The 144,179-nt window shown below is 39.4% G+C and overlaps 4 protein-coding genes and 1 pseudogene across 6 annotated transcripts in view; 3 read left to right on the top strand and 2 right to left on the bottom strand.

Moving 5' to 3' along the window:
* The first annotated feature begins 2,439 nt into the window (after positions 1 to 2,439).
* On the top strand, positions 2,440 to 8,275 carry UPK3A (uroplakin 3A). The gene is made up of 6 exons (XM_072326434.1): positions 2,440 to 2,494; positions 2,718 to 2,873; positions 5,212 to 5,491; positions 6,658 to 6,740; positions 7,188 to 7,320; positions 8,188 to 8,275. The coding sequence occupies exons 1-6, from the start codon at positions 2,440 to 2,442 to the stop codon at positions 8,273 to 8,275; spliced, it is 795 nt and encodes a 264-aa protein (XP_072182535.1).
* Positions 8,276 to 15,509: 7,234 nt separating this feature from the next.
* LOC140250932 (PHD finger protein 7-like) lies at positions 15,510 to 19,497 on the bottom strand (annotated as a pseudogene).
* Positions 19,498 to 27,739: 8,242 nt separating this feature from the next.
* Positions 27,740 to 80,332, top strand: RIBC2 (RIB43A domain with coiled-coils 2). 2 transcript variants are annotated; one of them, XM_072333814.1, is made up of 7 exons: positions 27,740 to 27,758; positions 38,024 to 38,135; positions 70,355 to 70,699; positions 71,350 to 71,468; positions 75,066 to 75,293; positions 76,804 to 76,970; positions 77,927 to 80,325. In XM_072333814.1, exons 3-7 carry the CDS (start codon positions 70,363 to 70,365, stop codon positions 78,006 to 78,008), a joined length of 933 nt encoding a protein of 310 aa, XP_072189915.1. In that variant the 5' UTR covers positions 27,740 to 27,758; positions 38,024 to 38,135; positions 70,355 to 70,362; the 3' UTR covers positions 78,009 to 80,325. The 2 variants fall into 2 exon arrangements, with proteins under 2 accessions (XP_072189915.1, XP_072189907.1); XM_072333806.1 differs by lacking the exons at positions 27,740 to 27,758; positions 38,024 to 38,135 and adding exons at positions 64,816 to 65,001; positions 67,260 to 67,341 and having other exon boundaries at positions 77,927 to 80,332.
* SMC1B (structural maintenance of chromosomes 1B) lies at positions 34,278 to 64,543 on the bottom strand. The gene is made up of 25 exons (XM_072333801.1): positions 64,408 to 64,543; positions 61,782 to 61,970; positions 61,373 to 61,485; positions 60,145 to 60,348; positions 59,582 to 59,820; positions 58,937 to 59,195; positions 57,523 to 57,663; positions 55,125 to 55,207; positions 53,676 to 53,883; positions 50,483 to 50,668; positions 47,420 to 47,599; positions 46,414 to 46,560; positions 45,584 to 45,721; positions 44,969 to 45,085; positions 43,219 to 43,325; positions 41,663 to 41,804; positions 40,565 to 40,710; positions 39,267 to 39,420; positions 37,935 to 38,030; positions 36,930 to 37,086; positions 36,045 to 36,199; positions 35,658 to 35,809; positions 35,366 to 35,435; positions 34,629 to 34,739; positions 34,278 to 34,379 (listed from the first exon to the last, which is right to left on the bottom strand). The coding sequence occupies exons 1-25, from the start codon at positions 64,541 to 64,543 to the stop codon at positions 34,278 to 34,280; spliced, it is 3,732 nt and encodes a 1,243-aa protein (XP_072189902.1).
* Positions 80,333 to 112,571: 32,239 nt separating the features above from the next.
* Positions 112,572 to 144,179, top strand: part of FBLN1 (fibulin 1) — an 83,078-nt gene continuing 51,470 nt past the window's right edge. The window contains exons 1-5 of one of the 2 annotated variants that reach the window (XM_072334605.1): positions 112,572 to 113,086; positions 125,950 to 126,049; positions 134,386 to 134,521; positions 141,556 to 141,727; positions 143,892 to 143,951. In XM_072334605.1, coding sequence (XP_072190706.1) covers positions 113,011 to 113,086; positions 125,950 to 126,049; positions 134,386 to 134,521; positions 141,556 to 141,727; positions 143,892 to 143,951 — 544 coding nt within the window. In that variant the 5' untranslated portion in view covers positions 112,572 to 113,010. The remainder of the gene's footprint in view (positions 113,087 to 125,949; positions 126,050 to 134,385; positions 134,522 to 141,555; positions 141,728 to 143,891; positions 143,952 to 144,179) is intronic. The other variant, XM_072334596.1, reaches the window with a different exon arrangement.

Here is a 144,179-nt window from a genome sequence, read left to right on the forward strand (position 1 = left end):
TACGGCCCTGGAAAGGCAGGGTTACAGGTAAGTTTTGTTCTCACAAAGCCATTGATCCAAACTGACTCTAAGGACTTCTACAGATTACTCCAGAATGAACCACATGGTAACAGAGAGCAAGAAGACTGGCGTAGTTACTTAAACAAAGACACAGAAGTTTACAGTGATCTCATCTGCTTGCTTTAGGGGACACTATAGTTACATTGTGGTTAAGTTCATGGTAACATGCTGTAAATCCAGATCAGTTCTCCTGACTTCAGTGGAGTCCATATGGATTTACACGAGTGTAAGCAAGGATGGAATCTGGTCCTAATTTAGGACACATCTGTCAACACAGATGGAGCTGAGAGAGCTTATTGTCATGTTACTTTCCTATTTTTGCTTGAGATGCTGTTCAGTATGGAGCAAACCCAACAGTTTTAAAATCTCAGAAGACAGGCAGTGTTATCCCCCCTTTTGTGTGTCTGGTGAATGCAAGATGACCAAGTACTCAGGCTAAGTCACAACAGCTTAAGAAAATATCCTCATGAGAAATAATGAATAGAATCATCATTCTGCCACCGCTTAAAAAGTTGATTAACTTTTCTGTGATGACCAGCTCTTCTGGCATACTTCTGACAGTTGTAAAATCAATCACACCAGTAACAGCTTGTATGATCATATCCCACAGAGTGCTGTACTACAGCTTTCACCCAGGCAAAGTTCCAAGAAGTTCATGTAGAGCTTTGTTTGAGTGGTGAACTTATTGCTTGATGGCTGCAAATCTAAAAAGAAATAATGATTGTTACCTTTCAACCAAAATTTATGTTGTGATTCTGGACCTCAACCCGTTGCTCTTTAAAACTGTTGTTCTTCCTGTTGTCCATCTGTTCTGATCACCACAGGAAGCGGATGAGGGAGAACTTCGCTGCAAAACATGGAAGAGTGTTCTATAAGTACCTTGTACGTCACAAAATAGGCTGTTTCTTTTTCTGCTTATCTGGAGTTCCCTACCTAAGGAACTCATAATCTGGTTCTATGGGAATCACTGTTTGGGGAAAGCAATGATTTCACAATCTAGAAAGAAACCTCATTGTTCTTAAGCTGTGCAGTTACTTTGTAGCTAGGAGCCTTCCAGGTTCTGGGCATTGCTGATAATGTTTTAAGGAATAAAAACTCTCTTGAGCACTTGAGGACCAACTTTGTGCAACAAATCAAAAGCACAAGTATTAAAAGTTAGATTCCTAGTAATAAAAGACAGAAGGGTAAGTTTTATTTTTCTGATTTACATGAGTATTTTTAATCTGATAGACCTGAGTGTTTATGCCAGTAATGGCTCAGAGTGTACAGTGAAGTGATAAGGAATACTAAAACACATCCTTGCCCTTATAGCAGTGCAAACCTGGAATAACTTCACAATTCAAAATTCTCCCTCAAAAGTAGTGTGACAAAAAAAGTCGAACCAAACACATGCTGACATGCAGGATTTGAAACAAACTGAGACACATATGGAGTGGAAATTACTTTATATTTATTTGATTATATATTTCAAATGAACGTCAGGATCCCGTGACATATCCACAAAGGAGATGGATTTGCTAATCTAACAGTAGTGATAGTACCGTAAATCTGGAGTTGGTTCAGAGGCTTCAATCTAGTTCCAAATATTCTGTAAAATCTTGCAGTTATTTTTCCCCTCCACCTACTTTAAGCAGGTGGTTATTAGTTTTGTAATCTTCTGTAATAGACCATCCTTAATAGCAATACTCATCAGGTGTATTCTCAGATGAATGATTCAGTACAACAGGTTCAGCTTTCCCAGTGGCTTGTTATTCATGTTGTTGCTCTGAAATCTACCAAGGCTGAGCAGAATCAGAAGATGTATGTTTTTCAACACATAACCCAGGAAACACAAATTCAAAAGGCAACTGCAACCTAGTGGCTGGCAACCCTGCCCATGACAGGGAGCTTGGAACTAGATGATCTTTAAGGAACCTTCCAATCCAAGCTATTCTATGATTCAATGACATCTTAGTTAAGGTTGCCCATATGTAGAATTCTGAATCGGAATCATCTACATACGCTGAATGGAAGGTTTTGATGTTCAATCCCAGAATTTTCCTATGCACGAGATTTCAACAGCTTTTATACAGAGTAAGGTAAAGAAAGAAAAACAACTAACAATCATGCACATGGGAAAAAATCCTCTCTACCCACAGGCCTGCTGAGAGCCATGCTGCTGCCTACCAACATGTAAAAATCATACAGCTCCCTCCCTCAGCTAGAAGACTGTGAGAGCCAGGGTAATTGGTACTACCTGAAAAGGAGGGTGATAAGCATAGGGGGAGGTGCTAAGGATGGAGAAGCTTGTGGAAGGGAGTGGATATATGAGATCTCTAGTAGGGACTACTTACCAGTGTTATTTTTTCTTTTGTGGCAGGTGCTCAGGAGAGCTCAGGTATGCTCAGTCATTGGGTTGTGCTAGTCCTCTGCTTCTTGGGGCAGCTTTGTGCAGGTAAGTGGTACTTATCTCTAGTATTTTCTCTTTTTCCTCTCTTTGTATCTCTTTATTTTCTGTTTGGGTGGGTTTTGTTTGTTTGTTTGTTTGCTTGTTTTTGTTCATGTTTTTTGTCGTTGTCATTGTTCTCTTCTTTTGTTTTGCTTTCTCTTAAAGCTCTTTCCTAGGACCTGTGTTGAAAAAGATTTTCCAATATTATTTTGGCAACTTTATCTTCCAGATCAGAGCATGAAACCTCAGCTTGCAGCCCCTCAGCTTGCAACAAACAATCCCACTCTCACTACAGTTGCTCTAGAGAAACCATTCTGTACATTCGATAGCTCACTACACCCAAACAAATCTTATGCCATCTACTTGTATGTGATGAAAAGTTTAGGTAAGTACCAAGCATTATTTCAACTCCAGAAAATAACTACATTACATAGCTACTGCATTCTATTCTTCAGAATTTGGTGGGAGCAAGTATCAATGGAGTAAAAGAGAAAAACAGGTAGCTGTAAATTACATGTAAGCTGAGCCTCTGGTCTCAGTCTTTTTCTAAGGTCCTCCTATAAAATAGGTGTAGGAATTCCATGGGATTGATTAAAGGTGTGCACTGTAAGCTGACCCTCTGTAGGTGTGGAACAGCGCTACCAGTTATCAGCAGTTTGCCCTGATCTTGCTAATGAATCCAAGCAGACCAAAATCTTCTACCTTCTCCAAACAGGAATAGCTTGAGTAAAAGCCCCAATCCCCTAAGTCTGCTGAGAAAAGATGGGCAACCTCTTCTGTTTGTTTCACAGTTAAGGTTGCACAGACCCAATTTATTTGTGACTAAGCCAAGTCATGCTGGACTTGTGAGCAAAGATACCTGGCGCACAGATTCATTCATAAAATTAATTTTATAGTTTCTTGGAAATGAATATTATTGGCCATGACCAAGAGCTGCCTTTGCTGCTTCCTGCTGTTCTGTCAGACTGTGTGAAATGCCAGCTAGAGCTGCTCCTTAAGCTGACAGGAACAAATGACTTGATATCATCCTGTTGCACCCAAAGGTTGTCTGCAGCCTCCTTCTCTGAGGAGAGTTTATGTGGGGTGGGAGGGAGAAACAGGTCAACAGCACAAAAATGCTAAAACTTGCACTGCTTATCAATGCTATTTTGAAAAAACTGGGAAGTTTTCTTCATTGCCTTGGACTGGTTGAAACCTTAACCAGATACACTGTCTGATACAGCTACCAGTGCAATTATGAGTGCACTGCCTTTTGAGATGATTCCCAGTAATGAAGTACACCTCTTCGCATGTCTAAAACAGACTGGATGAATCTCTACAAAAGAGGAGTCGTAAAGAAAACCTCTTCTGCTGCTTTTAAAACAGGCAGATGCAAACTTATTTCTTGGCAGAAGGGGGAGGAATTTTGTTTGGATTTTTTTTATGGCCTGCAGAAAAGTGTATTGTCTCATTCTCAGTTGCATTTTTGAGCAGGGAGAGGGGGAACTTAAGAATTTAATTTTCTAAACACCTTATGTTCAGCTCTGTTGTCAAGGAGATGCATCAATACACAACAAAACTAAGAGCCTAGCAAATTGCTGAAGAACGAATGTAACCTTTAGGTCTACTCTTGCTAATGACAATATCGGACTTAATCTACCTAACACGTTTCAAAAGCAAACAAATTGCTCAGAGAATAGCTCACCACAGCCATGCTGAGAGTTACTGAAAGAGGACACTGGGAGAGCAGGGAGGCCTAGGTGTAATTATTCAAATTTAGGAGAGTCCCAGTAGCTCATGTCATGGCTAGTCTTCACTTTCACATTCTTGACTCTGTTCGTATAACTTGAGCACTGTCTCTGAAGTTAGATTTTGAACCCTTATCTTTCAAAGCAGACTTAATTTTGCACTGTGTCATACCTAAAAACTTCTCATGGCCAAACAGTTGCAAGAACTCTGCTCCAGGAGCACAGCAGAATGCTTACAAATCTAAGTAGTTCCCAGTATACTGCAGCTGTGGGAAAACTGGCAGTCCTTCAGTGCTGACAGCGCAGAACAGCTGGAAGGAGCTCTCAGAATAAATTAACTCTCAGTTGCAGAGCTTGGGAGCATCTCTTGACACTTGTGCCTTGGCTTTGCAATTGGAAAAAAGTGAGAGTTGGAACTGAAGTTTCTAAATGATGCTGTGGAGTTGGGTGCAGATGTATACTTGGCTTGAAGCCATGAAGACTTTCAAATTTTCTGTCATGTCATCTGGAAGCATTAGCATGCCTGGCTGGTTGGGAATGCAGATAACTGCATCTGTTCGTCCAGCTCTTATATGCTGGTCTGCATGTTGTGATGTTCTGAGAAGTGCAGCTGTTGTGCAACTGAGGTCTCAGGGTTTCTGCTCCACGAGACAGAATTGTGGCTCTATAGAAACTGCCTTGGCAGTATCAAATCAGAAATGGCAGAACTGGATGCTTTTTGGAGCCACATGGGGTAGGGGTGAAGAACAGCCTTTGCCACCATAGTCAGTCAGATATTTCTCAGAAAGGAGGAAATTTGGGAGGAACAAAAACGTAAAAAGCTTTGACAACAGATGGGGAAGAAGCAGTAGGATCCCCACACATACTGTTAGCAGATAGATGTTTGGTTTCAGGTGTTTTGGGGCAGAAGAGCCACTTGTCAACTAAACACAAGATAAAGGGAAAAGGCTTCTTCATCAGTTCTAACAACCTTTTTAAAAACCACCTCTCCTGCAGCAAGCACAATAAGCTCTGTGGTGACTGACAGCAGCAGCAAACCACTGGACAATACATTCCAACAAACACAAGGGGGACAGCTTGGACCTTACAAGGCTGCCTCATTCGATGTACCCAGCTGTGTGTCACCCCCCAAGTTTGCTGATGCAGGAGACATCAACAAAGTTTCCGATGTCCTGAAACAATACCTCTTCAGAGTTGGGGATGATGGGACTTGTTTGTATGACCCAAACTTCCTAGACATCTGCAACCCACCTCTTGCACCAGACACAACTTACAGGTATAACTCTTATTTCTTACAAGGTGGTTGCTGCTCTTAAAACTCAATTAAGAAGGAAAATTTACTCTTTAGAGTTCCCTTGAGATAATATGATGTGAATTACTGGTACCTAAAGGGGGGCTGAAATGCGCTACTGCAATGACAGTTATGAAGAAGGCCTGGCTTTGGTCTAGCACTCTGCGGATTGTGCTCTATGGTGTTTTTGTAAGGGTGAGCTGTCGTGTTAAATTCATGGGTCAGCAGGAAAACTCATGTGCGGACTTCTGGATTTATGCCTATATTGGAGCAGATGATTTAGGGGCAATATCTGATCAGAAACTGATGTAAGAAAAGGAGTTTGAAGAATGAAGTTGAGATTATTCACCATGTATTTTGTGTTAGATGGATCTGCCAAACAGCAGACATGAGTTTGGCCCTGCTCGATTTGTTTTGATGGGATTCTGGGGAGCCAAAGGTTTCTGCAATCTCCTGCTCCAGGACGTTCTCAGTGTAATTGGAGATGTCACAGTAAGGGCCAGGCAGCTTGCAGGCTTGTCTGTTGAAGTGAACCATCTGGGGAGTATGAGGATGATCACTGCTGTTACCCAAGATACTGGGTTTTGCTGTTATCCACTGTTTAAAAGCTGTAGTAAAGATGGCAGCCGTATGAAGCTGTATCTTCTGTAGAAACTTCTGCTTCTGAAACAAAATGCTATGGGATCTTTTGAGAAAACTGTCTACCTTCCTCTCCAGACATTTATGAAAACTCAAACTATTGTGGAATGGAAACTGAATTCCTTTGCCAAATCTGCTGTTGGCCTGCTTTTTCAATGCTTTCCCTATTAAAAAAAGGGCCAAAGGTTTCTGTTGTTGGACAAAGTCTTTGACTTCCATATGGAAGTCAAAACCACTTGCGAGGCTTTTCATAAGGGAATAGCAAACTGAGAAAAACTAGTTTTGGAAAGCTAATACCTGCCAAGTCTCATAAGAATAGAGTGCAAACTACACATCATAGCACAGAATACTTCTGCTAATAATACTATTTGTTCCTTATATGGTCTCTGAAAATAGTTATCTTTCACTGTTTCTGCCTAATGCCTCAACCAAAAACAGGAGTCTGACTAGCTAATCTACAAATGGAAGCTCAAATTCTAAAATACCTAATTCAATGCTTTTTTTCCTCTCAGATTTAAATACATTTTGGTCGATAACACTGACGGTATCATGAAAGACCAGACTCTTTGGTCTGATCCAATCAAAACAAGAAAAGGTAAGTCTGTAGCTTTGTTCAGGTCTTCTGAAGTAGCCTTGCTTGCCTTAGGACATTACTGATTTCCTAATAAGCAACGTCTAGTACTTTTCTATAGATTTAACAATTTTGTCAGCCTTTCAGTACTGAAGTCGCAAACTTAAATATGGGATAATGGTCTGCTTCTTATGTGTACTTTAAAGCTTTCATGAAGTTTGTGCACATGGTTGCAGAGTTGGTGCCTCTTCATGTAATTGGGTGTTGCCAAAATTTCTAGATAACACAGATATTTGTCAAGCTTATAACTTCAGAATGCTGAAACCGAGTCTAAACCTTGTTCGCCATAAATCAACATCAGTTTTCTGGACATCAGTTTTCTTCTCTTAAATTACCTGCTTTCCCCTGTTTAATAAGGTTGTACATAGTGAAAAAATGAATCATAGGAACATTATTTTCATGGTTTTCTAGGTAAACTTCCCATGAAAATTGATATCTGGCCCGGTCAAAGGAGTGGAAGCATGATTGTCATTACGTCAATTCTAAGTGTGTCAGTGTTCCTTCTGCTTGCTGGCTTGCTCGCTTCTGTGTTTTCTGCTCTCATGTAAGTACTGCTACACCCTGCAGCTTCTAGTAATAGTACCTCATGTCCTGACAATTGGCATTATTTTCCATGGTTCCAAGCCACTGTTTCAAAATTGAAAGGATATCATCTGATATCTCATGTCAAACCTGTTATTAAGAGAAAAGGAAACTCTGTCAAATAACCTTCCCTACCAAGGCTAAGATCAACAACTCTTGTAATTATTATGCATGCTAAAACTTACTGGCAGTCAGACTTCCATAGGGACTAATGAAAGAAAATGTAGAGTTGCACATACTTAAAGTCTATGCATTGTTTTGCATATTACAGCGTTCCATCTATGTAGAATTTGGAAACTGTCTGAGGTAGTTTAGGCCTTCATAGTGATCATACGGAGTTTAAATTAATGCCTGCTTGATTTTAATTGGTTCAGTTCTTCCATAGGAGAAATATATTACTATTTTGAATTCATAACTGAGGTTTTATGGTGCTGTATAACTGAACAAGTTCATGAATGTTCTCAGCTCTTCCACATCTCCAGCCCCAGGAAATCAGCAAGGCCAAATTGGGGAATTAACTGAATTTCAGAAACAGTGGGTTTCAGGGATGCTGAAACCTTATTCTTTCACCTGAAAATGATGGAAGAACTCTGTATGCAGTCAGTTCTGTTAAGCTCCTGGATTAAAAATGTGGAAAGCAAAAACTGCACAGGCATATCATAAACCAACATTAATAAACAAGGATTATTAAAAAAAAAATAATAATAAATCTATAGGCTTCTCTAATACGAAATATTGTAATGAGCAAATGGCCTTTGCAAAATACACTGACAATAGGCTCCACTTGGTCTCTTCTGGAACTTACTGAAGTCTTTCCCATAACCACTAGGGAATCAGAAGATCCTTCTGCAGAGACAAAGGGCCCTTCTGGGACTACTCAACAGAGTGAACTGAGACCACAGCTGAGCTCTGAGTGAACAGCCAGATTCAAGTGAAGTCTGGAAATACAGCTGAACATGTGCCGTGCCCTGCAGGACTTCTTCCCAGAACTAGCCTCCTGCTACAATATGCAACGAACTGGGCCTGTACAACACAAAAAATGGACTGTTTTTTTAAGTCTTGACGTACATGATATCCTGTTTTGTCCTAATGAGATTTCACTTAGGTGATTGTATTCTGTAGCCCACATGAGGGGCCTGGTCTGAAGATGAAGGTTTGTGAGATCTTTCAGCTTCCATATTCCAATGATAAGTTGTCTAGCATATGTTCCCATGTGGAGTAAACATTACAGCAGACCTGATTTGCTTCTCATATTCAGCTGAATATGATATAGCCATCGGAGTCTCAGCCTTTCTCTATATAGTAACTGCTGAAGAGTTAAAGAAAAACTAACTGATTTAGAAAAAAACATTGTAAGACAAGAGTAGGGATGGGAAGGTGGGCAAAAAACAGGGCACTACTCCTTCCTCAACATTTTAGTGATCAGTGGTCATACCTTCAATTCTGTTTCTTCTTCCCAGAAAGGAAGAAACCAAGTTCCAATTACCCTGCTGGTAGCAGAGTAATCCTGACCTCATACGCTTAAGTATCCTCAAATATTTTTGCAGGAATGGTGGCTAATAGAATTGGTTGGAATTTCTTCAGAGCTCAGTATAACTATTGATCGGCTAGTAAAGTGATACTGCTTTGATGGAAAAGCTCAAGTATATTCACAGCTATCAGGCTTAGCCTCATTTCTGTCTTTTCTTTACCTTAGACAGCAGCCTCTTCACATCTTACAGTCTAGGCTGGTGGCGGGTTTAGAGATGATTCTTCATTTTGTGATTTATTGGCGATTAGAAATAAATCTTTGCACCAGGTTTAAGTTATGTACTGCTTTTTTGTTTGTTTGTTTTCTGTTAATACCAACTTGCAACAGGTTTGTCTCCATAGATGACCAATAAGGATTCATCTTCAAAGTCCTTTTCAGTATGTATACGCAACTGTTCTACTTTACTTACTGGTGACGAGCAAAAAGTTCTCACTAGTTATTATTGATGTCCTCCTAGTTTATCATTACACTAGATTAAACTGTCTTGGTTTATAAATGGGTAGCTGCTCTTTTTTGACACAAGTCTTCTGGCCAGAAATGGATGCTCAAGTATTGGGAATGGTTTGGGTTTTTTTGTTTCTTTCTTTCTTTAAATTGGTGCCTTGCTGCTCTAAACACCCTTCTGAGGTACTTTCCCATTTGTGTATTGAATCAAGGGATATCCGAAGAAAATGGCAGTCTGAGTTTCAGATGTGCAATGTTGAAAATCAGAGTGTATGAGGGATCTTTGTACTGTTTGTCTCCCTTATAAACCTGAACAAGTACTTCTTTTTCAGAAGGCTGTTCAGAAGGAGTTGGAGCCAAATCTGGATGTATTTTTGCTTAAATACAATATAGATAAAACAAAAGGATGTTTTCCAGCACTTATGTGTGTTTTCATTAGAAATATCAACAGCAATGAAGTGAAATGATTATCTAGGTACTGTAGCTGCTAACAGGTTGAGCTCAGATTCTGTCAGTATTGCACGTAACAATTAGGAACAAGCTGAACTTGGAAAGCTTTGAGTCTTTGACCCATACCTGCTATTCTGCACAGAGGTGGATGTAATACTAATGGATTTAGGTTGCCTGTAGTTTTGAACTCAATTTCTGGTATCTCTTATATGGTTCCTGGTACTTCTCTGGATCAAGTGATCTGGAAAAATTAGTGCAAGGAAGCAGTTATGGTACACATTTTCAGCTGTACTCTAGGTTGAGATTTAAATCACAAATTACATTAAATTATGTTTGTATAACTTATTCCAGCATGCTTTCAGCTGAGTTTCTAACAGAAATGTTTCCTTAGGCTTGCTAGCAGATGGACTGACTGCAATGAGATTCTGTACAATTGAAAGCAGAAGTTCTCTGATATCTTGCATTCTTCTGTGGGTTTGTTGCTTCATCCCCTGTTAGGCTGCAAATTCCTCAGGATAAAGGCTATGTTTGGGTAAACATACCAGTGCTCTATATTGCTATTTCACAACTGGGTATATTGCAATGCACAGCTATAATGCTAATATTGACAACAAGTATCAATACTCAATGCTTTGTTTGCCTGCCTCTGGTCCTAGACAAGTTTTTAGTAATGCTGATAAAAATCAGACGTCCTGGACCAGTCTTTTCCGTAGAAATGTTTCCAATATCTTCTGTCCTTCCTCAAGCCTTCTAAAACAACAAATACTCCAGGAAAGATAACATATTTTCTCTATACAAAGTCAATGGTGTTATCTGCGTTGTTGCTACAACCCAGAGCTGGATATAGAGAGTCTGTAAGTCTCCCTAGAAAATTTAGTGTCTCGTATACAGAAAAACTACCTGTATATAAGATGGGTTTTGCTCCATCGTTGTCTCATGGACTGAATCTTAACAATCTCTCATATGTGCTAGAGAAAACTGAAAGAATATAAATCTCGTCAGAAGGTAAAAAACTGTTTCTCATATCTAAATGATAAGGACTCATTATATTCATGCAATAGCCTTAATTCCAGATAATGTTCTCAGTCCCTTCTTTGTATAAACAGTGCACAATATTTGGAAGAGCAAATGGGTGTAACACTAGCAGAAGGAAACTACAGCTCTGCCCTACAGATTGTACAAACTCAGCTCAAGCTTCCTCCTCTGAAAAAGAAGTTACCAAAAATTACGTGCATCAGCATCTTCTCTTTTCTTTTTTCCATATCTTCTTCCTTGATTTTTATTTACTGGAAGTAAATCTGTCTGTCCCTCCAATGATGCAAACTCAGCTTCTCAGGTGTTTGATAAGCTGGGCTACCTCCCTCTCTTTGACTTGGGATAGAGAGAGCTGTTCAGGTTAGACAATGTCTGCAGATACCCCTTTGTTACTTTGATGTTTGGGTCGTTTGGGTTTTATTACATAATACACACCATAGCTGCTTTGGAGCATTGCAAATGGATTTTGTAATTGAAAAGCTGAAATGCAGAGGATGAGCAAGTGGTAATAATCAGTTTAATATACTGTAGCAGTTCTTAAATACATAGTTCTGTGTGCCCGCTGGTTCTGATTATTTAATTTAATTTTTTTATTTTTATTTTTTTAGATAATCTGGATACATTCAGCTATAAGATACAGTGATCTTTCAAACTGTGTCATAATAGCAATAGAATAATAGAATCAGAAAGGAATAAGAATATAATCATTAAGCAATAAGAATAAATGATTAAAGTCTGGTACTTTACTACTAATAATAGTATTTTTATTTTGCCTGAATACAGGAACTCCTTTCTTCCAAGCTAGCTCGTAGGAGTACGTATGGAATAGGGAAGTGCTGCAGTATATCCATTTTGTGTAGCTCAGGCAGAATTTAGCAGTGTATATCTGAAGGCTCAAGAGCACTTGGAAGAGTTTTCCTCATATTTTCCTGAAAAACTGGGTAAAAAGGATGGTATTTACAGTATCTAATTCCACATCAGCAGCTTCAAGACTAAAAGTTTAAACATGAGTATACAAGTGCATGTAGGTTTGCTACTTCTATTCACCTGAACAGCTTAGGACTTCAGTGCGAGACTAAGATGCCATTGTATTCTAGGAGATTGATGTTTTTGAGGACAGTGCTTCATTTCCTGGTTTAGCTGGGAGTTCGTATTTTTAGATAAGATCTGTGAGTGTCCACATTCTTCAACTGTTATGACATTTCATTATTGTACTTAGTCATGTGATGCTTCATGGACAAAAATGAAATACCAGCTGATTTTTCTTTTAAATACCTCTTTTTATGACTTTGAGGAATTGCATATATATTCTTTGAAACATTGCAAATTCCTTCTGGATGAAAGGAGTTATTCCCTTGATGGTATGAGTAACACTGGAATAGACCCTTCCATACTTCCCAATGCAGTACCTGCCAAATCCACTGAAGCCTGCCCATTTTCTTTGCGTTTGTATAAGCACAGTTTAGCAGCAGAATGTGCTCCAGAACTATAACCCTTTCTCAGGAAACATCCCCATTTAGGTTTGCCAAAGATTTGAAACCTCATGCACAGTTGGAATTAGTTTATTAATGTTCAGTTTCTCCTTCCTGGCATTAGCACAGCTGGCCATAGCCCAGCCAGAGTGAAGCAGGGCCAGAGCCACAGAATGTCACTCTGCAGACGCACTGAAACTGCATCTGCTCTTTGCAGCCACACGACAATCCCAGGGTTTGTCTTAAATCTGGCTTAAAGAAAAGAATTCTCAGCTTAAATGTCAATAAAGGTTCACACATTGTTGATAGTACATGAGGCAATTATAGTACAATATGATGGAAATAACACCACATGTTCTTACGTCATTTTCAAACCTTAGTTTAATAAGAAGTTTGAGCCTGAATATAGTTTCAAGCATGAGGTTAGAAAACAACTTTTAAATACAAATAATTCTCGCGAAAAAGAATATTCTTGTAGTGAGAAATGTGTTTTTCACAAATGTAAAAAGGAAATGAAGAAGAATTGATGAATTGATTGCTGCACTTTTGAATACATATTGTTGGGGTTATTTTTTACGTTTGTATTCTGGGTGGGTGAGGGGACAGAAATGATTTGCTAACCAGCAAATGATGATATACTTGTTTCAATTAGGTTTCCTGTCCACCACATCTTTACTTGGAAAAGAATTTGCTCTTGTGTTGCCTTTTACCTTCAGCACTGCATCTTTTTTTGTCTAGTTACAAACAAAATTATAGCAACAAGAACGTTTATTTCTTAGATTATTCATGTTCCACAGAATATCATTCCTTTGCATTTTGCACCCAAATGCCATCAAGGCAGCGGTACGTATTCTTGTAGATTTGACTACTCCTCTTTGCTCTGTTTGTTTTTGTGTTTGCAGGTGTTTTTTAACTTACTGGTGTATTACCGGTCATAAATGCGGGAAACATCACCACCCTCACAGACATTTTGGACATTCACTGTAAGTCAAGGCACTGAATGTATTTTCCTCATTTTTGATTTTCCCTGTGTGGAAAAAGTTAGTTCACATCTGTCCAGATTTTTAAAGACCTGGTTATAAATTGGCAGTGCTATGAGGAATGGTGACATTTCATACGTGGTTAAAGGGAGTTTTGTGAGAAATTGGCATAGTCTATGAGTGACTGAAGGGCACTGCTGAGGTCCCGTAGGAGAGCAGAATCTGGAAAGGTCAAAAACACCCACCTAAGCCATCTCAGTAATATTGTAATGCCAATATAACCAAGGAGACAGTACCAGAAATTACACATTTGGATACGTGTATGGAAAAACTGCATGGAAATCAGTACGGAAAGTGACATCATCTAAGAAGGAGCAAAACTGAAGATAGGGATGAATAAGAAACACAAAAAGGTAAATGCTGTCCCTGGGGCTGTCCACAGCTCACAGGCAGCACTTTGATCATTGCAGCTTGGAGAACAATAAACAGTAAACCAACACTGTTCTGATGTTACAACTCATCGGAAGCCTGCTTCAACAGTCAAGAGAGCTGCTTTGAAAGGGACCTCAAGGAACATGAAGCTCCAACCCCCCTGTCTGGCAGGGTCACCAAACTTCCATATTTACTAGATCAGGTTGCCCAGGGCCCCATCCAACCTGGCCTTGAACACCTCCAGGGACAAGACATCCACAACCTCCTTGGGCAGCCTGTTCCAGGACCTCACCACTCTCCTAGTAAAGAACTTTCCTCTTAAAATCCAATGTAAATCTTCCCTCTTTCAACTTAAAACCATTTCCCCTTGTCCTGCTATTATCAGCCCTTTCAAAGAGTTTACTCCCCTTCCTGATTATAGGTTCCCTTCAGGTACTGAAAGGCTGCAATGAGGTCACCCCACAGCCTTCTCTTCTCCTGGCTGAACAAGCCCAGCTCCCTCAGTCTGTCCTCACAGGGGAGGTGCTCCAGCCCCCTGATCATTTTTGTGGCCCTCCTCTGGACCTTTTCCAACAGCTCTCTGTCTTTCTTGTACTGAAGGCTCCATACCTGGACACAGTACTCCAGATGGGGCCTCACAAGAGCAGAGTAGAGAGGGGCAATCACCTCCCTGTCCCTGCTGGCCACCCCTCTCCTGATGGGAGCCCAGGGTACCATTTCCTTTCCGAGCTGCAAGAGCACACTGCTGGCTCATGTTAAGTTTCTCATCCACCAGGACCCCCAGGTCCTTCTCTGCAGAGGGAAGCCTTCTCAAGGGAAGGCTTGATCTGACATTTATCATGCTTTAACAGGCTGCATGCTGCAGTGTAGCAGAACTGACCAGAAAGCATCAGACTGTGTAGGAACGAGCAGAAGGACGCTTGCTCCAAAGCCTGCACTGCACTTGTGCAAAACCCATGGGGTAGGCTGGGGCTCACGCAGGGCAGGACAGCCTGGCCTGCACCCACTCACATCACCATGCAGCTGTTTGCTCACGGCAATGCTGTCAGGTGTCCAAACTTAGCACACTCTTGGTCTTTCCATGTGTGGGGGGTGTGATTTTAGGAGCAGTGTCACTGAGATGCTTGGCACGACGTGAGGTTTCTGATTGAGCTGAATGATTAAAAATTACACCCAAAGTGATGCACGGGTTGGTTACCCTTACTGAAGTGCAGCAGTGGCAGCACACAGTGGGCTCCCAATAGAAGCACAGTGTGCACCGTCAGACTCTGTGCTTGCTGCCGGGGCTGGGCACTCCTGGCTGTGGAGCAGGGGTGTGTGGAGTGACAGCAGCTCAGAGCCCTTAGCTTGGATTTGTACCACCAAACCACGGAGTTCAGCTGTGTGTTTTGTTCCCACAACGCTGCACTGTCCTGGCTGGACGCATTCTTGGTGGGAGCCTCACCTAAACTAAGGCTGTCTTTGCATTGACTTCCATGTGAGTAGTAGTGAAGGTGGGTAAACACGTATCCCAAACCCATCGGATACTCATGTCAAGGAATGAAGACTGGCAAAGACCTCCAAGGTCATCAAGTCCATCCCCCCACCAGCCCACTGCCCGCGTCCCTCAGTGCCACATCCCCACGGTTCTGGAGCACCTCAGCGTCCAGCATGGACGCTGACTCCCCTAAAGCTGCCCAGCTCGGGACAGGCAGAGCAGAACAAAACTGACAGTGGCATGATGGAATTAAGTTTTATTGTGATGGATTCAGATGACTTGATGACTTTGGATAGGAAATGGATCTTGTACGCGGCTGCTCCGACGGCGTCAGTGGGGCCGGCTGGTGACGCGCTGGGCCCGACGTGGTGGTACTCGGGTGCGGCTCCGGCCCTGGGCTGGCCCTCGCCGCCTGGACCGGCTCCTACGGCGCCTCTGGGGCTGGCTGTCGGTCTCTGCAGCCCGACGATCGAGAGGCGAGCGGCTTCGAGTCCGCGCCCGCCCCGGCTGCCCGGAGAGCAGCTCAGGCACCTGGGAACTGGAATCCGGCTCCGGCACCTGGGAACTGGAATCCGGCTCCGGCACCTGGGAACTGGAATCCGGCTCCGACGGTGCCTGGCTGGAGGTGTCGGAGCTGCTGCTCTGCTGTCCTGCAGGGCTTTGGGATGGCCCCAGTTCCTGCTGGCTGGCGGTGTTGGGGCCAGCGCTGTCCGAGTTGGTGCTGGAGGCTGTAAGGAAAGGCAGGAAGGTGAGCGGGACAGATCTGCAGCCCCGGGGTGGGACGGGCTCCCATCCGTCCTGTGCCCAAGGGACTTGAGCGAGGCCTCGCCTGGCCCCAGCCCGGCAGCACGCGGCTGTTCGCCTCTTACCGGTGCCCTCTCCAGCACAGCTGGCGCACTCCCAGCTGGTGGTGCTGTGACTCAAGTTGGAGCAGAGTCGGTGCGTGCCTTGTGCAGCGCAGGAGCTGCAGAGGAGCAGCTCCCAGAGCCTGTGGAAAGCAACGGGTTGTGGCCGTGAGGACAAAGTGCCCCGAGCCAGGGAGTGCCCAGAGGGCAGCTCTGGTGCTCGGTCTGTGCTCCCCCAGCCTGTGGTGAGGCTGCGATGCCACGCAGAGCCCCAGAGGGCAGCTGAGGTAACTCACCCCTCTCCCTCTCTCTGCTCCCTGCCATGGGGGTGACGGCAGTCGCTGGCGTCGCAGCGTCCGTGCCGAACTCCCAGCTCTGCGTAGGCACGGTTGCGCTCCCACTTTGGTCTCCTGCCAGAGAATAGTGGGAATGTGATGAGCTCTGAGTGCCTCTAGACTGAGACTGAGCAAAGCCACCCCTGCAGCAAAGGGCCAGGCCTGCTGGGGCAGTCTTTGTGCGGGCACAGCTCTTGTGCCCTCCCGTCTCGAGAGCTGGCTGAAAGACACCAACCTGCGTGGGATGTAGATCCCCAGGTTGATCATCTCCGGTATGAACCTCTCTCGGTCTCGGCAGAGAGGGCACTGGAAGCAGCGCATCCCAGCACTCTTGGCCATTCCCTACAGCGGAAACACGAGCAGCGGTGAGAGTGAGCCGGGCCTGGTGCTGCTGAGCGCCTGCGGTGCCCGCGGGGTGAGGGAAGGGCTCCTACCTGGATACAGTCCCGGTGAAACCAGGCATGTTGGCAGGCCGGGCACACCATGGTGACGTATGACCTGCTGTCACCCACGGGATCCATGCATATGATGCAGGTGGTGTCCTGCATCGGTGCTGTCTCCACTGGCTGGTGCGGGAGGTGCTCCCAGCAGTAGGACCTGGGGGAAGATGGAAGGGATGGGCGAGGTGAGAAGGGCTGCGAGGAGGGCAGAGGGATGGAAGGAGCCCCAGGCCTTGTCTCTGGCTCTGTCAGGCTGCTGGGAGGCGTCACAGCGTGTTCCTCGCTGTTTTGGCTGGCGCTGACAGCAGGGGTTGGAGGCCCACAGGCGATACCTGGGAGCCCTTACCTGTAGCGGCCAAAGTGTTGGGTGACACATTGACCCTCTGGGGCGCAGGGGAAATGGTAGCTCCTCTGGCAGCCTGGCGCTGCGCAGGTGACGCTGGCCCCCCGATTGCCACAGACGAAGCAAAGCTGGAAAGAGCAGAGCAGCCCCCATCAGCTGCAGGCTCAGGGCCTACGCAGCGGGCCCCGCACCTGTGGGCAGGGCGCAGGATGCGGGCAGGGCTGGGTGGCACTCTGCAGAGCTGCCTGGTGAACAGGGCTGGTCTGCAAGTGCAGGAGTGTCTCCTGGAGCTGGGAGGAGGGGCTGGGATTGCTTTCTTGGGACCAGGCTAAGCTCGCCGTGCCTCTCCTGGCACCAAGCTCCCTGTTCCAGTCCGGTGCTCACCGTCTGCGCTGCCTGCCTCATCAAGACAATGAGGTGTTCAATGTAGAAAAGGCCCTCTTTTTTATTGTTAATTCCATGTTGACACAGACCGTTGGCAAATCCCTGTACAGGAGGAAAGAGCGTGATTTTGTTAATGCAGAAAGGAGGGAACCACTGATTCGAGGAAGGTGGCAGAAGCCACGAGGGAACTCACCACACAAAATGCATGGAAACAGATCCCATATATCTCATGTCTCTCGCCGAAGATGGATGGGTTGTCATCCACTCGGCCACAGAGCACGCATGCTGGAGAGGAGAGAGTAACAGTCGTGAGTGCCTTGTGGGGCCAGGTGCCCCTGGGGGCTGTCCCAGGGGCTGCTCTGTGCCAGCTGTGCCAGCTGAGGGGCAGGGCTGGAGGCCGTGGAGGGGAAGGGGCACTGTAGGCCTAGCAGTGACAGTGGGCAGCCACAGCCCAACCGCAGCCCCCTGGCCAAGGAGCAGAGGGGCCCTGCCTGCGGCAGATGGGAGCCCCTGCGTGCTCCCACCTCCTCTCTCCGCTGCAGGCAGACCCCCAGCACCCCTCTGCCCGGCAGCGGGGAGCTGCGTGCAGGGATACTTTGCTCTCACCTAGCTCAGTCGAGCCGGCGGCCTCCTCGGGTGTCCCCTCGGACATCGTGTGCATTAACGGCGAGCACTCGCAGAGTGTCTGTCCCAGCAACACCAGGCTTTGTCCTCTGCGTGCCAACCTATGGGAGAAACGGGACGAGGCTGAATTGGCAGCTCAGGCCTCCGAGCGCTGGGGAACCATCCTCCCTCCCTTGGCAGCCTCAGGCAGCCCCTTCCTCCCTGCTCACCTCACCAAGTCGCACTGAGCTGGGCCTGAGCCCCGCAGCCTCAGCTCTGTTCCACAGCCCGCAAGTCACAATGGCAGTTCCGTGTCACCCTCCGTGTTGTCATCACACCTCACAGGGCTGAGGGCACCCAAGCAGGAGGGCGGCGGATCTTGCCGGACGCAGCCCTTCTAGAACCCGGCGTGCTGGTGCTGATGAAGGCACTGGGCGGCACATCCACCCTCCTGGCCCCACCTGAATGCTATGGGGCCTGTGGCTCCATCAGTATCCAATAGAGTGTTTACGTGTTGCCATGATGTTCTCCAGGCTTTACTTGTGGGCTGTTGGCCGCTGATTACCTCTCGTTCCAATAAACGACTCACAGAATCACAGAATCTCTCTGGTTGGCAAAGACCTCTAAGATCACCAAGTCCCACCGACCACCCCCCAGCTGCCCACTGCCCACGTCCCTCAGGGCCACATCCCCACGCTTCTGGAGCACCTCCATGGACGCTGACTCCCCAAGCTTGTGCCAGTGCCCGACTGCTCTTTCAACCCAGACGTTCTTCCTAATATCCAACAGGGACCTCCACTGTTGCAACTTGAGGCCGTTCCCTCTGGTCCCATCGCTGTTACCTGGGAGAAGAGGCCGACTCCCACCATGGAACACCTTTCCGGGAGTTCCATGAAGTGAGGCCTCCCCTGGGCCTGATTTCCTCAGTGGTGTTAGTACTGCAATGCAAACAATTGCTTGCACCCGTTGGTACCCAGGCATTCTCATTAAAGATGTTAGGAGTTCCAGTAAATCAGCACAAGGGTGTTATTTTCATATGAGTGTCCCTAATCTGTAGCCCGTATTTCTCTGGCAAGGGAAAAAGCGAACCTGTTGGTTAAGCATCGGGTTGTTACAGGGCAGGAGCAGCAGTGGTGGGGTGCGTGTGTGCTGTAACACAAACGAGTGCTGTTCCTGTGAGGTTTCTTCTCGGAGTGCAGCAGGGAGCAGCCTTCCATTGGCAAAAACACTGTGGCTGCCCACCACAATAGTGAGGCTGAGGCAGAGATGTGCAGGGCTGAGCCGTGACCTCCCGCAAACAGAGGTGCACCCAAATACGCTCAGGTCACCTAAACCTTCAGGTTTGGGGCTCAGGGTCACCTTTTTCATGACCGAATCCTTGTTGTCAGGGCCCTGAGCCTGTGGGTTGGACCCAAAGATGCCACCGTATTGCTTACATGCTCCTTTGGATGTCCCAGGCTGTCACCTTCAGGGTGCGGTGTCTTAGTTTCAGAGCCCACCATTTCATTAGGATGCAAAATCACCCTCTGAGGCTCCCAGTGCTTTCCTCAAGAGGAAAGCCCCATTTATGGAGTTCCCAAATCCTCGTCCTAGGTGCCAAGGCCTGAAGTTTAGGACCCAAAGCCTCCTTTCAGGGACCTAACACTCATTTTTGGGGATTAGTCAGTGTCCAAATCCATACAAGGAGAGGGAAGTGCACCTGTCTTACTTACAGCTGAGTTATCTTAACCCAAGGGCTCATTTCCATAGCTTTAGAAGATTAAGCAGCTAATAACTGACAGAAGAGTATGAAGCCTCAATATTTGCTAATAACCCGGATGGTAGGATGTAGTATGCTCTCAGCAGGTTTGTGAACTGCACTAAACTGAGATGAGCAATCAATACCCTGAGGTGCAGAACTACTGTCCACTGTTTTCTGGGGCTACCCCTCTGCTGCCATCTGTCACACGGTAACAAAATGTAACAGGTTATTGGCAGGAAGGTTCAGCCTCTACTGCCATACCACCAACATCCACTCAGGCATTGCAGGCCAATATTATATTGTAAGCCCCCAGCCACCAGCAGCCATTGCTGTTCCTCTAGTGTGCTCAGCTGGCACATCTTTCCAGATTTTGGAGGGGTGAGCGAGGTTAGATGGAAGAGGAAATTGCTAGAGCTCACTAGGGGCTTGCTTAGCTTTCCCCACCTAAGAATGTGTATTAAATATACTTTATATTGTTATGGCTGGCTTTTATGAGGAGAAGAAGGGGAAGTACTTTTTACTCTGCACAGATGTCATACATTTTTCCTACTCGTCCTTGCTCATGAAGCTTCAAGCTCCTGGTAGAAGATACCAGAGTGCTATAGCCACTCAAATATATATATATGCATTCTATTAAACAGGGGCAAAACTAATTATTTTGACTTTCTATGATGGAGAGAGAGCATCACTGGATGGGGAAAGGGCAACAGATGTAACCTTCCTGGACTTCTGCAAAGCCTCTGCCATGGTCTCTCACAATATTCTTCTCTCTGAATTGGAGAGGCATGGATTTGAAGGATGGACTTTTTGGTGGATTAAGAATTGGTTGGTTGGTTGCAGCCAAAGGGTTCTAATCAGTGGTTCTATGTCAGGGTGGAGGCCGGTGACAAGCGGTGTCTTTCAGGGGTTGGTCTTCAGACCAGTGCTCTTCAACATCTTCATCAGTGACACAGATGCTGGCATCGAGTGCACCCTCAGCAAGTTTGCAGATGATACCAAGCTGAGTGGTGAAGCTGAGACATTGGAAGGAAGGGAAGCCATACAGAGGGACATGCCTGGACAGGCTGGAGAAGTGGGCCCTTGTGAACCTAATGAGGTTCAACAAGGCCAACTGCAGAGTGCTGCATATGGGCCAGGGCAATCCCAGGTGTTTATGCAGTCTGGGAGAAGAACTCCTTGAGAGCAGTGCTGTGGAGAAGGACTTGGGGGTCCTGGTGAACAAGAAGCTGAATGTGAGCCAGCAGTGCTTGCAGCCTGAAAGGTCAACTGTGTTCTGGGCTGCATTAAAAAAGGGGTGGCCAGCAGGGAGAGGGAGGTGATTGCCCCCCTCTACTCAGCTCTTGTGAGGTCCCATCTAGAGTACTGCATCCAGGACTGGGGCCCCCAGTATGGGAAGGACGTGGAGCTCTTGGAGCTGGTCCAGAGGAGGGCTGCTAAGGTGATCAGAGGGCTGGAGCACCTCTCCTATTAGAAAAGGCTGAGCTAACTGGTCTTGATTATCTTGGAGAGGAGAAGGCCCTGGAGAGACCTCATTGCAGCCATCTAGTACTTGAAGGGAATGTATAAACAGGAGAGAAAATGGCTGTTTATGCGAGTTGATAGTGATAGGACAAGGGGGAATGGTTTTAAACTAAGACAGAGTAGTTTTGGGTTGGATATTAGGAGGATTTTTTTTCCACTCAGAGGGTGGTGACGCACTGGAACAGGTTGCCCAAGGAGGCTGTGGATGCCCCATCCCTGGAGGCATTCAAGGCCAGGCTGGATGTGGCTCTGGGCAGCCTGGTCTGGTGGTTGGCAACCCTGCACATAGCAGGAGTGTTGAAACTACGTGATCATTGTGGTCCTTTCAACCCAGGCCTTTCTATGGTTCTGGGATTCTATGATTTTCCCTAGCCTTGCTCTTAGAAAGTGCTGAATTGTCGAAGTGAATTTTCTGGAGTGTTTTCTACCTCTTGAAAAACATCAGTCAGCTTGGTTAGACATTGGAAATAACATACAATATCTAAAAACAAAGTTCCTTAATGGAAGGCGATGGGCAAACTTCACTATCAGTGCTTACAAGAAGGTAGCCCTCAGAACAGAGATGTGATAGGAACTCTGGATTATCTGCAAAGAAATTTCTGCCAGATAGAAACAGTGGAATATTTTACCTGATGAATGTGAGAGAGATTGATACATGTAACTGTACTTAAAAACTTAATTTAGTTGTCTGTCATCCAACAATTTAAAAGGTGTTTTAAAAATCTCCCAGAACCCACTGCTTCTGGGAGTGAATCCAGAACTTGTGGGGTGAGCGCCCTGGGCGTGTTGTAACTGAGACAATATACGCTGATTCCTCTGCAGATGATTAATTCTGAGTATAGATAAAGCTTTGGAAGTAATGATGGAAATATTCCATTTCTACAAAAAATGGTGCATAAAATTGGGAACATGCCAGGCATATGCACTGCTCCAAGGTCTCAAATACAGTGGGGAAATAAAATAATAATAATAAAAAAAAGAATATATGAGCTAGAAGTTAACAAAATCCATGATATTAATATATCTTTATTCCTCAGGAGAAGTATCTCGATTAATATAAAGGGAATCCTGCAATCCACTTATGATTTTTGTGATACACTACATCCATACTAATAACAAGGTAGTACATGTACAACTGTTTGCAAAAATAAGCCTTTTCCAGGTGTGGGATCTGGAGTTTTCCTCAGTTGTATAGCAAAGTTTCTCTGGTGCCAAATGATGAAGTGTTTGGCTGCTTCACCCAGATGCACTTAGGGCCAGGTTTGCTCTCTTGTTTCTGGAAGAGATAGCATAGTGAGGTTTTGTTTTTACAAGAGAGGAGCTCTTAAAGGTCGCACAGTGCAAACAAGGGCAGAAGTATGTACGCAAGTATTTTAACTCTCAATAGGATGCGTATTTTAATGGTTCCTAGGAATCATAACTGCAAACTCAGGCAAAAATAGCTCCCTTTAGAAATGAACTCTGTGCAAAATTTTATGATTTCTGGGACACTTTATGCATTGCTTTGCAATGTCCTGTAGATGAGTCATCTGTCAGATGAGTAACTTGCCATGTGACATAATACTTTGGAGGATGTCTTCTTTGTTGTGGGTGCGCTGCTCTGAAAGCAATGCCTCCTATTTTATTATGTTAGCCTGCGACATCAGAGGCAGATGTCTGTGGTACAGCAACAGAGACTGAACCTTCCTGCCAGTATTCCACTACATTCTGTTACTGTGTGACAGATAGCAGCAGAGGGGCAGGCTGACAAAACGGCATCAGATGTAGAAGTGCATACAAAGCAAAGGTGTATCAATTAATTCCTCCACACAGGAAAAAAAAATTGCACCCACTTGATGCTTTCTGAATTTTTATGGGGACCGAACAGTCTTAGAGGAAGGAGAAGAAGGGAGAAAAACAGTATGTTAGTGTTGTAGGCAGTGCCAAAGGAAAGAGCAGGGAGCGTGTGGCTGTGAATAGGATTTACTGAGCAAACAGACTAGAATTAGGCAACAGGAAGAAAGGGCAACTGAAATGCTGAATTTTCATCATGGTGGAAATCAATAGTAAAGAAAATCAGGGATGCAGTGGCAATGTTTGCTTTCTTATTTCCTGCCTTTTTGGTGTTTGGGCTTGAGCCTTACTGTACAGTTTTGCAAGAGAGTTATTTATGTTTGCTTATGTTGCCTACAAACCTTGGCTTATCCAAATTACTCTGCAGTTCTGTTGAGTTTGTAGTTAAATCATTTGTTCTGCTCACTTTGTCTCTGTAAAAAAATTACGCTGTTTATACTACTAAGTAGTATACTTACATAATGCTTTCCTTCCAAACCTTCTGATTCAGGTACTGACTTCTCTCCTCACCAGTGTAACCCAGCTTCTGGCTATTTAATAATACAACTAAAATACTGACCTGAACTTATAAACCCATCAGATTCTTTCTAAATCTAATCACTATGTTCCTGTATAAAACCATGGAATAGTTCGAACACACGGACAGGAGGAATACAGTTGAAATTGCTGGAGGAAGTGTTGCTGTGTCCTTCCATGGTTCAACCAACCCCTGCCCTTCACACACACACACACAAAAGGGGGGAGGGAGGGAGTAGCAGGAGAAGACTGACACATATGAGAAAGCTAGCCTTTAAAATCTAACCACAAATGAACTAATCACAACTGCATTAGCAGATGGAATCTAATTACATTGTTTCTTATTAAAAATGGGAATGGGGAATTCTGGAGTGAGTCACATTGCAATATGACTGAATACTGGAGTTCATAACTTCCACAGTAAATCCAGTGGATTTAGTGAAAGAAAGGTGTGACGTGTTTAGATTATGGAGCCATTTGTGCCTCATCAGAGACTTGGAGCCAGCAAAGTAACGGACTGAAAATTTCTTACAGAAATTTCTTACTGTGGTACATTCAAGTGAAATTTTAGAACTCAAAAGTAGCCTAGTAGCTTCTTGATTTTTCTGTGGAAAGTAGGACCTCCACATTTTACCTTTTCAAACCTTTGAATATTACCTCAAATGGTTAAAGCTGAGGTTGGAAGATACTGCTGTTATAATCCTGCTAGAGTGTCTTGCTTTTGTGTTTCAGTCTCTATGGGCTCCTGCATGAAACCCCGGGTTCTCAAAGGAAAGAACAAGAGATAAGTACCCAAACATCCCTGAACCCTCAGCCTGGATCTGCAATTCTTATTAGAATGATAGGAAACATTATAACAAAGCACTTCATTACAACATGGTGTTACTGGAGTAACATCAGTAAATTCTGTCCATGGAAGAATTGAGTAGGAGTCAGACAGTGTGACAGAACTACATGCAAGGTAGTGCAGAACTTACATGAAATTATGCTCTATGTAGTAAAAGCAGACTGTAGGGAGAACTTTGTTGGTATCTGTCACTTATCACTTGGTCATTTTAAAAGTGAACTCTAATGTGCTGTTGCAGTTACATCCTGAGTTATTTTAAAGATCATGTCACTAAGCTGGTCTTGTGCACATACAGTGCTGGAAGTAAAAACTGAAAGGTTTACTTAGAAAATTCATCTCTATATTTAATCATAGTTAAACTCAAAGTGAACTGACACTGGCTTGTGGAAACATACTTTGAATTTTTGATAGTATCTTTCTTCTTCAATGTATTTTACAAACTCTTCTGCTTACAGAGATGACAAACTAGTAAGATCCAGCCAGGACTGCATTAGAAAAGAGCAAGCAACTATCGAGGAGTAACTAGAAGCTCTATTGTGCATGCAGAAGGAATTTTATCTCAATCAACAAGGGTACACTGGTTTTCTGTTAGGAAGTAAATTAAGATATGAATTTGTTGGTCTGTTAAACACGCTTTCCAATAAGCTCAATACATTTTCATTGTGAGTTTTACTGGTTTGCTTTTCAACCATGAGGATCTGGCATACATATTGCAGGATTTAATTTACCAAAACTTATAAAATAGCTGAAAAATTGGACTCAGTGCCTCCTCTAGCCAAAGCCAACCAGCTGTGCTGCTTATCCTGATTACATCCCTTTAAGTGGTATTCACAGAGGTAGCAATAAAGTCCAAAATAAGCCACTGAATGAATATATTGTTTAGTACACTTGGATAAACATATGGATTTAGTATAAGATGGGAGATTAACCTGAGGCTGAATCAAGTGGTAAGCTTCTATAGTTATTTAAAAGGTGTTCTGCCTGTCACCAGGTTTCTCACTTGCAGCAACAGTACTCACCTTTCCTTGTTGTTTCTTGAAAGAAACTCCTTTCTATTTCAAAGTTTACAGTTCGACACATTTTGCCATTCTCTTCTCAGTATGGCTTTTGCTACTGAGCTTTTCCCCCAATTTTCTTGCAACATTATTTGCTTGTCTCTGTCATACACAGCTTGAATTATAATAATAATAAAAAAATTGTAATTAAAAATGTAATGAAAAAATACACTGTTGCTTATTGCTTTATACTGAAGCTCCTCTTGATTGTGTTTTGTATGACTACGTTTGGATCTTATTTGGCTGGAAAATATTAATATTCTTCATCCTTAGTGACTTTCACAACTCCTTGCGAGCAAATCTAGAGCTAATGTAATTTATTACTGTTGTGATTACTGTTGTTTTTAAATTAGTTATTGCCTAAGAATGTGAAAGGGGCAAGACGTACTGGAAAAAAGTAATAACACTTATGAAAAGGGAAAGGATTTGAGGGCTTTTCTTCACAGATATTTCCTCTCAGTTTAAAATTAATATGAAACAAAGATTATAGGTATCATAAGTCAAGGGGATGGGTCCGACCTTGAGTCAACTCAGGAAAATATTTAGCAAGCCTCTGTGACTCCTATCTACATCTGTAAAAATATTCAGAGATATTCATCAAATTATTTAGTAATACATTCCAACTTTACTGCAAAGCAGTGTCAAACAGCATTCCAAGCACAACAACGCTGGTTTTTCACCGGGGTTTCACAGCACAGTATCACCTGGTTCTTTTAAAACAGAACATGTTTGACTTTCAGGTGTACTGAACCCAAAATACCAGCGTGTTAAACTGCCTTTTGGATGGAGTGGCCTTGGTGAATGGTGTAAGGCAAAAGAGATGGAAGTACTGAAGAGCTTCTCTTAACTCCCTCAAACCTGAATTTTCAGGTGAGACTGTAGTCTCAGTCTTCCTTCTCCCTTTCTGTTCTCTCTGGTCCTGTCCTCCTCCATCCTTCTTTGTGATTATGAGTATGAATGTCCACATTGTTTGTTAAGACTTTCTGGGGATACTGCGATGTAGTAATATAAAAAATGACAAAGTGAGAACTGACATCTAGGGAAGATTACATATATAGTTCACAAGGACACAGTGCTCTTATGTAAACTAGAAGTTAATAACATCAGTGGGGTGAATACAACTATACTTGTAAAAGTATCACAGGATATGGAGTGAAAACCTTTTTTTTTTGTTTGTTTCAGTTGTAAAACTGTCTGTCTTTATCAAAATTCTTCCTAAAATAACGCCAGAATGCCAATACAATTGACATTTAACAGACAAAAGGGAATGTTCATATACACGCATATAACACTTCTGAATGCGCTGACTGCACCCCAAAACAAGAGGGCTGTAGGAAAAAACAATACCATCTACAGCCTACGTTTAGGAAGCTTATGCCAATAAGCACTTCAGAAGTCTGCTACCCAGAACATGGTATCGTGTTATCCAGAAGCGGTACCATGAGTATTCCTGAAAACTTTCATGAAATTAAAATCAGACAATGCCACATATTCAAAATGGTTTTACAGCTGGAACTGGGGAGCAGTTCTTGCTGATAGCACCTTAGTGTGTAGCCTTTGCTCATCTTGGGTTTTCCTTACAAATCTGAGCCCTCTCAGGACATGGCCTAATTAAACACATGGCACTGCAAATAAACCTGGCAACCGCTGCTACACAGTAGAGCGGAACTGAGTTAAATGTTATTAATCAAATGCTATAAATCACAGCGAAGGAACATTTGTTTAGACTTTGCTTTTAAGAGAACTGAGGATGAGAGCTGTAGCTATCGGCTCTCAAACGTGACTAGATAAAGCAGGCTGTGTCTGAATACCTGCAGACAGTACATGCCACCTGCTGTTAGCACGTCCCAGTGCTATGCTCAAATCAACTCAACCCTACCCATGGTCTCCTTGGGAGGAGCGGTGGGGCAGCCACAGGCAATGATCTGTTAGGAACGACAGTACTCTGTCTCCACATTTTACGGGAGTGTTCCGGCGCCTCCTGGGGCTCGCAGAAACAGGTTTCCCCTCAGCAGCTCATCCGCACCGTCTGCGGCGGAACCCCGCTCCTGGGGCTGCTGTTTCCCAGCCGGAGGGGAAAGCTAAGGATGCAGCAGTGTGAGACCTCTACCCTGAGGTAAAGCAGCGGGCAGGGCGGTGCGAGGGGCGCTATGGCGGCGGAGGGCGGGACAGGGCAGCTCGGCGCCGCCCGTTGCAGGTGGCTCGGGGCGGGGCTTGCAGTGTCGTCCGTGTCGCTGCTCCGTGGAGTGCTATACGGATAAAAGCAGAAAATAGAAGCCTAGAATATTGCTGTTGTCAGCGTCATGGGACGCGACTGTTTTACAGATCTTGGCAAGTTACTTGTATGATTATTAAAGCTCAGCTGGATGGGGCGGTGGAATAACGCAGTCCTTTTTCTGAGGAAACAATACGCACTGCCTTCGTGAATCGTTTTTGCACTGTGAACCCTTAATGGAGGACTTAATTTTTCTTCTTAGTCAGATGATTTCCAGACGCAGGCCTCTTGCTTCCAAATGAGCTTTCAGCATGTGAACCTTGGAGCTGGCAAGCAGCCTCGTGAACTGTAGGCTCTGGCAGGGTGCTTCCTTCAGAGACTGGGGTCTGCAGTCTGCCTTTGCCACAACCACACACTGAGATGTGTTTCAAAGCCAAACAAAAGAAAGAAAGAAAATACATCCTTATATTAAAAATAATAATAATAAAATTAAGGAAGAAACATAGCCACACGAATTAATGTAATGAAACCTGGGGATTCCTAAGTGATGATGCTGTAGCCAGAGTTCCTTGCCAATATGCAGTTTGTTATAGGCTTTAAACTGTCTCTAGATGATTGTTGGAGAGTTAAAGGATGTTCTCTGTACTCAGAGATTGTTGTAGAAGGGTGACATTTGAGATCTTATGCCTGATAAAGGATCTTCTAGTGAGGAGTGCCATTAGCAGCTCACTATTCCTGTGTGGGAACAACAAAGATCTGTACTATGTGGATTTCAGGATGGGGAGAGATGCTGATTTACCTGAGTTAAACTGTGAAACAAATGAGATCAGAATCCTGGTTATTTAGGTTCTGTTTTTCTGTATCTGATATATCATATTTACCACGTTGAGCCTAGGTGACATATTTCTGTGGTTTTGTGGATGTCAGACTATGAGATACAATTGCAATTTTTGACAACAGTTGCAAAAAAAGAGTAACTTGAGTGTCTTAGTTCTAGATTTATGTTGGTAGCTGAACTTCTCTTCATTATAACCATGTGCTTTGAATAAATAGATGAGACTTGCTCTGCCTTCTAAATGTATCAGTTTCAGTGAGTTAGGAGGTAGAATTTCATGTCCAATTTCAAGTGAACTACTCACTCATATCCTTCTGCATGATTCTGTTTCTCCTGGGTCATTTAGTGTGACTAATGTGTACAAGATGATAATTTACAGGCTTTTGCAGTCAGGATTGTAGCTGCCCGCTTTAATATTTGTAACCTTGCTTTAGCACAGTCTCTGTGTCAAACTTTACTGTAGAAATGGGAATTGTTAATTGCCTTGATGTTTTTAATTAGACTCCTAATAGTAATTGGTGAGCTTTTTGCTTGGAAAGAAATACGTTTTCTTTTAATTTGTTGTGCCTGTATTATAGCATTTTAAATGTGTAATTTGGTTTATGGTAATAAAAATGTAGTATCTGTTATAGGCTGCACCAAGTTGTGCTACAGAACACACAATACAAAAAACCTGTACATGTAGCTGCTGTTCTGGAAGTGCCTAATATCTCAAAGTGGGTTACATTTTATTTTGTGTATCAGTTTGGTTTTGGACAGGAAGATTTTTCTCAGGAAGATAAATCTTTTTCGTCTCTTCAACAGCAAAGTAGGAGACATTACAGACAGGACCATTTAGTACTCTACTCTTTAGTTAAGATGTGTAAAACAAATATGATTTTGAAAGTATAATCCTTTTTACCTTTGTTCTTTCTTTGGTTTATATTACCTAAAAAATACCATTTTCTGTTCTCTCTTTTTCTGTAAAATAAAAATCTGAGCAGTTATCCGACAATTTTGTGACAAACATCTTGACTGAATACAGAAATAAATGTTTATTTAAAGTACTTCTGGCACAAAAAAGGTTTTTTTTAGTGGGGTAAATTACCAAGGTAACTAGCAGGGGGTTTCTTGTGGCATGTTGCAGATGTGTGTTCTCCACAAACATTGTTGAATCAATTGATTATATCCGGTGACCTTCAAGTGAGTAGAAATGTTGAACCTGCATTTCTGAAATGAAGCCTTGAATATTCAACGATTTTATTTTTAGGCAATACAATAAATTTCTGACCATGTAAGACTTAGTGCTGGGGTAAAACAATCAAGCAAACAAAAAGAAGCAAGAAGACAACAAAACAAGGAAAACCTTGTACTTATTTACTCAAAATGAATAAACATTTCTGTGGGTATGATAAACTCACTTTAGATTAGATACAAATATATCTTAGTTCTGTCTCCATTAACTTCAAAATAGCAGTTGGCTTAGCTAACAAGGAACCATAGCAGTCAGCACTCATATGTTAGCTTTCTTTCTGTGAGTGTGTTACTGAACTGACACAGAGATTGTTGATTAGGTTTCAGAGATGGATTTACCAGAAAGGTCAACAATGTGAACAAACATCCAGTTAACTTGTGTTGCAAAGGTTAATTACGTAACCGTTAGTGAAAATCTGGAAACACAATGGAAAGGCATTGCTGAAAATGGAGCATGAGAACATCATGCCTGAAAGTGTGAAATGATCTTTTAGAAACTGGTTTCTTCACTAATCGTGTCCTTCATACTCAGTCTGTTAATGAGGAATAAATAACATTCTTCTTGAGAGAAAACAATTTGTGCTGAATGTAGAATCATAGAATCATAGAATTACTCAGGTTGGAAAAGACCTTGAAGATCATCAAGTCCAACCGCAGCCTAACCAGTAGCCTATCTCTTAAAAAAAAAAAACAACCACAAAACAATACCACAACAACAAACCTCTGCTAAATCATATCCCTGAGTACCACATCCAAGCGGCTCTTAAACACATCCAGGGATGGCGATTCAACCACCTCCCTGGGGAGCCCATTCCAGTACCTAACCACCCTTTCTGTAAAGAAGTTCTTCCTAATGTCCAACCTAAACTTGCCCTGGCGCAGCTTGAGGCCATTTCCCCTCGTCCTGTCACAAGTCAGTAGTGAGAAGAGACCTGCCCCACTCTCACTGTAAGAACCTTTCAGGTACTGGAAGACAGCAATAAGGTCTCCCCTCAGCCTCCTCTTTCTCAGACTAAACAGCCCCAGCTTCCTTAGTCTCTCCTCATAGGGCTGATTCTCCAAGCCCTTAACGAGCCTCGTTGCCCTTCTCTGGACCTGCTCCAGTACCTCCATGTCCTTCTTGTGCTGAGGTGCCCAAAACTGGACACAGTACTCGAGGTGAGGCCTCACCAAAGCTGAGTACAGGGGCAGGATGACTTCCTTAGTCCTGCTCACCACACCATTCCTGATACAAGCCAGGATGCCATTGGCCTTCTTGGCCACCTGGGCACACTGCTGGCTCATATTCAGCCGACTGTCCATCAGCACACCAAGGTCCCTTTCCGTCTGGGAGCTTTCCAGCCACACCTCCCCAAGCCTGTAGGGTTGCCTGGGGTTGTTATGACCAAAATGCAGGACCCGACACTTGGCCCTATTGAAACTCATTCCATTAACCTTGGCCCATTGATCAAGTCTGTCCAGGACTCTCTGTAGTGCCCTTCTCCCCTCAGGCAGATCAACACTCCCTCCCAGCTTAGTGTCGTCTGCGAACTTACTGAGGGTGCACTCAATCCCCTCATCCAAATCATCAATGAAGATGTTAAACAGAAGCGGCCCAAGCACCGAGCCCTGGGGGACGCCACTTGTGACCGGCCGCCAACTGGATTCCACTCCATTGACCACAACTCTCTGGGCCCGGCCATCCAACCAGTTCTTCACCCAGCGGAGCGTGCACCCATCCAAACCACGGGCAGCCAGCTTCTCTACCAGAATGTTATGGGGGACAGTGTCAAAGGCCTTACTGAAGTCCAGGTAGACCACGTCGACAGCCTTTCCCTCATCTACTAAGCGGGTCACCTTGTCATAGAATGAAATCAGGTTAGTCAGGCAGGATGTAATAGGAGGACAAAGGAATTACCAAAAATGTAATGGGTGGTAATGTGTGCCTGCAGCCCAGAAGGCCAACCATATCCTGGGTTGCCTCAAGAGAAGTATAGCCAAAAAGTCAAGGGTGACAACTCTGCCCCTCTATTCTGCATCCAGTTGTGGGGCATGCAACACAAGAACAACAAAAAGCTCTTGTTCTAGACAAGGCTTACAGAGATGATCTGAGGGCTGGACCACCTCTCCTACAAGGACAGGCTGAGAAAGGCCTATTCAGCCTGCTGAATATTCTTTCCAGACAAATGAATCACTGGTTCACACAGTAGAATACATTCTACGATTCTAACTCCTTCCACTTTAATTGCTTCCATAATTGCCATAGGACGTGATTAGGCTGTCTGTCAATCTTTTTAAATTGAACTCCTGCTCTAATCAGGTCATTGAACATTAGCTTTCTCGAGACCCTAATGGGTCCAGATCAGATTACTTTTGAGGTCGGTCTCCAAGGTTGAGGCCATAGGTGGACCTCTGACCTCTCCAACACCATTCAGACATTGTGCCTGGCCCATCAGTGCTCTGTCTCCCCCAGATCTGCCACCAATTGGGTGGCCTGTTATATTATGACCTCTGAGGCCACCAGGGAGTTCAGTATGGATACCGAAGTTCCATACTGATGTGGTGGGGCTTGTTGAAGGATGAGATCTCTCATTCCTGCTGAAAATTTCATCATACCTGGACTTTCAAAGGCATTCTTGTTGACTGCCTCTTTCATACCTAATTTTATAATATAGTTTTGTAAGCCTTACATAGATGACAATAAACCTGTGCTTAAAGGCATGTCATTTTTATTTGGCTACATTATTTGGCATGCAGCCATCAGTCACTGAATTAATGAATGGTGGGAATCATCATCACTAAGGACAAGGAAAAGGCTGAGGTTCTCACTGCTTGCTTCAGTCTTTAATAGTCAGATCAGTTATTCTCAGTGTACTTGTGTCGACCCTTGTAAACTTAATGGGGTTCAACAAAGCCAAATGCAAGCCGCTGCACTTGAATTGAGGCAATCCCAGATATGTGTAGAGACTGGGAGAAGAAATTCTTCAGAGCAGCCCTGCTGAGAAGGTCCCAGGGGTCTTGGGAGGTGAAAAACTTAATGTGAGCCAGAAGCGTGTGCTTGCAGCCCAGAAGGCATACTGTATCCTGGGCTGCATAAAGAGTGGTGGTCAGCATCATCATAGCACTACTGTTATCCACAAGTATTTTCTTTGTGAAGTATTTATTTTATCTGTGTTGGTTTTGTTTTTGTTTTATTTTAGCCATCTTACAGACAGGGTTGCCTTAAAGTTACCTCAGTGCTTAGAATACAGTCAGAAGAGACAGAACTTGGAATCCATTCCACCCATTTATCAGTTAGGTGAAAGAGTAACGTACTGTTTTAAAGCCCTATTCCAATTATTACCTGAGTACAATGAAAGAACTAACCATACAGCTAGACATGTTTAATGATGTTTGTTTCCGTAGTCCGCTGCAGATTTTTTTTTTTGAACTTTTTTATTTAGAATAAGATAGCTACTGAGAACAATCTTTTGCCAATTTACCCTGTTTTCTTCATGCAGTGTAATGAAGTTGATAGGACATTCCTGAAAAACACTGTAAGCCCGCTCTCCTTCTCTCCATCCTTCACACCAATACAAGCACGGCAATGCCTAATAATTAATACAAAGGAATTAAACTTACTCGTGGATTATGTTCAGAGTAAACTTTATTTAATGGAATGCGGCTACAATGGAACTATCTGATAAACCTTTGTATACAGCGGGGTGGATACATTTATGTCATTGTAGTGCTCTTCCTAGGAACACTCTATCTACTGTTTGCAGAGGTCATTCCTTCCTTATGTAGTAAACTCAACTGTAGTGTGCAACAAGCACTGTATTAGCAACACATCAAAAGGTCTAATAACAGCCACGGGGAAAATGCCTAGGGAATTTTTTCCAGGATACATCAAACCTCTGGAGAGATGAGCTGAGCTGTTGTGAAGCTGACTATTTTCATAATGCTACAGTGGATAACTGATGTATTACAGTCATCACAAAAGTCAAGAGAAAGCCCCAGCCATATTCCACTATCTTGTTATTTTTCTCAAAAAAAGGAAATGATCTCACCTGAATGTAAAAAGAGGCAGCTACAACATAAAAAAAAAGAAACTGTAAAGGTCTTGAGATCAGTCCAGTGTTGGCATGCACCAGAGTTACTACTAAACATACCTCTTCTCATAAATTAACACAAATCTTATGCTCCATAATAGTGTGCTTATCATTCATCTTAAGGCAGCAGAACAAACACAAACTTGAAGAAAATGCTTTTTTTTTTTTTTAAAGGTAAACATGTATCTATTAACCACTAATGGCCACATTCAAACTCAGATCTTTAACAGTCAGTTGTGAACAGAGTTCTACCTGCCGCCTGGCCCTGAATCCATCCATGTTTTATTCTAAAGAACTGCGTTTGTGATTCTCTGTTTCTTCTTCATCCTCTGGATACTGGGTAAGATCCAAAGTCAGTACTCGACTGAACACATAGTCATCACGCTGAAAAGGGGAAGGATCATACAATTTAAAACATCTGAAATCAGCATTTAGTAAGTGACTGTGATACAGAAACAAGCTTGAGTTACCAAAGTGATCTTTTCATCAATATATGTAGTTATTTCTAAACACAAAGTACTTCAAATCCAACAATACTATTTCAATACATGTTTCAATGTATTAAGATGTTAATCAGTACTGCAACAGAATCCGCTTGCATTATTTAACAAAAACGTAAGTAAGAATTGTTACCTCTGGACACACTCCAATCAATGCATCTGCTTTGGAATAGAACTCTTCTTTTAGAGAAATAACTACCATTTGAAACTGTTTGTGTGCCTGTTCCCTAATGAAAATTGATACCTTTGGAATGAAGACAAATCAGTTAGTTCTGGTAGACTCAGACTGTGCTGTAATTACTATAATTAAGCAGTGATGAAGAAATAACTGAACTACATTACATCCAGCAATTCATTTATGAAATAAGTACCTGAATACATAAATTGCACTGTCTTATGGGAACACCTCAGATTTGCTGCTTTTTGAAAATGTATAAGAAAACTATCATTCGCTTTGATGTATAAAGCTACAGAAGAACATGACATAAACTACTTTTCATTGGCACTAAAGCAATTGAAGGGAGCATATAAAGTTTACTTGCAGATCACTGCAACGTAGATTTTGCTCATTCTGAAATGAATTTGATTCATTAGTTTTTACTAAGACTGGCATCGCTGTTAATACTGTTAGAAATATACCTTTGTCTTATTTTATCAAGAAAGCAATCATTACATAGTAAAAAAAAATCCATACGCATGTGGAGATCTTTTTCCCCCCTAGAATGATGTCTACAGTTGGCAATACTTGTATTTTGCTGCACTGTATTCCATGCTACTCTATTGTACTCTATTCTACTCTAATCTTCTTGCCACCCTCCTGCAAAAGCTACCATTCTGCGTGGATTAAAAGGACAAGAGAGACCAACTTACTTTATCAATGTTTGTGTTATCCAGGGCAGCATCTATCTCATCTAAAATAAAAAATGGTGCAGGCCGAAAACTGTAGAAGAAAATACAGTATTTTGCATTGAGATGCAAAAATATTGATAAGTGTTCTAATTACTTTGAGTCATACTACCAAAAAATTATTCTGATAGAGCATAATGACAGGTAAAGAATGTAAGTATTAGGATAGCATACTGGCAGACTCTTAACACATGTAAGTACGCATTCTTCCTATCAGTTATGCAGCCAAGTACTTTATAATACTGAAATACTTTACCTGTGTACAGCAAATATGAGAGCCAAAGCGGCCACAGTTTTTTCTCCTCCTGACAAACTGTCCATTGGCATAAAACGCTTTCCAGGTGCCACACAATTAAAGCCTATGCCTTCCAGATAAGGCTCCTCAGGATTTTCAGGACTAAGGAATGCCTGGAAATGCATACATTTCAATATTAATAATGACACTTATAGAACTGTTGTGATGTGTATTTTTTTAGACTTTTAAATACTGACTGAGCTATGTTCGAAGCTGATAAATCACCTTCACTTGTAGGAACATGTGAACTCATTATTATTTGTGTACATTTCTTCCTCAGAACTGAAACTGTTGAACGGAAAGTCAATTTTATAAGTAATAAGCATGGAGGCATTTTAAGCCAAGTACCTGAGCGCTATTGTTTCTGCAAAGTTTCTTGTAGACCTGATCAATAACTATGGATGCATGCTCAAAGCACTGGCTAAAAAGTTCGTATCTCCTTTTTTTCACCTCTTCAAATTCTTGCTTGGATATTCTGGCCTCCTTTCTGCTGCTCTCAAAAGCTATGGTAAAAAAAATCTAAAATTATTCCATAGTAAGTCTCTAAGATAATATACAGAAGAAAAAAGTGTACTGTGTCCCACAACAAGCATCAAGGAAAATACTACAGAAAACGATTCTAAGACACAAACAGCACACCAACATAATGAGTTTCCTCACAGACTTTAATTGGTGGCCTCCAAAATGAGAAAGTTACATATATTCAGTATGGTCTATGCCACATTGCTCTGAAGCAACAAAGTTTTTCTTTCTAATAATTTCTCTAGACAGCGTGACCTTACGCAGCACAAGCATTTACTGGTTACAGATTCAGAACTCCTTCAATTTGGTAGTATTTCAATGTCTGCAGTGCTCTTTGAGGACACTGGTAATTTTACGGTAATGCTTACATCTAAGATTCTGGACAACCTTTTAATTAAGAAAAACAATTAAGGTCAGTCATTGTAAGAAAATATTTCACAATGCCATTTGGCCAAATTACTTGTAACCACTTCTGCAAGGTGATTCTTTGCTAACCATTAAAAATGTGTTTCAATAAAATACTGCAGAGTATATGTTAATAAGTTGTTAACATATAGTTAAAAGACAACTGAGGATAAACACTTGAGCACGAGAAATACCTTAATAACTGAAAGCAGCAAAAAAAGCAGGACCAACACCATAAAAGGGAATTTTAATTAGGGAAGAACTTTCGAGGCCATTAAACAAATAATAAGGAAGACTCGGTGTTACCTTCTGTTGATTCTTGAAACTTGGTCCGAGCTACCTGTAATTTCTCTACTGCTCTCAGGTTTGGAACAGCTGTCTTCATTAAAACACTCTCTTTAGATTTTATTTCCTGCTGAATCTGGTTCAGGTGAGCCTCTATCTCCTTATCAGACTCTAGGTCCTAAAGAAATAAGCGATAACAAAAGAGAAAACAAAACAAAACAATCTCAGATCATAAAATTACTTTTAGGCCAAGACATTTCAATGTATACAACAAGCAGTCATGGTTTCTGGATAAGAACTATATGATGAATGGAGTACTATCTAGAAACAAAACTAAAAAAAACCCAACATCTAATACACCATATCCAGGGTCTTAGTTCACAGAATCAATCTACTAGCTCCTAAGCACTGTTTTACAAGTCCTTTGACAATAAAAAAAGTCTCTTCAGCCCAGATATCCGTCAAAGTTACAACACAGGAGGCAGCTCAGCTGTCTCCATTCCTTCATTTGCAAAGAAAACATTTCATTGTGGTTTACTGAAGAGTTTTGGGACTAGTTCAAATACCTCCTGGTTCTATGCCTAACATCAATAATTCATTTTAGCTATGATGGTTAGAAAGAAATATTTACACCCATGCATGTGCTAAGAAAACATGATTCTCATGGAATCACAGAGCTCTAAGACTCAGTTTCTGAAAATACAATGGAAAAGAAAATGATACAGTTTCCTCTCACCACTTCCAGTAGACAAACCCTATTTTCTGTATTTCCATGCTCTTCTTATGGTTTAGGTAAACTTTCAGTTACATGTAACAGAAAAGATATCTTACCTATCTAAGAACTTCATATGCTTGTGTCACGTACAATTGCAAAACCAAAACAAACACGTACAAACATTTCAGCTTACCAGTGTTTTTAAAATGTCCCATTTGTAGGCTAGGGTGAGGAATAAACAAATATTTTCAAGAAATGAAATATTTTACATAAAAATAAACTCAATGTGTGTTTATTTAAAATGAGATTACCTTCAGATCTTTAGGTAGGCTACTGTAGTCTATTTTAATTGCCTCTTCCCTTTCATAGATACCTGTAGTCTGAGTGTCTTCTGTTTCAGTTCCTATCTATAGGCAAAATGGACATTCCGGATCAGAGACAAAACGTCTAAATCATCTAAACAATACATTGAAAGGATGGAAAAAGAAGAGACAGTGATAGCAGGTTATGCGGTAAACATTTTCCTTTGCTTGACCCCTGTCCAAAATTGAGCTAGTAGTTAAGATGCTAAGATTCAAAGAAAATAAATGCAATTTTTATATGAGGATAGATGACCTGCCAATTTCAGTTTAATGCTAACATGAAAGCAGCAGTACTTTATCTGAAACATACTTATAGAATAATGTGCATACTGGAAGTATACCATTCATTCCTGATGGGAAATAATTTACTTTTCTGTGGTTTCATTCTTCTTTCAAGGAAAGGCTCTTTAGTGTGCAAGTCAAGGTGCATCTTTTATTCAACTGGCTTGAGAAAAATGAGTAACTTCAGTTCTGTTTTTCATTAGCAGAGTATCTTTTGGACCCCGTAAGCCTGGATTTCAAACAGCTAGTTTTCTTTAAATGAAATGCATGCCGTGCTGCATGTCATCATCAGTCCTTTTCCTACCAAGCTTCTCAGAAGCAAATATTACTGTCTACAAACACACACCTATTTAGACCTGTCCTCCAATGAAAGCACTTTTCTAAGGAGTGGGTTCAACAAGATTCCTTCTAACTTTATAGGCACAAATCCTTCAAAAGAAATAACTTCTTTCACAACAGGGGACAAAGAATAATTTCCCCACACAAAAGATATTGTTGCTGAAAGAGGGAAGACTGAGAAAAATAGTAATTTTCAATCACCTGGTATTAGGAATATTTCTATTTTAGCCTTTTTCTATTTCTGTGAATATCTACTTATATTGTAGTCAAAGGGAATTTGGACCATATTTATACTATGCATGAGTAATTAACCAAATATTATCTCAACCAACACATACGTCATATTTGTTTATGACTGACTTGATTCCTGTGCCCTCCTATACATATGTATCTAGAATACCATGCTATTTTGTACCACAATGATTTTACATGTTGAGCGGGAATGCATCATAAGCACATGCAAAAACTCTTGCAAACAACATCTCTGTCTTCAAAAATAAACAAAATCCTTCTTTTGAATGGATGAGGCTTGATCACACAAAACCAATTAATTTATCATTATTATTTAAGTCAACCAGCCCTGTAAAGAAAATAATACAATTAAATTCAAAGCTAAATAACGTCTCCTCCATGGCATCTATCTTTACTTATATAAAGTACCTCTACTTCACTGATGTCATCCAATGATCCAAACAGGAGATGTATTTTCAAGTCCTGTACCTTGCATTCTAGAAGCATATTATGTCTTCTTAATCTTTTATCTTCTAGAGAAGCTTCTATAGCTGCAGCTTCCTTTTGTAGCTTTGCAGCTTCCCTATGTACACAAAAGGCACAAAACCACTGAAGAACAGCAGCATCACTGCCATTAATATCTATAGTCATACAGCATGAAAGCATGTTATCTTTGTAATCTTCATTAAAATATAATGAAAACAGCACTAACTTTTTTCACTCCCTTCATGCCCTGTAATCACTGAGATGGACATGGGAACCATGCACTATACCTAGCATGCAAACTAAAGTTCTGTTGTTATGGACTAACTCTATTATATTGCAAGTGCTAATAGCAAGGATATAATCCCAACGTATTCCGAGTTCACACTATAGCATCCTTTCCAACTATAACAATTAACAACCAAGTTCTGTTCTGCTCAGCTTAGCATATAAGGAGATTTGATGCCTTTCAAGCTGTAATCAAGTATATTTTATCATTACTCCACTTGCAACAAATTCTTTTGATAGCATTAAGTTATTTAATGAGGCAGAGAGAAAACAATCTTGCGCTATTAATCTTAAACACTATAAAACTCATTAGTAGGCAGAAAAATTAAGGGCTCATTTTAAATTCTAAACATTTGTGCCAACATATACTTTTTTTTTCAAACATCACAAAAACTCCTGAACAAGATACAGTATTAAATTGAACTGCAAACCATCACTACAGCAGTTGATTTAAAAGAAAGGTAAGGACAAAACAGTGACCCTAAATTAATGTTAGTGTAAGCATCCAACACTTGAAGGAATCAGGAAAAAAACCACACTCATTAAATGAACTCAGATGAAAATATGAACAACCATCAAACAATGTATGCAGCAAAACACATCCAGAAGCATGCAACACCTTTTAACACGCCCCCCTCAAATCAAGCTGTAAACTAATATGTACTTATAAAAAGGTACTGATTTCTGATAAGAAATCACAAGAAGAACTAAACAGATAAACTATATAGAACAGCATATATTGTTATCGAATGGTCTCATGAAACATTCAGTTTACTTCTGGGAACCAATTATCAAGTTAGAAGCTCTTTTAGCTAAAGCATAGTGTACCAGCAAGTTACCACGTCTGTAATGATTTTTCATGAGACAACAGAACATAAGAAATTCAAAGATCTCATCACTAGAACTCCTTTAAAGAATATTACATGCATCATTTTTCCCAAGAGTGCAATAATTACCTAGTAAGAGTTAAAAAGGTTTTTCTCAACTCCTCTGTTTCACTTTGGGTTTTCATAATCTCAGATTTCTGAGCACTTAATCTATCCTTAAGATGCTCCTCCTCCTCCTCAATTTCCTTCACCCTTTTTAGATGTTTTTCCTCATCCTGCATAGAAATATCAATACATTTTTTTTAAAGCAAGATTTTAACCTTTTAACAAAAGACCTTTAACATACAAAGAGTTACACAGAGAGCTGAATTTTAAACCTCTTATAATACTTTCAAATGTGCTGCAGCATAGTCTGAAGCATACTGTGAAAAAGGCCAATATTAAATGTTAGAAGATCCAGTTGTTTTTTATATATAGGCAAGGCCAGCTCCAGATTTGTGCCTGCACCAGACCGTAACACCATCAAACAAGGCAGGGATCCTAGAACTCCTACAGCCTGTAGCCTACTCTCTTTTCCTCAGTTATTCCAGCAGCCTCCCAAAATTGTTCCCATCTGCTGTACTTGTATGAAATATTCAACATCATCTCACATAACCTGAAATCATGTAAACGAAATCATCACAACAAATCTCTGCAAAGAACAAAACACAAGTGGAAGAGCATCGTATGAGTTTACCCCCGTGTAAATCATACCACTGCTAAACTGCTAAAACTGAGGTGCAAAAATATAGTAAACTAGTAAATAGTAAATTAGTTGTTTTTATACTTGGTTATTTTATGCCTCCTAGTATTTATAAAGAACCTTAAAAATAAAAGCACATTTTATTTACTGTTTCACATAAAATATTCTGAAGAGTCCCAGTTACACGTAATTTTATCTGTTGTCACATGCTGCCTTTCTGTATGAACTGAAGACAGCTCTGTACATAAAGAGATCCCAATTTTACTTTCACTAAGTTTATTTGTAGTAATTATTAAGTATCTTTACACAACAGGTTATTCTGAGTTTAAAAGAGTGACATGTACCACATTTTTCTTTCTATACTTACAATGCTAACACTGAGCTAAGCACTAAAATTACTCTACAGAATTAACTATGTGTGACCGAATGCGCTCCTTCCTTTCATCCCCAGATATCTTCTATATGCATATATATATATTAGTTACCTTCTGTAGTCCAGTAATCTCAGATTCATCTTTATGAATAGTATCCCTTAGCTTGCTGACTGTATCTGTTATTTTCTGTAGATGCTCACGATTATATTCCAGCTGAACACTTAGTCGCGTCTTCTGATTTTCAAACTCCAATCTAGTCAAAGAACAATATTTCAAGCCAACACTTAAAAGACCTGATATTATCAGAAGACAGATTTTCAGCTATTTCTCTCTCTCTCTAGGAATACTTTTTTTCTACTAGATCACATGTATTTACATACATTTTGATCACTAATTTTACTATACCAAATCCCATGGTTATACTGGAACTTAAAAATACCATAGAAATTTTTCAACACATTTGTTATAAAAGATACATCAAGTGTTCAAATTCAAAACCAAATCTAACGCTAAGGGTTCCAGTATCTCAGTATAAGGGATATATCTGTAAGTGATTAAAATATGAACTGAGCACAAGCTGTGTATTTATCCAATGACTGCACTTCCAGCTCAGCCTTAGCAGTAAAGCCTTATCAGCAGACATATACAGTTATCTGAACATTACAAGGAACCTAGTTCAGTTGGGAGGTAGCAATTAGCCAGATCTTTTTAGGCCACTATCAACCATGTTCACCATCTCTTAATTAAGACCTGTATTTATTTTCTAGGGGTACAATGGTAGAAACTTCATCACGTTCTGCTGTAAGAAAACAGCAAAGTAAAACTAAAAGACTTTATATAAAGATTTCCTCTCAGGTGTTACTTTCTGACTCTCAGCTTTGATCTGGATATTGTTCCATCTGTTTTTCAGGCAATAAGGTTGCCAACATCAGCTTCAGGCTCTTTAGACCAAGGTTATCATACAATAACCTGAATTGAATGGGACCCGTAAGGGTCTCTGAGCCCAACTCCTGGCTACACAAGGGACCACACAAAATTTAAATCCTACGTCTGAGGGCACTGACAGTAAGAAGGTACTCCAGCATAGAGTTACAAGATCAGTGATAGCGAGTTAAGGTACATTGAAAAAAGTCTCCTTTCCTATAAAATGCACTATCATCTGTCTGAAAATACCCATGCAGCAAGCAGAGTATTCATTTTAACGTTATTCCTTTAAGATACATATTTGTGGTACTGTGACATGCACTTGTCTGAGTGGAATACCAGCTGAAGATTAAGATACCATTTTCCTTAGTAGTACATTTCTGTACCAAATCAGTGCATCTTACAATCAGTCCTCCTCTAAGATTTATGACCACGAGGAAGCCTTCATATCATCCTGAACTGCAACTTCTCATGTGAATTTAAGAAAACTGTTATTTATTTTTCTACAACAGTATAACCAAAATACTACATTTTACCTTCAAGTTTGTTGCAAAATGTCACTGGCTGTACTGCTTAGAAAATCCAAAATACAGCTGCACAACTGATAACTCATTATTGCAATGGTAACATAACATTTTCCATCTTTTTGTTTGTTTGTTTTAATGGTATGATGGAGCTACTCATCTACTAGTGTGCCTAATCTCATGCCTACACTGTTTTTACATTTTAATTACAAACACCACCTTCTCTTATCAATCTCTTCTTGCTTTTTCATGTGCTCTTGTTCATACACACGTATATTTTCAATGCCAATTTCTTCACAGAATTCCCGGAAAACAGCATCTTCAGCCTTTGAATAAATGGAAAAGGAGAAAATAGATGTTTATATTATTTTGCAAATCACAGAAGTAAAACGCTTAGATGATCATCTCATGTTACAGGCCAGGCTTTCAAAGGAAACAAACTCAGTAAGGAAAGAGAATCTATACTTGACATTTTCAAATAAGAGTTTCAGCACAAATGCCAAATACAAAGTGTATTATCTGCAAAACGTAACTTCCAAATAAACTCTTCCTGCAGCACCTGGTTGTCATAAAGGCAATTAAAATTATTACAGTATAACCAGCCTCCCTAGATTTGTCTGTGGTTCCCACTCACCTAAAGAAGTTAAATAATAAAGAAGACATTAATGAGCTTGTCATGGTTTATGCCGTAAACTGTTGACAGAGCTACATTAGGTTTCCTGATGCAGCTCCGTTCATTTTAATCCTTTCAAGTGACCCATAAATATTAAATGCTACATCTCATTTACAACAAAGCCATAGTAAATAAAAATAATTTAAAAAATACAACAGAACATCTGATTTTCTAACAATACAGCATACAGTTAGCAATAAAGGCACTGGACTGAACAAAATATAAGGACAAATTAACAGGGCACAAACCAACTTTGTATACATTGTTTTGTCTGGTCTGTAGGCTTGTTTAGCCTGATATCAAATTCTATAGCCAGTGAAGTCATACTGTTCTTAGGAAACTGATGGCCAGACTTTTTTGTTTTGTTGTTTCTTGTTTTCCCCCACTACAAGCAAACTTACCTGGATGTGGAATTCTTATGGCCAAAACACTAACAACTTTCTCAGTGCCTGCAGATGACTCACATCTACACTCCCCCATGTCCGTACCACAAGCAAGAAAGACAACACACAGTACTTTTGGTTTCTCTTCACGTACAAAATTTCACTCATAGATTAATTCAAGAAAGTTCCTTGCCTCTGACCCTCTCATGAGTCTGAATTACTGTACACCTCAGATAACTGCAGACAGTGGTGACAAATAGTCTATGGATCTACGTTTACCTAAGTATCTAGGTGCAGGGCTTTGAATTTCCCTGTTAAAACTACAGCATCACTCTTCAGCAGTCTCTACGAGAATCCCTAGTGTTTGACAAAAGTAATGAGAAAGGTGGCTTCCTTTTTTTTTCCTCATAAGGAACAGAGATGCCAGAATTCTAATAGAACACAGCGTGAAACTGCTTGTTTTGTCATATTAGGCACCTCACTGAATACCTTCAGTCTCTTCACAGTAACATACAAATTTGTCAGCTGTCTGTATGAACTGTTCTGGGGACTGTCTGAGGGAATGACAGGGAGCTGGGTTACAAGGTGGCAGAAGAGTCTACAGAAAGGACAGTCTGGAAATGTAACCTGCTAGATTGTGTAACATCTTAGAAAACTTTTCCTGTTGCTGATAAGAAGTGCAAAAGAGCAGGCTTTCACGTAGAAGTTACTGGGCAGAAAATCATAGAATGGCTTAGGTTGGAAGGGATCTTAACCATCACCATGCTCTTAACTCCCTGCTGCAGGCAGCACCACCAATAGATGAGCTGCTCAGAGCCTCACCCATACTGACCTTGAATGCCTCCTGGGATGGAGCATCCACAAGTACTTTGAGCACACCTGTTCCTGTCCTGACTAGGACAAAAGGACCTACCTCATTAATCTGCTTCTGAAAGTCTTCTATTTTTAATTTTCTTTGTACTACTCCTTCCTTTATCATATCATGCTGAGACTCCGTATTAACTAGCTCACTTTCCAGCTTTGACTTTTCCTACACAGAAGGGAAAAAACCAGTAACTTTTCTTAACAAGATGGTCGGCTTTCTAGAAGCTAACACAATTCTCAACCAGATTAACTGTTTGTCCAATTAAAAATACTAAATGTTATTTACTCACACATTGCTGATTCACCAATAGTTACAGTCTTAGTAAACAGTAGAACAAATTACACAAGCATCATTTAAAACCGCAGTTTGAGTTACACAGGTTTGAAGATTATTAAATGATAGACCAGACTTAGCAGAAATTCAAATTAATTTTAGAACTAACTTTAAAAAAGTTCATTGTAATTGTTTTTTAACTAATATATATATATATATATATGTATATATATGTTTTAGTAATTCTTTGGTTATAAATGCTGTATGTAAAACGAATCAGAGTAAAAAGCCTCCATAAGGAATTCATGTTTACTTCACTGGTAATTACAGCTTAGGTAAAATAAAAATACAATGATTAAGCATGAAAATTATCAAGTCTTGGTACTGCACCATATAGAGATTAGGAAGATGTTTCTTTTTAATAAGATCTAGTTCACTCTGTGAATATTTAAGTCGTGTCTGAGTTCCATGGCACTGAGCTTGCAACTGTTTCAAATCAGCCTCCTTGCGTTTGATCTTCATTAAGTCCTGGAAAATATTAGAGTGGGAACAGAGGAAAAAAAAACAAAAACAAAAACAAATAAAAACACTTAAAGAAAAGCATTATTTATTTGTAAACTGCTTGTTTTTCAAGTTTCATGCGCTATTTAATCTAACCTCAATGAGAAAGGCCATGTTGAAGGAAAACGCTGATAGCGCCAGTGACATTCAATAGTCATTCTGCACAGATTTATTTGTCAAAAGAAAGCATACACGTACAAATTCCTACTCTCTTCTCTGCCTCACACTAGAGTTACAGCAAATTTTATATTGACAGGTTTTGGTCTGTGATAATATTTTTATGTGGGTAGAATGTATTGACTTTTTTGTCTCCACAATTCAATAATATATATTTCAATTATATTCAATTATATATTGAATTATATATTCAATATAATTCAATTATAGAAAAGTCTCCAGGAACACAGTCCCTTTCCCTTGGAGAACCATCTATTAACTATGTTTGACTGGTTCTCAACCTTTGAGATATTTGAAGCAACACACAAGCCGAAGACAGGGACCAACAGCACCTTACTAAAAACTAAAAGATTATAAACAACTACTCTCTCCTCTTTGCTTCTTCCAGAAGTTTTGAGACTCATCCTCATTTTTCCCACAGCTAAATTAAAGTAAATGCACCTTCCTGCCTTTTGCAGTTAAGTGCGTTTTAAGAGGCCTACCTTCAACTCGGTAATCAATGTATCTCTTCTTTCTTTCATTGTATTTATTTCTTTTTCATCCCAACATCTAGCTTTAACTCTTAAATCACTAGATCCTCCAGAAATCACTCCAGATTTCTGAAATAATGTTCCATCAAGTGCCACTGTCTGCAAGTAAAAAAGAGAATTTTCCTTTATTCAGACAAGCCAAAGTATCCCGTGAAATAGAGCACCAAAATATGGTTGTTAAGAAAGTGACAAACGCATGTTAGCTGGAACTCCGTACTTCTACCCTGTTCCAAAATCTGTTAACATGAAATACACTAAGCCACAAAAAAACCTGCTGTTTCTTGGCACAGGTCACATTTTGGTATTATTACAACAGATCAAAAAGGGAAATGAAATGCTATCATTCCCCTGTGTTTAGGAAATTAATGAGGGATTTGTGTACATTGGCAGTGAAGGCTATAGCCAGGTCATAAAAGCAAAACAAGCAAGCTCATCTGTAAAAAGAAAACGTAAATTTCAGTAAAGAAAACGGAGTTTGGGGGGAGTTAATGTCAAGAAAACGTGACTTCACATTCATCTTCAACTTAGAGCTGCTTCAAACAGCATTTTTAAAAGGTTGAGTAAGAACATGAAAGTGCTCTATAGACAACAGAGATGGATAAAAAGAAAAAATGGCATAAAAAGAGAAAGAAACTGCCTCATCCATTTATAGTCTACATCTGCAACTGTCTAAAAGATTGAGATTCCCTCATCCTTCCTTCCACTTGTAAAGGACCGTCTCAAGAAATACATCTGGACACTAACATAATCAATTTATTTCCTTTCCTAGGGAAACATTTATATGTACCATAGAGAGGAAAAAGTAAACACGTGTAATACCTGGTGGTTTATGTGGGAGCAGTTTAAACAGCACACCATCACTTTATTGTTTTTCTGCAGTAGTCTGTGGGATGCTTACAGAAATATTATTTAAGTGGCATCAAGTACATAACACATGCAAGCAAATTGATCTTCTTACCGTCAATCTCACTGGTCCATCAAATGCTATTTGTCTTGCTTCTTTAACTGTTTCACAGACCAATCCATTCCCACTCACAAACTGAATCACTTTTTTCAGTGGAGGAAATGAAGTTTGCACAACATCCACTATCATTTTAGCTCCTTTTATCTCTCTCAGCCTCTCATTGATGGGCTTGACCTTTAAAGCAAATATGTACTGTTCAAAATTCATGTTATAATAGCAAACCATGTCCAAATCTCAGTGGTCTGGAAACAAGATACACAAATGAAAAGAATAGGTATCAACTGCTACGAGACTAGAAACATCTGTTTTGCATGTTCCATGTGCAGTACCAGTCCTGGAACTTATAAAATGACTCTTACAGTACATGATGTCTGCATACACTAAGACATGCAGCATGAGAAATAAACACAATGAGTTTAAGAGATCTGTATGCAGTAGCATGGCAACAATCTTGGCATCATGTAGACATGGTGAGATGGCTCACATGATCAGTGTGCTGCAATGGAGACACAGTCTTTTGAGGGTGGCCAGTTTGCGAATGTGAGCTGGAGCTGCCCTGTATGTGAGGAAACAGCTGCACTGCACAGAGCTCTGCTTGGAGATGAGCGAACTCTAAGACAGAGTTTTGGTAAGGACATGGAAAATAAAAAGAAAGAAGAGAAAGTACGTGTTACACTACAGCAGGTAACTGCAAAAGGACACTTTACCACAAAGACAAAGTAGATTAAGGCTGTTATCTGCTCAAAAAAGAAGAGGACGTGAGTAATTCAGGAGGCTCCTGAAGATCATTGACAACTTCCTTACAAAAAGCAAGGGAGAAGCCTAAGAGGAGTGGAGCCCTGCTGGACCTCATAATCACCAACAAGAAGAGCTTCACTGCTGACCTGCAGATAGAAGGCAACCTTGGTTGTAATGATCAAGAATGAGATAGGGGAACTCAGGAACCTAAGTGAACAGAGTAGGACAAAAAACAAGATCATGATGCTGGACTTCAACAAAACATATTTTGGTCCCTTCAAGGATCTGTTTGGAAGAGTCCCAAGGGACAAGACTCTGAATGGAAAAGTGGCCCACAAATGCTAGTTTATTATCAGAGATCACTCCCCCAAGAGTGGCCCATACCATCAAGCAGTAAGTCCAGCAAAAATGCCATGAAAGAACAAGTCGTTACTGGCAAAAGGAAAAAAGTAATAGTTAAAAAAAAAAAAAAGTGAGAAAAAGGAAACATACACATGATGGAAGCAGGAATGGATAATCTGGCAGGAAAAGAGGAACTGGACAAGCATGCAGATATGTTGTTAAGGAAGGCAAAGTACAAATGAAATTGAATCTGGTCATGGATGTCAAAAGAAGGGCTTCTGCCAGTATACAGATGACAAGAGGGAAAATGCAGTCGAATGCTGTATGTGACTTGGTGACACAGGATATGGAGAAGACCTCCCTAACCTCAGTCTTAACTATCTAGACAGACCTTTGGAAATGCCACCAGAAGAGAAGGCTGGAGCAAGACAAGATGTACCACTGTTGGAAAAAGATCAGGTCGAGGAATGCTAACACCATCTGGATGTGCAGAAGGAATCTGGGAGCCCTCAGGGGGTGCATCCACAAATGCTGAGGAAGCTGGCTGATGTCACTGCAAGACCACTCTCAATAAGCTTTGAACAGTGATGGTTACTGGGAGAAATGCCCAAGAACTCAAGAACACGTCACTCCAGTTGTCCAAAGGGTGCAAGGAGGAAGACCCACAAAACTACAGGCAGATCATCTGTGCCTCAAGCCCGGGGAAGGTGATCAAGCAACTGATCTCGGAAACCATTCATAAGCATATACATGAGAATGCAGTCATCAGGAGCAGTCAGCGCAGACTTGCCAGGTTCATCATATCAGACCAACCTGGTGACCCTCCACAAAATACCTGCCTGGTAGAAGAGGGGACAGCAGTGGATGTTGTCTGTCTAGACTTAAGTAAGGCTTTTGACACCTTCTCCCATAAGATTCTCATAGGTAAGCTATTGATGTATGGGTTGGTTGAGCAGACAGTACGGTGGATTGAAAACAGGTTAACTGCCAGGACTTGGAGGAATGACTGGCTGGCCAGATGGTCATGCATAGCTCCAGATGGACCTAGACAGACTAGACAGCTTAAGTACAAAGTCCTGTCCCTGTGGAGGAATTACCCTGTGCTCCAGTACAGTCTATGGGCCAACAAGAGAAAAAAAAATAGAGAAAAGCAGTCTGGCAGAAAAGAACAAGAGTCCTAGTAGACATGAAGTTGAACATAAGTCAGTAATGGGCCCTTGGAGAGAGGAAGGTTAACGGCATCTTAGGCTGAACTGGAAGCAATGTTGCCAGCAGGCTGAGGCAGGTGATCCTTCCCCTCTCCTCAGCACTGCTGAAGAGAAAACTGTCCAGGCCTGGGCTCTCCAGTAAAGGACATACAAGGAGTTTCTGAACAGAGTACAACAAAGGGATGCTAAGATGACTAAAGGGACTGGAACATCCTGCCTCAGAGGAAATGCTAAGACATCTTGGCTTGTTTAGGATGGAGAACAAACAGCTTGCGGCAGATATCACTTGCATGTACACATATCTGAAGGGAAGGTATAAAGACTACAGAATCATGGTGTTTTGTTTTGTTCTTGTGGTGCACAGCAACAAAACAAGAGGTAGCAGTCACAAACTGGAACACAGGATGTTTCACCAGAGAACATTTCTTTACTGTGTGGGTGACCACGACTGCCCAGAGAAGCTGTGGAGTCACTACCCTTGAAGATTTTCAGCAATCACTTGGGCAGCCTGCTGTAGTTGGCCCTGCTTGAGCAGGGTGGTTGTACAAGATGACATCCAAACTTAACTGGTTTGTGATACTAGTTCCACAGGCATAAAACATCTAAGTATATAGGTGGAAGATAGTATTACATTTTTCAAGCTATACAGTGGCTCTCAAAACATGCTGGCTTTCCCTCAGCACCTAAGCCTGCTTAAGTTAGCTTAAATGAGCCAGCATTAAAATTTACAAATGTATTAATTTGCTGATGATAGGAAAATTATACTTGCCTCAAGGTAATCCAAAGCAAGGAATGTTTCAGGTTCAGCTCGTTCTTGTTTTAGAAACTGAATGCAATCTCTCGCTGTTTTTTCAGTGGCAACAACAATAGCAGTCACATATTTGCTGAATACTTTGGTAACAGCAAGCTGATATTTCTTATGAATAGGATGGCACAGGTCAAGCAATCTTCCAAACTGAAAATAAAAGTATACAGAGAAATAAAAACTTAATTATAGATATATTGTGTGCCCCCAGTGGCGCAGTGGTATAAGCTGCTGCTTGCGGCACTGGAGGGCCCGGGTTCGAATCCCCCCTGTGGTGCAGGGGGTAGAAGTGCCACTTCACTACACAGGGGGCTCGAAACCCGGGAGTTGGACTCGATGATCTCTAAGGTCCCTTCCAACTCGCACGATACTATGATATCAACTAGTACTTCTGCATGCAAGATTTTGAAGTAGCAGAAGTAAAATGTATTACGTGTCTATAACCTGTGCTTTCATGCAATGGGTGTATGACAGAAAAATAGAAATTGTGAAGTCACCACATCAAACAGTAAAGCGTGCTTTCAAAATCTGAATGGATTTAATTCTTATCTAAGGTGACTGTTATTGCCTTACTTGGAATCTTTAGCAAGTAGTTTTAGAAATATGATATAATGACAACAGTAAAACTTGCTTAGCATCTTTCTTAGCACAAATGAAAGTACCTAGCATGTAAGACCTTTGACTGATGACATGGTCCTCAACACAAGGGCTGCTCCAAAACTAATGCCTCCTATCTTATTACATTAGCCCACAACATTGAGGTGGTTGCTGGCAGTAAAGGCTGAACCTTCCCACCAATATTCCGTTACATTTTGTTGTGGTGTGACTGATGGCAGCAAAGGAGCAGTCTAACATGGAAGTGCATATGAAGCAAAGGTGCACAGCTGAATTTCTCCACATGGAATAAGTTGCAACACTGACATCCACTGACGTTTATAGAGATCAAACAGTGGATGTGAGCACAGTGAGGCAGTGGGTGGCATGTTTCAGCAGTGGTAATAGTGACACAAAAGGCAAGCCACATCCTGGATATCTCTGCACAGGTGTCACACCATGAAATGAAGAGTATCTCTATCAGTTCAATCATATGAATCAGATAATGGTAGTGACTACGTTAAAAAATAACTGTTGTGCCTGAGAATTTGCTCTATCAAGTAATATTACTGTGCTTTTCCTATCTGTTGTAGGTTCTGTGGAAATAAATAGAAGGCATTATTTTCAGAGCAAGCTATGTAATTAGAACAGTTCACCGGAAAATGATAGCAAAAAAGGCACTTCTGCTTACTACTGCAGTTTCAACTTGAAAAAGAAATGTGTCTACTAGTAGCATGAAACCAGTTCAGCCTGCTTGTCTTGGACTGAATAATTAAAACATTCAAGACTATTTTGTCTCATATTGAGACGTGACCTCCATAAGCAAAATTAATTCCATGTGCATACTGATTCTGCAGAATGACAGTGTATCTCAGTAACCACTGATTATTTGCTGCAGATAAAAGCAAATTAAACTATGATCAGATATCACTGTGATAAAACAAATACCTACCACAAAAAATCACTTACAAGCCACAAGTATTCTTTCAAGTTTCACAAATATATTCATATTCACTACCATTCAACAACAACTTCAACCCATAATATGATCCTAGAACAACTTAATTTGCTGTATGTGCTCCCTAGAGATCTTTTGTTCTAATAATGAAACTTTAGATACAGTTGACCTTGCTCTGAAAGACTGAAGCCACGCACTAATACGCACTCTGACCATTGTAAGGAAATAAATATGGGCAGTCCAACCGAACATTCAAATAATAGTAACACTGCCAATCTACTGATGCAGGAATGATAAAAACTGAAATAAACTGTGATATTCATTTTGTTGATCAGTCAAATCAATGACAAGGCACTCACACAGCAGGATTTGCACTGCTGCATGGCTATTCCTGTACTTTAAACGTTCACCAACTACTAAAAGAATCTTTCAATAGAAGTGCACAAACTTTAATATTTTAGATCTAAGCATTTAGAAGCAGTAAGCCATTACTACCTTCACCTGTAAATTCAACTGACACTAAAATTCTCCCCAGTTCTGACTGAGTGGATTACAAGAAGGTGAAATCTGTCATGACCCTTTCAGCCCGAGACTTTAATTTGGACTGTATTCAGTCATCTGGAATTGATACGTCAGAGTGTAAGGAGCAGCTCAAAAGCAACGCTGCTACCTTACATGATGATGCTTCAACTTAACCATCTTCCATTTGTTTGAAGCCATTCTATTGGTGAGCACTCTTAAATTTGCAGCTCCTTCAAATCTGATCTCCCCTAGGCAAAACTCAGTCCAATTCCTGTCACCTGGCGTTTCAACACAAAAAGCTAGCAAAAACATACATGCAATCATGCCTGTGATTATTATTATTATTTTTTAATATCTAATGAACATGAATTGAAAAACCTGTGAAGCAGAATTGGAAACCAAATTTATCTCTTCAAAAAACACTCTTAACACAGTTTGAGAAGGTTGCAACAGAGAAGCAAATAATAATATTTTATGTTTTCATGCTAGCATAAAGAAACACAGATTTCACCTTATAAGCATTATTTTCAAAATGGGAACCCTAGGTTGTACGTCTCAAATGAGAATGAATGAGGATAGATACACAAAGATATACCTGGAGATCACCTATGCAATTGATTAGATGTATTAAAGAGGTGGAAACAACTCCAAGTAGTAATATCAGAAGTATCTTTAAAAGTGTCTATAAAATGGTTTAAATATTAAGTCATAAAACAATCTTGGTAAATTTTGAGGTCTTAAGAAAATGCAATATCAGTATCTACAAACCGTACACCGCTTCAAAGTAATTTCAGTAAATTATGGTATATACTAAGCAAAGACAAATCATGCAGGAAAATAAAAACCTGGACTGGGATCTGAGCAACATGATGTAACTATAGATGTCTCTGCAGGGGAGCCAGACTAGATGACCTTATGAAGTTCATTCCAACACAAATAATTCTATCATATTTTGCCAGGTGCACTTAAGCTGAAAATACCATACAGGACAGTCCAGTTCACTTTAGCTGCTTAGTCATGCTAAAGCATAGCTCTCTGTTTGTAATACTGAAATAAGGCATTTAAATAAGGTCATTCAATTACCACAGAATCTGGATACAGTCTTTTAAGACTTTCAACGATCTCTGCTCTCATTTGCTGACGCTTTCCCTCGTGGTAATCAATTCTGGCATTCTGTAGTTCACCAACTGTTTTGTTCAATTCTTCATTCACTTCAGCTATTCGTCTTGTTGAATTCTCCATTTCCTTAGCTAGCACTTCCTCCTTCTTTTTTTCTTCTGTCAATGACTCACTTCAAACAGAAGCAAAAACAGTAAAGCTATTTACTTTTTCAATTATACCAGCTTTCAGCTTATAAAATTGAAATAATTCTATGGTCACAGATTATATAAAAAATTACTGGTGAAGTGCACCACCCATACCCTCACTGTGCTAACATCCACTGTTTGGTCTCCATAAACCCTGCACAAACATCAGTGAATGTCAAGGGGTGTAATTTTTTCAGCATGAAGAAATTCCAACTCCACACCTTTGTTTCATACACACATCTGTGCCAGATGCTGTTTTGTCAGCATGTCCCTCTGCTGCCATCTGTTGCACAGCAACAAAACCTATCTGTATATTGGCAGGAAGGTTCAACCGCTGTTGCCATTCTACCATCTGCTTCCAATGTTGTGGGCCAATACAATAAAATAGCAGACCCTGCTTTTGGAGCAGCCCTCATGAAACAAGTCACTTACTGAGTTGCATTCTACAGTTTACACATCTTTTAAGGTTTCAAAGTTAAGTTCAAGTGAGAATATGTGGCTGTGTGTATATTAAAATGTACTATTTTACCTGATACTAATAAAAGTCCCGATACTATGAAACTAAAATGGCTGAAAATTCTCACGTATAAAGCACTTTGCACCTTTTCAAAGACTCTATTACCTACTTGATTAAAATAATTTTCTGCATCATAGTCACAATGGATTGGCTGCTCTCTGTTCATGACAGAACTCTGTTCAATACACAGACAGCATCACTAAATCAAAGCACATGTTGCAGATGCACAGAAGACAGGTTGAAAGAAATCTCCAAACATATCTACCCTGACTTCTTGCAGAACACATGGCTAACATAAAAGCTGGATCAGGTTGCTCACTGTAGAGCTTGCATCCTCTATTTCCAAAGAATGAAAACCATGCAGGAAACAGAGAGACAAGGAATAAGAATTGACATAAGTTTCTAATGCACAAGATTGATATTCACTCGTTTCTAAAGCAGCAGTACAGAACTGCTCTACTCTCTCACTGAGAATTTGTCCATTAACAGCTTCAAACTCTACCCACAGTGACATAATCTACACACCCACATACATAAGGAATAATAAAACTGTTTCAACCAATGAATGAGTCATCATAATTCCTAATATATACAATCATCATAAATTGAAGATAAAGTAATTGAAATATTAACATCACAGCAAAAAAAAAGAAAAAACACCTGAAAATACACAATATAAAAAAATCAGTTTTTCATTTTTAAACATACATGCATTTCTTCGTATATTCTTCCAACTTCTCTACTTTTTTTTTATACTCTTCTATCTGTTCCTCAGTCTGTACAATGGTTTCCTAGGCAATCACAAACAGATTGCGTTATAAAAACAAATGAAAAATACTAATTTTTTTTCAACAAGACACAAAGCTCTTAATTCAGTTTAAGCACTAAAATGTTACCTATTCTTCCTTTTACGGATCACATGCTAAAGAAACAGTATCTCATCAGTAGATAAGCCGCACCATGACCAACAAAATAATTTCACCTTACCAAGGATGCTACTGTATTTTTTGTGTTCAGCAACAGTTCAGATAATGCCTCATATCAAAGGAAACAATTTTAACACAGTAGTAGTGAATTACAGCTTTTAAAACAAACAACAAAAAAGATTCTCTTCTATTCAAAATGTTAATAAAAGCTTTACTCCAAAGAAGAACAAATGAAGTTGTATTAGCAAAACCAAACCAACAATGAGACAAGTCTTTTTAGTTACTTAAGCTGAATGGAAATCCATAAACTACAGCAAGTAAAAGAAAAACATAAAGTTACTTAAGTATTTTATTAAGTCATAACTTTAGAAATCCTCAAGACCTACCGTTTCCTTTGAAAAAAATCTTACATATCTCTATCATCTACTATTTTAAATATATTGGTCTCTTTCAATCACTTGTCTTTTAAACACAGATTTTCTAGCACTGCACACTAATGATCTGCTATCTGTGTTTCACATAATCACAGAACTGCTGGGGCTGGACAGGACCTTTAGAGATCATCAAGTTCACACCCCACTGCAAAGCAGGCCTCTTATAGCAGGCTGCACAGGTAGGCATCCAAATGGGTCTTGAATATCTCCAGATTTGAAGGAGATTTTCTGGGCAAAATACAGAAGCATTAAGTAATAATTAATTAACCTTATTTTAGCTGAAATTTTATATACACTTAACAGCTGTTACTAAACTACAGAGTAACAGAAAAGGACCTCTGGAGCTTGCCTAGTTCAACAGCTGATGCAAAGGAAAGTCACTCATACAAGCTTGTTTAAGGCCTTGTCCTAACAAATTATAAATAGTTCAGGGACAGAGACTCCAGTCCTCCTGCACACTCAGTGTTTGACTGCTCACAGGATGTAATAGTTTACTCAATTTCCCACATTCCAAACTGTGCTTGTTGTATCCCATTCTATCACTGTGCACCTCCAGAAAGATAATGACTATTTTGCTCGTATCTTCTAACTACGTACTTGCAGTTAGCACCAAGCTTTCCTCTTCACTTTTTTTTCTATAGGATGAAGAAATACAGCTCAAACAACTTCTCCTAATATGCCAAGTGCTCCAACCCCAATGAGCACAGTGGCTCACTAGTGTACTTGGATGCTACCGTCTTTCTTACACTGGCAGTATATGCTTGATGCAATCACATGCATATCCGAATGTGGGGAATAACTATCAGCTGTCAATAGCATGGATGAGTAATGCCAACTGTGAATGGTCAGACATGCACTTTATGAACTCTCAGTATCCCTTATTTCATTCTGAACGCTAAAATATGATTCGTGGAGTTTCAGAAGCACAAGGAATGGAATTTATTTCACTTCTAGTCAGTAAATAGTTTCTTCTGGTAACTAGTCCTTCAACAATAAAAGGTAGAATCATATAAATAGCAAACAGATGTACAAGCATTACCTTAAATCTGATGGCAAGGATGATTTCACACTCAATTTTCTCTACAAGCAAATTTGTATTTAGAACAATTAGATGTTGGGACTCTTAGAACTGGTAACATCTCACCTGACTAATTGGAGTTCTCAGAACATAAGAATCCCCTCCAAACCTATTTTTCTAAGAGTACATAATCAGCTATGCAATGATGTACATCAGAAGCAAAACGACAGCAGATATCTATATTCGCAGGCATTTTCTCTGACCTGCAGTACCAGAGTGGTCACCATGATTTTCCATCTCTCTAATTCTGTTCCTTCAAGTCCCATCTGAACTATTTCAGCTGCCGTAAACAAACTAAACCTCAAAAGGGGATGACAGTCATACAGATAAAGAGTGCTAGGTAACCTCAGAAAGAACAACTGCATTTATAAAACCAGGAACTTCTTAGAGTTATGTACATGCCCTAAGTAACTGTGAAATGCCAGAGCCAGACCGTTCAAAGCAATCCTTAGCATGCTCCCATGCAATCATTCTCTGAAAAAAAAAGAAAGTTATTTTTCTAAATCTGCTGCAATATGAGAAATGTACGAAAACTTGCAATGTATTTCCTTTGCCGAGGATTTCTGTCACAGCATTTTACACATTTATACAGGCATTCATACCAGAGGCAGAGATGCAGAAGTACATTTTTTTTTCCTTAAAGCAGAATTCTAGCTTGACACAAATACCTTAACATCTTTTTTCTTCCTCTGATAAAGTTTCATTCTTTCTTCATCTGCTTTTTGCTCCCAACGAAGTTTACCTAACTGCTGAGTTAGTGTAGCTACCTTCCTCCTTGCTATTTCCTTTAGTTCTTTATAGCGTTCCAGCTGAACAAATAACAAAAAATAAAATCACTGCACTGAAAATGAAACAACTCATGTTTTTATATTCTCAAATAGTCATTTCCTACCTTATAAAAATTAATATTATGAAAGATACTGAATTCTGCAGGCCTTTCCATCCATTACATTTTATTAAGGGAAGATTCAGTTCAAAGTTTACGCTTGGAATTGCAGATTCACTTAAGTAAGACCACGTACTAACTATTCTGACTTCTAACAATTCCTGTTTTATCAAGTTGATGGTAATTTACAGTGAATATTAAGTTTAAAACAATGCCTTTGTGCAGTCAAAAATTAGCGCAAGCTCTGAATTTATTATCGTACCATTCTATCGCAGTATTTCAATGTTACCAAATATATATTTTAAGGTTAACACATAAAATGGTGCTTGAAGCAATCCCACAAAGTTATAACTAATTTAAGACATCCATTCAAGGTGCAAAATAACATTCACATGCTAAATAAACAACTCTGCAGGTTTTCTGTTAATTGATCAGAAAATATTTTGTGGAAAAGATAGTGGAGAAGAGAAGCGAGTACTTGAGTACAGAAGAGTTTCTGGGCAAATGGTTTCAAAGACAGGTTGTAAAAAATGTGAATTTACAATAAAATAATAGTGTACTTTCCTTCTAAAACTTAAAATAATACAAGTAAGTTACCTCAGCATTAGATTCTGACACACAGTAAATGGGATGTAAAATATGAAGCCTTGTGTGAATTTCTGTCATCTCCTTCCTAACTGAACAGATATTTCTATACTACAGCAACATGCCATGTCTCAGAGTGAATCCTCTCACCCCAAGACCCTACATGGTATTTTTTCTACCTTCCCACACTGAACTATCTGAACTCCCATAAGGAGGGAAAAAAAAAACAAAGCAAAAGAGCTCTCAACCTAGACCTAGATAATTATGTAGCTATAACCCCAATCCACAGAGGAGAGTCCCTCCATACAACCCTTCTGAAGTTTCCATCAAATTCTTCTCAATTTCTTTTTCACTGGAAATTCATTGCTTCCTCCACTATTCTCTCATGTAACTTAGAAAATGGATTTTAAGCACTGAACTACATACCCTCTCTAACATCAGAATAGCACATTTATGACTCTCTATGCAACTTAGATATGTTTCTTAGAACTGTTCCTCACTCAAAACTTCCAAATTTGACATTATCTTTCCCTTTCCCAGAAAGGATATGTCCCACTACCCCAAAAGGCAGAAGAATCAGTTATATTTTGCTTCCCGGTCACCCAATTTACCTGACGTTCTCTCAGCTCAACACGTTCTACTGTCAGCAATATCTCCTCTTCAGTTTCCTTCTCAAATTCTCTCCACGCCTTCTCAATATCATGTAATTCCATCTCCAGTTCTTTTATGTTCTGTTTTTCCTTATCACAGTATTTCTCCTTGTCCCTTAGAGATCTTTTAGAAATTTCTACTTTTTTGATTTGGTAGGAAGTATTTTCCTTTGCTTTTATATAGAGGGCTTTCTGCTGAATCAGGGATGCCTGAAGAGCCCTGAAAGAACAAAAGATGAAAACAACTCCTTCAAACAAACATGCAAACCAGCCACCAATTTCCAGCTGCAAAGTTACATACCCACAGATGTCATTTTAAAGCATCCATTGAAAATAAAAGTTTAAGAAATGCAGCCTAAAATTCTGAAATCTCACAACAAAGAAGCAACTAAACTACTGAAAATGTTGGTAAGTTTGGGGGGAGGGGAAGAAAGAATAATAAGTAATTTTTTAGCTACTGCTCAAGTAAAATGCTACAACAGAACTTCCCAATAATGTGGACCTATCACCCTACTCACTTCAATAGGAAATGCCCACCTGCCAAGCAATTCCCAGTGCAGACTATGCTTTAACTCAACTATCAGATAGCTTGACTGGAAAACCTACTTCATTTCTCTTTCTATGTGTTGTTGGTCTCTGTTTAGTACACCAAGCTCCTTTTTCTTTGCTCTAAAGTCATCTTCTGCTGTAGAAAGAGAGTCTTTCTTGATCCTAGCCTCCATGTTCTTTTCATCCAAACTCTCTTTCAGAGATTCAATGCTTCTTTCATTGTGATAGAGCTGGAAAAGTTGAAGCTGCATCCTTTCTGCATCCAGTTCTCTAACAAGCATCTGGTAATGCTCTGCCTGCCAACATTAAAATTTCATTTTTAGCTTAAGAAAGGCTTTTTAAATCACTAGTAGTCTAATCTGAAGTCCAAAGTGATGTAGGCTGATGTATACCACTAATGCGCACTGTCAAAACTCAGGTATCATGTCAACCCTCACCGTAATGGCTACTCTACTCTTCAATTTCTTTAGTTTTTATAATAACATATTTATAATAATAGAGAAATGTAAATTTTACAGTATATTGAAAAATTACTAAATGAAAAACTTTTTTTTTTTAAAGTTACCTAAGTTCAGAAAAGATGCAAAAATACACACACAAAAGTAGTAACTTTGAGTTACCTCCTCTTTCTCTAACTTTGCTTGCTTGCGTTCTGCTGCAGTATTTTTTTTCTTGTTATAATTAAAGTGTGCATCCTCTTCCGCCTGCTGCATTTTTTTCTTTTTTCTTTCATATTCCTCAGCATATTGGTATGAATTACTGATTTGCTCAAAAAGTTGAGTTCTTTCTTTTGGCTTCTTCATTGCAATCGACTCTACCGTTCCCTGAAACAAAATTGCAAAATAATACAAATAACAAAAACAAAACACTGCAGGTCATGTTGTAGAATGATAAACTTCTTCTCTAAGAGCACACAATACAGGTTTATCTCCTGATATTTTAATGATTAGCATTTTTGAATATATATATACTTACAGATTCAAAGCCAAGGAAAAGTTCAGTAACATAAAATCTAGCCAACTCAACAAGTCACATTACTAATAATTTTATAATATCAAATACTACCTAAGAAATGCACATTTGATCTACCTAAACAAGTAAGCAGTATCAGAAACAACAAAGTTTACCTCATTAGCCCCTTTAAGAGAACTGAAAGACATCTGCAATGAAAAAAACCAGCTACTTCGAAAGTGCAATTGCTCAAGTCAGTGTATTTGAACACCCAAAGCTAATAAGCACACAAGCTTTGTCCATACATTAGCTTTCAAATCCTCACTGACCTAAAACAATCATCATTTTCAGAAAACTGTATTCAATACATTTTCTGACTTCAATCTGCTGTTATGGTGGGCAAACACCCTCACCATAGAAATTATGATCACAAGAAGAATGCACACCCAGGTTTTCTACAAAAGAGAAACAGCAGTGCTTATGACTTGTATCATCAAATGCTTTTGAAGTAATAACTCAATATGGGTTTCAAACCCTAAAAGATAAGTCTTACAGATTTTCATATCTCTTGATTAACGTTATATGATGCAAATGCTTTTCAATTTATAGCATTCCTAGAAATTAATACTGCAAGCTTTTAAAAGTAAAGATCTACATCTCTTATTTTGAAGAATCAAAGCATTCTTCCAAACTAGCTTCTATCTTTCTAATGTAATAATGCACACATAAGGTCTATCATTCCCATTCTGAAGACTTAATTTTTTTTTATAAGGCCAAGATAAAGTTAATTGGCTTGACAGCACCACAAAACTAGCTTGAATACCAAAGAGATAACTGTTACAGATATCAAATAATCTCAAAAACTTATTCTCTTTATGAAATACCTTAAGTGCTCACCTGAAAAATAAGACAATTCCTGGCTTTGACAAGTATGCCTATTTTTTCAAGCTCAGATATGTAAGCGGACCGGGTAATAGATTTATCATTGAAAATATATTCTGAACAACCATCTAAAGGAGGAAAGAATAAACAATCGTCATAAAAAGGGTACAAAAGAAAATAAATTGGTAAAATTGCTCCATATTTCTTTCCCTGAGCAACTTCCTTGAGGAAAATGGACTTCAACTATTCTCTTAACCCCTGGTTAATTTTTAACATTACACTTAGTATAGGTTTTCTGGAATTTTTACACTTGCTATCAAGATACCGCTGATGGACTTCATGAAATTCAAAGTTAACTCTTCTGGGTCTTTATTTTTTAGGTGTCAGACCACAGAACGTACATCCAAAAGAACCTGCCACCTACCACGGATAACTCTTGAAAACGTCTTTTCTTCCCCATCTTCTTCACAGTATACAATCTTCACGCTTGCTGTAGAAGAAACTGGTCTTCCAACGTGAGCTCCATGAATTAGTTCTCGAACACTTTTAACTCGCAAATTAGATATCTTTTCACACAGCACAAAACTAACAGCATCCATTATGTTAGATTTTCCTAGAAAGAAACAAACAAGTCAATGCTCTGACACAGAAGAGATTAACGGAGGGATATGATTAACAATTAACGAAACATATAAATGTAGACACAAATGCCTTCAATAATTCCAATTCTGTATTTCATTGATGAAAACATATTGCACACAAAAAGAAATACATTTCTGAAATGCAACACTGGCAGCAGATAAAAAGCTTGTCTTTAATAAAACCATCATAAAAACTTACCTGTTATCTATCTAGCTTGGTAGAACAAATTTTATTGTCATTACGCTGAGCTAACAGTATCATCGTCCTTACTTCATAGAACCCTTTTTTGTTTATTATGGGTGTCCAACATTTTGTCTTTCCAGGGCTGCACTGAGTGAAGAGGAATTGTCTTGGGCCACTTATTAAATACATAGTAAATTTAATGTATATAAGTAACAGCTTCTTTAATATTTTTTTTCTATAACATTAAAAAAAGGAGAGCAACAAAAACAAACAAACAAAAAAACCTTGGAGGATATTTGACCTCATTTTTGCAGAACTAATGCATCAATCTGATTCCACTGAAGTGGGTGTAGTGAGTATAATTCTTACTCAGTTCTCAAGGCGCTCATCAGAGATTTTTGATGAAATATTACTCTTCCTGTGCTTCAGACTTGAAAATATTTATCCACAAAGCTACATGCTGCCAAAGAAAAATGATGTGAATAAGGCATGACTGTGAAGCAAGGGATATTTCTCTCTGGTATGATAGGTCATATAGAAGTCTAGTAGAGTGATATGATCAGATTTATCAGTTGATTATGTGAACTTACTCTCAAATTCCTTTACCAAAATGGGAAGTCGGGCTGTCTATGTATCACTGTTAACAGCACTGCATTTAGCCAATGAATTGAAACACAACTTTTTTTTCCCCCCAACAACTTGACTTAGCACAACACTGCACCATCCCTCTGTCTGGGTTTCATCGCAGACAGTTCCCATCATACACAAATGTTTTGCTGTTGCTGAGCAATGGAAAGCACTGGTGTAGAAGAACAGATGCCATAATGATGCTGGGCAAGATGTGGAGCTCAGCACAGACTGAGCCAGGCCACCTGCAGCATGCGGGTTGGGCATGCCTGCTTTGTGTAGTGCTGTCAGTGAATTTTGCTGCATAGGGACTCTTTCACAAAGTGTCTTGGAAAACAAAAGCAGTCTCCCAGATGCATTCCCCACAACAATAAAAGTTGCTGAAAATACATCTCAGACCAGAAAAAAATAAAAATAAAAAAGTCTTTTTATATCATTTGCCAAAGCATCAGAAGACTTAGTAGAAAACAACCACCTAAAATTCAAAGATTACAAATATTCACGTTATTATTTCCTGATTGACCTAAAAGGTTTATTCAGATTGACAGGCTTTCCACTATGAAACAGTGAGGTTGGGATAGGGTAATTCAAAATGTGACAGTAACGCTGGCAAAAGCTACCAATTTACACTTATGGATCTCATTTCAACTGAAAAAAATAAGCGCAGGAGCAGCAGGATCTAAAACCAAAATCATAAACTAAATCACTAATGGACTGGGGAACTAAGACCAAATGCTAAGCCTGTCCTTGTGGCTCCTCATTAGAGCACCGCCTTGTTCTCTGCCAAGTAATGAATAAAATCCTATCTGCCTGAATAGGGTGTTCAGCAGAAGCGAGCCACAGATTTAAAACTTCCAGCACCCACCACCTAACTATGCTGAGACACACTGACAAGCTCTTGGGGACTAAACTGCTATGTCCAAAGTGTTTGGTGCTGAGACTGCTATTTTTCTAAATGTGAGAAAGGGAAAGCATTCAAAATATTACACAACTTGCCCCAAACAGCTGTCCTTGGATTTCTTAATGTCATTTATTTTTCTCATTAAATCTAGACCAAATCCTGTCTATTGATTCCCTGCCTCTAACAAAGCCTGCTGCCTTAAAGTTTGTCTTCATCATGTGATGGAAGATTTTCGTCCTGTTTTCCACAATGTAAATAGTACAAGTTAAGAGACATTACTAATATCATTTCCCTTTATTATTCCACCTCCTGGGGTGAGGGAATCTGAAAGATGATCTGCTATATTCACTGACATGATAAAACACTTCTGTGACAAAAGAAAGCCCTCAGGTCCCTGCAAAGAGGCCACACAAGCCTACATCCCTTACGCAAAATCATGTAGTTCTGCTCCTCAGGGGACAAGCTGCTGCCCATTCAGTGCCATAATAGGGCTGTGGTAGCCCAATTACTGGGCCCACACTTGGATGCAATTGCTGTAATGGCTTCTTCCTCATGAGTCTTGAAGAGACATGGTAAAGAGCCCAGAACTAAGACAGGGAAAAAGCCTAGGAAAGCAGGGCAAGGGCAACAGAAACCTCCATCTTGGCTGCAGTGGAGGACACACATGACCACCAAATGCCCCTTTCCCACCTCCTACCTGATCCATTGGGCCCAATTATACAGTTGAACCTCATGAAGGGGCCGATAAGCTGCTCCCCACGCCAGGACTTGAAGTCCTTCACCATCAGCAGCTTCAGGTAGCCCATCCCTTTGGCAGTGGGTGCAGAGGCCATTCCCCTTCCAACTTCAGCCTCACACAAAATTCAAACCACCAGGTATTTTTTTAATGGCTTGTCTTCTGGAAGGGGACACGGAGGGAAATAAATCCCTCAGCGTGCACAAGCAGAGCAGGAGACTACCAGACGACGGCAAAGCTGAAACCCCACCAAACTCAGCCTCGCCCCTCAGCGGCCGACATACAAGGCCGCAGCCTGCCTCGTGCTCGCGGCCGCGCGGCCGCTCCTGATTGGCCAGCGGGCGCTGGGGGGGGGGGCGGGAGCTCATTCCCATGGCGACGCGGTGTGTTGTGCTTTAGCGGTGATCGTCGCTGCTTGCGCTTCTTGCCGGCGCCATGAGCGGGCTGAGGGTGCAGCAGCGGGACCTGCAGGAGGCGGCTGCTCTGGAGCGGCGGCGGCAGAGTGAGCTGCAGCGTCAGGGCCGCATCTTTAACGCGCGAGTTCGGACGATAGGGGTGAGGCGCGGCCGAAGCCTCCTTGCGGGTCGGGGCGCGGTTGGAGCCTGCCCGGCTGCGGGGCTGTCCGAGGCTGTGGAGCCGCGGCAGCCCGAGTCGATTTGAGCCGGTCTGGCTGAGGGGAGGGAGAGGGAAGAGGCAGCAAACTCCCCGAGGCTTTGTCTTAGTCTGGGCATCAGGAAGTGGTACTTTGTAGTTATCTAAATAGCCGTGAAGATTCTGTACAGGGAGTTAGTTAATTTTCCCTTGCTGTGCCTGAAATCTCATGTGTGAAATAAGCTTAGATTTTGCTGCTAAGTTGCTTTTCAGGGCTCTGTTGCAATAAGTAGCTTATAATCAAAGTTAGAAGCTCGTTTAGTGGGAGCTTAGTGGAAACAAATGAGCCCAGTCTATTAACTTCATTGTGCAGGTAGGGTTGCAACAGATGACAGTCTGATCTAAGTGATCTCAGGTAATGAAGCATCTCATATGTCAGCAGAAGGAATTTTTTTGTTTGCCTTGGAATTGCTCTTGTGACCTCTGTGCAGCAGTCAGTTATATGGTAAAATAGCAGTTCCTGCAAGGAACTCAACAGTCTGGTACAGTATCCTGACGCATGGTAGCCAATGGTACAGTTAAATGGTAGGAGCTAATAATGTGTTTTAACAAAGTTGGGTGGGCACAGTAAGAAAGTTCAACTTTCTTGGTCAGGAAACACAATTTCTCTGTGAGATGGCTTTTCTCGGGCCTTAAAAATTAAATGTAAAATGCCCTTTCTCACTTAGGGAAGATCATTGGGTCTCAATGTACTTTACTGAGCAGTACTGATTTATACCATCTGGAGGTCTTTCCCAGATACTGTTGTAGAGCTACCTTTGGACAGGTTTTAATAGCTCCACTTACACAAGATAAACATATAAAGTGGAAGTATTGGAAGAATTCTGTGAGTATCTTGATGAGCATCATTTAATAATGCCATATTCATTGGCTGAGCAAGAAGTGCTTACAGAAGGGGCTATTCCTGTTGTTTGAAATTAAGCCAAGTCCAAAACAGGTGAAGTCAACAAAGCTATACAGGTATAGAGTGTATCTCTATTTCCGGTGAGGTTTTAGATTCTTTCTTTTGTCATTCTCTCACTAATTTATCTGAGTGATTGTCTGCAACAGTTCAAAAATGAAGGCAATATTTGACAGCTTAAAAATATTTGAACTGGGGATTGAGTAGTTTTTGACATGTGGGGATAAAATACTGTCTGGAAAGCAAAATGGGAACTAAGATATTTTTTTCCCCATTTTTTTCTAATCTAACTCTGAACGTACTACCCAGTACACTGTCTGACTTGTATGATTCCCTCTTACTTGTATTATTCCCAATAATTGTAGTTTTCATGGAAATAAATAGACATTACTTTTGGAGCACTCTACATACTAATAGTGTTGTACTGAATTTCTCTCAACAATGTTTTCCATTGTTATGTGTGCTTGGTTTCTCAAGTGGAACCTCTAAATGAGCTGATATTTAATGCTTCTTACACTATCAGATTATTTTGTTTTCTGGGGGAACGGGAGGAATGAGGGGCAGGGGCAGTGTTATATTGCAGGATTCTTTATGGTTTCACCCTTGCTTACAGTTAACAAATTTATGTCTTTGCCTAATTGATGCATGCACATTAACAATGTGTCTGGAAGAGTTTATTTTGGAGGGCCCTCTGCTTTCTGCCCTGGTGAAAAAGAACACAGTGTAAAATCTGTATTTTTACAAAGGTTTCCTTCACCAGAGTGGGTTGGCCTTTTTTATTGCAGTGAGAATTACGTATATGACAGAGGTAAATGCTCCATAGCTATTGCACTTCTCATCCTCTGGTGTGCATGTTTATAAGGGAAGTCATCTGAGGGGGGAAAAATCCTAACAGTAGGAATTGGAAGAAGAAATCAGGAAAGCACAGCAGGCCTATGGAAGGGGGCAAAATGACTGAAAGTGAAGCAAATGGTCAACTTACATCTCTTTTATTGTTATAGAAATGAGACAAAATAGTTCGAGAAACATGTAGATGTGACACTGAGGGGCATGTGTGGTAGGTGGACAGTTGGAATAGATAATCTTAGGTCTTTTCCAACCTTAGTGATTCTACAGTTCTCATAGGCAAAGACTATTAAAATAACTTTATCTGGCTCTTGAAGAATTGTCAGTGTTTTTTTATGTCTTGCAAAGGCATCTAGTGACTTAGCCATGTTGGTGTGTTGTTGTTTTTACTTTTTGTTTTGTTTTGTTTTAATAGGTTGATAAAGATGCATTGGATGCCCAGGTCAAGGACAGGAAATTTCAAGAAGCAACTGAAAAAGCACGAAATGAAGAATTTGGTATATTCATAGATAGTCTCATGTTTGTATAAAGTTAAATATAAATGGATTTGTCCTGTATTTCATTTCTTTTTCTTTTCATACACATCCAGCCTACTGGTTTTGTTTTTGATGCCCTATTTTTTAATGTTTTAATAAAAAAATATTTAAAAATAACGATCTTGTTACTTGTATGTATTAACTATATTGTGTATTTTTATATATGGCCAAATATTTTCATTCAGTGCAGCCCAGCAAACCAAAAGGTTGGAATCCCGTGTATTTTGAACAGCTGTAATTATTTTCAAATGAAGTCAATCTCCTTGAATATCAGTTCTGCGTATATGTGTATTTATAGGTGCATGTGCAATTAGGCTTCTGTCTAAATTCAGACTTACAAACTGAATCCTTTGTGTATTCCTATTTATGTTTGCATTGGTAGAATGCGTTTTCCTTATTTGAGGTAGGATCTCATAGGGATTCGTATTGTCATGGGTAAACTGGTATGTATTTCTGAATAGCCTTTAATCTTCAGTGTTTTCTCTTAATAAATCATGATAAATAGCATTGTTAGAGACCTGAAAATATAGGATGATTTAGAAAAATAATAATTATTTTTCAAGCACAAGTGGCAAACTTATTTTACTGCTGTCTTTCAACATAGGTTTATGTTCCTTCTGGCTGTTCATATACAGAATCAGTAGATAGAATATTATGCAGATTTCTGTTGCTAAAATCACAGAATGGCCTAGGTTAGAAGGGACTTGTGTCATCCAGTCCAACCTCCTTGCCATAAGCAGGGACAGCATTTACTAGATCAGGCTGCCCAAGCTCCTGTCCAGGCTTACTTTGAACACTTGAAATGATAGGACATCCGTAACTTCTCTGGCCAACCTGTTCTACTCTCGCTGCTCTCATAAAAAAAAATTCTTCCTCACATCCAATCCAAATTTACCTTCATCCTACCTACATTTAAAATCCTTGCTCGTTGTTCTGTCACTACAGACATTAGCAAAAAGTCTATTTCTTATTAGCCCTTTTTATACATTGAAAGGTTGCAATAAGGTCTTCCTGAAGTCTTTTCTTTTCCAGGCTAAAGAAACCCAGCTCCTTCAGCCTTTGCTCATAGGAGAGGTGCTCCAGCTCTCTTTTATTGGGCCCTCATGAGAACTCATTTCAACAGCAGCATGTGCTGGGGGCCCCAAAGTGAGTTACACGATACCCCATTCTTTACTGTTGACAGGGGAGGTGGCTGTAATTGCCTCACTCAAACTGCCAGCTGCGCTTCTTATGAGGCCAGGGTATGACTGACATTTTAGGCTGCAAGGGCACATTATCAGCACATATTAAGTTTTCATCCAGCAATATCCCCAAGTCCTTCTCAGCAGGGCTGAGATTCATCTCCTAGTCTATACTGATGTATGGACTATCCCAGTTCATATGCAGGACTTGCACTTGGCCTTGTTGAACTTAAAGTTGCTTGTGAGCCTTCTTCTCAAGCATGTCAAGGTTTCTCTGAATGGCATGCCTTTCCAACAGTGCATCAGCACTATTGCTCGCATTGGGGTCTCATCCACAGACTTGCGTGTATTGCAAACAGGGCTCTAATTGAGAGGTACTGCTGAGTCAGAGCACACAGCCACAGAACTATTTTAGCTATGTCCACTCATCTCAGAACTCTTGATGTGACCCTCTGTGGTTGGAACACTTTTTCAATGGTATCACTTCTAAAGGTCCCACAGGCTGGGCACTCTGCATGTTTCAAAAAGATCTGAGTTGCAATAGACAACTTCTGTGCTTCCTATATTCCTTCCTTCCTCTGCTGCTGGTTTTGATTATCCTGGTGAAACACCTGTCAGACTTGGACTCCTAGGAAACTGCCAGAAGTCTGGTATCAAAGGAAATTATATTTCATTGTGAATTGTATTTGAATGGCTATCACGTATGCATTGTTTTTTACTTTTGACTAGATTATTTAGCATTTTTATTAAATTGATAATTGCTATTAAACTCTTCAAAACCCGTTAATAACAGCCAATTCTTTTAGTTCTGTGCTTAGAAAAGTTACTGAAATGGTGAAATAACTACGAGGTTGCCCCAAAAGTAAAGCCTTCTATTTTATTATGTTGGTCCGTGACATCAGAAGCGAATGTTGGTGGTATGGCTGTAGAGGTTGAACCTTCCTGATAGTATTTGATTACATATTGTTGCCATGCAACAGGTGGCAGCAGAGGGGCTGTCTGACAAAATGGCATTTGACATGCATGTGCAAATGTGTGTCACTGAATAACTTCTTGCAGAAAAAATGGCACCCATTGTCGTTCACTGATGCTTACTGAGTGTTGATGGAGACCAAGCAGGGGACATTAGCACATGGGTTGTTCGTTTCAGCAGCAGTAACAGTGGGTCACATCTGCTACTACAGATTTTTCTGAGCACAGCATGCAGGTTCTTGTTCTTCGCTAACAAAAATGGTGGTGACTGTGTTGAGAAATAGTGCTTTATAGCTGAAAATGTGCTCTGTCAAATAGTGTTATTGTGCTCTTTTTATCTGTTGCAGTTTCCATGGAAATAAACAGAAAGCATTACTTTTGGAGCAACCTATGTATCTACATGCTTTAAATTGAGAATCTTTTATTGTGTGTGTGTTTCTTAATAAGGAACTCATTGTATTTTAGTCATAATGGTAAATCGGAAGTAAATATGAAGAATTAGTAAACCGTACACTTCATCTGTTAAAGTAAGCTTTCATCACGTGAAATGTAATAGCTCCAGAGGTACTTATTGTATTGTTTTCACATGATTTTATATAACTGTAACATTAATAAGAAAATTAATTCCTAGAAAGATTAAAGTATTCTAGAAATAAATATTACTAATATTATTTTGCAGAATGACTCTTTGTAGGTCATTCCAGAAGTGTTGACCCTGCAATACATATATTCCTACTTATTCCTTTTGAGTGTGTCATTTTCCATCTTGATGTGTATACCCTTTTAAGAATTATATGTTCATTGTGCTCATTTTACTCTAGCTAATGAAATGAAGAAGAACGACAAGATACTGTGTATGTTAGAAGAACGACAGAAGAGCAATATCAGGAACATTAACAAGGCTGTCAGTGACTTTCAGAAGAATTTTCAGAAGCCAGAAACAAGACGTGAATTTGATCTATCTGATCCCCAGGCTTTAAAGAAGGATAGACCTGCTCGACTTTCAGACAATGATCCTCGATGCACTGTATCTGGCTTGCAGAAGTTTATGGGTGAAGACTTAAACTATGCTCAGAGGACGAAATTTCAAAAGGAGCAGTTAAGAGAGTGGTCTCTTCAGCAGCAGAGAGAATACAAGAATGCATTAGCTGATCAAAAATATTTAGGTAACAAAAGAAGATAGGGGAGGTTTTATCTGCTTTTTCTGTACATCGGGTATATAGGACGTAATTGTACAGCCTGTTATGTAAGGTTCTGACATAGCAGTGCTGTGGTGAATTCAGCTCTTAGAGAAAGAGCAGTTTTTGCTATACAACTTGTAATATATTTGATAAATAAATGAAGAATTTGATAGCTTAGTGGCTGTATTATTACCTAGGCTTCATTTCTGTTTACACCTCACATGAAGTATCAGAGTATTCTGAAATACAAATACACATATATGTCATTCAAACATATAGATATATGTCACGCAAACTATATACACACTTCAGTAGGTCAAATCATCCAGTCTTTACTTCTGTAGAGCAAACAACATAATTCTGATTTTTCTTTTTCTTAACTTGCTATTAAACATGCTTAGTGTTCTATTTTATTTTTTTAACTGTTAGCTTTGTTTACCTGCTAAGAGAAGGTTGATTGCAAAATAAACTGATTTTGTGAATCATCTGAAATTCCAAGATGGAAGGCTTTGGTGATGGGATTGGAAAATAGTTTCCTAAATCAGCTTACTACATCTGTAGCCTCCCCTTCCTCCATATTCATATGACACATATGTCTAAGAAAACTGACTACATTTCATTTTAATCTAATGCAGATGATCTTCATGACAAGAATAGGATTCAACTGGACCAAAAGACTATGGAGCAACAACGAATAGAAGAGAGAACTAGACGTGCTGTTTGTGCAGCTACCAAAGACTTTAACAAAAGCCAGGTAAATTCATTTTGTTGGTTTTTGTTTCTGTTAATGAGTGGAGGAGGAGAGGAAATGGAGGGGAAAGGAGATGACTAGTGAGCAAAAGTACAATGAGTAGTGATGTTTTCACAGATGCTGGATAGCAGCTACCTTTCAGTGATGAGTCAGAAGATTTATTCACTTCTTTGTCCTCTGCAAAGATCTGGCTATTTTCTGTCTTATTACCTTCTCTGAGAATTCTTCCTTCTGGCTCTCAGCTTTTTGTAGCAGGCAGCCACAAATCTCCTGTCTCTCTGGGACTTCTAGTCTGTAAAATCGGGTGTAGAAAACGTTCTCAGTGCTTCCTTCTGGTTTTATTTCAGTCATCTGATAATTTTAATTGCCTCTGCCAGCTTTTCTTTTTCACTGTGTGGAAAAATTACTACCAGTGGCTTTTTGCCTTTATCACTTCTATTACTGCCCCAAGACCATTGTTTTAGCACACATTGTGTGTCTCTCGGTTGTTTTCCAAGCATGCTTTGGAGCTCATTGAAACATGACACGAACTTTTCTGTATCATTGATAACCAGACCAATTTCATACTGTGATGATAGTCAAGCACTGGAACAGGATTCCTAGAGAGGTGGTTGATGCCCCAAGGCAATTGTTCAAGGGGCATTCAGACAATGCCAGAAATAATCTGCTGTAACTTTTGGTTAGCTTTGAAGAGGCAGTTAAACTTGATGGGCTTCCATTCCATTCACTTCCATTCCACCTGTCTTAGTACTGCAATCTGTCATACTCCAATTCTTCATCTTACTGTGCAGTTTTTCTTTTTAGGTTAGTCCTTTACATCTTATATGTACAGCTTAAAGTGCTAGATGGACACCATTTGTTTAGTTAAACAATATTTGGCCTGAATTACCTTTATTTAGTCACAACAAAATAAAGCACGTTCACATTACCTACATAAGGTATGGTATATTTTGATTATGTGTGATAGTATGTATGCAAATGTTTGTGTAAGTGTTGCCTAAGCCCTTCAAATCACATTGGGCATATATGTATGTGTATATGTGTATACATATATATATGTGTATGGGAACGTTTATCTATATACAGCTAGACCAAGACAGAATCGTAGAGTCAGAATTACTTAGGTTGGGAAGGACCTTAAAGATCATTGGGTCCAACCCCAATCTAACCCTACTACCCTGACTCTAATAACCCTCTGCTAAAACATGTCCCTGAACACCACATTGAAACGGTTTTTAAGCACATCCAGGGATGGTGACTCAATGGATGTTATTGATTGAATTCCACACTACTGAAGAGTATTTTACATCAATAGCCATAAAAGTACCCCAAATGGTACATCTACATGCAATTTATTTAACAATAATATCCAAATTAATTGTTGTCATACAAATTAGTTCCATGTAAAAGTTCCTCAATTTATGATAGGACTTGGGCAATGGGCTGGAGTAGAGGGGCAGTTTGGTGTAACTTTTTGTTTGTCTTTCATAATGGCCATGTGCATTCTACTTTATTTGTGCTCATATTAAATACATATTATATTTGTTTGTTTGTTTTCTCACAAAAGGACATAATAATAAAGAAGCAACAATCTATATTGTACAGATTGCAGTTGTATCTAGTAGAAAAATGCTTTGCGACAGAGCGATTTTCTATACATCTTTTTTCCTAAGAGAAAACTAAGGCACTCAGCCAGAGAATGTATTTTAGAAAAGGAGTATTTATATCTGACCTCAAATTTCAGTCCAGAGTCCCCAGCAATATCAAGACTTTGAGTAGATAATTTGGTGCCTCTTTTCACCTGAAATAAAGTATTTGTCTGAACATAGAAGAATGCTAACTCTGTTTTTAAGCATTCTATGAAGACTGCTATGCAAATATTTTATATTACTCATATCCTATTCTTGGTATATATGTCTTTCCCAAGCTCCTAAGACTATGGATGGATCACTCTGGTCATTTGTGAGCTTCATGGCTTGTGGTAAGGGCTTCAGAGTACATGGTGCATTCTCTTAGTCCTGCATTGGGAGCAGTTCAGTTCCTTGTACGCTCAGAGCTTGTCATTACTCTAAATATGTGAAGTCCTGACTTTGCAATGCTTCCATGTACATTTCTTTGTGTTTTTTTTGACTTAAATCAGCAGAATGGAAGTATATAGCATGAACGTTGGAGCACAGATTAAAAGAAATGAAGCAGCATATATTTGTTCATCTCTTTGCTTTTTTGGTTTGTTTTCATGCTACACCGATGAATTACGTTTTGTTGGGCAATTGACTTGATGGAAAAAGTATCAGATTTTACCCAGTTAAAAATCTTTATTGCACAGTGTCGTTAATCATTTTGTAGTGCTAAATACATGGCTATGTACGGGGTTGAGAGTTTTCTCCACTAAGATTCCCAGACAGCTCAGAAAACTTTAGGCTGTCCCTCTTAGTGAGAAGGCTAAGATAACGAGGTATAAGTGCCTATTTTGGAACTAAATCACAGTGGGACTGCCTTAATAAAGTGATGTCAGTAAAAATTACACTGTTGAAACTTCAATAATTCTTCATAATTGTTCAGGAGTTATTTATGTGAAATCCATCCAAAATGACTTTCTGTTAAATGTGCTTTATTTTGGAGCATTTCCAGAGTTAAAAATAATTGCTGTATTTGTAGTATTCATAGACTAAAAGTATATACCAAGATTTTCTGGTTTGGTGTCCCAGAAATATCAAAACCTTGAAAATCTTTCTGGTTTTTGTTTTGTCTTTTTGTGGGCATTTGTAATGTTTTATGAATCATCTAATGAACATGGTATTTTCTGCATAATCTTATTTAATTTGAAGCTTGACTTACCATTAAAAATAGGAATTCATCTTTTATTAGTTTGCACATCTGATTCTTCTGTTATTTTTTCTTCTGTCTAGTATTTAATGGGATATTGCCCATGTTTGCCCATAGCAAATAAAAAACCCTCTGACATTCTTCAGGCCTGATGCTTGGGAGAACTCTAGTCTTAGAAACCTGAAGTCCATAAAAGCAAGTGTAGAGATAAACCCAGGTTAGAAGTCTTCTCTGGTGGGATGGATCACCGTGTTTGCTAAGTGGAGAATGCTTCTCTGTAACTCTTGCAAAGGACCAGATTCCTGTGTTTGGGTCTAGATAGGCCCGTCATTTTCAGTTGCTGATATCTTTTAGTTATTCTGGCTCAGAGTTCTCAACTTTTCACTTTCAAAGCCAGTAATTTTCAGCACACAATGAGAGTATCTTGGAAAAACAGGAGAAATTGGTATCCACTGTCCTGTTGCAGTCATGATATGTGTGCAAAGCCATATATGCAAGAGGCAGGTCTGACAGCCCATGTTCTTTGTGCCCTAGCAAGGGGGAGATACAATAACATTAAAACTATGCTGCTATGCTTATATAATTAATGTGTGCCATTAGATTTTCAGTCTCTTTGACCAGGAGGGCCTTGATCATAATGTTCACTTGTGATGCTGTTGACAATTGTATGCAATTTGAGAATAAATCTATTTGTAGGTGCTAACTTTGTTGCATCCCCTTAGTTAATATTTTCTATCAGAAAAGCTACTAGTTCTCTTTTTCTGTTGACTTCAGGCTGCTGAACTAGCTGAGAGAAAGAGGCGGGATAAGCGTCAAAAAATGAAAGACGATATGGATGAAATTTCCAACCTGCTTCAAGGAGACTTACTTTCTGAAAATCCCGATCAAGCCATCAGTTCCTTTGGTACGCATCGTGTGGTCACAGATCGGTGGAAGGGAATGAGTCAGGATCAGCTGATGGAAATCCGCTCCTTTCAACAGCAACAAGTTCTGGAGAAGCAGGTATTTAAGTTTATGTGCATATTCTGTAATCTTAGTTGTAACAGTACTATAAACAGTATCTTTTGAAGAACATATTTTTAAGTTGGCACCACATAGCCAGTTTTAAGACTTTTTCTGTTGTTCAGAGCTTCATCCAAACGTTAATCATTCACACATAACACAGTGTCTCTGAAGCATTTGGGAGATGCCAGGGAGGAGCAAGAGCAAGCTGGAGCCTTGGGGTTGGGCTGAAAGGTAGGTTGATGTGAAGCCCAAGGTCAGGGGGCTTTTGGAATCTTGGGGCATGGTCCCTGGTTGCCAGCTGGGGAACAAGGCCCTGCACAGCCCAAAGGCCAGGCTTCTTGGTGCTCAGTTTAGGACTTGAAACAGCATGAATTGCCAGCAAGAGATGAGCTGGAATGGGAATGGTCTGCTCCACAGGGGAAGAGGAGCTGGGAGCTGACAGTCACAGCAGGACAGATATGCTGGAGCAGTGTCCTCATGGACACTGGATACCTGAGCAAGGCAATGAGAGCCGGTCCAGTGATACAACTCATGCATATTTCACAGTCTTAGAAGTTGCTGAATTTCCTTTCTACTTCACATTTATGGCTCACGCTCTGAGATGGGATTGCAATAGAAAAACTAAATATTGCCAGTAATTGATGTGCTGCAGGCGGGTGGAAGAAAGCAATCTAAATGGAGAAACTCATACTTCCTTTGCAGTGTGTTGGCATAGGTATTATTATATAGGAAGCTACTTAATTCATTTAGTGCAGGAGCTGAATTAGCTCAATAAAGGGATGTTCCATTTTTATTTTTTAAAATCCCTACAATAGCATATCTTACACTGTCTTATCTGCTCTGGTGAATATGGAGTGTTTTTTTTTTCCTAAGGGCTTCTTTGAAGCTCATGATGAAAGTATTGGTACTGGCTCTCCTCCCATCCTATGCTGAAGCCATTTAAATAGCTAAGATGGCAGAAAGTAAGCCCTACTGAGAAAAGTAAGAAGATTTTTGCTAGCTTGTCCTTGATTCAGTTCACAGTGATATCAAATAAGAAATGCATTAGAAGTGGTAGAATGACAGAGAGATGATAGAGAAAGAAATTATTTGGCTCTAGCAACTTAAAAAATAAATAAATTAATTAAAGGTAATCTTGCCAATCTATGTATTTTGGAAGGAGCTAGTATGTAGGAAAGAATAGTAGTCTAGTTGCATTATTTCTGCCAGACAGCAGACTTATATTTCTTACCTTCTTCTTTTGCAAAAGTAGGAGACTCTTCTAGGGAGTGCTCCTTAGAAAAGTATAGCTTCCTAATATGAACTGCTTTAGTACTGTCTAGTGTGTGTGCTCCTACCTTGTTTGGAAGTGTAGACTTTCTCTCCCTATTTGAAGTGCTACCCCTAGTGTTCAGTAAAGGGAAACAAGATTGTTTTTTGGATAAATTTACCAATAAGACTTTGTATAGGATGTTTTGTCTTAGAGAAAAAAAAAAAACAAACAAAGCATTTCTTTTCCCTCTTGTAGAGACTAAAAGAGGAGGAACGCCAAAGAGATGCTGAATGGGACAGGCAAACTACGCAGGCTGCAAGAGCACAGTTGATTTTAGAACGGCATCTAGAACGACAGAATCGGGAACGCCGCCAAGCTTTAGACAGCATAAATGCACAACTATCCCATGAGCAGAAATCAAGGTAAGTGCCAAGAGAGATTTCTTCTTTTTGAAAACACTCTTTGCAATTAATACAATTGCTTGGCTTTCAAAGAACCTTTCTACTTGTATTCTTTTCTAACATACTTACTGCAAAGTTATACTTAAAAAAAAATAATAAAAAGCAATTTAGATTAAGAATGTTTTTCACTCCCATTGAAAATACCTTCAAAGAGTAGATTGTGATGTTTATTGATCCACATATAGTAGCTGAAATTCGTAGTGGTGTTCCACTGACAACAGACTGTTAAGTATATATAGACAGCAAAAGAGCAAATAAATAGTTAGACAGCAAATCATATTAGCGGGTATGAAACTGTGTGTTTCTTTAATTTACCTACCTTTTCTGAAATAATTAACAAAATAGGTGTCCACTCACTTCTTTAAAAAATTCCAGTTTCTCGTAGCTCTAAGTGAAGTTGATCACACAAATGGAGCTTTGACATTATGACAAACTATGTGATTTTCTTGCTAGCCACTGACGTCATGATGTACAGGTGTTGTTCCTGATGTGCTGAGAAGGAGGGAAGATGATATGTGACAGGGAAAAATAATCAAGCCAACTGATTCAGTGTTCTAATCCTCCAGTATGATTTTTTTTCCTTCTCGTCACATATCTTTCTATACATCTTGCAAAAGAATTCCTAATAGCTGGTGCTTTCTTATTATACAAGCAAAAACTCTGAATTATGATAATTCAGCTTTTCTTTGTGAGGATTTTGAAGGTTACTTTACGATGAAAACTAAAATTTGCTGTATTGAGACATGATATTCATATTGGAGATATAGTTACGTTTAATTCCATTCATAATAATTCTGAACTTTATGAGCAGTTATGAATTTATACATTACATCTTCCTTAGGTCTCTCAAGTAACTTCTATGTAGTTTTGATAAAACATTGACTAACTGTGCTTTTTCTTTGTTTATTTGTTGCTAGGAACATTTATCTTAAAGAAGAAGAATATTCAAATTGTCCAACAAGTCAGTACTTTGCTCAGTTTAATACAACCAGTCGATGACATTGTTGATGCATCAGCCCAAAGTACACAGAGAATTAAAGCATATTAAAATTTTTAATTGAGCAGTCCCAATTTTTTATGCTGATTATTACTGTTATTTTTCTGTATCAATTATGCTGTTTAAACAGTGCACTTGAAATAGAGGACGGTCTGCTATGTTCTATTTGTGCTGAGAAAACCATTGCAATCGCTTTTAAGCATAATTGTTTCTAAAATTGCCAGTTGATTTTGTAGTTTGATTGTTTGATCAATGTGTCTCTGGCTTAACTGTAAGACTGATGTTATACAGGTCTTTAGAAATTAATCTCTAGAATGTGATCACAGTTTAGAATATAACGCTACTTGTTGCAGCTTGGTCAGAGAGAATGATGCCTAAGTAGATCACATGAATCACAAGCGGTAAACACTTAGAAGGCTCTATGGGAAGGAAGAAAAGTAACCTAGACAGAAAGTTATGAGTTTTTTGTTTGTTTGGCTGGTTTGATGGTTTGAGTTTTAAACAAAACCAAATAAAAAGTAGACAAAGAAAGGGAGAAAATATTCCTACATGCACCATCACTCATTAGAAATAATGGAAAAAACTTCAAGAGAGCATACTTCTTTAGATGAGTGCAGGGATAGCTTAAAGATGTGATGAAAGCAGGGAGAAGCGGGCTTGCACCTGGCAAAACCAAGGAGAAAATGCTCAGTGTGTTGCAGGGTAATAGTTAATTGTTTTCCATCCCTATGACTAAGAATTGACTTGGCAATTGAAGAGCCAGTGAGGGTTTGTTTTTTTTTTTTAATGGGGAAGTTGAACACATGGAGAAAATATATAAATATATATGTAGAAGCTAGGTAAGTGGCTACATAAGATAGATGGATATGGAGATACCAAGAAATGAAATCCATTAGGGAGAGAGATTACATGCAATGGAGTGGAAAGAGGGTTAGAAGACTTAAATGATCTAAAGCAGAAGAGATGTGTATCTGAATCTTTGGTCATATTCCATTCAATCTCTAAAAGATTGCACACTAAGTAAAAATAGACATTTTATGAGATTAAGTGTGGTTTGCCCTATGTTCTAAGATGTAAACTTGCAGTAAAAGCATCCTAATGATGTTTATGTAGAGTCCACTGATCTCTGTATTGAGATAAGTGATAACTGAATTCTTGAGAAAAGAGTTGAAGATGATTTCCACAAAGCTAACTAGAAAAAATGTTTTAAACAAACTGTGACAGGGATAAACTGAGACAGAGGGACCTCAACAGACTCAAAAGATGGGCCCAGGTCAATCTAATGAGGTTCACGACAGCAAAGAGCAAGGTTTTGCACTTGGGCCAGAGCAATCCCAGACATACGTACAGACTGTGAAGAACAGTCCTGGAGAGTAGCCCTGCAGAGGAGGACCTGGGGGTCCTGATGGATGAAAAACCAAACATGATCTAGCTCTTGCAGCTTGGAAAGCAAATGGTATCTTGGGATACATCAGAAGAGGAGTGGCCAGCAGAGATGGGGAGCTGATTGTTCTTACTCTGCCCTTGTGAAGCTCCATCTGGAGTACTGTGTCCAAATCGTGGGCCCCCAATACAAGAAAGAAAGGGAACTTTAGCAGAGGGTCCAGAGGAGGGCCACAAAGATTATCAGAGGGCTGGAGCACCTCCCCTACACAGACAGACTGAGGGAGCTGGGCTTGTTCAGCATGGAGAGGAGAAGGCTGTGGGGTGACCTCATTGCAGACTTCCAGTACCTAAAGGGAGACTATAAACAGGGAGGGAACCAACTTTACAATGGTAGGTAAGAACAGGATTAGAGGAAATGGTTTTAAGTTGAAGGAGTGAAGATTTAGGTTGGATATCAGGGGGAAGTTCTTTACCAAGAGAGTGGTGAGTTGCTGGCACAGGCTGCCCAGAGAGGCTGTGGATGCATCATCCCTGAAGGTGTTCAAGGCCAAGTTGGATGGGGCCCTGAGCAGCCTGGTCTAGTATTAAATGTGGAAGTTGGTGGCCCTGCCTGTGGCAGTGTTAAGAAGGGTTGTTTTTTCAAGACATGCTAATGTGTTTGCATTGGGAAACTCACTGAATTGTTAGGCTGGGATTCAGACATGGCTTGTATTCTTGTGGCATACAATCTTGTATTAAATTGTCAGTCTGATTCGTCTTTTTGCTTTAAAATAAAAGGCCATCGAGTGAGGTGGGAAGACAGATAAGTAGGTTTTATTTAGATCAAGAATAACTTCATCTGCATCAAGTTCTCAGGCTCTGACTCTTCTTTTTTTTTTTTTTTTTTTAACTTATATTTTAGTTACTTGACAGAAAACCAAATAAAGTGCTGAAAAAGTTCACGGTGTTGCCTTCATTTGTTCATTTTGTGTGGGTAGGTGCCTGCGGCCTTTACAATAGCAGTGTGGTTTAAATAAATGGGTTGGACCTAGTGAGGTGATATTTAAGTTTCCTTTGGGAAGGAGTATACGATCAAATCTTTTTTGTATTTATATGCTTAATTTTTTTTTAAAACCATTGATATGAAGGTAGAATCTATTCATTAGCCAGCTACACTGCCGCTACTTTTCTTTAAGCTTATGTTATTGCTAACATACTTCTGTGCCTTTCTCTGCATCAATCTTCAAATGATCTTTTTTAGGACTTAACCATGCTTTCTCTTGGCTTAAATATTTCTTGAAGGATACTGCGCTCTTCAGGATTTATTACAAGGAACAGACAGATACCTTACTAATTGCATGTACTCCCTGCATTTTATACAGACAGCTTCAGAAAGATAATCCTTACTGCAGTGGTTCCTTTCAACTAACTACCTGCCAGGAGAATTAATTAAAATGTGTACAAGGTACTGGTCATGAAAGTTGACTGCCATATAAATATGGGTATGTCCCAAGTCTAGAAAAATATACATTAGTTTCTTTTCTGATAATAAAAAGTGAAGTATTTGCATGAGGACTTGATAGTCAGGAGAGAATGTTGTAAATTTTTTCCTTTCTGTGGATAACCACGCTCACAAATCTAGTGTTGCTTAGCAAAACTGTAAGGAACTTTGACCCTGACAAATCTAATTCCTGTGGCTTCTTATTAGCAATCCTAATTCTTAACAGAAGAACCATAAAAATTCTGTCTGTAGAAGAAACCACAGAAATTAAACAGCAGCCGCTAGACGTCATAGTAGGAGTTGCACAATTGCTGTTAACACAGCAAAAGAAAAATACTTTCATTAAACTCCAAAGACTAATAGCCTCATTCTTTCTATCCTTAGAGAAGATGGATAAGAGTTGTTTTTAAACAAGTCTTTCATAGTAATACTTTATCTAATCTAATTTTGCCTGTTTTGCAATAAAACAGGAGAGTGGAAAGATTGAGGATCTAGATGTGTCATCTTTATGCCAAACTGAAACAAAGCAGCGGTTCAGTATACAGTCTGGTTTTCCCAACAGAATATTTGCTATGATAGTGGTGGCGCTTGAAATAAGTATTAAAAGGAATACCTTGGCTATCTATTTATGAGTCAGCGTGTGAAAAATGAAAATTGCTCATCTCTGAGCTTTATTAGATTTTTCTATGGTGTTCATCAACACAGTTTTAAGAGTTTAATCATACAAATTTAGCAACTGAAAATGCTAGAAAAGGAGTAAGATTTGGGGGGGGAATGACTATATGCGGGAAAAATTGACAAAAAGGAACAGCAAGTAACATAAAGATGTTTATTTATATGAAAGATTTCATCTGTAGTATTAACTTGATCTTAATGTTATTGCAGACAACTAAGTGATGAGATGCTGAAACATAGCTGTTAGGAAAATAAGATAGAGTACTTGAAACCAGCAACACTCCTCTGGGAACAGGGTGAGTGAGCTAATGAGTGAATGCATGGGTAAGAAAGAAGTAAAACTGATGGACAGTTTAATAATGTACTCTATGAGAAGCCTTGGGTATTAGAAACTGCACAGCATACAGTACTTGGAGTTTAATTATTTTACCCCTTTGCTGCTCAGTGATCAGCAATCCAAATAGCTGGAAAAGCTGTCTGTCTTACAGTATGTCCTTCTGCATGTGCTTGTTTTCCAGGTTTGTGCTCCTGCAGGGTTAGCAGTCTGAAATACTAATAAGTTTGAGTTAAGAATCCTTGAGTGATTCAGGTCTCCTTAAGTCTAATTGTGGTGGATCAATTCCTTAGCCTACTACTGTATATGTGCAGGAGCGTGTAACATCTGCGTGTAAATGAATATGCATTCACATAAATGAAAATGCAGTTTTCAAAGCCATCTGTTTATCTCCTGCTGACTTTAAATAAATAAAAAATGACTGGGCTTCTGGAGGGATGACTCGCAACAGAGCTAATTCCAACAGAGATCATAAGCTTTTCTTTTTTTTCCTGCAAAGAAAAATGTGTTTTCATTGAAAGCCTCAGTGCCTGAAGAATGAGAGATTCTGCCAAGGCTAGCCAAGTGTTATGCAGATGGCGTAGAGTTGGGAAAGAGCTTGTTTCTTCTGTGCATTGCATTAAGGGTCTCAAAGTTCCTAGCTTTTCTATTTTGAGACAATTATACTACAATTCCTACAGAACCAGAAGCATTATTCATGTATGGCTCAAACAATAGAGCGAGCTCTACTGATGCGAATATATGTGCATGTATGAAAGATATATAAAGATATATAACATGTAAAAAAACAAAAACAAACCTGAGCAGAACCAGAATTCCATCTATTTTCTTTTCCTCTTTTCCACCTTCCAAGCTCAACACAGTGCCTTCCATAGATACATTTTCTACAAACTAGATAGAGGAGACAACACCTATTTGATTGGGTTGTATGTATACAGTAATGGAGAGAGAGCTGGAGAGCTGGGGCTGTTCAGCCTGGAGGAGAGAAGGCTTGAGGTCACCTGATAGTGTCCTTTTAGTATCTAAGGGGAAGTTAGAGGAAAAAGGGGAGAGGTTCTGTAGTGATAGAACAAGGGGAAATAGTTTCAGGCTCAACGAGGGTGGATTTAGATTTGGTGTGAGGAAAAAGGCACTGGAGCAGGTTGCCCAGTGATGTGGTTGGTCCCTCATCCCTGGAAACTTCATTGCAGGAGAGTTGGACTAGATAGCACTCAGAGGTCCTTTCCAACTCTAAGGATTTTATAAAAGAGAACATGAGAAGTACTAAATAGGTAGTTCATAACATAGGTCTGGTAGGAAGTGACTTTATATTTCAAGATCTGGAATGAATAGGAAATAGATCCAATCAGCAAGTGACAGTATAGTAAAAAAATTGCACAAATACATATTTTAACTTAAATGAAGTGAAATGTGAATGGAGAATCTCTGTAATGCTTTCAAAGAACCACTGAATTAACATGGGTGCTGGAATTCTTAATAAAGTTTGTATTGCACAATGTATTCTTTCATGGAAAAGCTCAAGAAGCTTTGTTCCCATTTTAAAAAGTAATTGCTCTTTACCTGTTTTTGTTAAGAAAATTGTGTGTGAACAGGAAAATAATGTATGGATTTGTATTTTCCAGTGACAGAGAGATTGTATATATTAGATATGTAACAGATTTCACACTACATAACTATGATCTTGGATGTTTTCATTTCTCTAACCAAGAAACAGAACTGAAAATACAAAAAATATATATATTGGTGGAAAAACCCCACAAATTTTAAAGGATGGCTATGTGAAAGTCAGGGTGAATTATGCAGCTGTTACTTCTGGTTTTTACACCTTTGAGCCTCTTAAGGGGAGTTTATGAATGAAATAGGGCAGGGTTCACCAAAGTTTCAGTTGTAATTACTGATCCTGTTGGCTGCAGGCATGATGTGTAAGTGAAAAGGTGTACAGCTTTGACAATCCTCTCCCAAAACATGAGAAGCAATATGCACCCAAGACTGACATAATGCAAGGTTACAGTTTCTGACAGAAGGGTGGTTGGGAAACATACAGTCTGGATACCTCTACTATGAAGTTAAACAGAAATCTTCAAAATTCTTCCTGCATAATTGTACCTAAGAACCAGCTTATGCAGAGATGAAAACATAGGCTACTAAGAGAGTGTGTATTTCAAGTTATGTTCCATGTTGGAATAAACAAACTATAAAAAGTGATTATACTTTTTCAGCATAAAAACAGAAGGAACTCTCAGCAGTGTTTTGACTTGCAACTTTCTTTCCCCTCTTAAATCTGAAAGGCAGCCTGAGTTTTGAACTTAACCTGTCTATGAAGGTACTGCAGAAAGCGCTTAGGAGGAAATGTATCAGAGAGGAGGAAAGGAAAGCCTTTGTTAGGCATGAGGAAGGCTGAAAAGACTTTGAAGTAATAATACAGTTTTTTCTTGGAAATATCACTTATGCTGAAGAAAATTTTTTTGTTTATTTTGGGGGGAGGAAAAAAAAATTATGCCCTGAGGATAGTAATTTATAACTCAACATATCAAGGCTTAGAGAATAAGATCTCCTCCACCAGTGTCCTACTAAGTCCTAGAAGAACTATTTTCTTGTCATATAATCATTTGAGTTGGAAGAGGCCTTTAAAAGCCATGTAGTCCAACTTCCCTGCAGTGAATGGGGTCATCTACAGCTAGATCAGATCATTCAGAGCCCTGTCCAGCCTGATGTTGAATGTCTCCAAGGAAGGAGTTTCCATCATGTCTACGGGTAACTTGTTGCAGTGATTTACCACCTTATTGTAGGGAACCTTTTCCTTATTATATCTAGTCCAAATCTCACTTCTTTTGGTTTGAAACAATTTCCTCTTGCAATAGACCATGCCAAAGGGTCTGTCCCATTCTTTCCCATAGCTCCAATTTTAGATACTGCAAGGATGCTATCAGGTCTCCCTGGAACTTTCTCTTCTCCAAGCTGAACAGCCCCAGCTTTCTCAGCCTGTCTTCACAGGGAATATGTTCCATCCCATAGACCATTTCTGTGGACCCCTTCTAGATGTGGTGCAAGTGATTAACAGATTATCTAGCTCAGTAATGTGTGATCTTATATGTGATGCTTGGCTCTGATTGTCTCCTTTCAAAACAAACAAACAAACAAAAAAATAAAACAACACATTGAATCTCAAAAAATTGTCTGTGCAATAGCTTAGAACACGTAAGACCTTGATGATATACCCTCTGTCTACCATGCATTTTGACTGACTGCAATAATATTTTTTAAGCTTTCTGCCCTTATATTTCCAGTATGTAAAATGAGAGTAACAGCATAGAGAAGGACATAAATATATGCTTATGTTATTCCTACTCTTACCTTCTATGCTCCCTTGAAATTTGAAGAGGCTATTGCACATGCTTCCAATGATAAAGACAGCTTAAACAGAGGGACTGAATAAAATGAGCCAAGTATACTAAACACTGTATGTGGCTTTAAAAAGATATCAATTTATTATATTTTTGCTAGGTACAATACACTTCAAATTTCACTGGGTTGATACACCTATGTGTTGAGCTATCACAGGTCTCATATTATTTTGAGATTAGTTCAGTACTTCTTTGTGGACATTCAGGTGATCTATTACAAACCCTGCTCAGGTTTGTGAGGACTTTTCTTACTTGTCCTCTGTGCCATGTGGTAACACCAACTGTATTCTGAGATGCAGCTAGACTTGTAAGTAGAACAGTTTTATTCATATGGAATTACAAACTAATTTAGTGTCGACTCGGGCTACCTCAGCGTTCTCCATGCTTTCAAGCTTTCTGCAAATAATGTAGCTATGAACATAGAAAAAGTGAATAGGCATCTAATTTATTCTCAAAAGAACATGATAGAAGGTAATTAACAAAACAAAGGCAGAATACTTAAGATTGTAGAAGGAAATGTTTGAAAGTGTGCCCCGGTGGCGCAGCGGTAGAATTGCCGCTTGCAACACCAGAGGGCCCGGGTTCGAATCCCCCCTGTGGTACAAGGGGTAGAAGTGCCGCTCTGCTACACAGAGTGCTCGAATCCCGGGAGTTGGACTTGATGATCTCTAAGGTCCCTTCCAACTCGCACAATACTATGATACTATGATGATGAAATCAATACCTAATGTGATGAAATAGAATCTCTAGGGTAGGCAACCTTAGATTTTTCTTAATTGAAATTTATGAGAATCCATGGAACTGCCTTAGGTATTTTGAGAAAATGATTATGTAAACAGTCATGTTTCTAGTCTCAAGGCAGTTATTAAGACCACCTTCTGATGCATCACCGGAGCACGTTAAGAATATGAAATTATTCATGCTTAAAGGTGTTATGCATGCAAGTTTTACTGGTTCAGGAGCTAATATTTCAGTGGTAGAAAGACAATACAATTAGGGTCAGATTCTTTCTTTTCTCTGAAACAAATAATGAAAAGTTACTGTCAAATGCAGAATATTGCAATAAATGAATCACTGGCTTTATCCAAGAGATAATTCATGTTTTTATATTTTCCTTTAGTGAGTAATTTTTCAGTCTTGTTTTTCCTACTTATGCATTACACAGAGAGAAACTGTCAGCCTTGTATCCTGCAGAATCTGTTTGACCTCTAAAAATAGAGAAGATGTATCCACTAGGAAATGTAAATGATGAGATTTGAACATACAGTGAAGATTACCTTTTTAAAACACATAGCATTCTAATTTTTAAGTAGGTGGGGGAGTCGTTTCATTCTTCAGCAATGATGTCGCTAAGCTTGTAGCCCAAATGTTGTTCTCATTCTTGGCAAGTAACTTTAAACAAAGAATGTATGGTTTTCAAATGCTCTTCAAATTCAGTAAAAAGCATTTGTGCAAACAAAAGCTGTTGTTGTGTCTGGAAACTGTTGTTTATCTTTAGAGTGGAGCCATGTTAATAGTTTTAAGATGCTAAAATGCGAGGTCATTGATGCACAAAATAATCAAATTCTGATAATCTTGCTTTATAGTGCTGTCATATTATGACCTGAATTAAAACTATGTGCAAGAGAAAGAGAAGATTTGAACACTGAATCTTTGTGCTCTGAGTAATTTGTGTAAAAAGTTAGGTGCCAGAGAAGCCTTTTCTACTCTTAATTTTCGTGAAAGGCTTCTCTAAATAAGTATTTCTAAGATGTTTCTAAGTTTCAGCTGTATTTTCTGGAACATGTAATAGCTGCATCAGTATACACCTTTTTTCTACACAAGTTTTCTGATCTGATTAAACTGATATCTATGCTTGAATCCTAAAAGAGATGTACATTGAACGGACATAATGAGTATTAGTTCGAAGTGGTTACTGTCACCATCCAAATCCATTAAGTCCTCTTCCCCTAAAGACTAATAGAATCACAAACGCTCAGGTTAGGGAAGACCTTAAAGATCACGTCCAACTGCAGCCTAACCATACTACCCTAACTTTAACAGCCCTCCACTAAATCATGTCCCTGAGCACCACATCCAAACAGTCTTTAAACACATCCAGGGATGGTGACTCAACTGCCTCCCTGGAGAGCCTATTCCTGTGCTTAACAACCCTTTCTGTAAAGAAGTCTTTCCTGATATGCGACCTAAATTTACCCTGGTGTGCAACTTGAGGTCATTTCTCCTTGTCTTGTTACCAGTGAGAAAAGACCAACCCCACTCTGGCTCTAAGCACCTTTCAGATATTGAAAGAGAGCAATAAGATTGCCCCTCAGCTTCCTCTTCCTAAACTAAACAGCCCCAGTTCCTTAATAGGTAGAGGAGAACTAAGGAGTGATGAAGAAGACCAAGTGCCATGTTAACTTTTTCATAGTAGAAACCTACAAACCTATGACATGCCAAGTATCTTCACAAAGAAAGCTCTGAATGCTACTGCGGTATATTATGAAATTCCCTTTTTATTTATTTATTTTAAAGATGTGAAATTATTGTTACGTGTGTGTTAGTAGCTAGACCTGATAAGGATAGAGCAAAAGAACAGGGAGAGGCCTCGCTCTTTGCAGTTGTCAATTTGAACTGGGCATATTCCAGGCAGGCAATGATTTAGCGAGAGTATAGAATGTAATTTACAAGTCTTGTGGGATAAAGTCTTTGGAACTGCACTGTATATCAGTTTATCTGGATGGCTCCCCTAATAAGTTGGCACTTAGGCATTTTCAATCACATTCAGCATAATAGGAAAGGTTTCATTGAGAAGTTTCCATGAGTTTGAATATAGGTATGAGGTTGTTCTCTGTTAGAGGAGGAATTTTTAACAGGTTTAGTTGAAGAAAATTTGCATCTGTATTTGTCTCCAGTAAAACTACATGTGGGGGAAAAAGAATATAATTTCTTCAGCCACGAGAAACACCCACAGGAGTTTGTATCTTTTTAAACATCTGCTTCAAATAATGACAAGGAAAAATAAAAGTCAGAAATCAAGTTTAGTTTTGATATTTTAATGTAACTTGTCTTATTGTTTATGTAGTGTCCTGGAAAAATGATGAGAAGAAAACAAGCAAAGAAGATTGGAGAAGAAAAGAGAGTTGTCTGTGATTAAGGAGTTTTAAACAGTGGGTAGATAAAAATGGTAACAGTGGACTGATATATAGAGTGGAATTTTTTTCCCAGTTAAAATTTCCATCTGTGTATTGAAACATCTTTTCATCTGAATGTGATTGTGGCATTCAGTGAAATACGTGTGAAACATTTGTATATCAGCTACATACAATAGTGCTGTAAAGCATGATTTCCAGACTATTTGGATGGCTACCAACACAAGTAACATGTGAGTCATTTCTGAGGTAATGTACAAACAAAAGTAGATTTTTTACTACTTATGGGTTGGTCATCAATTGCTTTTGTTTGTTTTTCTATGTTATTGAAGTCTCAAAAGGCCTTAGAAAGAGAAAGGAAGAGCATAAAAAACAAAAGGACGAAGAGAAATCTGAATAACAAGGCGGGGAGGGAAGGACTGAATGAATACTGTGATAAAAATAACAGCTATCCATTAAGAGCAAAAAAACTCTTGGTGGGGTGAAATTTGTCTTTGCAAAACTAGAAAGTTTTAATCCCTTCCAGGAAGAGTTTAGGATTTCAGAACATAGTATTGTTTTCAACATTTATTCAGTGCTGTGGGTTTTTTTTTGTTTTGTTTTGGTTTGGTTTTTTTTGTTTGTTTTTTTATGGACAAAGTTACTAATTCTCTCTTCATACTGATTCCATAGCAGGGAACATACATATAAAATGTAGTTTTTCCAAGGGCAGGAATTATGCATTCTTGGTAGCAGCATGAAAAGCAGAATCATTGTTTTTCCATCTGATCAGTAGGATAAAAAAGTCTTGCAGCTGCGTAAATAATGCCAACATCCTGCGATAGACAGAGGAGGAAAGGTACTATTGTTTAGGAGACAGGCTTAGATCATACTTTTTCCTCTGCTGCTGCAGTGCAACACTGCTTCCCAGTTGAGGTAGGATATTCAGGCTGGATGTGGCTCCGGGCAGCCTGATCTAGTGGTTCGTTGAAACTAGATGATCTTAGAGTTCCTTTTCAATCCAGGCCATTCAGTGGTTGTATGATTCTAGGCTATTTTGGAATATGAAGAACATATCTAAGACTCCGTGGATTCCCTCCTCAGCATTAGTATTGAAACAGTATCACCACTACTACGTGAGGCAGCCATGCAGTTGTAGATGCTACACAACTTTTCATTAAGAAAGGCAGAATTTTCTTTCATTATCTTTCATCATATGAAATGATGCTTACCCTGACTTAAGGACAGAATCGAAGATCTGGTTGCTTATATTCAGTTTCAACAGTAAATATAGTAGGCCTATTAGATTACAAAAGTGTATATTTGCCAGCGTCATATTCAAGTTCACAGATCTGCTCCCAGTAATTAGAAACTAATAAACTTTCACACAGCGTGATGCGAAATCTGCTTAACATCAGAGCTGCCAGAATTAACTAAACATTAACTAAACATTAAACTGTAGTGCAGTCTTCCTGGTGTGAAACCAAAATAGTGCGGTCTGTCTGGATTACTTTTTCTGTTTCTGAGAATCTTTGAGGGAGCTGCATATTGCAGTTTGCTATGCCAATTGCTAAGCAGATTGCTAACACTTTTTTTGTAAGGTTATCTGCAAAATAATGACGAATAGTGCTTGCTTCGTACGTACTTTTGCCTCAGCTTTGGATTCTTAAGAAGTTTTAGCAGCTAACTTGGCTTCAGCCAAGGCTGAGAAATTGGTATGTTCACCCTTTCACCTGGTACCTCTCATATCAAAATTCTCTGCCATCTAATTAAGTAGCAAAGCTGGATCATAGATGGTATTTCTTTATCCAAGTACCTGTCACCAAAGGCCTTAATGGAAATTAATTATGTTTTGGACATTCATGTGTCTATTGAATCTGACCCAGGCTGCAGAAATAACTGGGGAATGTACAGGAGACAGAAGTGTGATTGCATGATGGGGGTGACTTGGAAAGTATTTTATACAATCTACTTTTTTCTGTATTTTTTTTTTTATTTTTTATTTTTTATCCTTTCCTATTTGCCTTGTAAATCATGTTATTTACTAGAATTTATCACCCTTGCTAGAAATAAAGCAGGAGTTAAGTGCCAAAGGTAACTCAGAGTAAAATAGCTCAAGTGTCAGGCAAGAAATTCTAACATGCCAAGGTAAAAACCATTTAACTGCTTTGCACATTTGCCTGTGTACTGCATACCCAATTCTGGCACGTTGTCATCTTCCATTAGTTGCCTAAAATGTTACACAACAGTCGTGTTCCCAAGGAAGCAGCAGTTCACAGTGGGAAGTATTTGCCATCATTTGCCAAGGCAAGTCATGATCAGCTACCCTTGATTATGTTTTAATAGCTGGCTTTTCCATTGTCTTGGGAATAGTTGTTACCTGATACTGACATGCAGTACTCATTCTAGGAGTTAGTGTTTTTATGGAGAAAGGAGGGATTTTTTTAATGAGATTCTGAACTTCCAAGGAAATCTTGAAGGTTCTTCTCTTTTGGAAATTTCTTGTATCTCTCGAGGGGCACTGAAGAGGCAGGTAAATTACATTTCCAACTTACTTTGAAGATAAACCTCTCATATCAGGGACCTTGGAGGATTCCTAGCAGATTAGTTTAGCTAAATGCAGACTATTGGTGCAGAATAGTAGCTGAGATTTTGTTCTCATATGGGGGCACTAAAATCAAAGGATTTCTTTTCCACCACTTAATTCTCAAATCTAAGTCTGATAGGGTGTGTGAGTGCCTACTTTTCCATGCAAACAAATCAAACTCACAACAACTTTCAGTCTGAAGTGATTACGCTACATTGGAAATGTTACCAATATCTCACTCCCAACTTTATTTCTCTACAGTTGTATATAATTCTAACAACTGTTATTATTGCAAATACCAAAAGGCAAAAAGTTATCCACTCACATGCACAACTTCCATTTCCAAAGACCCAGCAATTACCCCTAAAATATTCTGATTTAATCTTGTTGCTATAGCTACCTCTTTTGTCAATGCTGAAGCATACAGTAAGAATGCTGTAATTGTAGCATGCTCCCTGCTGTCTTAAGTAGTTTTCACAGCACTGCTTTCAGAGTGTTTGTGAAGTACACCATATGGTTTCCAGTCTTGAGAGCTGATCAGACTCTGGTTATTACCAAAAGATGTGAATGACATATCTTCACAAACTCACATTCCATACCTCCTAGTTGCATTAAAGAGTAAAGAAGTTTGGCAGAAAAGAAACCTCCTTTCACTCCGGCTTGTCCTCATTTATCAGAGGGGCTGGGGATGGCTGTGGTTAGATTCTGAGTGATACCCAATTAAGTGCTGCAAGTCTGATGGTATTTGAATGAGGTAACATGGCTGCCCCAGAAGGAGTTTGGTTGTGCTCGGTGAGAACTCTTAAGGCTAAATTAATGAAGAGTGCTGTTTATTGAAGCAACAGAATGCAGATTCTTTTCATAAAATCACAATTGTTTGAATTGGTAGGGACCTTTAAATGTCAATTCATCCAACTCCCCTGCAATGAACAGGGATGTCTACAGCTAGATCAAGTTGCTCAGGGCTTTTGTATTACCAGTGATAAATATACTGTCTGCAGATCATGTGTGAGTACCAAGAGTGTGAATAATACAGCTGACCAGGAACACGTTAAACTATGTTAAACTATAACTCTACAGAGACTTCTAAATTTCCCTGGGGAGCACTTGGTATGAGTGTGCAAATCTTACCTATTAGGTGTCCTTTTGGGGAGGAGGAGAGTGTTAGCCCATCAACTGGTCCCAAAAGTCAGCAATATCCTCCCAACTCACCTGTGATGTTATCTTCCCCAAATACCTCGTAAGCCATTTTAGTACCATTTTCTTACTTCCAGTTGGAGCTTGAGTGTCTCTAGTCAAATATAACTTTGTTGCAGTTGGTGCCTATGGTAAATGGAAAACTGATGACTCAGGGTGACAGCTATGGAATCTATCAGTTTCATAGTACCACTAAGTTCCCATCCCTGCTGTGTTAGCATGGAGCCTGTGATGTTTGTGCTCCATTTCATCTTCCATGCTGTATCTCTTAGAGTCAGCTTAACAAACTGCTGTGGTGTTGCTAACATCTAAGGCTGTAGGTTTGTCTTGCTTATGGAACTGTCATGTAACAGACTCCTTGCATATTCAGCACATTCCACCCTGAAGGTTTCCTCAGTGCTGTTCTGTCTCTTAAGAAGTGGCCATCTCAATCAGTCACTACCAATTATTCTACATAATCCATCCTGTGACTGTATTCACTCAGTCTTCATGGTATTTAGAAGCAATTGAGGACTAAACTCAAAGGTTCCTTGGGCTGCTCACTGTTTATGGGGATAGGGAGGAGCACACCATCACACTCCCGTCATCAGTTCATTTTTTCAGAAAATCTGTAGTAAAGTAGCATTCATTAAAATGGAACAAAATGAAATTGCTTTTTCTGCATATGAAAAGCTGCTGCCCACACCCAGGACACTGGTCTGTGGCTGTGCCACTAGCATTGGTTGTGCTTGTACACCTCTTGAATTCACTCCCTAGTGAATATCTCTGTTCAGAATTAATTTCATAGGAGTTATGAGCCAGTGTGATGCATAAAGGTTAGATTGTAGTACAGCTGGTTATGGACACTGGCTGTGGGGGTCACATTTAAAATGCTACTTTAGCTGGTACAGTTACTTTTAAATCTCATTCAGTCAGAGGGAGTAAGAAGAGTTGCAGTTAAAGGCTGTTGGTTGTCTTGTGGTTTGTTTTGTTTAAGGTTTTCTTATGTGTTTTAACCAATCTTTGCCTATGAGAGGTTCAAGTGATAACTATGTGAACTTGCTTCCCAGACAACTTTAGCCTTCCAGATTTATAGGTTTTCACAATTAATCATTTACTTCTTTCCCTTCTCATCAGTTAAAGAAAAAGAGTAAATCATTTAATTGTACACTTTTAGTAAAACTTGTGAATTTGGCTCACAAAATTGTGCATTAGGATGAAAGTAAAAGACTTGCAGTTCTCCAACAGGTGGGAGTATAATAGTGGTATACGACTTTGGCTGACATACATCAAATATAGACAGCAGCTGCTTTTACAAACTAAGTTATCTCATATAAAAACTGTATAAATAGAATGGCTGTGTCTATTGCTAAAGCTATTAAAAACAAACAAACAAACAAACAAGAAAGACAACTGCTGGTGTAGACTGAAGATCAGCAAATCCATGTCTTTGCTCTGGAAGATGTTTTCTATTTGAGCTATGTATGCAAGTTTCAGAAGCAGAGAATGACAGATTCTGCTTTGAGAACCTCTCTCACTGCATAACAAAGTCTCTTTTCTGTTTTCTTGAACTTGAGTGGAAGTTCAAAAGATGATAATTCAGCTGCACATATATGCAAGGAAGTTAAATGGAATAAGGCATTCTACATTCTCAACTTGAGGATCTGGTATACAAAAGTAAAAGGTGCAATGTACTGATTTTTCTCCCTTTCAGATTATGCAGCCAGAATAGAAACAAGCAGGATCAATTGTATCTTGTTGAGCTGAATACTGAGCTCAGCTACAATTAGCACGCTACTAATTTACAGCGAATACTGTCCATAAGTCATTTTGTATTTGACAAAGTGCTAAGATAGCAAGCAGGATTTTCTGATTTTCTGAACCATTATTATTGGAGAATAAGAAGACAAAGTCAGTTTTGCAATAGACAGTGGTCACTGGTAAAGTTTGGCAGGAGTCTGTGTCAAGGTCTATGCTACTCAACATACTCATAAATAGCTTGGAAGTGGGGGTGAAGAGTGAGTGGAAAAGGTTTGTGGAAAATACTCTGCTATTCAAGGCAGAAATGAGAAGTCAGTAAAGAACTTAGTAAAGCTGAGATGCAAAGTATTAAAATGACAGCTTAAATTCAGGGTAGGGAGATGTCAAGTGATACACATAGTGAAAACAACCGAAGTCATGTATAAAACTGAACCAGCTGTTACCACTCAAGGGCAAGATTCTGAGGTTATGATCTTTAGTTTCATGAAAGCATGGATTCATTGTCCAATGACATTCAAAAAAATTAATCAACTGTTAGGCATTTCCAGGACTGAAAACAAAACAGAACACTATTATACCCCTCTCAACATCTACAGTTCAGCCGTGTTTTAAATACCGCGCAAGTTCTGATCTCTTGATCTCCAAAAGAAAGATGTTAAAACTGGAAAAAGGTTCAAAAGAAGGCAAAAAAAGGTATTGAAAATATGGAACAGATTTTTACTGAAGGGGATGTATTAGGAGACTAGTCATTTTTAACTTGGGAAAGAACGACAAAGAGGGCAATGATAGGAATTTATGGAATCCTGTGTTTCATGGAGACTCTATGGGGATGAGATATTCACTGTCTCTAGTCATACAAGAGCAAAGGACCATCATGTTACATAGACTAAGATATCTAAGCATTGTGCATTCTCATGTTTGTGTGTATTTTAAGGGAGACTAGACAAACACACTGTAGAGAAACCTACTGAAGTTTACTAAGTGGAAAAATTCCATTAACCTCAGGAAGGAGTGTGACCTGAGTATAATTGAAGGTTGAGGGGCTGCTAAGGGAAACTGAAGTCTGCTTTGTGGCTCCTCTTACTCCTCTCTGAGAATCCACTTATGGCTACTGTTAGATAAAAATATTGGGTGAAGTGCATCTTTGGTTTGAATCCATAGATGCATTTCTTCTGTACAGCTCCAGATGCTGAGTGCTCATGCTGGAAATATATGGAGCGCTAACAATATGTTTCTCTTTTTAATAACAGTGGAGATCTGTGTTACCCAATTAGAAAGCAATAGGCATAAAATCATAGAATGGTTTTGGTTGGAAGGGATCTCTAAGATCATATAGTTCCAGCCCCCCTGCTATAGGCAGGGACAACTCCTTCTAGACCAGATTGCTCGAAGCCCCATCCAGTCTGGCCTTGAATGCTTCCAGGGAGAGGGCATTCATAACCTCAAGGGCAACCTGTTCCAATGTCTCACTGCCCTCACAATAAAGAATTGGTTTCTAATATCTAGCCTAAATCTTCCCTCTTCTGGCTTAAAGCTATTTTCCCTCATCTTGTCTCTACCTGCCTTTTTACAAAATCCCTCCCCAGCTTTCCTGTAGGTCCCCTTCAGGTGCTGGAAGGCCTCTATAAGGTCCTCTGGAGTCTTCTCCAGGCTGAAGAGCCCCAACACTCTCAGTCTGTCCTTGTAGGGGAGGTGCTCTGGCCCTCTGATCATCTCTGTGGCCTTCCTCTGGACCTGCTCCAACAGCTGCATGTCCATCTTGTGTTGAGGGCCCCAAAACTGGACTCAGTACTTCAGGTGGGGTCTCATGAGAAGAGAGCAGAGGGGCAGAGTCACCTCCCTTGATCAGCTGGTCACATTTCTTCTGATGCAACCCAGGATACAGTTGGTTTTCTGAGCTTTAAGTGCTGTAGTGCTGACGCATGTTGAGCCTTTCATCTACCACCACCCACAAATCCTCCTCCTCTGGGCTGCTCTCAAGCCATTCTCAGCCTGTATTTATGCTTGGTAGTATTCTATGCTACTAGGCTGTACAGATATCAAAGAAGGAACTTAGAGCTCATGATTTCAGAAAAGTCAAGGAGCCTGTCTTCCCAGTGTGACTGAATTGCAATCAGGCATAGATACTCCCTTGTATCTTATGTCCTTGAGAGCTGGGGCATAGAATAACACACAAACAAGTTAGCAACTTATGATTCCAGTAAAACTATATTGACATCTTCACTTTAATTAACTCTTCCATGAATGTGCTATATTGTTTATTCAAGTCCAATAGAGCTTTCTGCATTTGCTGATTCACTGAGGCTCTTACGACACTTTCAGAATGTGCAACTCTTCAGAATATCTTTTTTTTTTCTAAAACATCAACTGTTTTTCTTTGTTCAGCTAATACTCAACAAAAAATTATGTGGTTCCTTAATGAATATTTTTCTTAAAACCTCAAACTAAACAGTTTAAGATCTAGAAGAATATTGCTGTCCAAGATTATATTAATGCTTTCAAATATTTCATCTAAGAATTTATGTATGAATGGACATTCCCAAACCATATGTATTGGATTAACAGGCAGTCCACCACAACTACAGTGCTTTATACACAGTTCTTTAATGAATTCCAGGGATTTCAGAAGAGTATATTTTACAGTATTCACTTCAGCTTAATGCTATTATAACAATTAATCCTTTCTTTATTTGACTTTATGAGATTTATGCAAGTATAGGACTTCGAGGATAACATTATTGTATTAGCATAAATCTATAAATGAAGGGATAAGTAGTCATAAGAAAAATCTGGTAATTCACTGTCTATCCAGATGCTACCACACTGCTCATCAGCAGCATGCCTGAGTTCATCCTTGAGTAAGTCTGGTTAGTGCACTAGGACTCTGAATTTCTACATCAAGATATTTTGGTTGCAGTGTATTTTAATCCTCAGCAATAATAATGGGGGCAGCACGTTAGTTCTTAATGTCAGATTCATGTGCAGTATAACAACATAAGGTAGCAGACAACAACTTGTTTCTTGATCTACACATCTAGTAAATAATAAAGGATTAAATAATAGAATATTATTATTAATAGAACAATGAAAAATTCAAGATTTTCTGAGTTGGAATAAGAGAGTATTTCTAAAGTTTTGAAGGAAGGAGGGAAAACTCACTGAGAATTTCTCTACCATTTCAGTATGTCCAAGAGTTGAGACAAATAGTCTAGAAATACAAGCAATTTAGATAATCATGTTGTTCTTTTATTTTTTTTCTTTTTCTCTTGCCTTAACAAATAATTTTGTTAGCCAGTGTTCTCGATAGCATCTAGCATATTTAATTTGTTAGCCTAGTACTTCAATTGTGAGACCACAAGACAGAGTGCATTGGTTACTCTGTATTGGCATTCACTCAGGAAGATCCTTAATGTGGTTTGTCACGTTAAAATGAGAGTTGTCGTGTTCAATTAAGAGCATATTTCAGGTACTTAAAAAGATATGCTCATGTTCAAATTCCTGTCAAAAGTAATGCATGCCACTTTTGACATAACCGGTTTCTGTTTTGCCAGCAGATGATACGTGTCTGGATCTGGGCAAAGTGCCAAAAAGCATCTGCTGTATTATCGTTCTCATATTAAGAATTTGCTCCTAGTACATCAGAGGGTTTAGCATCGGCAGACCTGTAGAAGTATGGGCAAACCATAGTACTTTTCTTTTTCCTGTTGCACACTCATTGCATTACAGACTTGCTGTATGAATGGAGATATAGCACATATAAAAAAAGTTGCATTTAAATTACTTAAGGATGTTAAAGGTTTTTAATTTTTCCCTTAGGCTAAGTAAAAGCCTGCTGGACTTTTATAGACATGTGACAGTAACTGCGCTGGAAGGAAAGACCATGTTTTATTGTGCAGCAGAAATATATAAGTTGCTCCAAAAGTAATGCTTACTATTTATTTCCATGGAAACTACAACAGATACAAATTGCAGAGTAACACCATTTGATAGAGCAGATTCTCAGCTACAAAAATGCTGTTTTTCAACATAATCACCACTGTTAACTATGCATTATCGCTAGCCATGAACGGGAGAGTCTGCGTGCTATACTTCAAATCATTTACAATGTGACCCACCATTGCTACTGCTGAAATGTACCACCCACTGTCTCACTACATTCACTGTTTGGTCTTCAAAAATGTCTAGCAAGTGTCAATGGGTGCCACTTTTTCTGTGTAGAGGAATTCAGTGACATCCCTTTTTTGACTGCCGCTCTGCTGCCATCTGTCAGACAGCAACAAAATGTCACGGAATATTGGTGGGAAGGTTCAACTCTACTGCCATACCTCCAACATCAGCCTCTGACATCATGGGCTAAAATAATGGAACAGGAGTCATTGCTTCCAGGGCAGCCCTCATATAATGAGCTAAGCATGATAAAAATAACATAAAATTAAGAGTTAAGAGATTTTGTATGTTAATAAACATCATCCAAGAATAACACATACATGGTTGATTATTATATGAGCACATACCAACTGCCTGTTAGTTTTCATTTCCTTTGAAGGACAGAGTGTGGCTAAATTCATCTCCATAAAATACTTCACATAACTAGGACTGGTTCCTGTTTCCCACGAAGTCAATTATACTTTTGCCGTAGGATTCAACGGACCTAAGTCTTGTCTGAGTGCTGATATAGTCATTTGAGATAAGCAAAGAAAACGAAAGAAAACACTATTATTGTGTCTTACTTGCAATTAGCACCAGTGCTAATGACTAACATGAGATATGGCACAAGGGAAATAAGGCTCATAAGACACTGTTATTTAGAGCAAGTCAGACTTCACAAGTTCAACTATATTATTACGTTGTATTGTACAAAAAAGTTCTACAAACACAAAATTAAAGTGTTTAATTGGGTGTGGGTGCTACTTTCTTATTCAGTTAAATAATTAGAAGGGCCGATACAGACTTTCTGAAAAGCTGGTAAGAGTTGTTGGCTGACTTTAGCGGACTTTAGACAAGGCTTATGTGTAAATGTACAACACTGTCTTGATTATTTGTAATTAGATGCTTTTATTTTTTACAAGACTAGATTTCCAATGGACTGTGGTCTGTTTTAACTCTGTGGGCAGTAAATACTTGTGTTGATTACATTAGCAGGTCTGTAAAGTAGTTTGCTTGGTCCTTCAATCATTTAAGTTAATGGCAAAATTCCTGCTGATTCCAGCAGCAAAAGCAGGTTGCATCTTAACTAACCTCTCCCTCTACTCTCCATCCCCTCTCTGAATGTCTTGTTTATTATAGAAGTTTTTGTAAATGATCTTTACATATTGATCTACAGAAAGAACTCTTTTAATTTCAGATTATTTTTGAAAAGTCGTAAGTTAAGAAACAGGTTGCTTGAAATGAGAAACAAAAGAATTTGATTAATGGCTTTCTTTCTCAGTTTGTGCATGAGTGGAGAGGAGATGTTAACAGGACATATAGTATATTGTGAACACAGCATTTAGAAGGATCTGTATTAATGCAATTTTCCTACTTAAATACATCTTTCGTGTTTTGCATGGTACTAGTTAAAGCTTGCTACTATCATGCATACTAAATGAAAGAGACCAGTGAAACAGGAGGTCGTCAGATCCCACAGAATGAATTGTAACTTCAGGCATTTCTGTTTAAATCTAACCTGTTACCAATTAGTAACATCTGGATCCAGATTTCTTTCATTTAAAGCAGAGGCTTTTAGAAGTTTTGATTAAGAAAGAAAGAAAGAAAGAAAGAAAGAAAGAAAGAAAGAAAGAAAGAAAGAAAGAAAGAAAGAAAGAAAGAAAGAAAGAAAGAAAGAAAGAAAGAAAGGAAGAAAGAAAGAGAAAGAAAGAAAGAAAGAAAGAAAGAAAGAAAGAAAGAAAGAAAGAAAGAAAGAAAGAAAGAAAGAAAGAGCATTAAAAAAAAAAAAAGATGGGAGGTGTAAGAACAGAAGAAGTTTTAAATCCAAGTCCTGTACATGATATCAGAAGCAGTGTCAGAATATTTTTTAAGTATCACAGCTAAGTGCAGTACTTTATACCATGGTGTATGAAAGGTCTGACTTTAGCTAGGATTGCTTTAAAGGTTGTTTTATTTTTTTTCCTCTATAGGAACTGGAATATCTTTGAAGAAACGGTAGTAAAATTACTATCATAAATATAGAAATTTAGAAAGTTTGAATACATACCTCTTTTTCCAAGAGTTAGAAATCCTCTTGTGTTGAAAATTGGCAAGGTTCATTTGAAATGAGTGGAGCCATAAGGATTTACATAGTTGAGAATCTTGGCATACATGTATTTATATTGCCTTTGCATTGTTGGTGCTGATACTACTTCTGTTTTTATTTCACACCATGGATGATTTTTTAGACTAAGCATCTGTTGTCTTTCAGTGAATTATGGCTGGAGTGAAGGAATCCTGAGGAGAAGACATCTACTTTGCTGAAACATACAAGTGATCTTTTAAACATGAAATCTTCGTTTTGAGAGAGCATTAACCTCTCATGCTTTTCAGCTGGAACACAGATAGTTAAAACTTGAACATAAGGAGTTCCATACAAACATGTAGAAGAACTTCTTTATGGTAAGGGCGACAAAGCCCTGGAACAGGTTGCCCGCAGGGGTTGTGGAATCTTGTTCAATGAAGATATTCAAGACCCAGCTGGACACCTATCTGTGCAACCTATTGCAGGGTACTTGCTTTAGCTGGTGGTTGAATGTGATGATCCCTTGAGGTCCCTTCCAACTCCTGCAATTCTGTGATTCTGTGAAATGCTGAACCAAAGACCAGACAAATGTAAAAATATATATGCATAAATACACAAACATGCAAAAAAAATGTGTACTCAAACTTAGCAATTCTGTGGTCATAATTTAAGTAAATTCAAGTAAATTATTTTTGTTGTTCCAGAAAGTAGATACACTTTTCTTGTGATAGCTAGAGAGTGCTTAAGTAATTAGATGCATATGTGTAGTATACATGCTGTAATGACAACTACAAACCCACACCACAAAGGATATGTCAGGCCAGCGTCAGATGTGCAGTGGAAAACAGCAAAACACTGTACTTTGAGTCTGCTGAAATACAGAAAGGAACACCATGAAAATGCCTGTAAATAATGTACAACTTGGGTGGTGTATGGTAATCATAGAATCACAAGGTTGGAAAGGACATGCAAGATCATCTAGTCCAACTGTACTCCCTTTACCATACCTAAAGAAAAACCACTAAACTTTATCTCCTAGCTCCCTATCCAGATTAGTACATACACAGTAAAACCTGAGCCTGACCCCAAGCCAACTCACATTGGCTGTTTTCTCTTAAATAAATAATATAAAAAACCAGTAGACACTTTGAAGAATGTAATGTGGGACAGACATAGATGGACAGACACAGATCACTGTGTGTGTTCAGGTACACAGGCTGTGTAAGGCCCTTGTAGTCAGCTGCTGTGTATGTTGCCCAGCTGTGACAGTTAATAAGACAGAGGATGTAAACAAAACTTCTTTTACATGACTCTAGACAGAACCGGGGAACTTTAAAGTGAATTTATTAGTCAGTGTCTCACAAAAGCATAGTAACCATGGAAAACCATAGGTGGGTAACAGCCAAAGCTTTCAATAAAATGACTGCAAATTAAAACATAGCAAACAAAACAAGACAAAAGAATATCAGGTAGGAAATATTTTAAACAACAGCAAGTAGTTTTGATGCAGGAAAAAGACAACTGTTTTGTCATTCATTGGCAGTATTTGTAAATGGTTGTTACAGATGGTTGTTCCTAGACATGACAGAAACTTCCACTAGAATCTGTATTAGTTTAAAATGCTAATTGTAGAAAGAAGTACTTTAAGCTACTCTCATCATTATATGCCTGGACTTAAAGGTCATACAAGAATGAAGACCCTAGAAAAACATTTAGAAAATACTGTGAATGCTCAGACGGTGCTCAAGAGAGCCCACGCTGAAAGCAGTATAAAGGTTATGAGTAAGTCTTTCCAATAAATTGGAATTTAGGCCTTGCTAACCTGCTAGCATAAATAGTGAGACTTGTGTACAGTCACAGTTCAGTCCCCTGTCCAGCCTGGCTGTGCTCTAGGAGCTTTCATGTCTTTCAAACAACACAGTTATCTCATTAGTCTCCCATCTGAAACGCTCCCGGGCTGATGATAAGCTGTCAACAACTTCAAGAGCTTAAGACTTGATTATTTTAACTGGCAGCTAAGGCAAATATTACATATATTGTATGAGGAAGTGGCATGCAAGAAAGAAAAAAGGACAGATGAAAGGAATTCTTTATGCTGCCATCAAAATGTTTTCTGCACTTCTTATTTATTTAAAGCGTGTTATTACTATCATTAGTTATTACTTATAGCAAGAAAATATTTAGAGGTCTGTCTCACAAATGGGATGCCACAGTGCCATATAGTCTAGAAGCATGAAGGAATGCCTGTGTAATCAAGTAAGGGAATGACTGTACCATATCTAATAATGTCAACATTGCTTTTGTGTCTAAAAGTGACCGTAGACGTTATTATTCACAACTTCTCCAAAACTGAGTGAAAGATCATTAGTAGCTCCAGCAAGAATTTGTTACTAGAAAATGAAAAAGAAAACGGGAGAGGCTGTGCTGACATTTCTAGTAAGGATGGCTTTTCTAAAGGAGGAAATAACTCACTGTAACAGCAAATGAACTTCAAACTGCATGAGCTATCAGGAAGTCCAGAAGGAGGCACTAGGAAAATGCACGTGAAAATGGTTCTTTTGACCCTTGATGGATTGTGGCTAATGCTAACTTTTAAATAGTACTTGAGAAATAGTAGTGCAAGACTGCAGTTCCCAACGCATCATTAAAAAATGAAAATGAGTGAGCTTCTCTGTTTAGAACACTTTGTATAACCCAAGTCAGTAAAGAATTTAAGGACACCTATTAATTCAGGTGTGTGAATAATCTCTCTGAAGTTAATAACATCATTAACAATGAAGCACTTTGCTATTAAGATCAGACTCTATAACATCTCAAGGGAACAAGTCTTACAGTATCCCAGAAGCAATATTACAGTTTATTTCTGCAATGGTAATTTGCAAACTTAAAGCTATTCTTAGCCTTACCATTTGGGGGATAACATTTTTTAAGACAAGAACAGTAGTACTTTTAATACCCATTGGAAAATTCTTCAGAGTTCAAAATAAATATCCGTCTAAGCAGCTACAAAGACTGAAAGAGGGACGTAATTATTTTATTCAATGGCTGCTGACAGGTATATGAATTCACTGTGTTTAGGAAAGCCCCTTAAATGTGAAATGTCCTCAGTACATCATTCTTGGGCCCCCAAATCAAGAACGATATAGAACCATTGGAGCAGGTCTGGAAGAAGACCACAGAGCTGATCAGAGGGCTGAAGCACCACTCCTACAAGGACAGGCTGAAAGAGCTGGGGCTCTCCAGCCTGGAGAAGAAAAGGCTCTGGGGAGACCTTATAGTGGCCTTCCAGTACCTGAAGGGAGCCTATAGAGAAGCTGGGGAAGGACTTTTTATAAGGGCAGGTAGCAATAGGGTGAGCGGAAATGGTTTTAAACTGGAAGGGGTAGATTTAAACCAGATATTAAGAAGAAATTCTTTACTGTGATGGTAGTGAGACACTGGAACAGGTTGCTCAGTGAGGCTGTGAATGCCTGCCTGGATGGGGCTTTGAACTGTATGACTATACTGCTATACTTTCTTACATCTGTTGAATGCAGAGGTTCATGTTTTTCTGGTTATGGTTCAATACCTGGATTTCAGTCTTAGTGTGGTCATTAGAGAATGGGCAGAAGTAAGTTGTGCATAATGCATCATATGGATCATAATGCCACCAAACCAGTCATGATTGTGAAGTTTATTTCAGTAGCATAATATACAGTAAAAGGTCATTTTGTGATAAATATTAGTGCCCTATCTTCACTGAATGGAACAAATAAAATAGCATTGGCTTCTGGTATTTCTGCTGCTAGGTGGAACAGAACTGAAGAGTAAGGCACATTATAAGAAGTAACTAAACAAGTGTAGAAACTTCAGTAGATAACTGAAGTAGATCTGAGACTTTGGTGGATGGCGCGAAAATGTTACATGTGTGTCTTTAAGACATAATGCACAAAAGTTTTTTTTCCTATTCAGATCACAAAGTAATCTTCATATTGTGATGGGAATAAGCAAGCTGAAATGTACTAAGTGTAGTAATGAATAGCCTGGTGTAAACACACAATTAAATCATCCCTAATTTTGATAGCCTCAGGAGATATGAAAATAACATAGTAATGCATCACCAAATTCCAAGTATTTTAAGCATGTTTACAGTGAAATGTCAGACCTCAGGGCAAAACATTTCATCAGCATACACCTGAAAACATGAGTTTTCTTCTGTAGCTGAGAATTACTTTTAATTTTCTATACAAGCAAAACTGTCATTGAAACATTCAGGAGATATATCTATGTAGGTGCTTTCGTTTATAAAGTGAGAAGGTATGTTTTACTCCAGGGTATAATTCAGGGGAAAATTTATGATGCTAGTTTTGTCTTAAGGATTTGGCAAATTCTCAAGAACAACAGCCTTAGTAGTAGAGCAAGGTCTGTTCAGCTTGTAAGCAGTCTGAATCTGAGTCTTAACTATGGCAGGTCAGTTTCTTAGGCAATCTTCATTTTTGCTATAGGGAAGAGTTAAAACAGCAGTACCGGCCCCACTGAAGTCAGTGGGAACATTGCCAGCGACTTCCATAGAGCCAAGATTTCATTTGTCTTTAGCAATGCTATTAAATGCAATCTATAGCATAAACTGAGTAAAATACTGAAAGCTTAAAGTAAGGTATCTTCTGGATTTGTGTTAATGATTCTGTAAACGCATTTCTTACTAGATTTTTTCTTTATAAGAGCTAAGACAATTTATATTATCACCAAATACACAGCTAATGACACCTACTTAATGAGGAATCTAAAATCTTAGAATAATACTATTTTTTGTCTTGCAATGAAGCTCTTACTTACATGGGTAAGTTAGATGGTTGTAATGACCGGCCTGTATGTTTGTGAAACTTTTCGGAAGTAAAATTATAGAATAACAATCCAAGCAAATGTACGTACTATACAGCTGGAAATCTGGCTGTATCTGTACATTTCTATGTTTAGAGGAAAGAATGTTGTACAGTCAACAGGTATACAGAGAAGATAGGCTGGTCTTCAGAGAGCATATAGCAGGAAAGATTATCATGTTGGAAAAGGATAATCAGACATAAATGGAAAATGCTCACTGGTGTTGCAGGCTCACAAAAAAATCTCCAAGAAAAACAATCTCCAGAAAGAGATCCTTCCCCAGTGGCAGTCGGCCCTTAAATGGGGTCTAGGAGAGGTGCAGCCAGGCTACAGCCCTTCCAGTCACAGCTGAACTGCCTTCACCAGTGCTCCCACACCTGACTCATTGCTTGCCTCTGGTGGTCAATCAGAGGTTCAGGCCATGATTCAACAGTTCCCATACAAATATGAATGCTATTCTGAACACTGAAGTTACTCCAATACATATGACTGTATAATATGATGTTTTTAATTAAGAGAAAAAGAATCTAAGCTAATGTTGGACGGAATCAGATTGCATCCCGTTCATGTGAACTTAATGGCTCACATTGGCTAGTTTGTAACAGCTAAGTTACCAAGTTTATAACAGCTAACTATAACATAAGCCGCAGTTTATGCAGCTTGTTGAATTTTACGGAGCTCAAAACGTTTTACAGGTCAGGTTATTATAGATAAAATGAAGCACAAGACTGTAAATTATTTTGCCAAAAGACATCTCAGAAGCCAGAGAGAAAGCTGAAAGCAGACCGACCTTCTGTTAAAGACTGCTCACACGTGTTATTTACCAGGCCATACAGTTGGGTATTGCAGGGGGTGAGGGGTCAGTTTTTGAGAGGAGTCTGAGCATGGTTTTTCTAATTCCTTTTAGAGTAAATTGCTGCTGTCTGTATGTTACATCCTCCTTCTGTACATTGCGCTGGGGACTGCTCTTTCCTCTAGCTGGAATACCTCACTGATCCAGTTCCAAAGTGTGACTAGATCTAAGAACAACTGTGAGATTATAGTCAAAAGGATTAAGTAGAAGAGTGAAAGTAGTTTGCTGGAATAAACAGCAGGTAGCACAGGGCTGATTGGTTAGATCTCATTTTCAAATGGAGCCTCAATTCTACTGCTAGATTTACTTCCAGAACTCAACAAGGACCTAATATGGGAACATTACACCTGACACGCTGAAAAACTCAATTTTAATGCAAAGCTAAAAATAAATTACTGTATTTCTCCAAAGATTCTGAGATAATCTCATCTGCATAGGCTGTTCCTAATAATGTTGTATATTCAGCTGAAAATGTCTACTCTGATTACCATGAACCATAGGGTACATGTAGCATGGAATAGTTTAATCCATTTGTGTTCATTTAATGGGTCTAATCTGTTGGCTTTTGGTTTTCATTCTTTTACTGATGTCCAAAGGTAATCTAGTTTGTCCAGCCTCCTGATTAAGAGCCAGAGTCCACCAGCTTTGTATATCCAATCAGCCAGTTTCCGTAGAACAGCGCAGAAAATATGGTAATATTTATGACATTTTTATTTCACTTCGCTAAACTACTATAACTTTTTAATTAATTTGCAATAATGTGTTTTGCAATAGCCATCACTGAAAACTGTATATACACTGGCTAAATGCAAGCCCCATTCCTTGTGTTAACAAGTGTTTGTATGTAGGTTTTTATGATAGTAATGCCTCTTATTTATTTCCATAGAAACTACAATAGATACAAAGAGCAAAATTACACTATTTGATGGAGGAAATTCTCAGCTACAAAATGCTATTTTTCAACAAGTCACCACCATTAGCTATGCATTTCTACCAGTGACCCTGTATGCTGTACACAAAAACCTGCACCAGTGGAGGTGACCCACTGTTGTCATTGCTGCTAAAATGCACCACCCACTGCCTCACTGCTCACATCCACTGTTTGGTCTCCATAAATATTCAGCAAGCACTGATGAATGTCAGTAGGTGCCTTTTTTTTTATTTAGGGACACACCTTTGCACCATACATACTTCTATGTCAGACCTCATTTTGTCAGACTGTCCCTCTGCTGCCATCTGTTGCACAGCAACAAAACATAACGGAAGATGGTGGGGAAGGTTCAACCTCTACTGCCATACAACCAATGTCCACCTCAGACATTGTGGGCCAGTATAATAAAGTAGGAATCACTACTTTTGGAGAAGCCCTTGTAAAATCAGGCCAGCAAGGATGATCTTGGCTTCCTGAGACAAAACCATCGCAGCCGAAGTCTATAACATGTGGTAGATGAGTACATGAAGTTTGGGAATCTGTCAAAGAATACAAGGCTAAGGAAAAGGAACAGAGACAGTCTACGAAGCTGAAGGAAGAGAAGAAAACCTGCTATACATTAACTTGTTACAGAGCTTTATCAACATTATTGCTCTTTTCTGCTGACTGGCTGTTTACGTTGTCCTGAGTTTAAATCTCAGTCTTTATTGGTAAGATAAAGGTTTTCTAGCAGGACCAGGACTGTTTGCAGATAGATCTCTTTTTTCCTTATTAGACTTATTTAAAAAAAATAGTTCATAATAAACACAGCAAATTCATAAAATAATGAAAAAGAAATAGACTTTAAGTGAACATGAGGAAATGTAGAAAGCTGCATGTCCCTGATTTTGAGCCATTAATTGCTCTGGAATTTTATTTATGCAAATCTGAAATGTCTTGTATTCATTTGTGTATTTTCTTCTTTTCAAGATCACTTGATCACATACTTGGATATTGTCTTTGTTTGACAGGGATGGAGCTCAGATTTATCAGAGATGTCAGAAAGGGAAATGGCTTTTTGCCAGAATAGCCATTTACTTTATTGATGGCTTTTCCCCAAGCTTTATAATGAGATGTTGTTTTTGTTTGAACATTGAAACTAACTACTGGCACGGATGCTGATGGGCAAATTCAAGTCACCCTCCAAGAGACCGCAATAAAAGTAATGACTGATCCATTCTGTTAGATTTCTGGAGGCCCCAGGCAGGATCTAAGGCAGATACCGTTGTCCCCTCCAAGCCATACGTGCATGACACACACTGCTCTACATCTTATGTGAACTGAGCCCAGCCTTCCTAAGCCACAGGTCCTACAAAATGCCTTGACTGTTCACACAGAAGACTAGCTTTTCCTGGAGTGACATGAGAGAGTCTAAAAAGGGGAATGAAATTTATGAGATGGGGGTAACCTGAGGGACTGCAAGGATGCATCTCTAGAAGGAGAGCCATGAATGTCAGACTGACTTATTCCTGAATTCTACAAGGAATGCCACAAGGGAAATGACATGGATCATCAAAGCATTCCTCTATCTCCCAATAAGCTCTTCCTTGTCTTAGAAGACATATTAATAGAAAGCTGTTACCTTTTTTGAGTGTCCAAGATAGCTATATCTATGTTTTTCTCAATCTGACAGAAAATAGAGAGTATGCAACACTTACAAAGTGGATATCAACTCAAAAATGGGTTAAGACTTGAAACATTTAGAAGAAATGATGTTGAAAAAGGCTCAGGGTTATCAGTCTCAGTCTGGAATATTAAACAACAGCAAAAAAAATAGTTGAATTCTGCCTCAGTATTAACAAGCCAATCCATACAAAGAGGAAAAAAAAATGTTCAGAGATCAACCTAGCAGTGAAAGGGTTTGTCTGTGAGAGGAAATGTCTATAATCTATCCTCTCATGTATTTGAGCTGTAGAGAACAACTACATTCCCTGGTTTGGATGCAAGCTTCTGTATTGCTACCAGTATGGTATAAGTGGCTTGGGCTATAGGAATTCACATTATTTCATATATAAGTTTATATACAGTATACATATATATTTGTATAAAGAGCAGTTCAAATTTAGGATGGTTAAAAATTTCATCTGACATTGCAATTATTCTGGAAAGATTCCTGAGCCAGATTAGCTGCAGGATGCCATTCTAAACCAAATGAGATATGGGATGGTGTCCAGGGCAGCCTTCCTGACACAGCTGGAGGCACAGTTTTGTACACACTAGGGAACAGAGCAGGCTCCCACACATCCTGTCTTCCCTTGCTCATCTAGGGCCTGGCACGATTCAGGCCAGTATCTGTTTGGTATGGATAATCCGTAGTCTTGATTTTGAAGAGCCTACGGCTTGGGGTACAAAGTGGCTTATCTAAAAAGAGATTTATTCTAAGCTAATCCCTAGCAAAGATATGCAAGTGATATGAATATTCCACAAGCTACATTATTCTAAGTTACTTTGAAGGTCTCTTAGGATGCACAGAGCACTGAATACATAGTGATGGTAACTTCACCATGAGTACAAGCCCAGATATCTTTTAAGAATGAAACTAGATTGATATAGGCTCAAAATAACCACTAAATTGTCATCTGTGATGACATTAACCATTTTGAAAGATAACTTAGAATTGCTGTGTATCCATTTCTGAAAATTTTGATGTGGATTTTCTGTTAAATGTGTGCTGAAGTTCAATCAGAGAAACTAATGCCCAGCCAGGACAGGCAGGAACATCAGAATGGTGCCCATAAGCCTTAAAAATCAGTTTCCAGTATTAAGTTGCTAAAAAATATATGTAAGCCAAATTTCCAGTGTAATTTGACACAGTTGTTTCCATGTCTTTTGAAAAGAGAAAGCTTTATTATTACAATAGTATTTTAATTCAAAAAAGATTCAGATAGTGTTTTCTCCAGCAAAGAAACTGAATGCCAGTTATACTTCACACACACCAGTGGTTGGAACTAATTTGTGTGAATTATCTGTATTCCAGTAACTATAGATTTGCTTGCTGTAGAGTTTGGGGTCTTATTTAATGCAGGGAGATGGACTCCTTGGACTTTGCTTAATCATTGTGCATTCATAGCAGTGTGAGTATTATTCTTCTTAAGAAAGAGAAAGAGGCCTTTTAATGCATCTTTGGTTTAGCATATTTCCTTAATGAGAAGAAAACATTGCTTCATTTATTATTATTATTATTTTTTTTTTTCCCACTGGGGCCAAGAAGATTTTCTTCGTTAACAATGGATAGATTTAATTTCTAGGTGCATCTATTTTCTGCCCTGCAGCATGGAAGACAGAACAATTTCCATTCCTTCTGGTTTTCTCTCAAATTCTGGACAAATGAACAGGGGGGGAAAGAAAGCAGGATGTCAGAGCTGCAGTAAACCAGAAAAGCTGGAAGGCTGGGAACATGGGTAAGCTTTGTTCACCAGGCCTTACACAGGCCTTTTAAAGCCAGTGCAAGAACTGCTGTTCCCATTAAGCTAAGTAGAAAAATGACAACTGTGAACCTGCTGCCATAGATGGTAATGGATTTGTTGGAGCAATTCAGAATTCTTTGTCATTCTTCTCGATTGCATCTACTTGCAACAAGACCCTTGGAAATGACTTATGCAATGATTTGTTACACTGTCATTACTCATTAATCTGAGCTTTTGCAAATTATTTTTATTCTTCTGAAGTAAAAATACAGTCCTAATTAAAGAATTTGTTTGTTTTAAAAGCTACACAAAGGATTACAAGGCTTTTGCAAACAGATGTAAGGAAAAAAAAATGTGGTTGTGCAAAATGTTCTCTCTCATAAGCCCTTACTTTCAATGGACTTCCAGGAGCTTTGAATTGAGTCCCAAGTGCATGGCTTAGCTCACTATAAAGCTTGGGGTCAGTAAACTAGAATCACATGTGCCTGAAGCTACTGAATCTGATTGTAGGTGAGAGGGCCAATTGATACTGGAGATATGAATTAATATGAAAAAGAAAAAGGCAACCAAGGACTATTATCAGATCTTCAGATGGCCGTAGTTGTGAGTTAAAATTCTTAGTTGAGTTTGCCTCATTCCTGGTAAACAACTTGTGGTCGCAAACCAAGCAGGAAGAAGGAATTCTTACTCTACAGATGATGTTAATCAGAGTAAGCCCTTGTGTGGACTAGCTATTATGTGTGACTTTATATTGCTTCAGTAAAACTGGTGAACTTCTTTATATTCATCTTTTATCGATTAGAAGCAGGTTTAAAGTAATGTGAAATAAGCCACCGTGGAACTGACTCTAGGGTTTCTGTAGAGGAGACATGGCTGTTCCAGTTAAGCCGGTGCAAAATTTAGACAAGGTGTGATCTTCATTAGTTGTCTCCTGAGACTGTCTGATGTGTTAAAAACAGCAGCTGGGAGGTGGTGAAGAAACTGCCGAAGTCCCACTGTAACTGATGCAAGAAGACTTGAAAGCAGGGCATTTAAAGAAGAGGCAGAAATAGAGGGATGTTTGTAGAAAAGGCAAGCAAAAACACCCCTGAATAAAGTCAGTCCTCCATTATCCCTCACCTTTTTTTAACTGCCCCATACAAATGAAATAGGGGGGGAAAATAAATAAATAAATAAATAAAGTTAGGGGGAGGGGAGAAAGAAACAGTGGTCAATAAAGGATGACCTGGTGGGCAGGTTATGTCCATGGCATGAGGAGTGGGGATAGGACTCAGTTCTTTGATATGTCTTCCCGCAGCAGTGAGGAGGCACCAACAGAAGGTGGATGAAGCTGAGCTCAGAGGGAAAAAAATGAAATGGAATTTCACACAAGCAGTGGAAGCTCAGTGTAAATCTGTTGCCAAAGGATATTTCGGGTGATAAAGGTTTATGAGAACTCACGGTGAGACTGGATAAATACCTGGGATAGGAATTCACTGAGGGCTACTAAGCTCACAGAAATTACATTGCTATGAGGAAATGTTCCAAACTCAGTGCAGCTGGAGGCTGGCAGGATAGCTGAGAGAAGGCTTGAGCTTGTCCTTCCTCTGGTGACCACTTGAAACCATTGCTGAAAGCAAGCTGTTGGGATAGTTGAACCCTTGGTCACAAGAGAGAAAAGACCAAGTCACCAGGGGCAAAAAGAAATCTGCATACTTTTAACTCTAATGTGTCTTAAATGCTGTTTTCCAGTTGGATGTTTTGAGAAGAGAGACTCAGGCACACTGAGTGCTCACAAGACAAATAGTCCAATCAGGTCCCCTGTGGCACAACTGCCAAGCAAACATAAAGCAACTTACAGCTATTCCTGAGTAAAACCAACTGCAGAGTGGAGTGGAGCGATGAACTCCCTTGTTTGTTTCCACATGTTTTTGCACGTAAACATTGTCCCCGCGTTATCTGAAAGATCTTGGCAGCGACATAGCCAACTGAGTGCCTCCAACCCAGCTCTGCCTTTGACCACTATCAGTGTTTGTGTTCCTGTTTAAATAAGATAATGGAGGTGGGGGTCGACAGAGCAGAGCTGACCGCTTCATCTGGGTAGAAATTCTCATCCTGGTATTTTTACCAGAAGAAAGAATAAAGAATGGTGGGGTAGTTTGTTTGTTCCCCCCCAGCGAAGCTTGTTTAGAAATTCTAGAATAACTCTCCTTTTAAAAATCCTTTGCACTGGGAAAATAAAAGTTATTGCAAAGTAAAATCCATGGAAAGACCAAGGAAGGGGGAAGGGGAGGGGGGTGTTGAAAAATCTCCTCTCCAGAGGTTAAACCTTTCCTCCCCTGCTAGGTGGTTTCTTTTGTTTTTCCTCTGCTTTGCCTTTGTTTGTGGCTTTCTCCCACTTGGCTCCTACAGAACTCGCTGCGTTTCTCGCTCACACAATCGGTCAGGCCGTCCCTGGGTTCACTCTGAGGATCTGTAAAGTTTTCCGAGCCGAAGGGAGTCACATTTACAGCCTGTGTGGGGGTGGCGAGGAGAGAGTAGGGGTATCAGCACGGCAGGGGCTCTGCCTCCGAGCCGCGGTGCCGCTCAGTTCTGCTGAGCACTTGCAGGCTGTGTAATTAACCGGGGGAGGCAGTGAATTAAATCTTTGTAAAGCCCACCGTGTGTGTGCGTGTGGTGGGGGGTTCCTCCGAGTTCTTTTCCAACCGGTCTCAGGCGGCTGGGATAACATCAGCCACAGCAGCTACGGCGGCGAGCGAGAAGCGGGGAGAGCCAAGCCCCGCTCGGTGCGAGTGCTCCCGCCGGCCGATGGACAAGCTCCGCGGGGCCCGGCCGCTGAGGCTGCTGCTGCTCCTGGCGTTGCTGCCTGCGCTCCGGGGCCAAGGTAAGTACGGGAAGCGGCACCCAGCGCGGGCGGCGGGGGTCCCGGCGGGCTGCCCGAGGGACGAGAGCAAACTTAGAACGAAGGGCCGCCGGGCAACCCTGAAGCTTTCACCCCCCCCCCCCCCCCCCCCACTTCGCCCGTGCCCCTGGACGTCCCGGGCAGGCTTTAAAGCGCCGCTGCCACGTTCCTGTGAGGAGAAAGGCGAGCACCGCTCCCGGCAGGTTAGCTGTGCCGCCCAGGGCGCGGAGTCGGTGTAAGAGCCGCAGCGGGGCTACCTAGGCGGCGGGGCCGGGCGCGGCCCGCGGTGCTCGGCAGCTCCGAAGCAGTGACGTGAGGGGCTCCGAGGCCGGCCCTGGGGAGAGGGCAGGTGTGAGCCGCCGGGCACCAGGTTGCGCTCCAAAAGTGGGATGTGGGTCCGAGGGAGAGCTGGGGATTTGGCCGCAGCGGGAGGCAGTGGGACAGGGAGCTGGCATGTAAAAAAGACGGAATGTGAAACGTCCGAGTGGAGCTGCGTGGTGGAGTTGCTGAGGAGGGTGAGGACCTGGGTCCTGCTGGCCTTGTCTCTATACCGTGCACGTATTTCTCTGTTCTCTTGGCACCGCATCAAAAGAGGACATTTGTTTGGTTTAAACCGGCAGAGTGTATGAAAGTGTAACTGTTAAGATATGTCAGAGAAGCTACTTTTCATGCTGTGATGGTGGGTTCATCATAGCCAGTGGCTCAGTGGCATCTGTCCGTCTGACTCTGAGGGGCTGTTCTGAGCCCAGGCTGGATCATCCTGCACACCAGCAAACATTTACAAACACGTCCCGTCCCCCCCCTCCCCCCACAAGCCTAACGATGGCAGATGAAAGCCAGTGAGGTAGTTTATTATTTACTATCACGGTATTTTGGCTCATGGTGGATGGCAGTTGTGACAGTCATCCTTTGAAATACTTGCCTTGGATGGGGATGTTAGCCACTCCTTTTAAAGATGAGGAACAGGATAAGGAGGGACTGGAAAGCGAAGATTAGTGCTAAAATCCCAGCATAACTTCTGCTTTCTTTCTGAGGGCAGGGTACATTTGTGGCCTCGATGCTTCACAATGAAGGGACATAATAATATTGCCTGCTGAAAATTGCTGTAAAACACTGAATAACTTCACTGTGTAATTCAGCTTACCTTTAACCTTAGCTAATTCGCTACATTTTAGGGGGGGAGAAAAAAAGTCTCTGGATGTGTAATGTCAGGCTTTTGAAGTTTACTGCAAATTATAGACAAATCTGTCCATAAAAGGTATATCAGGTCTTTATTCTCGAATAAAAGTCAGAACTCTAATTTCACCGGGAATTGCTGTGTCTTCAGAATTCTAAAACAGTAAATTAGATAAAGTTAAATGTCTAAGAGCAAATGAGGGTCCTTGTTTAGGACACTGCTTCTTGAAGAGAAGACTTTTGCTCAGATAAAGTATTATTGGAATATGTGGATTTGCTATGGAAACTACCAGCAAATGTAATCATTGTAAGATATTTTTTTCTGCTTTCCTTCACAAGGCTATCTGTGTTTTGCAAGCAAATGAGTTAGTTACATGGCAAGCTCATGTTGTTTGAGTGTATGCTGTTTGGGGCAGAATCTGTTTTCCTCTGTGTGAGTACTATAAAGAGGCTTGGGATAAAGGCAAGGACCTCTTTATGATGTAATTTGCCAAGTTACTTTATCAACTTGTTTCTGAAATACAGCCTCCTCATAAGCTTGCTTCTTTCAGTTTTCTCATTTGCTTTTCTCTTCTAATGAATTTCAGATAATCAATATCTATTACTTAAAGACCTGGGGCTAAGTTCAGAGGAACTGCCCAATGCATGTGAAGATAGAATGCTTATAGGAATGTGCGTACTTGGATTTTATGATGCAACTTCATTTTAAGTTAAATGTTACACTTTTATTATAACAACTTTTGCTTATGGTATAAACTGCCATCCCTACTGAAAGAGATGGATTAGTCACATCATTATGTCCAGTCAGTGTATGAACAGTTCACCCTCTTGCTGGGTCTTTGGCATGTCTTGGTATGACAGACACAGACAGTTTAACTCACTAAACATCTGGAAACGTGTCTATTCAGTGTGAGCTTATATTTTGTAATAAAAAAATGTTCCACTGAGTTTGTGGAATGAGTTTTATTTTAAGATCATGATTTTTACATGTGCTTTTATAGCAGTAAGTTTATAAGAAATATGTGGGTGGAGTAGGACTTATAAAAGGCTGGTTTTATTCTTTTTTGCCTGCTATCATAGCTACAGTCTCCCTGATCATAGAATCATAGAATGGCTTGAAGATGATCGAGTTCCAACCCCCCTAAAAATCATGTACCACCAAAAAATCTAATCCTAAAACATGAGTGCTGTCTACCTCTAAATTAGTTTTCAGCTGAATTTCCTTTTAATAAACCATTTTCAGGCATGATGTTTTATTGCAATCAGGGGAAGAGCAAAATGTTAAACTCTTGTTTTTCATCTCTGTAATTGAAAGCAGACGTGTTAGTCAAATCCAAGACAAAAATTCATAAACTAGCTTATCAAGTTACTGCAGTGTATTTATGTGATTCCTTGAGATTTCAGGCAAAATCTGATAGCAGGTCAGTGGATTTTCATAATTTATTTATTTATTGCTATGCACAGCCTATTCTGTAAGCTAGATATCAACTCTACACGTACTGTCAATAAATAGCTATGTCAGGGCCAACTTGTTCAGCAGTATTTTTGTTAGCATTTTTAAAAGCGAAAGGCGAATATAAAGGTGAATATAAATTTGTTTTCATGAATTGTGGATAGATCTAAAGATGTTGGTGTGGAAATCAATTTGATAAGCAGAATAAGTGTCTACTGTCTTCAAATTATACTTGTAAAGAACACGAAGGGAATGAGACAGAGCAGGTCAAGAGTTGAAATCTGAACTAAAAAATCATGGTATGGGCAAGAATTTTCATAGTAGGATGAAATGGCTTAGTATGAGAAAGAGAAATAAACAAAACTTTGTGAAGTAGCAAAAAGTGGTGCTTGCCAGTGACAAGGAATAAGGAAAATGGAAGAAGTTGAGGAAGGAAGAAATTAGCAGATAATTTTAGCCAGAATAGACAAATGATTTCGTAAAGCACTCAGGAAAATTCAGGCACGTGGATTAGATGAAAAGAAATAGGTCAGAAGCTGGGATTTTAATAGTTAAGTCATTACATGCAACTGGAATAGTGGATGACATCACTCCAAGATAAAATGTGTAAGCGAAGGAGTAAGACTCTGCTGAGTCAGAAGTAACTGAAATGTTGTCCGCAAAGAAGTTAGTGAAGGAGTCAAGAGGAGCAAGAGGGAACATACAGCAAGAGGTCACATGATGCTAAAAGAATATGAAGTAGAAGAAGATCACTAAAGATCAGTGAAGAGCCCTAGAAGAACATGAAGAATTCCCGGGCATAATATAATAGTAAAATGTAGCTTGGAAACAGGAATAGTCAAAGTAATGTCTACAAAGGCAGCATACTGGGTATTTTACAGTGACAGGGACACGGTGTATAATAAAGGGAAAATTACAGTATTAACTTGCTGGTTTATCAGACAGGATGATGATTCTTATCCTGCTACAGTCATCTCTGGCAAGACAGTAAGACACTGCAATAAGAATTATTCTGAAATGAGTAAAAGTTGTGTTGAAACTCTTCTCTTGTTGGCAGAACACAATAATCTTCAGTTCTAATGTTTTCCTCGGTGCACTGGCACATCTTCTGCTAATGCAGTTAATGAAACTGCTTGCCTTCACTTCAAAAGAAAAAGTAACACTTTTTTTTCCAGCACTTCTGAGTCCTCTGTGCTTAACACAACTTACTTTAGACTTCTTAAAGGCTTGAGGAATTGTCCTCTGGTTTTCAAGTCTGTGATGTTTGATTTTGAAAAGAAACCGAATAAGAATTTCTAAATTCTCAAGAATTCTCACTTGAACTCATCTCAGTTAATGACATTTATTTAAAGGTTTCCTTCAGAAAGAGCTGACGGACACCTCTGATGAAGATTTTCATACTTATTACTCAAGCACAGGAGAGTCATGTTATGTTCGGAATTACAGTAGCACCACAAACAGCCAATAGCTTGTAAGATGTTTCTCGCTAAGGGGCTTTCAATATTTACTAAGCTCTGGAATTGTATGAATGATACCAGCACTACATCCATTTGAAGCATTACTGTTGGTCTGCTTTGAAGCTCTTACTGCAGGCTGAGTTCTGGGCTCAGAGTACTGAGTACCTCTAATGACAAAACTTTGGAAGAAAATCTCTAAGAGCTAGATGGCAATTAGTGGTTCAATATACATAATCTGACTGATGAGGAAAATCTTCTGTAAGACAGGTTTAGTAGTGTCTCCAACAGAACCTTTCCTAACCCATTGCAATGTAACTATATATGAAAAATGGATCTTTGTTTTCTTCTGGTTCCTTCCATATTCATTAGGTACTTGAACATTGTTCCATGATGCTATGCATCTTATCCAGTTTGTATAGTGTCTCCAGAGTAACTATAACAATAGTAGTAAATCAGAATCATTCGTCACTGTCCATCTTAATCTTATATTTTCAATAACCACGCTTACAGAGTAGATGTATGTCACTTAAACAGTATATAATAGTGTTATTACTCTTGCTGATTCCCTGGTCAGATGAAAATAGAGAGATTCCAGTACAAAAATGACTTTGGTGCAACCATTTTACATGAGAATGTACAGGAATGTTAGAGCATGAATTTGTTTTAAGCTGTGAGATGTGCTGCTCAGTCATATTTTCACATACTTCCTACTTCAATTGCTTTAATTTAAATATATATGCATTCACTTGGACTTGCTCCAAAGCTATTTGAGGTCTGTTATTTATTACAGTACATTTTGGATCATGGCCTTTATACAAATGAACAGGACTAATAATAAATATAACATCATGTAAAACTTCTCAATGACATACTCTCTGAAGATTGGAAATGAGGAATCAAGAGAGGATTAACAAAAAATATTCTTAAATGAGAAAGGAAAAAAAACATTGCTTTTATTTTTAAAGTTCAGGACTGGGGAAGCAGCCTTTCTTGATATTGTTATGAACAACTAAAAAGAGGTCTGCCTAGAACTACCAAATTTTGTGATTTCTTCCTGAGAGTAATGGATACAACAAGAAAGCCTCTCATGGGCTCCTCCATCCTTGTTATCTATGGCGTTTTGATATACATATAGGATACATTATGGTTTTCCTGGAGTGTTCTCTCATTTTTTGAGTAGGCAATTTGAAAGATTTTTTAATTAGAATTTAGGCAAAATAAGAAACAAAACAAAAACCCACACTTCATATTTACTTTTTCTGCCAGAGGAAATAAGGCATGTTACAAAAAAGCACTGCCTTCCTTATCACCAAACACATCAACTACCTCATCCCCCAGCTGCCACCGTCAACAGTTTTAAGAGCTTCATTTTATAGACTGCAAACAGACACACCTCATAAATTGAGGTTTGGCCATATTAGAAAAATCCCCTTAATTGTGTGATGGCCACTGCTGGTGCTACCAGAGCCACATTCCCCATAAATGAGTGTTCTCCAGACCTAAGAATATTTCCAGTAAAATTTTGGCTGTTTTAAAACCAACCACAAAACACTCTAACATACCAGGCATTTCCTTTAGGGTGCTGCTACTTTAGTTAGTATGCTAGCTGGGTTTTCTCAGTAATCTCAGCTGTTCTGAAGTAATCACACTCAGATGAGAATTCATCTAAATCAGAAACCCTTTAAGGGTGTTTGTGGAGAATATTCCCCTTTTTAGCAACATATGAACTGTGAGTGATTAGTTTGTTGGTCCATAAGTTTTAAATGTGCCCTCCCTGCCTGGAAAAGAGGCCTATTTTCACAGGTTCCCTTAGAGTAGCCTGGAACAGCACTAGGGAGGGTCAGTGGGTGGTGAAGCCAGGCCTTGTAGGATGCAGTAGATCCACTGGTTTGTATTTTTGTTAGGAGTGCATCCTGGCTTCAGGTTTTGTGCATGTATTATGAAGCTCAAGCTGATATCATAGAATCATAGAACAGGTCGAGTTGAAAAGGATCTTGGAGATTATATATTTCCAAAGCCCCTGCCATGGGCAGAGCTGCTACCACTAGGTCAGGTTGTCCAGAACCCCATCCAGCCTGACCTTGAATGCCTCCAGGGATGGGAGGGTGTCTTCACCACCTTCTGAGTAAACAATTTTTTCTTAACATCTAATTTAAATCTTTCCTCTTTTAATTTAAAATCATTCCTCCTTATCCTATCACTATCAGACTGTAAAAAGTTGGTCTCCCACCTGCTTTGAATGCTCCCCTCAAGTACCAGAATGCCCAATGAAGTCTCCCCAGAGTCTTCTCTTCTCCAGGCAGAACCAGCTTAGTTCCCTCTACTTTTCTTTACAGGTGAGGTGCTCCATCCCTCTGATCGTCTTTGTGGCCCTCCTTTGTGCCCTCTCCAACAGCTCCACATCTTTCTTGAGTTGGGGGCCCCAGGCCTGGATGCAGTACTTGTGTATTTGTTAGGGAAACTGCAAGAGCAGTTTAATGGAAGGACTAATAATGGGTAACCGTCCAAAGGTTTACAACTTGCTTCTCCTTCCAACCCCCAGATCACTTCCTTATTTACCTCACTCACCTTCTTTTTTTTTTAGGTGGGTTTGGGAGGAAGGTGGGGAGGCTGTTTGCTTGGTATTTCCCTCACAGCTATGGAGAAGGTTCTCTGAGAGAGGGAAAGGAGGAAAAGTATCCATTTGCTTTACTTCTTTTCTCCAGATGCGTAAGGAAGGAAGAGCTTAATTCCAGCTTAATTCTGAAGAAATCCAGCAAATACACCATCTCAAGCAAGGGGATACTGTGCTTTCCTTTGGTGTTCCATTACTCTCAATTCAAAGTGTTTGTTTCAGGGACTTGGGAGGCCAAGTTTTCCTTTGTAGATTGTTCTCTTTGATCCTATGTGTCGCCGGCCAATGTTTGCATTGCCAGAAAGAGCTTTTCTACAGTTGCAGTAAGGATAACCAAAAAACTGAACCTACAAATTCCAGCCACCAGTACTTCACTGCCATCCTTGCTACAAAGGTAGCTGACTTGTCTATCTAATATTAGCCAAGTATCGTTTCATTAACAATTAGTATGGCAGTGGCAGAGCTGGCCAAGCACGGTTAGTCTGCTCTGAACCTACATCACCGTGAAGCCACAGCCAAAGGGATATGCAGTTTCTCTGGATCCATCGGAAGAGTATAATTAAAAAAGGAGGTTGGGAGACAAAAAACGTGGCCCTAATTAATACAGATTGCCAACTTGTCATTTTGAGGATCAAATGGTGTATAAAGACTTGCATTTTTTGTTTTATTTATTTTTTATTTCTTTTTCATCTAGGAGTTAGATGAGCACAGTAAGGGAGTTTTCTTGACAAGAAAGATATGCTGTAAAAGTAGAAAATATATATTTTTTTCTAATTGGAAACTTAAACTAATGCATGTCTGTTGTAAGCAAGGGTTCCAGAAATTCAACATGATGTACTGTTGCTGAAACTTGTTGGACTGGTGCTGAGCTTTCACAGAGTCTGTCTGCTGTCTGTATCTGCATATGCTGAGAAGTGATAATCATATTCTGTTTCCTTGCATTCCACTAGTGCTGAGCCTCTTGCAGAGTAAATTGATGTGCTTAGAAGATTGAAAACAACTTAGCAAGAAGTTGTGACTTTGACCCCTTGACCTGGACTTATTTCCAAATCTGCACCCTACTCCAGCTGGCTGTGTGTGCTGGGGGGTCAATGAATATCATGGTCTCTTCACTTGTAGTGAAGTGGAAGGCTTGAACAGCATTAGTTTGATAAGTCCACCTATGCTCAGGTGTAGCTTTGGTTTGATAGTATGATCAGTGATAGCAGCTTTATAAGTGATCCATAGATCAGCACTGAGTAATGAACAGCTATCTTAATCCTGGGCTGTGTATAGAGTTTTCCATCAGCAGTGCAGCTGTACAGAATAGCTGCTATTGTAGGTTGTTAATTAAAAAATCTGACATGTTTTGGTCTAGTTGGAAAGCTAGTATCATGAGAATTATCCAGTCTATTTTACTTCTTTCTTTGTTCCATGATTCCCAGAAGCAATTCAGGGTTTCTCATTCCAGGAATCATGCTTTTGGATAACATTCTTAAGCTTATCTTTCTTTTACAGAAAGTATTAACTGTAGCAGCTGAATAAGCAGTTATTACATCATAGAAGTCTAAAGTTATAGAAATTTTTACTGAATTTGACCACACTTTTTGCTTTGAACTCCTTCACAGTATGGCAGTCCATTTAAGATTAGCAAACTACTTTTTGAAAAACAACCATATGCTGCTACGTGCACAAAATGTTTTAATTACTGTGACCTTTAGCCTCTTGTTATCTGATAAGTCTCCTTCATGACAGCTTTTATAAAATCAAGGATCTGAGTTCCAGCTGTGTTCCTTCTATCCTTTTTCGTGAAAAAGACTCCTGGAACCCTTCTCAGAATACTGCAAGTACCACCTTAACATCCAGATAGGGACCCCAGCTGTTAATGTATTAACACGCAGAGTTCTCACAGCTGCCCTTCTGCACATATTTTTTTACAGGGATAAGGTGGTGATGGAGATGCATTTGATTTTATCCAGATTAGGCTTGAATTTTCTCCTGAATCAGTCAAGTAACCTGCAGAATCTGAATGAGAAGTAAATGTTACCATCTTAACAGATCTTGGTTCTATCTTCATATCTTTGTCTCATGATATGAGAAAGGCAAATGATTTCTTCAGAAGCTTACACAATGGACCACACAGTTAATTCCTGTATATTATAACTTTCCTGCAGAGTTTTTCCTTCCAAATAAAAGTGCATATTTTATCTGAATGCAAACAGTATCATCAGCCTTTTCCCAGAAATGTTTTGTCTCTCAGATGCCTGGGATTTCTTTGTCTGACTTGCATGTAACATTAAGCATTTGGCTAAACAGTTTTAGGGGCACCAGGTTCAGAAGAGCAGTACTGTAACATGTATTTGATCTCTGGCATTCCAGTACAGAGGGGTGTTATGAGCTGCTCAGCTGCAGTAAAAGCCATGTAGTTATATTCAGAATAAATAAATAAATAAAATGTAAAAAAAGAAACCCAAAAAACAAAAAAACAAAAATCATCACTTTTTACATAGTAAGTAAGACTCCTTGGGATGTTGTTGTCAAGGTAGCTTCTATTGTCTGCTTTCCACTACCCCTTCTTTCCAGGTCCTCTGTACGAGGACTCTGTGTGAGAAGTGAAGACATGCTGCAGCTGCCTTGTGCTGTTGGTTCCCTGAAGAGGATGAAGAAGGCACAAATGGCCTCAATACGAACTGCTTGCCCAAAGACTTCCAACTGGGAGCCATGTGAATATACACATGTACAGTTCAATCCACAACACTGGAAAAAATAAAGTTACAAGGCAACAAGTCTACCCTGTTTCTAAATGATCATTAGTAACTCTTGACGCCAAAAAAAAATCAGAATGAATTCCAATGCAGTCAGGAGATGAACCTTGAGGTGTGAGACATGCGCTTTCAGAGATTTTGCAAGAATAGAGTTTTATCCATGAAATACCATTTTTAATAGCAAACTGTGAAGGAAAGCTAGAGAAAATGTTTTTCGCTCTTTTATTGTTATGTATGAGAAGAATGGCCTTGAGGGTGGAGTCCTTTTTTTTTTCTGCTTGTTTTTCACTTCCCCCTGTTCTCCAGAGAGTTCTAGTAGGATCTTTGGAGGATATGAATTCTGATGTCACAAAAGAAAAAGAAAAAAAGGAGATCTTGGACTACAGTTCTCCCTCAACAATCTATCTGAAAACCTTCTTTTTCTGGACACGCTTCTACAGAGGAAGTTGCTTAGCTTGGCCTGCTCTGAATTCTTGAGTTATTTGGTTGGAGTAGAGGTGTATTGCCAGAGCTGGGAGGAAGAATCTGTGTCCAGAGCCAGGGATTGTCCTTCTAGAGAGGAATTTGGCTAAAGACTCATTTGTACAAAGCCATGCAAAAGCCTGCAGCCAGCTCTGCACTTCAGTTAAATGTGTATCATTTTTCAGCATGAGTAAGATTAATTGCAGTCAACAGCACTAAAAAATACAATTATTTGTAACACACTGTATGAAATTCAGTGCATGAAATGTTTGTTAGCTGTATACTGGCAGAGAGCACCAGACAGGATCCCCTATTCCCAAAGAAGAGATCAGACACAAATGTATTTCTTTCACCACAGGCAGATATTTATTCACAGGACAGATTTTCTCTGCATCATTGTAAGCTGCAATTAGTTTTCAGACACTGGCATAAATTTAGGACACACTGAGGAATTCAAGAGAAATATTGCCTGGACTTCAGAGTTACAGTTTTGATCAGTATTTTGGATATGCAAGTAAGACTAGAAGAATGACCTGGGTCACCGAGTACAAAGCTCTCTTATAAGCTAACATTAAAGGCAATTCCATTTAGAAATATAATGATTTTCTTATTACAGTGTTTGACTTACGTGATCCCATCATTCTGATTACTGTTTACCTCTGTACTATTTGTTGACAGAAACTGTATCCTTCCACAAGCTTTTAAAATAGCCTTTTGTTCTTGTTGTTTTTGTTTATTTGTTTTTTTCCAGACTCCCCTCATATACCAGGGCTTTGATTCCTCTGACCATCCTCCCAGCCTTTCTTTACTCACTTTCCATTTTGATTTAATCTTTCCTAAAGGGGGATAGCAGAATTATTCCCAGTGGTTGAGACATTTGCACAGTAGAAGTAGTAGCATCCTTAAGGGTACCTACCCTTAGATGACTGATGCATCCTAAAATCTTATCTAACCTTTTTCCTTTTTGCTTTGAATTGTCAGGTTATAATCACTTATCAGAAATATAGGTTAGTCTCTGAAAGTAACTGTGTTACTGGGGAGGATTATCTTCTTGCTTTCAGCTGCTGTTTACTGCTCCGTGAACAAAAGTCTGCCAGTTGAGGAATATATGTAAGTTCCTTCTGGTCTTTGTCAAAATAAATGTGAACATAAACAGGTTAAATAACACTTTGATTTATGTTAACAATTGCAGCAGGTTAGGAGGTGGATCTGCAGACAGGTGGAAGGAGGCTGTAACCCTCAAAGAGCAGGAGCAGTTGGAGAATAACCTCATTACTAGTACAGGGAGAACCAGAGGAGGCAGATGCGTGTTTCTACCACTCTGCAGGAAGTCATTTGTACAGCTTAAGATGGTGTTGATTGCTATTGTCACAAAGGTACTCAAGGTCATGGTATTTGCTCATGGGAAGCTTGGTGTCCACCAGGACACTCAGATCCTTCTTTGCAGAGCTGTTTTCTGGTTTGTCAGGCTCCAGCATGCACTGGTGGAGGGGTTTTATTCCTCTTCAGATGCAGGACTTTGCATTTCCCTTTGTTGAATGTCATGAGGTTCCCCACTGCCTAGTTCTCCAGCTCCTGACCTGACTGTTCAGTTTTCAGTCCACCTCCAACTTTAAAAACCTCTTAAAGCTTGTACGCTGTCTCCTTGTCTCTGTGGAAGTATCGGGAGACAGTGTCAAAAGCCTTTGTGAAGCAAAGGTACACAGCAGCCAGGCTGGCCACTTTTTGTAGAAGACTTAGAGGTTGACTAAGCACATTTTTCCCTTTATAAATTCAAGCTGACTTTTTTAATCACTTTCATATCCTCCTGTTCTGAAATGGTTTCCAGAAGGATTTTCTCCTTCAGCTTCCCAGGTTGTGAGATGACACTGACAGATTTGTACTTTCCCCGATGTTTTCTCTTGCCCTTTTTGAAGATGGGGGGATGTTTTTTCTCCCATTCTTCAGGAAGTTTTATCAGACAAAGATAATCAAGAGTAGTTTCACAATGACATCAACCAGCCACCTCAGCACTCCTGGGTGCAACCCATGAGGTCAATTAGCCGAAAACAGATGAGACAAAGGTTGCATATTTGTTATACAAGGAACTGTTCAGTGCGTGGACTGCAAAATAATTAATAGGAAAATGTGACTCATGTTTTATTCCAAGTTCTGATACACCTGCTGTGCAGTGAACTTTTGCACTTGGAATATGAAACAAACCTGTAGTGATTGTCAGTTCATTAATGGTATTTAGTTTTCTTCAGTTAGAGATTTCAGCAAAAATAATGCTCTGCACAGATAATTATCTTAAGTATGCTTTTGCTCTGAGTTTCAGGGTTGGTATCAATTGGTATCCATGTAATTTTTCCTTCATATGTTAAGTGATTAAAACACTGCATACCTTTATTTCTCTATATACAGTATTTTTGCATTACAGACATATTTTTGGGTCAAACAGATTAATTGGATGATAACCTCAGTGAGAAAAAACAACAGTTCTGTAAATTACTTTATAATGAGAGTCACTCATCTTTCGTATCACTCAGTTATTTGACTTATCCTGTTTTCTTCTGGATTTTGATGGTTCCTTATGGCTACTGCCACTTGTGATAATAAAGAAGTGCAATGGGACATACCTCTTTATATGCAATCTCTGCCTGAACTGTTTTCTGCTGGAGTATCAGTCCTTGGTCTGTGTCTTTATTTGGAAGGATAAAGGAAACTGTAGGTTACTTCACAGATGAAGAAGTACCTTGGGCTTATTGCAAGGTATTAATGGATATCTCATTGGGCCTTGGCTGCCTTTCTGGATAGGTGCACTCTTCTGTGCGTAGATTTGGGAGGGAAAATGAACTATCCTTCTTTCTTTACACTGACAGATACAGTGCTATTTATTAAGATTATATGATTATAATAAACATATTTTTGTGTTTTTCTTTCTTTTCTCATTTCTGCAGATCTTTCGATGGAAGAATGCTGTGACAAGGGTGCTGAATGGGCAAACAAAAACAGAATATGTACTTCTCTACCATTAATTTCTGAGTCCAGAGAATGCAGGTATAATGTTACACATTATACATTACATGAAAACATGAACTCTAGTATAAAACCATGGAAATGGCAGGTATGAAAGCTGATTATAAAGTGAAAAATCTAGCTCCTAAATCAGAGTTTTTGATATCCGTGTTCTCAACTCTTGAAGAAACCTGAGGACTTAACTTCCATTAAGTCTTTTAAATTTCAGCTGCTGGATTAGTGCAGAGTAACCCTGCTCTAACCTGTTCGTTTTGCACTGTATCCATTAGAAGGTTTTCCACTGATATCTGTTCACTTGAACTTAGCCTATAATCAGTGTATTTCAGCATGGCTTTATTGATGTCAGCAGACCATCTTCACTTTAAGCTGACTGAAAATGTGGCCCAAGTACAAATTTTTGAGTAGGTGTTTTTGAAGAAACAGCAGATCACGTACATGAATAGTATATGGATTGTGTACATGTGTGTGTATTTAAGACAGTCTTTTAAAACTGCCTGTTCTCTGATGCCACACAGATAATTGTCTGCAGCTCGTAATTGTATTATTTGATGGGGGAGCTTTAAGCTTCAGTCAGGGAGACTGCTAGTTACTTAGAGCATCTGTCTTTGTCAAATTTATTCTATTGCGTAGAATAGTAACCTTACTTATTAAATATATTTCTTAATTCAAATTAGACTTTATATGATACTAATTTATTTTTTTGCATCTAGCAAATGAAATAATGAAGTTAAACCTTAAAATTAGTTGCACAGTAGTATTTTGGTAATACTGAATGTCTTATACGATTGGAGGCATATGTATTTTTCTTCTTAGTTTATGTTGTTTTTGCCATTAAATACACTCGTTACGTTTTATTTGTGAAGCTAACTGTTTGTGGTTGGTAATTTGAGGGATAGCTTCATAGACAATTTTATACACATTACATTGCCTCCTCTGCCTTCCCAAGTGGATTGCAAAATGATTTAACTTCAGTAACTGTAGCAGAGTTGGATTGATCTTTATTATGGAAAGAATGTTTCTCACAGTCCAGTCTGTTCATGTTTTCTGACTTCTGCATTTGTATTGGCATTGAAAGCAGTCTCTTATGCAGAAGAATTGACAGATAGGACTTAAATCCCGGTTTAGAAAATGCTTGAAGAATCAGAAGAGTTACAGACAAAACATGAGGGAAAAACAGGAAACCAAGTTTATTGAACAATCTGGCAGCAAGAATCTCTATGATTATCACTTAATTACTCTGATGAGTGATTCTGCTGTAAATGTAATTCATTTTCAAAGAGTGCCATTTTAAAGAGTCTTTAGGTCTTCACCGGAAAACTGAAAAAACTTATTAATACTTTGCCTAACTTTGGCATATAAGTGGCATAGTAAGTAAATTACAGTGATGTGATTGTAAATCAGAAATGGGTAAACTCACATATTCTGTGAGATGTATGATTGCTCAGTTGACAAAAATAGAAGTGGATAAATTCACTTGCATCTATTCATGGCTGTGGCATAAATAAACATAACTCCCCTTGAAGCTTGTCTCCACACTGAAAAATGGCTAAGTAAAATTGGCACTCTTTGCTTTCTTATTTTACTCAAGTTACAGTTGCAAACTGGCATATCTGTGAAAAATACAAGAGTCACTTTATTATGCCATTTCAGACACAAAAGTAAGAGCCAAATTCTGCTCTTCTTTATTAGTGTAACTGGAGCCAGAATGAACGAAGAGGGAACATGATTCCCTTTGCAAGCATGCTTGGATAACAACACTGATTCTGCATATACATTCCTATTGCACAGAGATGTGAGCAAAACCAAAACCAGATTCATTACATTTGCTGACATCTAGGCAGGGAGAATATGGCACAGGATATCTTATTGGTTACAGATTTCAAAAAGAGCTTCAGATTTCAAAGCTTGCTTTCTATTTAGACACATGCGCAACAGGAGCTTCTGGGGGCCAGTCTGTCTGATGTCTGCCATTTACTTAGTTGTTTAAAGCACTGCTGGGACCTTCTGTCTATTTGCTGCATCGTGATGTTGAACAAACAGTCTAAAAAGCCCCTTGTTGAAAAAGTCATGATCTCCTGTGTGTAGGATCCATTAATACATTATGCCAGAGGGTGCTTGGTTTGTCCCGCATGTGCAGAACAGTTCTATGTTCACTAATTGTATGAGGAATAAGCTGCCTTATTGAATTACAGTGCACCAAGTTGACCTTTTTCCAATCACATAAAGCACATTCATAGGAATCCAGGAGGATTTTCATGCAAACAAGCAGATAGCTGTGGACTTCACTATCTCTTTAGGATCCATCCCTTGAAGTCCCTTGTGGTCAATGAGGGACTTGCCATCTGTGTGGGTGTCACTGAATATAGGACAGTTTATGCAGGTTTACATGCTACACCAAAGGTGTGCCAGATGAAGTTCACATGAATTCCTAAGATCTACTTGTTACTTGGTTGTATTTAGCATGAAACACAGCTCCTAGCCTAAAGTCCAATCCTGTCTATAATCATTTGTTGTGGTCTCTTGTCTACAAATTAGTATAACTCCTCATATTATCATTCTTTAAAATGATAGGGTTTTTGTTTGTTTTGTATGCACTCATGAGTCAAAAAAGGTGAATGTAAGGTTTCGATGAACGATGAAATTTGGCTGTCATAACAGCAGCTTTTTGCCCATTCATCCATTTCCCATTATGTGGAAACAGCTGCCATTTAATTAATTAATTTATTTTGGAACTCAACCTGACCAATAAATCTTCCTTACAAAATCTAGAGTTTCCCCTGCTCAGAACTTCACAAATGAATGTAATTCCTGCTCCAGAAATAGCATATCTTCGTAAGACAATTGCTTGCCTTTAGCATTGCAAAAAAAGGTACACAGCACTCTGCTAGCTGCTGTGCACAAACAGAGCAAAAAGGTGATCCATGTTCCCAAGCAGAGACCAGCAGCAGCACTTCAACTCAGACCCAAATAGGAACACAAGGAAGTAATAAGACATGACTGTTTGGAGTGATAGGAACCAGATGTTTAAGTGCTGGTAGATGGTTGTTGATTTATGTCACTGTAATCCTGGAAGAGCCTGAGACTTCAGGCATCAAAATCGTGACAGTTTTGTGTCTGAAAAAGCTGTTTACTTCTTGAGAAATTTTCTTATTTGTCATCTCTTGTATCTTGCTAAGTGTGCCTCAGTCATTTTTGCTTTGCAATCAGAAGAACAATGCTATGCTGTCAGAGTTTTATTGCCAGTCTTGTAGGATGATTTGCTTACTTCATCATGTAAATAAAGGCAGAATCAGTCCTTTCTCTGCCGCAAAGTTATCAGTATCGTTTATCTATGTAATGCATGGCATCAGTATAAATTTACCTCTTTCTTCTGAGAAAACTTTTATTAAATAAACTACAAAGTTTAGATATGGATGCAGCTGATTAATTTTGAGGCTTGTTAAATCAATGTTTTCAGTCCCTTGCTAACCTGCAGCATATGATCAAATGTATGTATTTTAATTGTTGCTGAACTCTTTAATTACACTGGCCATGTATCATTCATTATACCAGATCTTGCTCTTTCTTGTGTGGCATTTTAAACTTTTGCTGTAAGGATGAAGGGTGGAAGATTCAGCTTGCATCTGTAAAATAATTCTAGAGTGGGATCATTCCCTTTTTAAATCGGTTTGGTTTACTTTCAAAATCTTTTTTCAAAGGCCTTTCATTATGCAAGCATAATTTAGCACCTACATATCTTGAAGGCTAACAGGCAGGAGAGATGGAGACATTAATGAAGAAACTTTTTTGCCTAAATGAAGGAGACAATAAATAAATTGTTTTCAATGCAAAGTTATAATGTTTTTATGGAAACAAATAGAAAGAAAAATAAGTAACTTGGAAATCTACACTGGTTTAGGTGTATATCATCTAATCTAAAATCTTGCCTCTTTTAATTTGAAATCATTCCTCCTTATCCTATCACTATCAGACTGTGTAAAAAGTCAGTCTCACTCCATTTTTTAAGCTCCCCTCAAATACTGGAGTGTTCTCCCCAGAGCCTTCTCTTTTCCAAGCTGAACCAGCCCAGCTCTCTCAACCTGTCTTTGCAGGAGAGGTGCTATTGCCCTCTGGTCATCTTTTTGGCCTTCCTCTAGACCAGCTCCAACAGTTCTGTATCTTTATTTTGCTGAGAGCCCAAAACCTAGATGCAGTACTCATTCCAGGTCATGCCTCATGGAGGTGGGGTAGAAGGGGACAATCACTGGCCTGTCTCTGCTGGCCAGCCTTCTTTTTGATGCAACCCAGGATACGGTTGGCTTTCTAAGCTACAAGCACACACTGCAGGCTCAAGTCCAGCTTTTCATCCACCAGAACCCATAAATCCTTCTTGCCAAGGCTCCTGACTGGTTGAATTCTTCTCTTTTGGATGGCATTCCTTCCTTCTGTTGTGTTAACTGCACCACACATCTTGGTGTAATATGCAAACTTGCTGAGGATGTGCTCAATCCCCCTGTCTGTGTCACTGATGAAGATGCTGAAGAGCACCAGTCCCAAGACAGACTCCTGGAGTACACCACTTGTAACCAACCTCCACCTGAACATAGAGCCACTGACAACAGCCCTCTGGTTATGACCACCCAACCAATTCTTTATTCACCAAATAGTCCAGCTTTCAAATCCACATCTCTTCAATTTAGAGAATAATTTGATTTGTGCGCAACCATGTCAAGGGCCTTGCAGAAGTCCACATTGATGTCATCAGCTACCCTACCTTTGTTCACTGATTCTCCATCCTAGAAGGCCTCTAGACTGGTCTGGAATAATCTTGCCTTGGTAACACCATGCTGGCTATCTCAGATCAACTCTTCATCATGTGTGTGCCTTAATGTTGCTTCCAGGAGGATCTGCTCTATTATTTCCCCAAGCACAGAGGTGAGGCTTAACAGCCTATAGTGCCCTAGGTCTTCCTTTCTCCCGTCTTGAAAATGAGAGTGATATTTTCTATTTTCCACTCATCAGAGACTTCACCAGGAAGCTGTGATTTTTTAAGTATGATGGAAAGTGGCTTGGCAACCACATCAACCAGTACCTTCAGGATCCTGTTATGCATGACATCTGCATCATAGACTGGTACACATTTGGTCTCATGAGGCAATTTCAGACTTGCTCTGCTCTTACAGTAGGAGGGATTTTTCTCCCCCAAACCTGACCTAAAGATTCCAGGGTCATGAGAAATGTGGGAATCCTGACTGCCAGCCTTTTCTATGTCTGTTGTAGCCAGTTTTTGCTCCTCATTTATCAGAGTGGGTACATTCTCCTTTGCCTGTCTCTTCCGATCAATGTCTTGAAAGAAACCCTTCTTGTTATTTTTCACATCCTTCGCCAGGTTTTTTTTTTCTCCTGCACCTTGGCTTTACTGATACTCTCTCTGCATGTTCCTACACTCTTCCTAGGTCACCCATCTCTGCTTCCACTGCTTATAATTTACCTACATGTGTTCCTAATCCCTTCTGTGTCAGCATAATTTCTTAACTTCAGTTATAATCTAGTTACCTTATAATGGAATAAATTGAATTTTAAATGAACGTCTGCAACAGTGAATAAGTACTTTCTAAAGATCTGATTCACGTCTGTCTGTTAGTGATCCATGAATAAAATGCATCTTTCGGAGACTAGAATATACATGATTTTATCTGAAATATCCTGAGTGAATATCAGTTACGATGCCACATAGTCCTAGATGTCCCATATGTAATGTTTTCCATCCTTGCAAGATTTCAACCATATCGTAAGTACATATTATAAGACTTTAATTCAGTAAAGTTTGTTTATGCTGTTTAACTGAAAATCAGAATAAAGCAGATGAGGAAGAAGTAGCTTCTTTAATTACCAGGAATAATTAAACACAAAACAAAGGAAAACAACCAAAACCAAAACCAGGAAAGTATTTCGCTAATTTCTTTTTTCAGAAATAATAGTTTTTTCTTGCACAGACACAAATCTGAATATCCTACTAACCATTAGAGTTGGTTCCTTTACTGTGAAGTAGAAAGCAAGTAAGAATCACATTAGGGTCTAAGCTAGGGGAATACATAGCTTAGCAAAGGTAAGGAGAGAGAATCTTCATCTCAAAAGTCTTGAGTCTAAATTGCTTCTGGTGATGTGCTTTAGACACCAGAGAATGGCTTTGGTTGGGAGGGACCTTAAAGATCATATAGTTCCAGCTTCCTCACCACCAGTGTGGGAGGTAGAGAGCAAGGGAAAAAGGCTGGTCAACTGGACTGAGCAAATCATGATTAAGACCATTAATGTAGCATTTTTCTCTGCCATCTTTCAAGGGTTTCTGCTTCTGTTATAGCCACACAAGTGTTTACAGTCTCAAGCAATATTTGTGACCAATGTAGCTTCACTGTAGGATTCAGGCAATTAAGTGTAATTTTATTGTTGTTGTTCTGAGAATGAACAACTGGTATTTTAATCTAGTATTTCCATTCAGTTGGAAATTCCTTGTTATAGTTGGGGTGGGCCACATGACTTACAAATACAGCTGTGGGAAACACTTTGAGAAACTTTTTTGTTTTGGTTGCAATTGCCAATTTGTCAAGGATTTCAAAGAGATGTCTTGTATTTGAAAAAGAAAAGAAAAGAAAAGGAGAAAAAAAAAAAAAAAGCCACATTTGAAATCAAGCAGATCTCCTGAAAAACTGCTGCTGTTTGTTTATTTGTTTGTCTGTCTGCAGCCAACATCTCTATATCCTCAACAGGACTAAAAGGGTCTGTAAAGTTTCAGCTCCCCAACATTTAGGCCTGAAGCTCAGGTTTTACAGGCCTGCAGAGCCCTGACAGGCAGACCACCTCGGAGCTGGGCAGGGACTGGAAATTCTGCATCAGAGGGAATCGCAGCAACAAAAAAAGCTGCATGTTCTTCCAGACTGGAACTAAATCAAATATCAAAAACTTCATATATTCTGCCAATAAAGTTACCGTACTGGGCATAACTTCTAGCTATGACTTTAGAGTCTATTTTTGAATAATTTGTTCATGAAGTTTGCCTGACTTTTGTTCCTATGCCTTGAAATTCCATAGCTGTTTTTGTCCATGTAAGAACTGCACTGTCAGACCAATACAAAACCCAATATATAAGAATCTTGAATCTCCAGGATCATAGCTTGATATCCTTGCCTCACCAGCATGCATAACAAAGCAGTCTCAGCCCCATATTTATGTATTCAATGTCATCAGTCTGTAAGATATGCACGCTGTATATTTCTTATAGATCTTCAGTATACCTGGGTATGTCTTTTAAGTGCTTCTGTTGGACTGGGAATAAAATTAATTTAGCAGCTTGGATTACTTTATGAAAGTTTCCTTTCCCCTTAGAAACTCCTGCATCTCTATTCTCAGTGAATGGCATTATCAGAAAACAGATGTGTATGTTTGTATCTTGTGTTTCTATCTTTTGTGTAGTCTGATTTATTTATCTGCCTTTTTTTTCCCCTATTCCCTGCTGTTTGTTATAGGAGATGATAGTGGTGGGAGGGCATTAAGCCCTAAGCTCTATTGACAGTGCTAGCCCAGAAAACAGAGTTGCATGCTAGAGGAGTGGTGAGAGCAGAGCGGACCTGTCTCCTCTAGTGGGTGACAGATGTAGAAGGACTTAAAGCCTCCTTGCTCAGAATTTTTCAACAGGAACAAGGAGACATTTTTTTCAATTCATTCAATGAAATGGAGAGGAAATTATTTTATGAGCAGAAGAACTAACAAAACTGTGTTTCCTCCTTCATTGTCTTTCTTCTCCTCTTCATTGCAGTACACTCTGTTTCTCTCTGTCCTCGGTATCTTCAGTCACTGCCATATTTCCATTTCTTCCCCAGAGTGACACTCTGAGCCTCCTTCAGTGTGTTGGACTGTTTGAACAAGGGTCAGCAAATGCTAGTATCAATTGGCCATAGGATTGTGGACTCCTAGTGTCCAGAGACTGACTTTCCTTTTCCTTTAGTGGGAGGTGCTGACTGAATTCTTATCATTCCCTGTTTAGCCACCAGCTGTGATAATGCTTACCAGATTTCAGTGTCCTAGTGTACTGTGGCAAATGTAGTTGAAGTTATGCATTTACTTCAAAAACCTTTGTAAGAAACTGCAGGGTAGACAGAGAGTTTAACTGCATTATATGCATCACCCTAATTATTAAACAAGTGACCTAGACATTCGAGATTCTGCCTAAACAATATTTTCACTCCATGAAATTTCACGAATGTCCACATGAACCTCTTTCCATGTGATTAGTACAAGTGCTAATTGCCAAATGCAGCCGCACTATCTGTTCTTGACTTACATGTGACATTCTTCTCCCATTGCTTCCATGCTCTTGTCAGCATGACTCAGGTGCAGTGCTGTCGCAGCAAGCTGGAGGAGCACTACTGTTCAGATGGGATTGAATTTGCCAACGTGCGTGAGGAGTGTGACTCACACATTGGTGAAAATTCCACCTGTGAAGCTGAATACTTTAAGGTGAGATATCAGAGCTACTCTTGTTCATCTGTTCAGAAATTGTATTAACTAGGTTAGTACTAAGGTTGATCCCACAGGTCACTGTACTCAGTCCTGATGCACATAAACAGTTCTTCCCCACCTACGCCTCTTGTCTCAGTTAAGACATTAAGCTTTGTGCTTCTTTGAGAGAACAGTCCCTCTTTGAGTGAAGCAGTCTACTTAATTATATTTTAGTGAAGACAGATGGTAAATACAAAAGGGTGGAAAGTCTCAAATGGATAATTGGCTAGGAAACTACTTTTGCATCAACACAGTGTAGGAAGGGATGGGTAAGAAACTCGGGCTCATTTCAGACTTCAGCTTTCATTAGTTTTATTGTCTAAGCTGGTGGTCCTAGGACTAGGACTGAAGTAAATCCTCACAGTGCACTTTGTAATTCCAATTAGTGTACATGTCTTTAGTTAGCTGACTTTGATTTCTAATTTAACTGAAACATCTGTGAGCTTGTAATAACAATATTTGATGCTAGAATAAAAATGCCCATCAGTGGCATCTTTAATTATGTGTTCTATCCTCCACCTTTATTACTACTGTCTTTATATCTCCTTTTTTTTTTTTTTTTTTTTTTTTTTTTTTTTTTTTTTAATGATCATAGTCTTAGCATTCTGCAGAATGTTTTTGGAAGAAAGTTATACCAGTACGTCTGTGACCTTGACCATGACCTTGACCGTGACTCAGTCATGGACAGTCTGGTCCTATAATAGATTTGTGTCAGTGGTGATGAAGATATGGTGATTTTATTACTTCACACTACTCAAAAATGCTGAATGTTTTGGTACTGTAGAATCATTGAGTCATCAAGGTTGGGAAAGACCTCCAAGATCATCCAGTCCAGTTGTCCACCTACCACTCAGTAAACCATGTTCCTTAGTACAACATCTAAATATTTCATGAACACCTCCAGAGACAGTGACTCAACTACTTGGGGCAGTCCATTCCAGTGCCTGACCACTCTTTGAGAGCAGAAGTTTTTCCTAATTCCCAACCTGAACCACCTCTGGTACAACTTGAGGTCATTCCCTCTTGTCCTGTTGCTACTTACGAGGAAGAAGAGGTTGACCCTCACCTGGCCACAACCTCATTTCAGGTAGTTGTAGAGAGCTATAAGGTCTCCCTTGAGCCTTCTCTCCTCCAGACTAAACAATCCCAGTTCCCTCAGCTGCTTCTCATAAGACTTGTGCTCCAGACCCCTCACCAGCTTTGTTTCCCTTCTCTGGAAACATTCCAGGGCCTCAATGTCTTTCTTGCTATGAAGGGCCTGAAAATGAACACAGTACTCAAGATGCAGCCTCAACAGTGCTGAATACAGGAGGACAATCACTTCCTTGCTCCTGCTGGCAGCACTATTTCTGATACAGCCAGGATGTCAATGGCCTTCTTGACTAGCTAGGCATACTGCTGGCTCATGTTCAGACAAGCATCAACTAGTACCCCCAGGACAATTTCTTATACACAGTCTTCCAGCCACTCAAAAAGCTTGTACACAAAGCCTGTAGTGTTACCTGGGGTTTTTGTGGCCCAAATGCAGGACCTGGCACTTGGACTTATTGACCTTCATTTCACTGGCCTCAGCCCAGAAATGCAGCTTGTCCAGATCCCTCTGAAGGGCCTTCCTGCTCCCAGGCAAATTGTCACTTCCCAGCTTTGTGTCATTTGCAAACTTATTGAGGGTGCAGTCAATCCTCCTGTCCAGGTCATCAGTAAAGATATCAAATAGGATCAGAATCAATACTGAACTGTGGGGAACACCACTCGTGACAGATTTCCAGCTGCATTTAACTCCCTTCATCACCACTCTCTAGGCCCAGCCTTCCTGCGAGTTCCTTACCCAGAAAAGAGTGTACCTGTCCAAGCCATGTGTTGCCAGCTTCTGCAGGATACTGTAGGAAACTGTGTCAAGGGCTTTGCTGAAGTCAAGGTAGACCATATTGATTGTCTTTCCCTCATTCACCAGGCAGGTCACTAGATCATATAAAGAGATCAGGTTGGTCAAGCAGGACCTGCTTTTCATGAACCTATTCAGTTTTAAAAACCCACCTATTACATAGAGGATGGCAGAAAATGTCTGCCTTAAAAATTGCATTGCTCTCTAAAATACTGAGTGGACCATGTTCCTGGCAGTAGGACCCTGCTGATGGTGGGGCTGTGAAGTAATCCACATTCTCGCTGTGAGCAGAAGAACAGTAACATGTTCTGTTGAGTCTGTCATTGGCTTGCCACAGACTTGTTTGTACATACATCATGATTTCTTATTCATGAGATAATAGAATCACAGAAGAGATATCTCTACTTGTTAACCGTGTGTGGGATATACCCTGCTCTGTCAAGGACTGTACACTGGGATTCTTGTACCATTAGGAAGCTTGTCCATCTCTATCTGAATACAGAAAAATACTGAAAGGTAAAGAATGAATGAACAATGACTGGGATGGCAAATACTCTGCTGATTCAAGTTCTTGCTGTTAGAGATATGTTTGTAACAGCAATACAATTCTAAACACATGCCAAAGCACAACTCTAAAACAGAATACAACTGTTCAAGGAAAATCACTTTCCTGTCAATTGACTGGTGTTTCAATATATGTTCTTGTCAGCATGAGGAAGAAGTGTTAGTGATTCTTTTTTTAAAGTCCAGTTTTCTTTAAAGATGTCAGGTTTTTATGGTGACAGCTGTATTATTAAATAAAATGGACTAAAATGTGCTGGGCCTTGATCTTTAGCCCTGGGAATAAATAACTGAACATAGCTCATGTCATGTAAGTGAAGGCTTTCCCCTGCAAAATGCATGTGTGTAGGCAGTTGTGAATGTTCTCTGACCTTTGGTAACCTCAAAATATGCTTCAGGGCTGTATGAGAGAATGTTAGTAGTCACTAGAGCTTGATAATACTTAAACAGTAGAGAAGATTGTGGACATGAGCCCATGTTTTGTCCCTGTTTAATTTACTTGTATAAACATTATCAGTTTTATTTAACATTTTTGAGCCACATTCTGTTCTTCTACTCCCTAATAGGAATATCAACATGCACATGTCTAGCTGTTGTAATATTATTGAAAATCATTTCTTTGATCCACGATGGTAATGCATGATTTATGATTTAGTATCAGTGAATAATTGAATAATTCATCTTTTTTTTTTCTTTTTTTTTTTTTTTTTTTTTTTTTTTCCTGATATTATTTTGCATCTGATGACCTGGGTTCATTCAATATATTATGTGATTATACTCTGCTGTGGTAAACTAACATTCACATCAAGCTTTTCTTACATGAACTTGGATCTCATTTTGCCTTAGTGGGTCTATTTTAGTTCAGTTTAAATAGCACAGGAAGTTTTTTGGATTTCATCTCCTTCAAGGAAACAGAAAGAGTGGTTTGGTATTGCATTTATTAGGATTAGTGGATCAAATGAAGCAGCTGGTTTGCCATTGGAAAGAAGATAAAAAGACCACGTTTGAAAACATTTCCCTCAACTTTTACACTTTGGCTGTAAGGCATCGGTAATTATGGACATAATTCTACTTCTTCAAGGTTTTTTGGAATTACAACTTCTCTTGCCTTAAAAAAGTGAATGCAAAATTGATAATAGATCTTTAAAATATTCCTCAAATGTTGTGAACAAAAGCAGGTTTTATTGCTGATACAAGAGATTTAGAAATGGAGTTAGGAAAGCTTCTACCTGTGCAGATCCTGAAAAGGGGAGACATTTGTAGATATTTCACGTTCTTTAAGATGCTTGGATATCTTTACCAGATCCTAGGTGCTTTCTTTTTCCAAAGATCAAGGTACATCAAAAATATTTTGTTTGTATATGTTAGTTGAACTTAGCATTTTCATTACCTTGGCCTACTGGTAATAGTTTTAATTTCTGTTCATCTCTTCAAAAATTATGCAAAATTCCACTTAATTGCATGTATTTTTTCTGACCATTTTTTATAGCCACCTACTGGTTAGTCTGGATTTCAGCAAGTGAGAGACCTCTTGTGGACAGACATAAAAAAAAAAAACAGTGTTACTGTACGGTTTACCCTCCAAGTTTTGGGACTTTAAACAATGACATACATAGTAAAAAAAATATTATCAAATGTAACTAATCAATAAGCTTATTAGGCACAGCAATTTCAGATGATTTCTAATCAAACAAAAATAAAACTTCAGACTTTTTATAAGTAACTGTTGCTGGACTGATGTACGGATACCAACTTAATTTTCACTCTGCTAGGCACTGGTAATTTTTCACTCAGTGCAGTCAACCACAGCAATCAGGACAGTACAGTAAAGCCTTATTTCTAAAATAACTGTATGGCATTGCAGCATGTACTTATTCCTTTCAGTGAGAGGGCAAAATATGAGAGAAGTGGAGGGATCATAGGAATAAAGGTGGGACACAGATTTCCATCACAGAAAGCTTAAGGTTGAAAGGGGCCTCTGGAGGTCATTTTATCCAATCCTAGCATGAAGATCAAGTCATGTCTTTGATGCCGCATGGACTTTTGCAGGTGAGAGACAAAGCAAAAATATTTGAGGCTATTATCAGGATCACTTAAAAAGCAAAAACTTTGAGGCAGAGAAAACGTGGCATTCAGTGATTCTAGCAAATGAGTAGATGGTCTGCCTCTAGACAGCTGGCAGCCTTTGGAAAATGGCTGCAAGCACAATAAGAACTGAACTAATACTGTCTCTAGACTGCATTTCAATCTAAAGGATTAAAGGCTATCAAAATAAACTAACAACCCAGGAAAAAAAACATTAGTGTGAAAAAGAAAATATTGAGATTAATTTTATCAGAATAGTGCTAGTTATAATGACATAATACCTAGTGTCTTGGCATACCAGAGCGCTCTGTGAATACTGGTTAAATAAGCTTTATTGTTGTTATATTATTACCATTCCACTGTGGAAGAACAGAAACTAAAAAAGGAGAATTAAGTGACCTTCCAAGGTGATTATGCAAGTATACAGGATTCTGAGTGTGCTCTGAGTATGAGGCCATCCATCAGCTTCTTCATCTTACTTCTGTAGCTGAACAAGAAATCTTAGGCTTTAGAACTTCCAGTACAAAATATTTTAGGGTCAATATTAAAAGCCACCTATGATAAATATCAGTTAAGAAAATGTTTGACACTTTCCACATCTATGTAATTTTGCCATGGTATATGAACCTAAATTATTATCGTTATCAAGATGTTAAATCAAGATGGATAGTGCACAGTTAAATATAGGCTTAAACAAATGTGCAATTATTTTAAATGAGGATTCGGTTTCTAGCAGACATTGCAAGACATAGCAGGCTCTACAGTTGAAAATTCACATTAGCTGGAGACAGAGATTTTTTAAGTGCTGTCTCAGCCTGAAGGAGATAAAGAACATAAGGTTATTCAGCACTTCATGAACAGCAAGATGAATGATCACTCCCTACACAAACATCCAGAGGAACTCTGTAACTCCCAGTTTGAGCATTCTGTGACAAGGCAGATAAGTAGATGTGAGTTACTTTGTATGCCTACCAGTAGAAGCCAGTGAGGATATCCAGACGGATGTAATAGGACAATTTGGCAAATTATCAGCTGTAACTCAGTGTTTGGTTGTCAAAAATACATTATCTTAAGCCAAGCAATGAATCTTCAGCTCAGTTTTAATTTCTGTATCCTAGAAAATGTTTGCAAAAATTGGAAATCCACCAAAATTTTAGACATGTTTAAAACTTTGAGAAGGATGCCTCAGGAAAGTATCAGACAACTTAGACAAAGTAAATATCCAGAAATGTGGCAATCCTTGGAAAAAAAAGACATCAAGTCTTTATTTCTAATACAATCCAGAATATGAAAATATCCCAGACATGTTGGTGATGAAGCCAAAGCATCCACCACTGCAAAATAAATAAGAAGAAACAAGGAGAAAATATTATTTTACCTTCGTGATACTTTGTGCTTTAAATGAGCATTTTGCTGCTGTGTAATGAGAGAAACATGCATGCAATGCCCTCTATGGGAAAACTGAGAATACAGGCAGTTCCAAAGTAGTGAAAGAAATGTAATGGTTACCTTCTTTTCAGTAAGTGAGGTGCTTAAATTTACAGAAATCTGCTTTGCTGTTTATTTGTTTATTCCATCTGCTCTGTTTAAGGGTGAAGGTTACTTTTGGTTTTTTTTCAAGCAAAAAAAGAGTCCGGAAGAATAATAAAGTTAATAATAAAAGCTTAAATCTACTTTTCATGTGACAGGAGTTAGCAGATACCAATTGCAAAGAAACAAATATTGTTGCCACTTTCTAAAAGCAAAAAAGAATAGCAAATAAGTTAGCAATGTCCCTTCAATAAAAAATTGAGTAACTTCCCCTGTGTTTACTTCTGCAGTGTATTCCTGGGCTGTAGTTTAGTGAGTCTGGAAGGTGTGGGTCATGTTTAATTGCTGGAAGTTGTGTCAGTACTGTGATGCTCTTAAATAATACTAGACAGTGTGGTTTGTTCTTCAGAGCAGAGTAGCTTCTTTTTCTGACCTGTTAATACTAGCTTTGGATGAATCATGCTTGCTTGCTTGCTTGTTTGTCTGTTAGTTTTGAGAAGGATGCACTTTATTGATCATTCCCCAATTTAAGGAACTGAACACAAAAGGGACATGGAGATGTTAACAGTTCCAGCTGTTCACTGGTGTTTGAAACTGGGGTGTGCAGGCAGAGAACCATATGCACAGGTGGACGGTTCTGGTCGTCCACAACACCATACTGCTGTATTTGTATACAACATTCACGTACACAAGTTACTTATGAGATCTAGATTCAAGTACTAAGTTTGGCTCTATGTAAGCAGATCCAGAGCTCGCTGAATTCAACTACAGATTAAAATATGTGAGGCTAAGTAAAGCAGAAGTTGCTGAGGAATTTGCAGAAAAGTTTCGATCAGTTTGCCAAGGTGAGATAACACTATTTATACTACTGAGAAAACTTGCAGTGATTTGTTTGGGCCTAAGACATGACTCTCCTATATTTTTAAAACAGAAATGTTGTTACTGTTGTCTAATGGGAAAGACTGCACAAGTTCAAGGCCAGAGCTGTGAACCCAACCTGAAGATAGGATACCAATGTGGAATTGTCTTCAGAGCTTGTTGTGTGAAGGGTCAAGAAGGCACAGATGTGTCCATCAGTGATGATGCTCCTAAAAAGGAACAAGGTATGTTGCAAGTTATTTGAGACTGAGACAGAAAATGATATGGGTTACAAAGAATGCTTGTATTTGAAAGAATTTCTGCTGTAATTCCTCTAATTTGAGATCTCTTTTAGTGATACATGTACATTGGAGCTCATTTTTTGTCTAGTCATGGCTGAAATGTATATTCCAAGAAGCTAAACTATTGATGCTTTTAATTGGATTTAAAAGCCAAATGGACTTTACCAGCTATGTGGAATTCAAATGTTTCTTTTTGTGTGAGAAACATACCCACAGATTTGAAATGTTGGGAGGACTGATCATTTCTAAACAACATGGTGTCTGCATTTATTTGATGTTGTCAGAGGAGAGGAAGATCTAGACAGCAGCAGCTCTTGTCACACCTGTCTATACCTAGTCCACAGATCTGAAGAGAATCAGCAGACTTATTCTTACAGACCTGTTTTTGTCTTTTTTTCATCTTTCACTCAACAAACTTAACTGAAACTGCAGAAAAGTCATGCTGTAGAATGTTGCCCCCTTCACAGACAGCTGAGCACTGAAAATATGCTCTCTGGCTTGTAGATCATCAGTAGCAGGTTTTAAAAAGGGACTACTTAAACTCAAACCCCACTGCCGCTACATGCACTAGTGTGCCTGAGCCAGTGTGTTATCAGAGCCAGTGTGTTTCAGATCTTTGAAACTTTGCTTATGTCAGTGTACATCCTTATCAAGTAACCTTTAGAAGTAGCCTGCCAATTTCTTTGTGTACTGTCACAGCAGGGAAATTGCCCCTGTCCATTTGCTCTGGCTGAAGGGCATGTAACTGCAGGGTAGATACCTTGCACCTAGCTTACTGTGTCAATACTAAGAATTTGCAGACTCAAATTATTTGCATGTCTGGAGAAATATATCAATACCTGAAAATGCAGAATTGCAAACACAACATGCAGTATTTCCTCACTTACTCCCATGGGCAATTCTCACTCACAAAGACCCTTGATATGAAGACATCAGAAAGAAAGGCAGGACAAAATTCTCATCACTAAGAGACAGCCACGTGGATGAACATATGAGAAATATCCTGTAAGTCAAAGAATCTATGCCAAAAAAAGGCAGAGCAAACAACATGAATGGACACCTCTCTTTGATTTTGTAATACAGCACCTTGTGTTTCCATTGTGCAATAGCAAGGCACACAGGGGTTATGCTGCAGAGTGACTCCATATATGATACCTTCTTGGTCACGTAAAGAGAAATCTCTGATACTGTGTCCCAGGAGTACTCTATCAAGTCAGACCAGACTTGAGCAAACTATTTACAGTAGTTTCTGCGTGACCAAAATGTACCATTATGGCTTAAGTGGTCTGTGTACCAACTCAGCCTTGTGCACACAAACTTACTTCCACATCCATGATGTAGTATTTTCTTGTAAGTGACCATGGGTTGAAAGGCACATGGACAAGTACTGAAATGTGACTAAGCTTCCTATTCAATAACCAGAGTATTTTGAGATTGTGTTTTTACACACATCACTACAAGCCTACCATTCCCAAAGTAGTGGGGATTGGGGAAGTCCATTAGCTAATTCTTTGGCCAAAAATGGGGATTTGGAGAGTGGATGTATCCAGCCGTTCTGTGCCTTTCATGTAGAGGGAAATAACTCTCAGGACACATGTATGCGGCTAATGTATTGCTGATCATGAAGTATAGTTGGAAGAATGCTATAATTAGGTTCCCAAATGTTGGGTGTGGAGTTTTTTTTGGAATGGAATCTAAATAAATAACTGAGGTTAATCTGATTTTCATTAAAACTGTAAGTACCCCAAGCTACTGGAAAGTCAGTGGAAACCAAGCATGCCTCAACAACATGTTTTATGAAAATCAGGTTAAGCATGGTTAAAAGCCTAATGGTAAGAACCTGCATTTGAAAATCTCAGCCCATATATAATCTATGATCACAGCACGACTTTCATACTGAATTGGTCATATGGAAAATACCCCATGGGCATATGCATTTGAATGTCAAATTTAAGTATGAAATAGCTGTAAGATATGCAAATAATGCTCTTTAATTTTGTCCTGTTGTATCCCAAAGCTCTGGTCTGAACCCCATCCCAAGCAGGCAGCTTTTTACTGTTAGAAGAAAAGTGCTTTCTCTTCTAATGCCTCTCTCTCCTCTTTTTAGTTGAAATTTCAAAGGAGGAACTAGACCAAGAAGATCCTTATCTACATGATGGCTGCAGAGGTAAGTCACATGACTAGTCCTGTTAGCCAGGTCTTTTGTGATTGCCTCCAATAAAGTTTAGCAGACTTAGATGTAGTGATTAGTCAAAACCTTTTGCTTAAGCTAGTTTTGAGTAAAAATAACAGAATCAGAATCCTTTTAAAGAAATAGTAGACCATTATGGGATGCCTCAGTTGCTCTAAAGGAAGACATTGTCTATCGTGGTGAAATTAAAACTCACCCAGATGA

Source organism: Excalfactoria chinensis, chromosome 1 (assembly GCF_039878825.1).
Source record: "Excalfactoria chinensis isolate bCotChi1 chromosome 1, bCotChi1.hap2, whole genome shotgun sequence".
In the NCBI taxonomy this organism is placed as follows: domain Eukaryota; kingdom Metazoa; phylum Chordata; class Aves; order Galliformes; family Phasianidae; genus Excalfactoria; species Excalfactoria chinensis.

Bases quoted from the DNA above. Each gene is read 5' to 3' on its own strand.
- UPK3A (XM_072326434.1), top strand. From the start codon at position 2,440: ATGCTCAGTCATTGGGTTGTGCTAGTCCTCTGCTTCTTGGGGCAGCTT. The intron at 2,495-2,717 runs GTAAGTGGTACT...TTTATCTTCCAG, and splicing joins CTTGGGGCAGCTTTGTGCAG to ATCAGAGCATGAAACCTCAG. The intron at 2,874-5,211 runs GTAAGTACCAAG...CCTCTCCTGCAG, and splicing joins GTATGTGATGAAAAGTTTAG to CAAGCACAATAAGCTCTGTG.
- SMC1B (XM_072333801.1), bottom strand. From the start codon at position 64,543: ATGGCCTCTGCACCCACTGCCAAAGGGATGGGCTACCTGAAGCTGCTG. The intron at 47,600-50,482 runs GCAAGTATAATT...TTTGCTTTAAAG, and splicing joins TTGCTTTGGATTACCTTGAG to GTCAAGCCCATCAATGAGAG. The intron at 35,436-35,657 runs GTAAAGTATTTC...TTTCTTCTACAG, and splicing joins CTCATATTTGCTGTACACAG to TTTTCGGCCTGCACCATTTT.
- RIBC2 (XM_072333806.1), top strand. From the start codon at position 64,882: ATGAGCGGGCTGAGGGTGCAGCAGCGGGACCTGCAGGAGGCGGCTGCT. The intron at 67,342-70,354 runs GTATATTCATAG...ATTTTACTCTAG, and splicing joins AGCACGAAATGAAGAATTTG to CTAATGAAATGAAGAAGAAC. The intron at 75,294-76,803 runs GTATTTAAGTTT...TCCCTCTTGTAG, and splicing joins AACAAGTTCTGGAGAAGCAG to AGACTAAAAGAGGAGGAACG.